At 37.7% G+C, this 128,721-nt stretch overlaps 2 protein-coding genes across 2 annotated transcripts; one reads left to right on the forward strand and one right to left on the reverse strand.

The window, feature by feature from the left end:
- The first annotated feature begins 4,188 nt into the window (after positions 1-4,188).
- Positions 4,189-10,328, forward strand: LOC108669706 (myotrophin-like). The gene is made up of 4 exons (XM_018157110.2): positions 4,189-4,333; positions 5,021-5,131; positions 6,701-6,784; positions 7,401-10,328. The coding sequence occupies exons 1-4, from the start codon at positions 4,262-4,264 to the stop codon at positions 7,485-7,487; spliced, it is 354 nt and encodes a 117-aa protein (XP_018012599.1). The 5' UTR covers positions 4,189-4,261; the 3' UTR covers positions 7,488-10,328.
- Positions 10,329-11,640: 1,312 nt separating this feature from the next.
- Positions 11,641-87,241, reverse strand: LOC108669703. Its single transcript, XM_018157107.2, has 18 exons — positions 86,842-87,241; positions 50,117-50,307; positions 40,564-40,690; positions 35,648-35,865; positions 28,840-29,027; positions 25,068-25,182; positions 24,258-24,429; positions 23,579-23,798; positions 22,985-23,161; positions 20,173-21,647; positions 19,553-19,733; positions 18,824-18,967; positions 17,177-17,339; positions 16,796-16,958; positions 15,792-16,074; positions 14,900-15,039; positions 14,211-14,357; positions 11,641-13,935 (listed from the first exon to the last, which is right to left on the reverse strand). Exons 1-18 carry the CDS (start codon positions 86,856-86,858, stop codon positions 13,353-13,355), a joined length of 4,704 nt encoding a protein of 1,567 aa, XP_018012596.1. The 5' UTR covers positions 86,859-87,241; the 3' UTR covers positions 11,641-13,352.
- Positions 87,242-128,721: the final 41,480 nt, after the last annotated feature.

The raw sequence follows: 128,721 nt of genomic DNA on the forward strand, positions 1-128,721 counted from the left end.
GTTATACTGTGCTATGTTATGATGTGTTATGTTGTTATACTGTGCTAGGTGATGATGTGTTATGTTATAATATGGTGTGTTGTTATTCTGTGCTATGTTATGATGTGTTATGTTGTTATGTGCCATAATGTTAATAATATAATGTTGTTATAATGTGCCATGTTGTTAATAATATAATACAGTTCATAATAGAACGCACTAGATTGTAATAGAATGCACTAGATCGTAATAGAACGCACTAGATCGCATTAGAAGGCACTAGATCATAATAGAACGCACTAGATCGTAATAGAACGCACTAGATCGCATTAGAAGGCACTAGATCGTAATAGAACGCACTATATCGTAATAGAACGCACTAGATCACATTAGAAGGCCCTAAATCGCCTTAAAACGCATTAGTATGCACTAAAATGCTCAAAACCAGATGAGGACATACGTCGGGACAAGCCAGATCACCCAGATGCGGACGTACACCAAGACAAGCCAGATGCGGACCGCGGACGTACGGTACGTCGGGACAAGCCAGATCACCCAGATGCAGACGTACTTTGAGACAAGCCAGATGCGGACGTACGCCGGGCGTGTGTGCCAATAACGTTGTTTTAGCTCTTTGTACGCCAGTAGAAGGGCTTGGAGCCTCGTTTATGCCGGATTAATCCGCAGAAAACAGCACCATCCTGGGTATGGCATCCATGGACATTGAAAAATGGAAATAATACTTCCTAACTTCTTATTAACCAATTTTATCTCTTTATTGACATAGATTCACTCGTCCATCAATTGAAAATCTTAATTATCTTATCGTACTTACAGTGTATGTATACTAAGTAAATAGTAAATAAACACAATAACTAATAATAGTACTGTAAAATGGGGTAACTTACCGGCGGGGTAACTTAGACCACTTTTCGTTTTTTTAACAAAAACTCCCAAAACTCAAAAACTATTTGACATAGAAAAATTTTGTCAATGGGCATTAAAGGCCTAATACTGAGGCTACATAACACAATAGAAAGATTTAAAAAGTTTGCATATCTAATAGGTTAAAAAATTAAAAATGTGACCCACGAAAAAGAGCTATTATTTAAAGCCTGTCAGAGTAGCCCCCTCCAATTTTTTTATTTTTTGGTTGAATAACTCCAGGTTTTGATGCATTGTAGTGGAACTCTTCGAGTTACACATGCAAATGACAAATTTTAGGAAGTGTCATAGTTTGCAAATGGGGGGCACCGCCCCCAAATGGGGGAACTTAGACCACCTAATGTCAGCCCTGACAGGGTAACATAGACTGGCTTGGAAGTTAATATAGAATTACCATATATAACATATTTTATGTTTGACAGCCTATTTATGTTTTTTCTTTATGTTCCAGACTCAACAGAGTCTTATATATGGTAATTTTAACTTAATTTCCAAGCCAGTCAATATTACCCATCAGGGCTGCCATTAGGTAGTCACATTTCCCTCACTATGGGGCGGTGCCCCCCATTTGCAAACTATGACACTTTCCTCAAGTTTGTCATTTGCATATGTAACTAGAAGAGTTATACTACAATGCACCAAAACCTGGAGTTATTTGGAGTTATTTTACTAAAAATATAATTGATTTTACCACCCGGTGTAAGATACCCCAAGAGCTGGGGTAACAACGATCATCACTTTTTTTGAAATTACATAAAGACTATGAGAGGCAGGAGCCAGCAATTTATGATGAGTGAAGCTAGAGTATAGACCTGTATTTTGCATGTTTCAATTCAAGTTTAATTTAGCTAGCAAAAAAATGGCATCATTTATAAAAAAAATTGGTGGTCTAAGTTACCCCATTTTACGGTAGTAGCATTTGTGCCAGGGTGCAGAAGGTAGAAGCAGCGTCGCCAATATATGGGTTTTTAAGCCCAAAGCGTCGCCGACCATTTTCAAAATGCGTTGCCAGGTAATTTTTAATGAAAAGCCATTTACGCTGAGTAATGAAAAATTATTTACAAGCCACGAACTTATTTACAAGGTTGCATGCACGTGTTACCCCAAATAACTAATTTTACCCTAAAAACAGCCCGATTATACAGCAAGTGTCAACTGAATATGTGATGATGCAGTCTGATTGCTCTAATGTGACTGCAACTACATTTTGTTTACATTTTTTTGGCGGGAACTCATCGCAACTGATTTCCGGACAAGCTTTACTGCATCCTGATTCATCCAACGTACCGGAAACCTTACTTTTTTCTAAATTGTTGGCCAAAGACTGACAAATATATTAAATGCTAGAATTACAATCTAAATGTGTCGGCAAGATTTTCTGAAGGCGTAAATTTTGCTACTGAAGCATCGCCAAAGATCTTGCAATATTCATGCACTTTCTGCACAGTGGCATTTGTGAAACATGCTATGATACCTATCTAAATCTATAGACCAAAAACCAGACATGTTAAACATTGTGACATATTTATTACATTTAATTTTCTCGACACATTAAAGGTATAATAAGATAATGCTGTTTTTTAATCCCTTGGTGAATGCATGTTATTACACAGATGAACTAAGTTAATGAGAAGTTTGCAACCATTGTTGTGTTTCATAACTGCTATTAGGTAAATAGATCTTTGTTTGCTCCTGCTCATTGTGACAACAGCTAGTGAAGCAAGAGCGGCAGCATAATCTATCTTCAAAGGCCAGCAAATGTGGTAGCCCAGACGGTCAGTCTCGGTCCAGCACAAGCAGGAAGTGGAAACACACGCCAGTTTTCAGGCCCAGCCATGTGGCTTATTAGTCTCAGGTCAGTCTCAATCCTTCAGAATCAGTCCCGTAGTGGAAACGGGCCTTTAGAGAAATTTGAGCTGAAAGCAATGGTTTGCTGGGCAAGCTCTTTATAGGTTTCCATCAAATATGTATATTGATATAATTCCAGTAAATAATCATAAAACTAGGATGTAAAAATTAAGATATGCTTGTAATTTTTAACCCTAATTTTAATTGGAGCATAGTAGTGCTGTATTGCAGGAGTTCAAAATTTTATAAAGCAACACATTTGTAAGCTTCAAGACTTTACACCATAAAAGGGGTTTACTTAGATGCCCAGGGTAACTTAGACCACTTTTAGTTTTTTTAACAAAAACCCCCAAAACTCAAAAACTATTTGACATAGAAAAATTTTGTCAATGAGCATTAAAGGCCTAATACTAAGGCTACGTAACACAATAGAAAGTTACGTCATAGAACCCCCTCCAATTTTTTATTTTTTGGTAAAATAACTGGAGCCAGGTTTTGGTGCATTGTAGTAGAACTCTTATAGTTACATATGCAAATGATAAATTTGAGGAAAGTGTCACAGTTTGCAAATGGGGGGTGCTGCCCCCAAATGGGTGAACTTAGACCACCTAATGTCAGCCCTGACAGGGTAACATAGACCGGCTTGGAAATTAATTTAAAATTACCATATATAACATATTTTACCATTTTTTCTTTGTTTCAGACTACAGAGTTTTATATATGGTAATTTTAACTTAATTTCCAAGCCGGTCAATATTACCCCATCACGGCTGACACATGGTCTAAGTTCTTCCATTCGGGGGTGGAGCCCTCATTTGCAAACTATGACACTCTCCTCTAATTTGTCATTTGCATATGTAACTGGAAGAGTTCTAATGCAATGCACCAAAACCTGGAATTATTTGGAGTTATCTTACTAAAAAATATAATTGATTTTACCACCCAGTCTAAGTTACCCCAAAAGCTGTGGTAACAAAGACCATCACTTTTAGCGCATTTTCTCATTTATGGAAAAAATGCACTATTGTGCTTGCCATGTCCGTCTGTCTGTCTGTCTGTCTGTCCGTCCATCTGTCCATGACCTCAAGTTTTCGTCAACAAGAAAATGCGCTCTCTGTCACTCACTGCTGTGAGTACTGAGTTATATTTTTTGAAATTACATCAAAACTATGAGAGGCAGGAGCCAGCAATTTATGGTGAGTGAACCTAGAGTAGTATAGACCTGTATTTTGCACGTTTCAATTTAAGTTTAATTTGGCTAGTAAAAAAATGGCATCATTAAAGAAAAGTAGTCTAAGTTACCCCCTTTTACGGTATACCCATCAAAATAATTTGTAAAAATTGACATTTTTCTGATCCTATCTCCAAGCCTGGGTAGAGGGTCTGATTTTCTTGCAGGCATAAATTGTTGATTTATCCTAATTTTTTTCTCATGGATTTTCAGGACATTTCTCTAGTTGCTTTCTACAGATTTTACTAGATCATCAAGATGAGCAGTAGTGATTTTGAATGGGGCATCAAGAATGGAGATCTTGAAAAAGTTAAGGAAGCTGTGGAAAAGGTATGCCCTTGTAGCATGTTTAGTTGCATGGAGGATAATTTCTATTGCACATTTTTATTTTGCTACTTTGTACTTTTATTCGGAATAATGATGAGTACCGTATATAATTATAATTATATAATTACTTACAGGTTCTATAATCAGCAATATTCTCCTAAGATTTCTCTTCAATTATTTGTTGATTTTTTTTTTTTTCTTTAAGAACTTCCCATTCCATCAGCTTTTGAACGAATGATACCACCACAAATGCTTATTTATAATGCTAGGTACTTAATTTGGTTGTGAAATATCTTCTAGATCATTTTTTGCTTTCTTATTCCTCTTGGCTTTTGGTTTTATTCCTTCTATCATAGCAAAGCCAAATTATTGCGTTACATCACACTGGCATATATAAGAATTTCTTCTTCCATGTCATTTTAATAACATATTTTTCACTTGTATAAACTCTCAGTGACGTTACAAAATTCATGATGGTATTGTTATTAAATCAGAGGCTATTGAATAACCAAATAACAAATTGAAATAGTTAATGGTATTGGTAACTATACTATAAAGGTTAGACCATTCATTCTCCCTTTTTAATCATTATTTGGAGCAGTGAATCATGTTTATTGCTCCTTTTCCTTGAGTCTGTCATGGTTGCATGCGGAGCTTTATTACATGCCCTAATAAATCATTGTATTGCAGGGAGTCAATGTGAATGATCCAATTGATGGCCGCATCCCACTGTGCCTGGCCTCTGATTATGGACAGTTAGACGTGCTGAACTTCCTTCTCAGCAGAGGGGCAGATGTTGATGTAAGTATCTTACATGTTTAAAGACTATAACATTGATCTAGCCTAATGTATTATATTTTCATGGATTTTTCTGTTTGTGTGAAGCCTAAAGGTAGTAATATAATTTATTCCTATTTGTTTTTTGCAATAGTACCCATAATGTTAGGAATAGTATAGGATATAGGTACCTACCGTAGTAGGTATGGATCTAAAATTTTATTACACAATGTGCCAGTAGAAAACTAAATGGTGGGGGGTAGAATAAACATTTCATTTTTTTAAAGGTTTCTATTGACTTTATAATCTGGTGGATTGGACTATTTTCCAAAAATTGATTATCAAACTTTTTCATCATTTAATAAATGAAGATGAATGAGAGTCCTATGTTACATGTGGGTGTTACTGGGTATGGTATTTTTTAACTAACATAGATAATTTAGTAAGCATTTATTAATGTTATTCATAATCTGCAGATTGCAAGATACTGTAAAACAGGGTGACTTGGATCATTGGTGGGGTGAATTGGACTGTTTTGACATTTGATAAAAGAAACCCCTATACTCAGAAAGTTCTCACCCTAGAAAATTTTGTTGACAGCTCTTGACTTACTACCATGAATGGCATACAAATGCAATAAAGGGATAAGTTTTATATATTTACATGCGACTGTTTGTATCAGAATAAGGTAACTGATAAAAGTGGTCCATGTCTCCCCATTTTATGGTACCTACATGTTAGTGTGATTCTCGAATATAGAGAATTATGTATATAGGTATTCCATATGATGTTGTGTTTAGGTGCTAGTTAAGCTAATAATAAGCTTACATAATTCCATTCATTCATTAATGTGTCAGTAGCTTCTAACATTTCTAGTCCATTGCAGATTACTGCTCTTATGCTTCTGACTTTCCTAGCAACATTTCAAATGTGATCTTGAGTAACATTATACAAGGCCCTATATGAACTGCTGTAGTCATGCAGGACCTACCATAATAACATTAAATACAAAAAGTGACCACCAGATATCTACTTTGTGTGAGACTTGTTTTTTATGCTTAATTTGGCTTCCTAGTTAAAACAACTAGCAATTAAACTCTGACAATTTTTTAGCATCGACAATAGTAGAAGCTAAAAAGTTTGGCACAAATTTCAAAGTAGTATACATTTCTGCAAAAGTAATTATGAAAAAACTGAAATTGTGTGATTTTATAGGCCTGCTCTATTTGCACAATTGTTTATATGCTAGACTGAAAAGACAATAATTTTCATCTGTTGAAATTGGTAAAGAGTTTAGATTTTGGTTCTAAAAAATTAACATCATCTAAATTGAAACCGCGAGTGTTGCTAGGTATAAATTCAATGATGTAATTGCGTCATATTTATAATATATTATATATGGTATGAAATTTCAGATAACAAACTGTATTAACAAAGAAATAATTAAGTGTAGATGAAAATTTATGAAGTTTAATAGGATATGCAGCTGCTGTTTATGTCTAAAATCAAAGACTTGGTACGCTAACAAAAAGTGGAAGCATATACCTATGAGTTTTTGTCAACGTGCTCACTACGTATTCATTTTGTTCATAGGTGAGTGACAAGTTTGGTGTCAGTCCACTTCTGGCTGCAATCTATGAAGGCCACACCAAGTGTGTCCAGTCTCTCCTCAAAGCTGTGAGTTGTGGAGACAAACCAGGCATTATCTCTAAATATTCATGTCATATGTGTGGTTGTTCATTTGTTCAAAAAATGGTTGCAAATAATTAATGCTCAAGGGTAATTTGAATGCAATGCAGTCGCATATGGTAATACGTAGCTTAATGCACAAAAGAAGATTTGTATTCCCTGCTTAACTTTTATGGCAATACATACCTATTTGAGCAATACCTGTGATGTCTGAAAGTAACTTATTTTGTGGTTCATTGGAGTGATGAAGTAAATTTCACATTTGGCTAACCCAAATCTGGACATGAACAACCTTAAATTGATGACCATGCAATCCCATATACATACCTTGAACAACCATGCAATCCCATCTTTTTAGTGTGCTGAGAATGCAATCTGATGTAAGTTCCTCAGAATTTGCTGGAACAAAAATTGGCTGAACAAATTCATGCAAGAAAACTGAGTGTGTTATGCTACTGCTAATTTCATTAAATGTGCATTTGAATAAAAATCTTTGAATAACGAGGTAACACTGACTTGTTTAGTGAACGGATTTTGTGATGTTGTTCTCAGGGATTTTGTGATGTTGTTCTCATTGTTGATTTTGTGTTTTTGTTGTTCTCAGGGTGCCAAGAAGGATGGGCGGGCGCCCGACGGCTCGACGTACCTGGAGGCTGCAGAGAAAGAAGAAATCAAAGCCCTGCTTAGGTAACTGAGTCACGCGCCCAACTCGCCCACCGCCGCCATCAGATCCAACGCGCGTCGGAATAGAGGAAGATTTTATGTCAGAAAGTGGCATACTGAATTAGATATTAACTCCTGTAATAAATTTACGAGCGAAATGGGCATGCAGTAAAGTATTATAGTCGTCACGGGATATTTTGTGTACTGTTTAGAATAAGTTGGTTAAAAATTTGATATCATGTCAAAAACCTTAGCTTGTTGGAAGTCTATGAAGGCAAGGTCCAATTAAGTGATTTGTTTAACCCCGCCTATTCACCTACGTTCAGGAGAACCTGGACTTGCCTTGTTCCCTTATTCTAACTACGATTTTCAATTAGAAGCGCAATGCAAGTACTACATCTCTTACTGCCAAGACAATCTGATGCTAAATATGCATTCCAAATAACTCGTATTTTCTACAATACTTTCCATCCAATGAAGAGATCTTTAGTTGAATTCCTTTTTCCGCCCTTCTCCTTGAAGATTTTAGAAGGATCCCGATAAATTTACCAGTGGTTTTAAATATCTTAGTGTCCAACGAAGAGGCTAGTGTTCATGAGATTGTTTGGAGTAAGCATTTTTTACTGAGGCTGTTTTTTTATATTAATCTGGCCAAACTGTACTATTAAAAACTTGGTTAGTTTCAGTAATGTTTATTTGAGTTTGAACAGCATTTCTCTATTTTTTGACGTGATGAATGGCTGCTCCAGTAGACATTTGTTTTAGTATTAGATATTAGGTTGTCACCAATGACGGTGTCAAGTCAAAGATTAAAGTTATGGTCAAGTTCTATGGAATGTGTGATTGTCTTATGTGTAATTTGTTATGATAAAGATAGAGAACTTCCTGTGTGATTTAACCAAAAATTGAGCATGATGTTTGCTCTTCCGATGCTGCATTAAATGTCAAAGATTAAAGCGATTTGCCTTCTCCTGCTTAACAGGCCAGCGGTGATACTTGGAACCTCATTAGATGCTGCGTCAATAGCTGGAAAATTTTTGATTGTATATGGGGCGGCGATGTTTTTGTTGCTCGTCCAATGTAAGAACTTTCAATGACGCCATGACTCGACCCAGAAAGTAATACATAGGCCTGTTGCTGAAGGCATTTTGAAAATTTTCAGGACCCAGAAATGTCTGGCAATTTGCGTAGGTGTGTTGAGAGACATGATGGATATTTTGGTAGCGAAAAATAATTTTATTTTCTTATTCACATTTTTAATATGCTTCAAATTATAATTTCTTGTTACGATTTAATAATCTATCATATTTTTGCGATAGTTCAGCTGTGTTCTGGAATCCTTATCTCTTGATACTTTGTCCCTAGTTTGATCTCTCATTCTGGGTTGCGGAGAAACTTTATTACGATCTGGCTTAAAGTAGAGAATTGCATTGAAACAAATTTTTCTCATTGGATTTCACCTTTCAGATGTGTCGAAGATATTACCTAGGGATATTTGTCTGCCCTAAGGACACTCTGCCAGCTTCACGCCACTGCCTTTAAAATAACGTTTAATTGCATCCACTGTGCTAGTTACTTCGATGGTATCCACACTCTTGCATTTAGGATCATTTTTTAAACTGGTTTCTGTCATTTTATTGATAGGTCTTTGAGTTTCATGCGATAGGTATGTTTCTGTCAGTTATCCGATAATTCGGTGTAATATTGCGCTAACAGTGAAAAATTGGCTGCAATCGCAAATTTTGTTGATGGCTCATTTGTAAGTCATTGAGGTTTCGTACCCCCTTTTTATTCCGTGATCATGTGTTGCTCGCTATAGTCCTTTCATTGTTAAACTTGACTATTTTATTCTAATTATTTTCTTGTCTATCTTTGTTGCGATTCTTACCCTTGTTAAACTTCTTCTTTCTCTTCGGAAATTCTTCATTTTCAAATAGCTGAAGGAAATTTTTAATCGTCTTGAAAATGTTATGAGCTATCCACTTCATATCTATAATTTATTTCTCAAGTTATATATTTTTTTGCCTTAGGCGGTTTTGTTAAGTGCTAATCTGAATTTTGTTCCGCGAAAATGTTCAGGGCTGTCATTTGCGCATGGGCAAGACCCTGCAAATCTGTTTTTGCAACCAAAAAAGGTTGCTGTTGAAAGCTGTGTTATTTATTATTTTAGATGGGATATATTTCATCCAAAATATATCAGGGTTTACTGTAGTATTTCTTGTGCTGCTTTTTACTGTTCATAGCCGCGTGTATTCTTTCGAATTTTGGATTCATACTCATGTGAAATTTTTCATTTATCTCCGTTGGTTCTGCTGTTTCCAAGCAGAATTGCGCAGCTGTAACTGGTTTGTGGAATTTTATTATTTTCCTTGTTGAATATTCATTTATAGAAGTACACAAGTATTTTATGCAATCCGCTTGTCAACGAAGCGTGATATTTTCTTCCAAATATTTATGACATTAAATTCCTCAGGAATTGTTTGGAATTAATTATGTTTAGACCTTACGAAGCTTGTGGGACGGAATGAAGTTCTTTCTTTCGTCCTGCTGCGGTATTAATTGGATGAAGTCCGATCACCTACATTTAGGCAACTCAAACTGAAGAAACTGTTTGTAATGCATCAATGCGGCGCTATTTTGATGCACTCTCCTTCATCTGGAGTGCAAGTTTACTCATACTTCCTGGTATGATAAACTTGCTTTAAAGCATTGCCCCAGTCTGCGCTCACGCCCGCTAAAGAACGATTCAGCGTTATTCAAGTAGTCCAGTTCCAGTTATTATGATTTATTAGTTTTATTTTATAACGTGTATTATTCATTAATTGCTTTTTGGTTTGTGTGCATTATTCACTATAGATTGAGTTGATTCTCCTGTTTATTATTAATATCCTTTATTTGCTGATATTTTTAAATTGTTCTCCCACGATGTGCGTACATGAAAGAATGAAAACTTTTCACTCCTCTTCTAATCCTGATAGGTGTCTCAATTGCCGTCTCTCGTCCTATAATTACTTGGAACCGAAAACTGGTACCTATGTATGATTTTTTAACCTGTAAAAACCAAAATTCACTTAGGCGTTCGTAATAAGACAGACAAGCATTACCTATGCCGGAGAGATTGACTGATCCGGGTTGATTGTCCACTTCGCACTGTTGACCTTCGATTCCTGCTTAAGACGCTAGGTTGGAAACTTTCACTGACAACTTTCCACTCTCAGTGGGTTTCCTTTGAGAAAACTGAGCCGAATCTGCGACATCCTAACCGACGTTTTATGTAGCATTGCCTGAATGCGATATTTGAATTCCGCAATATTTTTATTTATATGTTAAATCATTAGTAACCGCGCGAAAGACGATTTGTTGCCAAGAAAGTCCTTGGCACCATTCCAATTTAACGTTCGTTCCCATATTTTGGTACATTAATTGTCCTCAGAGATAATGGGAACAACTGGCTTACAGTATATTTTCAGACTTGTGCTTTCCTGGAACGAACATTTGCTAACCTGGCTTCGTTTTCTGTATTTGTTTGTGTTCAGTCTGTGTAGCTAACAGTACAACTCCGAGCTAGCAATAGTGTATTTCAATTTAATCGGACTCTGCATAGTCTGCTCCCGCTCGTAGGCCTCTCGAGACGTGTCATCAGCTGGCGTGTGTTGCGACCTTATGAGGCTTATGTCTTCAGGTGACGATGGAGTCAACCACGCACCTCAAGGCACTTCTTCAATAATGAATGATAAACTTAACGGGTCTTTAGTTAGTGATGAAATACAATTTATTGTGTCTTTTGTACATGAATAATATAAATCACCTTTTGCAGGAGTTCAATGAGCCATGGGGATCATTGATGAATTTTAGCTGGGATGGAGTATGTCTCTGATGAGACAATTTTGAAATGTATGTTTCGATTATACTGTGCAGCAAGTGACAAAAAACAAGTGAACTTGATGATACATTTTCGCATTCGTCCACCCCTGGGATCTGGGGTGGATTTACATAACTTGAGAGGTGAGTGGTTTTAAGATTTCGGAAAGGCCTGACCTAAAAACACGTTCGTTGTGTGGCATGAAACTGGTGCACGTTATAGCGTCAAAGTCGTTCTTCTACAATTCACCATGAGCCGCGTCTACAACGATCATCAGACCAAACATGGCGCTTGGAATTCCGGGAAATAATTCTATTGCTCAACAATAATGATTTACTATTAATATGATTCATAATGATGGAAATATTACAAGCATTTTAGCTCCACGCCCTCGCGAAGCACAATGAAATAAGGACATTTATTGATGCACGAGCCGCTCCCGTCTGGCAACCGCCGTTGTCGGCCAATAGGAGGCGCTCTACTCAAGCATCTATACTGACGATGGAACAGGCCGCTTATATACACTAATATATCTATTATATACAACCTTTCAATAATCACTAGTATTGCCAAAATGGCGAAAGCTTGACACAGGCTTGCACATTTACTCATTTTAGAACACTGTTAAATTTAATAATTTATTTTATATATTAAAAGTAGCAGAATCTGAAAAATGGGGTGCAGCACCTACAAGGAAGACGCAAGCCTAATTAGCAACAGTTATACGCTGGATTTAAGCTGTGCTTATTTTCTTTACCATATGAGACACTTCTATTCGGAATGTTTAAAATTTGCAATAAAATCTAAAATTCACTAGCGCTAGAAATTCAGGCATATAGGCTCATTGGGTCTCGTGCGGCGATGTCTGGGTCTCCCACAGCTGTACAATATTAGTCAGTGACAACGCGCTGAACCTAGAAATTCGTGAGGTGATGAAATGGTAATCTATTTCGTTAATTGTTCAGTGCCAATGGTAATCGCCATGGGCTAGTTCACAATGATGGAGAATAGCTGTCAGACCTGTTATTCTATGGCGAGATAGAGGTGATAAATTTAATTTAATTATAAGAGATTTTGAGCCATTTTTGCACCACTCCCTTTGGGCGGCTACAACTCCAATGTAACGACCAACTTTAGCGGCCGCTTAATTTTAACAAATATGGTCAAGGTGAGATCGATGCAGTTACAATTGAGCTTAGCTAATACCGGATTTCAATTTTGCTCACTCTGTTCTGCTGAGGGTGTGAAAATTAATATCACTTGCCCTGATTATGACTAATTACAAATAGCTGGATTTATGACAACTCCGTTCCCCCTCTACCTCGTCACAATTATGAAGAGATTGCACTAACATAAAATTTGCGGCAATTGTAACAATTTTACAATCGATTATTCACACCAAAAAATTGCAGATATAATTAATACCTCGATCGCAATTAGATCGTTCAATGAAATTCCGAACACGTTACTGAAATTATGACAGAAAAATGATTTATATTTTCAGCAAAATTTTGTGTTCATGTATTCATAAAAATGACGGAATGAATGAAGGGGACCCTACACTTTTCTCGCGAAATAATCAATTAATCAAGTTCTCAAATATTAAAAAAAATAACATACCAGACACCAGAAGCAACGAATATAATGGGATCACGATTCCAGAACAGCTGATGCTTGCTTGTCCAATGACTTTCATCACATATCTAAACGCCATGCATGACATTTTGATACTCCTATCCTTTGCGTCTCTAAAAAGTTGAAAAGCACTTAACGTCTAATACATGACGAAGAACAGAATACGTGGCAAAATTGTAATAAATAAACTACTCATCTCAACCCTAAACGTGTAAGCTTCGAGCGCTAGAAATTGCTCACAGTTCCACAAAAATCAAATTCTTAAACTAACGGAGAGTTTGCTCCCTCACAAAATTTATTCCTTATCTCTAAGGCTCAACACATTTCTCACTTTATTTTTCATAGTTGAAAGACCCCCGAGTAATAAGTATATAATTCATAGAAAGACACTAAGTTTTAATTGAACAACGAGCGTAAGAACGGGGGAATTGGGAAGGGGAAACGTAAGTTAGAAGGCTGTTGGAGAGGTGGGGGAGGAGGGGGCCTGAAGAACGTTGGGCCAGGAGGCCTGGGCCGCGCTCGCCCAGTGCTGCCCTGGAAGCTGGGTGGTGGTGGGGGCGGGGGCACGAGCCCGTCACGGAAGCCTGAGGGTGAGAAGCCACCACTGCCCGCAACGGGGCGGAAGCCCTGGTTGCCGGTCTGGTCTCTAGGAGCATTGCCAGAAAAACCTGGGCCGCTCTGCAGCTGTTGTGGTGGACCTTGAGAAGGCCGTGTTGGGTCCAGAATATTGCCACACTGCGCTCGGCACACACTATCCCTAAGGATATCTTCAAGCGCAACACGGGAGCGAAGTTGGAAGCAGTCAACTTTGAGCGTCTGACACTGCGGGCCGTTGGCACGGCACTGGCACAGCGTGCACGGAGAGGCCGCGCGCGTCTCACCCACACTCACTGCAACGCCACCGATCACGCAGGTGCTCGAGTCGCGCCACAGGTTCAGGTCAACTTTGGGCACAGCTTCGCAGGGGATGCGAGGGTTCCTGAAGCGAGGAAGCTCAAAGTAACTACATCTTTTATACATAGTATACATACAATTACATACCTATACATAGTGTACATACATATACATAATATACATACAAATCATACTATCGGTATACAACCATCTCGTGAAAACAAGACACAAGGAAGAATATTGAATTCGTATTACTGGTTGCAATTCTTATTTGAATCTTATGACTACGCCAAGTCCATTTAATTAATTCTCGCTCTTCATATCGGAGAGTGGGCGTCAGATTATCGCGTAGGCACTCACAGGAAGTTGTGCGCGATGTCGAAGACGCCGAGTTGCACCTTGTCGACGACGTCGCAATTGTTGCACACCAGGGCCGCCATTGTGGACTTCCTGATCTCGGCCAATTGGTTCTCGGTGAACCGCAGATTTTGGTCTCCCGTTTCATACCTGAGGTGAATCATTTATGAGATAAAGAAGAATCTATTACAGAAGGACAAGAATCTATTACAGAAGGGCTTGAATATATCAAGTAAAATCGCTATGCTTAATTTGTCCATAACTATAGTTCCCCTCGTGCTTTTGCCCATGACAATTACACTTCAATATGGACGCGTCGCTACTGACCTCTATTATCTGAAATGCTATGGCTAGAAGAAATGTCTTAATAGGTCATTCAAGACATGAAATATAAAACAGTCTACATTTCGGATTCCTTTGTGGTAGAACCCCCCCCCCCCCCCAAAAAAAGGTAATAAAATGTGTTACAGACAAAATGCCAAAATTTCATGGTTCAGTGGAAAATCTCGCTATGATTCATTACCTTTTTTTAGCAACTTTCTACAAAATTCTCTAAAAAATTATTCATCAGTTAAATTTTATAGATTTTCTTCATATTTTTTTCTTCTTATTAAATCACAATCAAATGAACTTATTAGTTCTAACACAAGAATATTCACAAGTATAACAGAAGAAAAGCTTGTGAGGCTCACCAGAATCTGTCACAGCGCTTCAAGAACTGGAACTGAAGTCCGATGATGCAGCCAAACGTGGGCCCAATTATCCCGCCCTGCAGGGGTGTCTCGCACAGACCACCCGTGAACAGATCTACGTCTTCAACATTCTTATAGATCTGAAATGAAAGAACTTCTTATTAAACTTGCTTTATACTGAACTTGCGCTGTCCTGCAGATGAAAATCTTAAAGATTCGTGAAGATCCAAAAGAAATTATCACATTAAAACATTTAGCCGCTAACTGGGATTTTGATAGAGGCTTTAAAAATTCAGACAGAAAGTACCTGTGCTCTACGAAGCTTTTCGGTAGTGAAAAATTTCTATCCGTAATATTAAAGTCCGTGTGCATTCAATTATAAAACTGATTGTTAGATTCATGAACATAAATTAGTTAAAGAGCTGTACGTCTTATTAGTTGGAAATGATGTTAGCTTGCAAAAAATATGTCATGAACTCGAAAAAGCAATAAGGTGTACGTACTTTCATTTTATTCAAAATACACGTTCCCTTAGTATAGACTAGTAATTGGTTGGAAAATGCACGAGGTGTGATCTGACTAGCTTTGAAGTAAGAAAATTCAAACAATCAAATTTCGTCCTCAAAACTTGGATATATATTGATGTCAAATGTATCCACCCATAATTTACTCGGGTTAGATTTCGGAATTAATTAAGAAAGATATAATAAGGTGATTATTGATGTAGAAGACAGAAATGTAATTATTTGAGTCTTGGAGTTCATCAGGAGCAATGGAAAATATAAAAAAAAGCCAACACTCCGACTGGAAATAAACTTAAAAACTATTCATTCATTTTATTAAAAGCTGAGCAACTGTACTCTAAAACAGTTCCTACAATGATTTTACTCACTCTTCTGAGTTTATCAATGAGTTCAGGCTTAATTTCCCTGCTGAAGTCTTCGAAGGTCCTCGCCCTCTTGAGGTTGCAGATGGCGCGGTACTCGTTGTAGGCTCGGATGCCGTGGTCGCGCGCGCGCTGGAGGTTCAGGGCAATCAAATCCAGACCCGAGAACGGCGTGTGAGTGTCTTCAAAGAGATGGTTGGTCATCTCGTCTGAGATGAAATTATCCAGGGTTTCCATTGGGGTAGAGATCAATCCTCTTACGAGCTCGTCCACCATCTTGACCTCGTATCTAGAAAAAGAATATTCGTAAATATCTCAACCCTTAACAGTTTACATGAATGAAATGTGCTAAATTAGGCAGAAATTTTATTGAGTGCTGGGCATTAAATAATTTTTTTTCTGTATAGAATGATATGTACGAGCAATTTCTTTCTTACAATAACTAAAATGCATTGCGACAGAACATTTTATGTTAAACTGCAACCAAAACTTTTCGAAACAATCAACTTCAAATTGCGTGTTGGAAAGCCACAACGAGACGTGTAAGTAATTGTCAGAATAAAATGATCATTTATCATAATAAATAGGATAACTAGAAAATGCAAATATAATAAATGAGGATAACTATTAACATTAAAATAGGATCACTCATAACACGAACAACCAGTTCCAAATATTATGCCGAAGTGCTAAGTCATCTTGATAACAATGGAGTGATAGATATATTGAAAGCACAAGCAATTCATGATATTTAAATATTTAAACTTCCTCATGGGACCGTCGGCGAGAAATTTTATAGTTCAGCGTTGCGGATGATATTTAAACTTTCTCATGGGACTGTCGGCGGGAAATTTTATAGTTCAGCGTTGTGAACAACGGTACAGCGTCGTCAAGCAATATGATGTCAGATCGTCCACGGATAATACGCAATTGCAGCATAATAAAGATACAAGGCCCTCCTACGATAGCGGAGACCAACGGACAACGTTTGTCTCTGAGGCATCACTCACAACATGTCGGGGTTGAAGAAGCTGTTGCGTAGAGTCACCGACTCGTTCATGACGCCAAAGGATGTGTCCATACGCGACAGCGATCGTCGGATCAGCGAGTGGCCGAAGCGGAAGGCCGCTGATGCGAACTCGTTTAGGATGCCAGGGTTGCAGGGCTCGTAGTCTGCGCGACCATCAAGTTCACATCATCTGGTGCTTTATAGCCACATGTTATGCTTTCTACACTTCAAGTTCTGGTGAAGCTACACTAATATACGATTCGAAGTTGTATATGTAATAGCTCATGAATGATAATAGTAATATGTCAAAATTAACGACCAAAATAACTCATTTCTGTGAACGTTCACTTGCATTCATAAGAATAAATTGCGAGCTGCTGACCTGTACTGTATCCTTCTGGCTTGAGCCTGAGGGAGTAGAGCTGCATGGCATTCCAGCCCAGGACTCGCGGTAGGAACTCGTTGTAGACGATGTGCTGCCACATGCCCGAGACGATGCGCCGTGACTCTTGGTACAGGCGCTCGTCCGCCCAGTGACCGTTGATCTACAACATCGAATTTAGACATTTCCTTATTTTCCAAAAAAATGCGATCTATGCCAACAGAAATAATTACAATTTGTTCTGAATTTTTCATCAGCCATGAGCATGAACGAAAATGGTAAACATATTCGATTTTTCGCCCAGTTAGGAACATTCAAGTCATTCAGGACGTCAAATAAAAATTTGCCCACAAAAATACTTATCTCCTTGATACGTAAGTTTGTGAATAGACCCTGCCTCTGATTTAATTCAACTTATTAACGGTGTTCAGCTTGGTGGAGCACACAAACTTAATCCTCGATTTTGTCGCGTTTGTGATCATTATTAAGAAAAGATGAAATTCTAACTTGATGAAAAATCAATAATGCTCTTCATTCTACACAGGCATTAATAAATGATAGACTAAGCCTAAGTCAAGTAAACGAACAAATGTACACCAAAAAAATGTATCGTGCATAAATACAAACAGAAGGACTCGTATCAATTTTGCTTTTCAGTTCAAAGAATTATCTAGAAAGAAGATTAAAGAAAATGAAACGAATAAGGAGTTATGTAAACACATGCATATTAAAATAAAAGAGTTAATATAAGCAAGAAAAATTTCTTTCAAATTGAAGAAACGAGAAATTATTCTTCAGTGTAGTATTTTTTCAGAATTTCTTCTAATAATTATCAGTTTAATTAGAATCCATGAAGCGCCCTAAAACATAAAGATATAAAAGGTCAAGCGTCCCTGCATGTTGTACATGAAACAATAAGGCTTTTATGAGTTCGCACTCATGGAAACTAAATATATTGAAATATAAACTTGTGAAGCCAATTAGTTTACTCAATATGAGACGGAAAAATGTTCTATTTACTTGGTAACACAGAATTCTGATGAGCTAACATTCACAGAATGTTACGAATTGACTGCCAGTTAGGAAGCATCACCCATATGGTTCAGTGCTATGTAAGGCCTGACAGGTTAAATCAAGTCCCATTGTACAATTTTCATCGCGTATAGTGAACCTTTTTTTGCTAATCTCAGCATATAATAACGTAATTTAACATAGGTATGGCCATAGCGATACCTGAATGATTTGTGTTGGCATTGATTAACACTCCAGCACGGCAAAGCCTCGTGATAAATTAAAATTACTATATTAGTCGAAATAAAACTCAAAATTTCAACTTAAATGAATAAGAAAACTTACAATTCGTGCGTTCTTCCGCTGTAAACAGTACCTATTAAATATAAAAAATATAACTCGGTACTCACTGCAGTGAGTGACAGAAAGCGCATTTTCTCGTCAACGAAAACGTGGTCACGGACGGACGGATGGACAGACAGACAGACAGTCGGACGGACAAGAAGAGCACAATAGCGCCTTTTTTTCCATAAATGAGGAAATGCGCTAAAAACAGTAACTGTTCTAAGAGTTTCTTTACCGGTTGAAAGGTAATTTATTACGCGCAGCCTGATATCATATAAGGTACATTCGTACTTGGCTGAGCTCAGTGGCGATGCGGTTGTGCTCGCGCATGAAGATCGTGTGGATGACAGCGAGTCCGGGCTGCTCCGACGTCCGCGAATCCCCGGATCTGAAGCACATCCCAGACCGAGCCTTGCACTCGGGGTGACCGCCGACCTGTCGCCAAAAAACTGAAAATTATTGACTGAAAGAATATATGAAACAAGCTTTTGCTTCTCGCGACCACCGATCTGCCGCGAATAATGAAGTTTCGAACGAACCGAAAATTATACTAGCGGCCAACTCTGTTTGAGAATTGATCCAAGAAAATCGCTCAAGAATAACCTTAATCATGTTGCTAGAACCGCTATAAAAATTTTTCGCTTTTGTCCTAAAATAAAACATTAGCTTAAATTACCAATCTCTAATTGGTAGCTAAAAAAAGTTATACCCGACAGGGAACTTTTATGGCAATATAAAAAACTAGATCTGTTTCAATATTGTACTCAATAACTGTTTCACATATCTTCAAGATTCGTTCAAAACAATGGCTTAATAATGCTTTTTCCGACCTATGATTTACCACGAAGGAAATTCAATAAAAAATTCGATTTCGCAATATTTAAGAGGAAAGGTATTTTTTCTTATATAGTGAACGCTTGCGGAACGCACTTTAAATTGAACGAACACTTACCTCTTCCTCATGAGTCTTTTAAATGACTATTATGAAAATTAATGAACCTCGCATAAGGAGAAGAATACCTGGGGGAGAAGAGCCTTCCCATGGATGGGATGTGCTGTAGTGTTGAGAAGACCTCCGTTGAACGTCCTCAGCTCCCTAGCTTCGCAGAGCTCTTGTCCGTAGATGTGCGAGGCGTCGAGGTAAGCCGTGTTCTGGTTGATCTGTTCTCGGGGACCTAGAGTCTGTTGACCTGGCAGAGATCTGCGCAGGAAGTGAAGGGGCTCGTCAAGCCCAGTATAGGTGCTACTTTGGAACAACGATTGACACCAGGTTTGAGACGCGTTTCAGGCGCTGATAAGTAGTTCAAACTTGCATTCTTAATCAGACATTGGTGTATAAGTTGGTCATCCCTTCGTACAAATCGTATTTGTTCTCCATGACACATGACATGGACAAAAGCGTATTTTGACTAAATTTCCTACGAATTAATAAAGGCGGACTTTGGAATCAATTCGTATAATATTGTCAGTAACGAATACCTTCGGCAGTCAGGTATCAATGCATAAGTCGCAGAGCAGAAGTTAACAATCAAAATGAAGCAAAATGCAAAAGAATATTTCATTAAAAAAATTTCTCTTAATGGTATCAACTTAGTGAGCGATCAAAGCTGAAACAAGTATTATCATACTGTTGCCCTCACCTGGTGAAAGCGATACAAAAAGGTCTTCCAGATGAAATGTTGACCGAAGGGAAGAAGGGATCGTTGCTGTCGACTGTGATCGGCAGACACTCAGGATGGACGCGCTGAGGACTTTCGCAGTCTCTGCAGTCTAAAATAGAATTTTGGAACCCTTTGTTTAGAGGAGTGAATGTTAGATCATGATCTAAAAATTGCCCAAACTGCATCACCATGAGTGTGTATCTAGCGTGAGGGTGGGAAATATCGTAGTGAATGTTAGTGGACACAGTTCTGGGTGACGGCAAGAGTCCTCCAGTGACTGAGTGCATGCGAGGAACAGAAACCCCGTCCCCGTAGGCAGCGGGCAACATGCGAGCAAAGACAGTGTTTGATCGCCCATAGTCCGGACGAAGTAGGTTGTTGCAGTGACCGCTGATGGTTCGGAACTTATCGCTGGCATCGCAGGGTCGGTGCTCTTCAATCTCAACGCAAGATCTTATCAGCGGCGCGGGGGGCACTAAGCCAGAAATATCTACGCTGGGAAGGCTCACTTCTCCATCAATGCCATTGAGGCTGTCAAGGAATGGACTCTGACGTCTCACTCGCCTGTCCTTAATGGCAAGTAGGAGCTCTTGGCTCGTTGCTTCCAGTAATATTGAGGTGTTAGCCATCACAATGGAGGTAGGATTAGGCTTGTTGTTGGCATACGCCGATCCCAATGTACTTTTTGATGCGGCAACGTATCCTTTCTCGAAAACAAGTTTCTCCATTTGTCGCAATCTTTCAACTTTTTCTTTGCCGTTGTTCACCATTTCCTTTAGAAGCTCTTCTTTCAAGAAAACTTTGCCCTCTGTTTTCCAAGCTCTCATGTTTGGTGCCTCGATGTCATCGCACGACACGGGGGCGTTGAGGAATGGATCGATTGCTAAAAACGGATTGGATGGAACCTTGTCAAGCCCGGGTACGTTGTCACATAATAATCTAGCGAGAGAGAACTTGCGAAGCTCAAAAAGTTGCTCTTTACTGAACGATGACGGAGGTAAATCGTTTTCATACCAGTAACGATCTGTTTGCTTGAGAACTTTAAACTGCAGAGACAGAAGACACGAAGCTGTTGGTCCCACCATAGCTCCATCCAAGGGTCTTTCGGACAAAGTTCCTGTTATCAAGTCAATATCAGCGACGTCATCATAGAGCCGCTTGAGAGTGTCAATGCGGTCAGGTTCCATGACATCAATAAGTTGATCAAAGGTGTGAGCGGGTGAGCGGCGGCAGAAGGGGCGCCACACAACGTACGGAGGAAGGCCGTGGTCGCGGCCCTGATGGACAGCTCTGGCCGCCAGGTCAACGCCTTCTAGATAGTGGCGCAGGGAGTGAGGGATCGAGGCGTCCCAAGCCAGAGCCTTGCCTTTGATAAGACCTGCGATGATCTTCTCGTACACGCCCGGCTTATAGAGCAGAGTCATGTTCAAGGCAGTCTCCTGCAGCGGGATTTCCTGATCGCATAAAAAGAAATAAAACTTAAACATCTGCCGCGGTAAGTTAAAACTACTGTAAATTTATCGATTAAAAAAATAAAAATAATGGAAATTTTATATAACCGACTAAAAACGCACACATTCTTTAATTACGGTAAAAACAAGTGCAACATTATACACGAAAATGAACGAAAACTTAAATAGAATTTTATTTCACGTCATTGCGCAATTAATGCAAAAATCTAAATGCTGCAAAAAGAAAAAAATCTCTAGATTTTATGAAAAGAAACTTTCTGCGGTGATTAAATAACACGACAAATGCCCTACTAAAGCGTCTAGACAAATATGCCATAAATTCATGATTACTGTTACAACCTAAACGATCAATTCGATAACACAAGGGAAAGATCATTAATTTTTAATGTCACGTGTCATCATTAAATGTGATTTTTATAGCTCCGAGCAGAGTACAATAAAGCAGAATTCTGAAGACATGAAACTGGGTGCTAAATAAAAAAAAATCGTTAAAAAGTCAAATAAAAATAACGACATAATTAACAGCGCTCTCGGGGTGCTAACTTTTTTAATTACCTATTATTATCGATTATTCATTGATTCCATTCATCCAATCGTCCTCAAAACAACAACATTAGTAAGGAAGCTAAATGCGCATTTGATCTCATTATAGTTTGTCCCCTCAGGAGCAAAATTGTTGGTCATTTCAAATCGAAAAATAATCATCAATTCCCTAACTTTACTCTTTGCACAGTTTCCTAGCGCATTCAAAATTACATGCGCATTTTGTTACAAAAATCGTTTTCTTACGTTGTCACTCACTCAACTCGGCTAATAAAATGATTTAAAGAACCGTTAATCAAAACAATTTGGAAATCATTAAGCCCGCTTTGTAAAAAATAATAACATATCACAACCTCTCACTATTACCCGTCATACCACAAAATAGACCAAGGTAAGTATAATGACGTTGTCATCAAAATACACGTATCGTGAAACAACCATATCGAAATCTAATAAAGTCAAATTAGATGATGGTGCTCAGCATCTTCCTGAGCAACGATACCTGCCAGGTTGAATTTCACCTCCAACTTCCAAGCCTCCTCACATATTTATAAATTAGCTGCTGAAAACAGTCAGCCAGATAAAAAATTTACTTCAAATATCTCTAACTAATAATGTTAATTCTCTATCCAATCCTTGCCTCTGTTTTAGCGCATCTTTTCAAGAATTTTGTTTCAGTTTTCAGAACTCGAATCAAAGTTCGTTAATAACGGGTTTGACTCAAAACAATTTAAAAATAACATTATGTTATGTTAACCATCAGGTTGTAACCCTACCTCGGTGATCGGGTCTTCCAAGTTGACGTTGGCCAGAGGCAGGTTGTCGGGCAGCAGCGTGAGGACCAGAGGCAGGATGCCGGTAGCTATGGAATTGAAGATGCCGCCTTTGATGGACATGTCGTAGCCAGTGTAGCGGCCGCTGGCTAACGGCAGGATTTCAGATTCTTCCACCGCCTGGTCAGAGCACCAAAGTAAAATAAAAATAAGTAAATGAATATGGTAAGGAAAAGTACCTATACACTGTAGTACATTATTGCTTATAGATTGCTTGATCGGCTCGAAATTCGGTAAATCATATTCATTCATCATATGGCAGTGTAAGTTCGTATCGAAATGAACAATATTGAGAAAGCTTTGCCCGATATCGTGAAACTATACCAGAGCTTTAAAGAATTAACTACTTTGCTCAGTTGTAAAGTCAAACGAAAATAGTTTCAGGCCGAATTGACAGTTTTGCCGAAAATATACTAAGTCATGAAGTTCAAGTCATTTCAAAATTTCATTTTAATTACAATGGATAAAATCATTTTCACATTAGGAAAAAAAAAGAGTATGACATTTTACTGGTGACGAAGTTTTGAATAGTTTCACCTGCACACCGAGGAGCGTGGGCAGGAACTCCCTGTAAGTGATGTGTTGCAGACTAGCCCCCACAATGGAGCGGGCGACGTCAAAAAGCGTCTGGTCGCCCCAGTGTGGATTGACGGTAGCGAGGTCCGCGGCGACGCGGTTGTGGTGCCGCACCAGCATCGTCTGCAGCGCAGCTCGACCGCCGTTTTCGTTCAGACGTAAGTCACCGCCCAAGAAACACCTGCGGCAAAGTAAATAATTGAATGATTAAAAGTCACATAAATTACGAACATTTATGCACTGTTGATCGAAAGGTAACTCAAATGAGAAAATGAATGCTTTTCATGATATACCAAACTTTTTGGGGGATCAACAGTTTTCGTGCTCATTTCTTATCGACAATGTGTAACATTCGTTTTTGTAATTGCAGCAGTTAGCCAATAGGAAGGATTGGATTTCTAACGGAGCATTGATTTGACATGAATATATTTTTGTCTCAAAAGATGTTTGTTGCAGGATCCAAAAATGTTCATTCTGCAATAGATATTAGTAAAGAAGTTCTAAATAAACGTGAATCTGATGCGGCTGCATCCATACAAATTGCAGCTTTATAAATCAAATGATTTGAATTTTCGATACGTTTTATACGTTTTTATGATATGGATTAGCGAATAGTAAGTTGTAAATAAGAGTTTCTCACATCATCTCGTCCTTGCAGGTGTGGGAGGAAACTCTGGGCAGCAGCCAGGAGCCCTGCGTCTTGAGCTGCCCGGTCTCCCAGAGACGCAGCACGTCAGACTCGCGCTGCGACGACCCGTATATCGCCGAGCCGTCCAGGAACGAAGTGGCTGCGTTCAGTTGCTCACGAACACCTACAGGAATCGAGGAAATTTGTATATTTTGTGTTATGCAAATGTAATGCAATCAAAAATAACACATTAAAGAAAAGTTTGGGGCATGAATCTTCATCGAGACGTGAAGCAATTGGAAAACCATTCTCTAGTAAAAATACAAAATTTTGTCTGTGTATGTTGAAAATTGGAAAAATACTAAATTAGATAGAAAACAAGAAAAAATATTTTTTGTTGGGATATTCTCTGTACAAAATTATCAAGTTATGGAAGATCGGGTTCCAAAGGCCGGATCCCTTGTAAATCAAGTCGCGAAAAGTTCAAGAATCGGCAACAGGCCATGGGCCTATTTCTTCAGTGCCGACACTTGTATTCTATTCTAATAGAATTGCTAAATATGAAGCGTTGAATTGAGTGATTTTCTTGGGGGCAGGACCAAATACGAGTATATTGAGCAATGTTTGTTTCTGCAAGTCCTAATCTTATCTAGATAAAAACTTTATCGATATAAAATTCAATTCATTATTTGCATGTTTGATATCTGAACATGCCAATTTATTTCGGGGCCTGCATGTTTATTATTTCCTGCACATTCATACTATTAATTTTTTCTAAATAAATAGAAAACGCAGAATCTGGAGAACATGAAGGACACTAACCCAGAGCACAGTTGGTGGTGGTGGCGGGGGAGGTGCGTGTATACTCCCAGCATCTGTCACCCTCGAAGATGGGTGAACACTCGGGGTGAACATCGCTGATGCCGCAGCACCGCAACTGTAGCAACAATAAAAGATCTTTGATCTACTGCCTTTAAATAACGATAAACAATTCATTGATTAAAAAATTCTTGGAAGACAAAAAGAAAAAAATTAATATCATGAAATCATGTGTCACTAAAGAACATGCAATGGACAGGACAAGTGTACTATGCGATATAAGAAAGAAATCATTACAAATTAAACAATCGAAGCGATGAATCGGCATTTTATTAGCATTTGATTAAGGCGCGATCTATACGTTTGGATGGTACTAACATGTGCTAGCGGAATCTGTTCGATTCGCCAAAATAAACCTTTAGTCTTTCGATGCATAAATAAATTTATGTTTACAGCACTTTCTACGGGATTTATTGGTATAGTCCATTTCTGTATTGCAATCGAGTTAAAATAATCAGAGAATAAACATCGAACTGGTACTAATGGCAGATCAATAAAATAACAAGATATTTTTTTGTTTGATCTAGAAAATTTGAAATGCTAAATAACTAATTCGGATATTCAAAAATAAAAGGGTGACTTCTTAGGTTCTTACAGAATTCTACAAATGGCTTGGCGAAAATAATCATATTTTCTTCGTTTGAAGGAGCGTTATAGCTCGAATAATATTCACATTCGCGAGGAGAACTGTAGAATAAAAAACTAATAACAGCTGTACCAACAATAACCAAGTTCAGCAGCCATTGAATCGAACATATCAGAATCTGGCTTCATATTAAAAAGTAAATTATTGAGCGGATTACTGAATCCTGCGATGTTCACTGCCGTACCCAAGAAAACGTTATATTCTAGCTGTAATTTAACCAGATGTAATTAATATATAACAGCGCCAAGTGCTGCTAATGTTAACCAAATCATGAGTAGGAAGCGTGAAAACAAAAATCATCCTATATTTGGCGCTCAATAAACATGACATTGTTTTTGTTCCATATAATTACCCACGTGAGTTCAACTGTAATTCAGACCAAATCATGAGTGGGAAGCGAGAAAACAACAATCATCATTTATTTAGCGCTCAACAAGCACGGCAATGTTCTTTCCATATAATTACCCACGTGAATTCAGCTGAAATTCACAAAAATTATATAATAATAGTAACTAATTGGAAACAACGCAACATGTTCCCTAGGAATACAGCTGACGCACATAATTATTTCACATAAGGACCGAAGCAAGTGAAAGTTAGAAGACATTACACAGTTTGTTAACTGCAACACAGGCAGTAGAGTTATTGGCCGGATGGTCATTTCGTCACGAGGCAGCTGCCATGGCCTGCGGGAGCATCAAAGCAAAAACCTCGGCAAAGCCTGCGGGTTTTGGGGCGACAAGAGCGTGCATGTGAGAGGACTGTAGGCAAACCTAATCGAAACTCAGATTAGAAATTTCCGAAAGGATCCGTTTTCGTAAACGTTTGACAAAAAATTGCATGAGGCTGCTTATTTCATATGCCACGCTCTTCATGAAGTCACAAATGTAATCTTTTGCTTACATAAATCAAAGTGATTTATACAGATAAATACTAATTTATCATTAATAATCACGCAAATATGAAATTGTTGTACACACAGCTGAGAAAAGTAAGGCTCCAGATAGCTCACATGATCGATCAGTCTAATGTACATAATTTCGACTCTCATAACACGTAAAACAAGCCATACATTAACGTTCTACCAGATCATTAGCACTAAAATAATTTGAGAATTATCGCAGCATTCACTGCAATATTTCCCTAAGGTTATGTATTGCCTTGAATAATTGTTGTGTAGGTGTTTGTAGTTAGTGTTTGTCAAGAACGCGAGGGAAGTAACGCAATAATTGTGCATGTAATGTATGCTTTGCCCCAGAGATGTGGTCAGGGATTGGGCAACCGCTGTATTACGCTCACTTGAACCGACAAACTGCCGGAGCCGCGAGCATGTAAACCGCTATACGCTAAGCTGAGTTTATTCTACCGCAGCCTAACAAATTTCAGTAATAAAAGAATTTAGCTCACATTAAAGGCAGCTCGAAGCAAAACACAATCCGTTGATTTATATTTCGCGGGCTGATCACTTAAGAGAAGGGTTAGCAATAAACCTATTTTTTTGTATGATCATTATTAACTCTACAAACACTGAATTCCATAGATATTGATGCAAAATTTGATCAAAGCGAGTCAAAGCTCCGGTTATTTAAAATTAAAAGAAATTCTTAATTTCACGATTTTCAACTTTACTTGAGAACCGTAACAAAACCGTTAAACTTTTTAATGCCTCAAAACAAGATATGGCACACTTCTTGGACAAATTATTACTTTTCGTTACTTCTCTTTCAAAAGTTCATCCAAAAGTCAGCTTTTATTTTAAGAGCCGAAATAAATTTAGACAACTATAGTTTAGAGGAGATTCTTTGACTAGTACACTGTAAATGAAACACGAGCCAAATTTTTCACTAATAACGAAACGTGCGTTTTTTTAGTACTGAAGCAATGCTACCACCAAGCATGCAAGCAGCTCTGCCGTCACTGGATGACCCAAACTAAACAATTTTGAGGTGAACAGCAAGCGGCAGCACTTCAAAGCTTTTCCTTCCAGGAAACATGCAAGGAGCAAAGCAACACACTAGTGGGCACATTAAAGCTTTGCTCGTGTAGTAAATTTCCTCGTTAAAGCAAACAACACAATTATTTACTGTGTTAGTTGTCATCGTCACGTCAATATGCAAGATTCGATACTATCGAATCAGATCAAACTATAAAGCATCTGATGCTTCGAAGCTTTGCCAAAATGCTAAAAAATAACTGTGAAATAAAACTTACGCTAATTCTTATCGAAAATAGAGATGATATAAATAAATAATGTCATCCTTTCACGAATGGTTGTTGCACAGAGTACACACTTTTCGTTGTTAATGACTTTGAATCACTTTCTGACCGCACTGTCAAAACCATACCAGACCAAATTGAAGCCAAAGACTTGGAACGGTGATCGTTTGTACTCAAATTTCAATTCGAAATGGAAAAAATATTATCTTAGTGGTAAGAGAAAAAAAGCTTCAGCATAAAAAGACATAGCGCCAAAACGGACTAAATTTCTTCGTAGAATTAGTCTAATACGGACGTATTCCGTGACTTAAACCCATCGTAAGAGGCGGATGCTTATAGTCAGCTTGATACACGCATTACATGGCGAGGTTTGAGAATTTACTTCGTTTCGTTTAAAAACAGTCCATACCATACAGAACATGAAGTATACATTTATTATTGCTGTCTCTATTGCGCGTATCTTCGTCTTTTTATAAGGAAAGAAATTAACTAAAAACAAAAAGGTCCAGCTTAGGACTAAATCTTAGCACTTCATTAGTAAGAGAAGTACAAAAATTCAGGTGCATGATAAAAACTATATATTTATATGAGTAATGAAAGTAATTATGACTAAACATGAGCAAGAAACAAGAGATAGTAATAATTCTTACCATGAATTGAAAAACCTTACACAACCGCGTCAAATTAAATGTTATATAGAAGTTTAATTCATCCTCTTTCAAATCTTTCAATTCGGCTCTCCTCCACCTATACTTTCACTAGCTTAAGATACACAACTAGTCGGTCAAATAACAACTACGCCTATATTAACGACTATATTCTAAACCGTTCATGATCTTTTGCTTCACTCACCCTCTCTCCGCGCACCCCCAGGGACACGATGGGTCGGGACAGGTCCTGCGAGAGGTAGTGGGCCCACACGGGCACCAGCAGGGACGTGTGGGCATGGGACACCGCGGACCCGGAGTGAGCGACGCGGGAGATGCGGGCGGCGGACGGCAGGTCTGCTCCGCTTAGAGAGCCACGCGGCTCAGTCACGCCTGGGGACGGATTTTAGTGTAGAATAGCATAATAATTAAATGATGTAATTAGAAGGGGCGTAATATGAGAAAATATCATATGAGAAGGCGTCGAATGAGAAAATGTCACATGAGAAGGCGTAATATGAGAAAGTGTCATATGAGAAGGCGCCGTTTGAGAAAGTGTCATATGAGATGGCAACGTATGAGAAGGCGTAATATGAGAAAGTGTCATATGAGAAGGCGTCGAATGAGAAAGTGTCATATGAGAAGGCGTCATATGAGAAAGTGTCTTATGAGATGGCGACATATGAAAAGGCGTCATATGAGAAAGTGTCATATGAGAAGGCGTCATATGAGAAAGTGTCATATGAGCTGGCGACATATGAAAAGGCGTCATATGAGAAAGTGTCATATGAGCTGGCGACACATGAAAAGGCGTCATATGAGAAAGTGTCCCATGAGAAGGCATCAAATGGTAATCGCCTGATATGTGATTGGTGGCATCAAATAACAAGTAACGAGGTTATTTGAGGGAGAAATTCTAACGTATTGTAAGTAGATAACCAGGTAAAAAGAAGATTGAATGAAGCATACCACAAAGTATTGTTGTATTCAAGCATTTCATTTAAATGGAACATCGAAGCCTAACTACGCTACCACGTGAAAACTCAAGCCTATAAAATAACAGCTAGCTAAATCTTTGGTGCTAAATATATAAATTTAGTACGAAACGAGATGAAAATAAAAATGTCTCAAGAGTGATGTACTGCTTCAAATTTAACCGAAATAAATTGATTAATACCTTTAGGTTTCATCAGAAAAAGAATTAAATACGAAGAGTAAAACGCCAGTATTTTATTATGCTACAATTAAATCGTGTTATATTACAGTATCTGTTTCCTATAGTAACAATAAGAAACAAAATCTCATTCCTCAAAGCAATCTCGAAACACTCGCGGTGCATCACTTCACACTTGCTAAGGTGCGCTAAACAAAGCGCGTCATTAAATACGGCGAATTCCGTACGCCAAGTTCGGCAGCCTTTCCGTTTTTGCCCGTGTGATTGTCGGGGAAATCCTGGCAGTGAATCTGATGCATTCCGATCGACGCCAACTCTGCGGCCTTGAAACGAAGGCTCGGATCACTGACCTTCCGGCAATGCGGAACGCCTCACGACCGCCGTCACGGAAACCTAGCAACAACATTCAGCTTACCAGCCACACACTTACAGTTATTCTTCACACTCCTTCTCGAGACTAAGGTTTGTTTCAGTTCGTTGCACTCCAAGTCGAGTAGATCGAAAGTCGAAAATTAAGTAGAGAACTTAGAATATTTATAAGTCGGGAGGGCGTTGAGCAACGACTCGAGTGGACGCATTTATGAACCCAACAAGTTTTTATGAACGAAAAATGTAATAAACTGCCAAGCCCACCGGATCTTCTCGTTTTTTTTTCAGAGATGTCCGTCGACAAAGATTAAAAGCAGTCACTGGAATGTTAATAGGATGATGGAAGTGCACCATTCAAGACACAGCGGAGAGGGCTACAACACATACAATTTTCGCTAGTTGCCAATACAATACCAGGTGCTAATTATACTCACTTGACGACATTGAGGTCATGTGGGTAAAAATGTGACATGTACTAAGCTTTGAAAAAATGCTATGCACATAATTACACCTCCTTAGGGTCATTGGTATGGTAATATATGCGCTGCCGTCGAAGCACCGTAAGCGAGCGGTCACTTCACCCCCTTGAAGGGAGAGTGGCCGCCAATGCCGCACACTTCCAAGGTCGCAACACGCGCGCATCAGGACTGCGTCACATGCAGCACTCCTGGGGTCAACGGACACGCGGACAACCGCGCCGGCAGCCAGGAAGTGCGGAGACAACAGCTGTCTGACAGAGCAGTGCACTGACAGAGCAGCAGCGCAGTGACAGAGCGGCAGTGCACTGACAGAGCAGCAGCGCAAGCAGTGCACTGACAGAGCAGCAGTGCACTGACAGAGCAGCAGTGCACTGACAGAGCAGCAGTGCACTGACACAGCAGCAACGTCTTGACAGAGCAGCAACGTCTTGACAGAGCAGCAACGTCTTGACAGAGCAGCAACGTCTTGACAGAGCAGCAACGTCTTGACAGAGCAGCAACGTCTTGCCAGAGCAGCATCGTCCGGGCAGCGAATTACATACATAAATGGGTTTCTATTTCTACAACATGAATACGACGACGCGAGAATACGAACGGTTCAAGAACTAGACTGAGAATATGAATGACAGTAGCCCCTCATTTCATGGGCACATTATCGCCGGCGCAGAATGTGCACAAAAGGAAAGCCATTGGTCCGGAAGATAAAGAAGAATCATTCAGATGATACAGGTATGTTAGTTTTTTTACTCAAATGAGATTTTCTATTAGAAACGATACTTTCGCATTGGTTAAAGTTACAAACAAAAAGCCAGGAGCGTACAAAATACAGCACTCGACATCAAGATTTCATTACGAAGGTCTGTATACAAAAATACTTCACGAAACACAACACCAATCGCTTCCTATTATTTTATTGCTTCGAGAAGCAACGGCTCGAATAAAATTAAGTTTAAAAAGATTTCCTCGCCGGGCCACGAGATTATTGTTAACACATGTCCTCCGAAGAACTAAGTGCCCGGGGTCCAAAGTTCCTTGGGTACAAGCGATATCGCGCGATACGAAGCCCGACCTATACAGCGACACGTGTTCTTTTGCACGACACGAGACGAAATACGTGGATGACTAAAGTTATCATGATCATAATGACCGCCTCCTCTTCACAGGTCAACTAGCAGTCACTGGTATAGAAGTGTGAGTAGACAAGTTTTCAGGTGTCGCTAAATGTGGTCTCATGGGCTTGTATTGTTTAATAAACGATTGGGGCTTTCCAGCTTCCCAGTGCCGTCTGAAGAGATAGGGACCTTTCAGAAGTGTCTATAAATCAAACATTGGATTTCATTTGGGACCGAATAAGGTGTTGGGTTCGAGGTTAGAAACAATTTAATTTAATAAATAAATGAACTTCACATATTTTTTGTTCTAGATGACAATTTGTTCTAAATAACATGACATAATAAGAGATTTATGCTACCAGCGAAACTGGTGCAGTACACGCACCGGATTGTGAGACTCGAGAAATAAACTATCACACATTGTATTTCAAAGAACTGATGATAATTATGAAATCACTCAGAAAGCCTATAGCATCGCATGAGCAATGAAAAAAAAAAGTTTTAAAAATGTACAGCAGCTCAAATAAATATTATATCCAACTCTCTTACCTAGGGTTATAGAGTGAACAATAATTCCTGAAATTCCAGGTAAGGGCGTGCCATTGCAATGATAATGCGCGCGCTCACTCTACTGTCAAGACGACAGCCCTCGGGCACAGCTCAGAGCAAGGAGAAATGGGCATCAAGCAGTCGTGCATAATAGATGTACGTATAACTAATGCTTTACATGATACATAAAACAATTTAATGTATCATATGATGGCTAAAAAGACTTGCCATCAATCTTTCTCATCCGTCCTTGGAGTTATTGTTGAGTCTGGAGTGCTTCCCGGAGAGAAAAAATGTAAAGGACAATACAGTTCTTTCAGCAGTCTTTACGACATCTTGAATGTGAGCTTAGATGAAAGAAGCTTTCAGGTAGTCAGGTAGCAAGTCTAGGGGATTTTGTTCACTCCTCGTTCCTTAAACTTGCAATTTTTTTATCAATTTTTTAGCACGTAGAAAATTTGCTTGATGGTAGACGATAACTCAAGCAGTGAGATGGACTTGGTAAAATTTTCAACTTAAATGTAATAGGCGAAAATATCGCCTATATGCGACTGGTAAAAGGATCATATTTCATCACAGGCAACTTCTATTTAATTTCATCAGAGAATGAGTTATTTTCCATGTTATGGATTGAAATTTAATTTTCAAACAAATTTTATTTAATTCGCTGCTCATTTGATGACACAATAAATTTTAAAAAGCACCACTCGTTTTACATAAACATTTTAACAGAATGCATGGAACCGAACTATATAACATTCGGAAAGTGAATATGTACGCAAAAATTGAAAATAAAAACTTGCAAAAATATTATTGTTACTATCGATTTGAATAGTTGATTTATATCAATAATAAAATACTGATTTGAGCTTTCAATTTTCTAACTGCTCTGAACTTTCACATTTTCACAGTGATCACTTCAATTAACGTTAGGTCACAATATTCCTTCACTGGATGTAACACAAACGCAATTAAAATCATTCAATTTTGATAAGCAATAATTATCAAAAATAGTAATCCAATAGATGAGGATATACGACGATATGATTGACTGCGAGATAAATTCTACTTAGAACTGTCATGCACACAGACGCGCTCTCAACATCTCCGAATGCAAACGCAGAGGCCAAGGCCGGCATTAGGGCGACCTATACTCAAGGCGGGCAGAAAATATTGGTCTTTATCTTATTCAAAGGGGCAATTTCTTGGAATTATTTGGCCAACAGCCTCAAAACTGGCTAATTTGGAGCCTTTTAGTGTATATTATGGGTCTTCTGCTATTTAAAAGTTGGCATCCAACAGTAGAAGTTAGTTTCACGATTAGATGTTTTAGCTGAAAAATGACAGACTGTATATAGCGAGCCTCAATGTAGTTAAAATTCATATTAAACAATCGCTAAAATAAATGAATGGACGTCAGTAAGTCTCGCAGCGCAAAAATGCGCAGGATAATTCGCAACGTCTCGAGCGCAGCATGGAACTCTCGAGTCCGTAGAAACGTCGACTGCCTGCAGTTCGGAGATCGCCGCGTGTCAGTGACGCGTTAACAGCTCGTAAAAATAATTGAATTAGAAAAGAGTCCCTCACAAGGCTTACTGAAGACCATCACTGCTCGTTCACTGAATAATGCACGGAATACCAACACATTATGGTACCTTGCTGGCCTTCACACTTTGCTAGGACTACGCCACACAGAGGAAATGTTGTGTTAATTGTGCCTCCAACCGTGAGGGCTGCGCGACCTAACGTGCTCGCATCGCGGCAAGTAATGAGCATCAGGTGCCGAGCATCAGGTGCTGAGCATCAGGTGCCGAGCATCAGGTGCCGAGCATCAGGTACTGAGCATCAGGTGCCGAGCATCAGGTGCCGAGCATCAGGTGCCGAGCATCAGGTGCCGAGCATCAGGTGCCGAGCACCAGGTGCTCTAAAGTTCTCATCGATGTCTCATTCTTTTGAGGCGTCTGTAATTCCATGATAAGGCACCCGAAGTTATTTTTTTTACAATTACATATTTTGCCGAGAGAAAGATTAACATCAAATGATTATAATGACAGATGGAATATGTAGGAGAAACAAAACGCTGATGTTAATAATTCATCATTGAGAGAATAATACTCTCGAAGCTAAACATATGGAAGGTATATAATTATTGTCTTTGACAGAGGTAGTCGCTTCAAATACTTGAAATAGCGATCAGATGCAGAAACCAACGCTGGTGATATTTCAACTCATTCTGGTTATACAATCGAATTGGTGTGAAAAAAATTGTAACAATATTTGGAATTTTAATCCTTTAAAATGTATAACTCATCTATGCCTTCATGTTTAGCTCATCTATGTAGCGCGGCAAACTATTGAACATTACAGCAAGCCCAGGTTAAACTATAATGGGCTCATACAGCGGGTTCTTCCGCACGTCTACAACTCACAAGCTACTCAACATTTTAAGAAACAAAATTTAAAACTAAAATTACATTCCACCGCCAGTTGGAAACCATATATCTTGTATAAAAAAGTCGACTAGTATTCCTAATTGTGAAGATAGGAGCAATTGGTTAGTAGTTTTTCCTAGCGGACGCAACACGAGCGACATGTCAGAGCCGGAGTAGCTGTGGTGCTGCTGGCAATGTGTGGGCTACCAGCAACACATGACACATTCACCTGACTGTTGTACCGACTACAGTGTGGCATACACTGCTGTGTTGCACTATGTGTTGCATGCCTGCCGTGTTGCAGAGACTGCCAAATTGCAGCGTGTTGCACAGACTGTCATGTTGCACAGACTGTCATGTTGCACAGACTGTCATGTTGCACAGACTGTCATGTAGCACAGACTGGCATGTTGCATAGACTGTCACATTGCACAGCATGTCGTGCATATGATTTATATCATCTAACGCTCCTCACGTGATGCTTAAGACGAATTATTCAAAAATGTGACTGTTAATTAATGTGACAAGTTCCAATAAAAAATTTAAAACTAAAAAAGTTTTAGCCTAATAATAATAATAAAAAAATGTAAAAACTAAACAAATTTTATCCTAACAATAATAATAAAAAAGGTAAAAACTAAACAAGTTTTATCCCAATAATAATAATAAAAGAATTTAAAAACTAAAAAAGTTTTATCCTAATAATAATAATAATAAATTTAAAAACTAAAAAAGTTTTATCCTGATAATAATAATAAAAAATGTTAAAAACTAACAAATACACTAGGAAGATCTCACCATCTCGGATAATGCTTACGAAGAATTATTCCGAAATGTGCCTGGAAATGTGACAAATTCCAATAAATTTTTCAGAAACTAAAAATAAAAAAAAACTCACCATCTCGGTACCATGCAGGCAGGAGCCTCAAGAAGGGGGTGTTGGCGGCCCCCCAGCGGGGTTGGTCGGGGTTGTTGCAGGTGCCGTCGAGGGTGCGGAACCTGGAGGGGGAGCACGAGGTGGGGGGCAGCGGCGTGGGGCACTCGGTGCCCAGCACCGTGGCCTCCGTGTCCACCTGTGGCAGCATCAGCGACACCTGCCCCACCGTCAGGTTGTGTCTGGGGCGCGGGGAGGGAGGGAGAACAATAGTTATGGGGGTACAATAGTTATGGGTGGACAATAGTTATGGGGGTACGGTACAATAGTTATGGGGGTTTATAGTTATGGGGGTACAATAGTTATGGGGGTACAATAGTTATGGGGGTACAATAGTTATGGGAGAACAATAGTTATGGGTGTACAATAGTTATGTGGGTACAATAGTTATGGGAGAACAATAGTTATGGGGGTACAATAGTTATGGGGGTACAATAGTTTGTGGGGGTACAATAGTTATGGGTGTACAATAGTTATGGGGGTACGTACAATAGTTATGGGGGTACAATAGTTATGGGTGTACAATAGTTATGGGACAATAGTTATGGGGGTACAATAAGAGGGAGGGGGGATGAAAAAATATGGGGTACTGCAAGGCGAATATAAGGGGGAGGGGAATGGGAAGTTAACTAAAAGGGATGGAAATTGCAAATGGATTATACGTGGGTGGGGAATGAAATTTTAAGATAAAAAATATTTTTAAAAATATGTGGAAGGTGCGGTCAAATTTGTAAAATGCAAGGCTGCATTAAGTAACAAATTTTAAGAGATGATGTGCATCAGGCGAAATGGTTTGAAATGAAGACGAATGGGATCATAATTGTAACTTTCTGTCGTAAAAGTGAACACATTAGTCTAAATTTGCAAAATAAAACACGAAATAAATGATGAAGAGGCATACAGTTAGGAACTAGTATTACATGAATAAATTGAGAACGTACGGTTTAAAATTTATGGTAATTTTGTTGTCGCGAAGTAAAAAAAATCAACGAAGATGATTCATTACAGAAAAAAATGTCAAAATTGAAGGTAGAATAATTAGTAGAATAAGAGTTCAGAAAATTTTGCCGAGATTCATTTGGTAAAATGTACCGTCAATATGATGAATGCGCAGCTCATTTTTAAGCCTTATTAAGCCATCTCTACATTGCAACAAGTGCATGCATATTTAATAATACATGCAGCATCAGAAAAAAAATTTTATGATGCTGCATTTTTTCTCTTTAAGAAAATTTTTTTGACCGTCTCACGTGTATCCCTAGCGTTGATGTCCAATCATCAGATAATTATCGCTTGTTGAAACTTGTGGTTTCAATAAAAATTCCTTAGAAACTTTCCAAATGGTCGTGACGTTCCTCCAATTCAGCTCTCCTAACGTCCAATTTATCTTCTTATATTTTTATCACTTGGAGTTCTATCAAAATAAGAATAATTAACGAATATACTTTCTGAAATAACCTATCAAAAGTTCCATACCGTCACCCATCAATGTCCATCAATTGGAAACAATTGATATGGGTAAATGTCAGCTGTCTCCATATGAAGAAGAAACGACTTATTTGCGGCCAGTGAATCATATTTTAACTTTAAGGTTAACTGAAGCGTTAAAATCGAGGGACTATAAAATAGCCTAATGCCAATGTGTGCTATTAGGCAGTATGCGACAGAATCATTTGGACTGCGCTCTAAACAAATTTTAATTTTCAATATTTAATGCCGGACACTAGCAGGTAGTCAGAGGGTGAATGGTTCTATCAAACGACATATAGCTCATCTCAATCAGTTTAAATGTTGCTCATAAACTATGGAACGATGAATATCGCTTGCTTTTTTGAAATCTAGAGCTCGGAAGTTTCCAACAAAATCACCAAGCTTAAAATACAAATCATTGCCTGGAAACAATCAGCCGTTATAACAACAGTGACTAGAAACAATCAGCTCCTATAGCAACAGTGACAAGAAACAATCAGCTGCTATAACTACATTGGCTAGGAACGATGAACAATAAAACACAATAACTTCATGGGCAAAAATTAATCGGCTGTTGTAACTACATTTGCAGCGATAAATCAGCTGTTGCATCTATCCAGGGAGAAGGCAGGTGCGCAGGAAACGTGGCAGATACCGCGCATCCTGGTCGATTACGTCAGCTCTGAAAATAATTCTCTCATGCAGGTCCGCTCTTCATGCCGACTGCTTTCGAAAAGCTGTCGTTGCAACGGTGGACGATGAAAATAAGATTGATGAGTACTGCGTTACTCGGACACTAGGTCGTCTTGTACCTGGCGACTAGTTTTGTGAGTCTACCAGTACCAGATAATCAGCGACAGAGATTTATTTGTGATACAAGATTGCAGGTTCACAGGTTAGCAATAATTACGAGTACCAGCAGGATTACAAAACTTGAAATGTTATTTCATGTTTCAGCTAGTCTAGATAGAAGCTAGTTCCTACTCCATGTTAAAAGCATCAACCAAATAATCAATGATAGGCAACGGGTTATTCTTCAGTAGGTAGTTTTTTTAACAGAAATTAATACAATTTTGTCTACCACTAATTCGCCTATGACAGCCGTTGAACCGTTTTTGGTTTTTAGCACAGCATGACTGTTGAAAAGAAAACTGATGGATGTGAAAGGTGAACGTGAGGCTTTACACTCACTTCGAGGGAGTGCCCGCACCGCATACCCACAGCATCACATTCCAGTTAGATGGGCACAATAAATTATGCGGCACAAATCATTGGAACAAGCAACTACAATTGATGATAAAGATATCTATTATTTCAAGTATTTCATTACAAGAAATTCCCCAGCAATACGAGAACATGAACTATCAAAAAAGTACTACGGTCATGTGCATCCATATGAGATGCGAACAAATACCGAGATTCAATGCTGATACAAATAATATAAACAAAGGAAAATTTCTCGTGGCGTGGCTCAGACAGGCGTAAATCCAAACAAACATTACAAGACTGCAAGACCCAATTTTTTGAGGCCGACAATGAGTTCAAGATTCTGAAGGCGTCGCCACTTCACTGTAACCGACCGGTTCCGAATTTATTCTCATCAAAGTGATGACATCAAAGTAGAAACCAGGGCCTATACTTTCGAAAAAAGTTAAGAGATCGTAAGTTCATCGGCCAATCATTGACGGCCTTTCAAGCAAAATCCACCAATCATAGACAAGAAAATAGAGCGTTAATACTTACGTTCACTTAGCGAGTTTTGTACGTATGGGTCCTGATCGTAAAAGTACTCGCATGTCTTTGCAAAATCTTGTGAATATTTCTAATTACGAGGTGGATAATAAATATTTCATTTTTTTTAATTCCAAGGTGGATAATAATTTTAAAATTTTTCTAATTACGAGGTGGATAACTTAATTTCTAATAACGGATGAGTAGAATAAACAGACAAGTTTTAAAAACTTGTGAACGTTCACAGTCGATTACAAAGAAACAATATTTATAAACTTGTTCGAGTGTTCAACGGATGATACGGCTTCGGAGTTTCAAACGCTCGTAAACTTTATTGAATACAAGATTTGTTACGAAAATCCATGTACTGAATTTTTTATATTCTTTTTCATATTTTATGTTTGTTTAGATTCAAAGACTCATTTTACATACCCAGGGATTAGTGAATCGTTAATCCATGAGACCATCTCATCGCGATATCAACATGATCTTCAATAGAGTTTTTCTTGGAATCATGATATATGTATATCATTGAGGAAATATAATTTAAAAATTAACTATCTCTTCTTATTTTCAAATTATTTTGTAATTTGGCCCTTTTTAAAATGAACAACTACTAATTACTTCAAGTTGCAAAGTGTAATTTGATTGGGAATTACGGTGAGCTCTATACAAGATATTGGATAGGACAATTTATTCATCAATACAGATAATAAATTTGAAACTAATTACAATATTTATATAGATGATTGTGACTGAACTAGTGACAGTCAAGTCAGCAGTACAAGGATGATGTCATCATCAAACCTACACTGTTAGAAAAAACGGTGAAACAACGGTCCCACTGGCGTTCTAGTGGCCGGTCGCCCCCGTGAAAATAAACAGTTTCGCTGTTTTTATCAGATGTTTTACGGATTTCTAGTGTTAAATGAGAATAAAAACGGCGACACTGTGTTTCTTTTCTCGTGCCGACCGGCCACTGAAACGCCGGTAATACCGTTAACGGTAATTTTTCTAACAGTGTACCGGACATAGGTAGGTTTGATACGAAGATCGACCGAAATATTTGCTAAATCTATTAATCCCAATCGAATGCTAGCAAACTATGTATAGTGAGACTGCCTTGATTCCTTGTTGCATGTACGCACGAATTAGCATTTTTGCACATCAATAATATATTCGTCGTCTCAAGATAAACTTCTGGTAGACGCCTAACAACAAGAAATATTTTTATTCATATACACGATTTCGACGGCACCTAACAATGGGTATAGAAACGTGAGTGTTCTTGAATTTGGTCACATTTCCTCTCAGTAACTGTATTTCAAACGAGTAAAGGTCGTAGGGGTCATCTGTGTTTATGGCAAGTCACGTATACAGGAATTGAAGCCAGCCACAATTTTGAGTCGGAAGCTACGCTATTTATGAACAACTAAAGCCGTGAACTGATGCCGTGTTTTCCTAAAATTACATATATACCGTCCAGTGATAAATTACACTCAATATTTCTAAGAACTAACGACATCAAATATTTATTAAAACCAATTAAATATAGTTGGACGAAAAGATTCAATCAGTAAAAGCTACACCGATGACGAACTGGTAAATTAGTTCGTTTAATTTGTAGCTACGAGGTCATTACCAGGCATAAATTCATTACCCACTAACATATTACTCACCGCACGGCGAGAAGGTGCGTGGCTACTACAGAGATGGAGGCAGCAGCCGAGATCTGGCGCGTGGTCTCTGTGCCGAGCAGCAAACTGTAGTAGTGGTAGGAAGGCGAGTCTGGGCCCAGCTTACCACCTGTACAACCAAAGCAATGCTTGAGTGAAGTAAGAGATACACAACTATTCTATTAAGCACTGAATCTATTATACTTGAATGAAAATTTAAATTGTCATGAATAAAGCATTCGAAAAATGAATAACTTCTTTAGGAAACGAATAATTAACGAAGAAACAATATTTGGCGGAATAAGATTGAGGAGGATAAATTAAATATTTGACCAATAACAGTTGCATTTGATAATGGACACCGATTACAATAAAGTCCCCGCCACTATCTTGGGGCAGTGGAGACCCATTATAATGAGGTAATAAGGTTAGGTTATATATCTACTTCAACTTGGCGCGTTCTCAGAATATCTCAAACAAATAAATCCCTGAACTGCATAGTACTGAAGTGATACATAAAATTGGATGAAGTATTAGCTTCAATAACTAAAAGCAATATCCAGATAATTAAAACGAATTATCAAGATCATTCAATCTACAGGCACAGCGTCGCACGAGCACGTGATGCAAAAGAAGCGAATATTTTGGTCGACCTTGACACCAAATAGAGCTTAAATGGCTTATTTTTTATGTGTATCTCAGATTCGCGCATTTAAATCAGTGATATATTGGAGCAGGCAAAGTATTAACATAATGGCATCGGACAAGCACAATCCTCAAACAAACGCGTAGGAATGACAGCTCGTAAACGCGTCTAAGATGAAATCATTCGTTGCATATTTTTCCTAGAAAACTGAGTGTAAAATAAGAGAATTTAAGTCTCCGATTAAGTTCATAAAATTGTGAAAATTCGGGACCTTTTCCAAAGATTTACACCAAATAATATTGCTCAATTTTGAGCCATATAAACAAATTATTTCCGTTAAAAATCGCGAGTTGTAAAATGTCTGTGAAGTCAGTCTTAAAATAAAAATTTGCCAGCGAATTATCATACCACTTTCAAACACATGGATCAGTAGCTCAATATGTGCAAAATGTTCGTAGAATATTTTATAATAACAATTATAATAATAATAATATTAATAATAATTGGCGCGGAAACGTTGGGTCCTTCATTCATTATTCAGATTTATAGTTATTTTTTTTTATGTCCTCAAATACAAATATATACCTATAGACAATCTAAAGCATCAGAACTTTATCGAAAATTAATAAAATTAGTAATTGGCGGCTTTTTATTGAATTACTTTTTTTCGTCGCCCTGTACAGCTGGTAATGCAGTGAAGGCTCCCATATAAAAGTTCGGGCAGGAATTCTAGTAACATTCATTTAATTTCACTGAAGGCAAATCTCCGAGCCATGGCACGACGTATCTCTGCCTATTAAATGTTCAATTAAGAAGCATTTTGTCCTTGAGATTGGCATCATTATTAAAGTTAAAGCAAATGTTACAGCAGGAGAAGGAGTATAAGTTTATTATTCAAATGTAATTTACAACGTTTAAGTTATAGTCATTTTTGTTTTTTCACTCAATTATTAAACGTATTCATAAATTGAAAAGCCGTAAATAATAATTTTATGCTCTGAGTTAGTCAACAATACAAAAATAAAATTCAGCATTTCCAGTGTCATTTGATATTTTATTTGCACTCTCAAAAAACAGTCTGATATGGTTGAATTGTTTTAATCAACAAAGCAAACGAAACGACGTCAATAATTGAATGAGTGTATCAACTATCACAAATTTCGTTGTCTTATCATAAGCGTTTCCTTTAATCTGACGCCCAGCACTCGTCGTTGACGTCAAATGTAAGGAAGCGTTTATTATCGGACGTTGTATAAGAAAACGCTTATCATCAAACATTCAATCAATGCGCGAGATTGAGATATTAATAGTTTTTTGGCAAACAGATAAGCTTGTATAATACGTGCACTTTTGTCATAGCTTGTCTTTTGAGACGCACTATAGAACACCTCAGCGCCAAATCTGAGACTGAAATAGGATTTAAAAATTTTTGAGGAATTTTATTGTATTGCAACGTCGCATTAGTAGCATTATTGAGTGTGACGTGAAGCTGTCAATCGTAACGGAAATGCGTCATCACACTGCCATCGTTACATACCATATAAGAAGGCGTCTCGATATTGCCATGAATTTTGCCAGTGCCGCACAGGCAACGACAGCTTCGTGCCAGTATAAAATCCGTGCAACGCTCGCGACAGTAAACAGTTTTGGCAAGTTTTGCAAATTGTTGGACTTAGATGTGAAAAAAATAATATGCTCATAAAGAGCGCCTAGAGAGGCTGGGACAAAAAAAAATTTTTGTTACATTAAACATCCTTGATGTGCAAAGGCAGCAATATTCTCGGTGCAAAGACAGCAATGTTCTCGGTGCAAAGACAGCAATATTCTCGGTGCAAAGACAACAATATTCTTGCGAAAGGTACAAAGACAGCAATATTCTCACGAAAGATACAAAGACAGCAATATTCTTACGAAAGGTACAAAGACAGCAATATTCTCACGGAAGGTACAAAGACAGCAATATTCTCGCGGCACGCCACAATGAAAGCTTCCTCCGTCCGCTATGACATCATCGCGACGATGAAAGTCCAGCGAGTGATCAAGGCAGTCCAGCTCATATGACTTGTATACGAGTTCAGTGACGTAACTTTCTTCTAATGAGATCAGGCTGGTCTTCCTATAGTATAACCCTTATATAGAGGGTACTGCTCAGGTAAAGGTGATGAATACTTTTTTCTTGTATGGGTAGATAAAATATAGTATTTCGTTTGCGCGTTCAGAACCGTTATCATTATGTAGTAGTTACAATTTACATTATAAATGTTGGCTTTTGGCGATTCAGTGAATAAGTCGCTGGTCACTCACATACGGTATGTCAGTGCAAACTTTTATCACAAGAAGAAATAGACAACAAATTTGCACCATTTATCAAGAAGCCGACGCTATCAAGCATAACTTCAGTAAAACTGATAGGAAAATCTCTTGCATATAAAGATAACAACTGACAACTGTAGTATTGTTGTCGTTAGAGAATTTTAATGCAAGCTTGCTCAGAGGTATACGGAACGGCAGTTGACAACAATCATGTTGATCCTTTTGTTAATAACAAAAATTGTTCTGTATAGCGATGAAATAGATGATACTAACGAAAATCGAAACATCTTTTACTATGTACGTTACTATGGTAATTTTTTCAATGCTGAATAACTGAGAACGATATAGAAAAAAGTAAACAGATGCACAGCACACGAGAAAATTCGTTCACGTTTATGTAAATAAACGTGAAAATATATATTATTCATGGGTGGTATTATAATATTTTAGGAATAAAAGTTTTTGATTATTTGCTTATAATTTAATGACAAAATCTAAAAGTTTAATGCCCTCTCTGAAAACAAATAAGGTAAGAGATCTAAAATGATTAAAATATTAACAAGTTCTCTCCCAATTGGACACAGAAAAAAATTGTACTTAAGATTCGGAATCAAATTTACTTTTAAGTTGGATTGAATTAATACGCAAAAAAATTAAATAAAACATCATGAAAGTCGTAATCAATAATTGTACATCATATACCAAACTAATATTAGCGAACACCTTGAAACGAAAAATTTTAGTACAATTATAAATACAGTAGGTGCCAAGTTCCGAAGATAAACATCCCCCGTTTCAGTTTCGTCATCAGGACCACTCGAGGAACTCTAAATGTATGCTTTCACTCTTAAGCGAATGCCAAGCTTCCCGCCGGTTTTAAAAGGCTTCATTCTTTTACTCGGTAAGTCACGAGCGGGTTCTAGAGCGTGCCAAAAGCAGACCCCCTTTCTCCAGCAGCGACATCTACACTCAAACTCACGGAAGTACAGAGCGCTTACGAAGATTGCTTCCCTCGCGCGGGAACAGCAAATGAGAGTACGAAACAGTGAACTTAGTGAGTGTTTGCGTAGCTTGATTGCCCGCGCAGCAGAAAATTGCTGTCCGAAATTGCAATTATTCAAAATAAATGACCAGATTTGTTTATGATTTCTAATTCCACACTCATTTATAATTAGCATACTAATTTCCCCACCCATAATGAGGAAGTGCAAGAAGCTGGCAGATGCATGCTGATTGTAACATAACTACATTGACAGACATTATAGCATACATTTTAACATACAAAATATCAATTAATCGTTGAAATCTATCATACAAGTTTGATGGAATCCAAATTTATAACCTCAAAGCATCAAATTTTTCACCAAACAAATTACATTGAAATGTCACTGGCATCATGTGCAGAATAATTAATATTATATGCGACTAAAATCACCGTACCTAAATTGACACCCTGTTTAGCACAATAAAAAAATCAAGGTACAATGTAAATTTTAGTGCTGCTTTGTGTGTGCATTGAGTAACAGACCACTAAAGTATAGTATATTATATACGGAAAGCTCATTTGATTATAACGCGGCTGAAAGTTTCTTGATTATCACGCGGGCCACGCAGTGACGTATAAGGCATTCCCAGCGAGAGTTGCGACCCACCGCGTAGCTGTACCATGCGGCATCTCGACTAGGCGACTTTCATGCGCATGGCGCGCGAGCGAAAAATCGTGCACAATTCAGGAAAACAACACGAGCGTGCTTTCGTTGAAGTTTCAGGTTCAAATTTTTACGTAAAACTTTCATCAGTCAAAAACCCCCACCGGATGTTTTCATGACCATATATGGATGCTCACCATATGAACATTTTACTATCTGAACAACTATTCTCCCCGGTGTGTTGTAAATACTGCGGTGATTTGATTGTTGATATTTCTCAGCAGCAGTGAATAAAAATAGGCGTCAATAAGTAGAGCATAACAATATGTTCTTGCAAAATAATTAGAGAGAATAAAGAAAGCAGTTACCACAATTAGAATGCTTGTTCATATTTATAATTCAAGATAATGTGACAAAGACTTAACGTTCGACTTGTAAGTGATTAAAGCATCAAAACAAGTGCAGCAGTATGATTAGGTTTATCCAGGAATGAAACCTTGAAATAATCAAATTATTGAAAATTTAGATATAATTTATATCAGAATTTCATTCATTCAAATCAGTTTATATTAATGGCATTTTGGCAAATAAGAACATGACTCGACAATAATTTTATAATTGAAGAGGCACACATGAGCAGTGCAGACAAGCTGTTCCTGCAGCTGAGGCTGAAGTCGCGTTCTTGCCTTCAGAAGATGAGTTTCTAAGACGAATTTTTTCGGCCGGGACTTCAAGCAAGAAAAATAAAGTAGCACATGAAAGAATCGCAACCGCTTTAAAAGAATGTGCAGTTATACAGGCAGAAGTATTATTGCTCTCGGGCGGGTCGTAAAACATCCGTTTAAATTTATTTCAGGTAGCGTGTAAAATTCCGCATCCTCACACAAGATGGAATAAAAACAAGAAAAGCAAAGCACAGATATTACAGCGTGAAAAAATTATCCGATTATCCATGTATGGCGGAGATGAGCGAGACGATGGTTTATGATTCATTTATATTTTCCTAGCGAAATCAAAACCAAATTTGAAACAAGATGGAGACAAAGATGAATAAAATTCTCATGAATAAAACTGCGAACCACGACACATATTGAGAATTTCAGTTGATTAGGAGCATAATAGACAAAATTCGAACATGAACACATGGAATTTAGTAAAATTAATAACTATTGAACAGTCAGCCTGAGTGGAAGGAACGAAAGGTGAAAGTGAAAGCGTGGCTCTGGCAGATCCTTGCGGTGGGCAGGCAAGTGACGAGCTACATCCACGCGTGGCAAGGACGTGCAGCTCACGTGCGGGTACGTTTATTACCTCGTTATAATTGCGCAACTTACGTGCTTCTTCTCTCGCTTCTATAACCTCCTAATACTTGTTCAGCTTAAGTGCTCCCAATGGTGCGTCTATTACCTCGTTATAATTATGCAACTTACATGACGCTGTGGGTATGTTAATATCCTCGGTGTAATCGTGCATGTCATGTGCTTCTGCGGGTACGTTTAGTACTTCATTTTTGGCTTCAAGTTAGGCAGGAGTCATACTATTTCTGCTGGTTGAAATTACCCTAATAAGTCAACCATGCCAGCTATTACGCTGGAAATTATACTAGAAGCTGACAGATAATAATTTTTATTTACACATTTCATTGTCAATCAATTTCAGAAACTTGACAATATTAAGCGATAGACATTCAAAACGCGAATACTTCCGCCGTGCAAAAAGATCGATGATACGAAAAAAAAATAATTTCGAGCTGCAAGTTTCTCATGAACAAAGCAGGGCAAATTTTCAATTCCATTTCAATTTTCACTTCCATTACCGAGCAATGCGCCAGGTTGAAAGATCAGAGAAAGTTCACTGCGTGGATGGCTCGAACTCAACAGGTTAGTCCCAGCTGACCTCTCCGGTCAGAGGGCTCGATCGAATTCCCTGGCCCAACACGAACCGAGGCGGCCTGACAATGACCTCAGGATCTTCGAAGGCAAACTTCTGTTCGTCCTAGCCGGCTTTTTCCGCCGAAATTCAATAATTAACTTAGTTCAATTATTGACGAGGACCGAAATCGGGAAACATCAATGTAAAAGATTTGGTGCCAGAATTTTAATTTATAATCAAAGTCTAAATTTTTTTGAAATAACGATAAAAAAATTGTACTTAGTTGTGTGACCTTCAAAGTCACATATTCACCGTGCGTTTTTCCAATGCTACTAGAAAAGAATCGTAAACAAGTCATGGTTTTATTAGCCTAAGTTGTTATTCTGTGCACATCCATTAGGAAGCCATTAGCTAGACAAAAAATTGGCCAGGATTCTAATTGTCATTTTGATTTTGTTACATGAGCTCCATTACAAATGCATCGGATAATTACAATCAAAGAAAAGCAATTGTAATTCCATTGAAGGTGTTGACGTTAGTTTTTCACACTTGAGAGTCCTTGCATGCGATATACCTAGCATAATTTTGCATAAAAAACGCTTGAGCTTCTGCACAGATAATTTAAAGTTTTCAGAGCAGTCTGAAGTCAAAAGACTGAAGCTCTATCTTCTATTCGACACTTGTAAGATGTAGCAAAACGCGTACCAATCGAAGTTAAATTCTGTCTTTGATACAGAAGAAAACTTACGAATTATCAGAAATTACCTACGGCAATCAAGACAGGAAAATTACATCATGTAGTAAATAGTCGTGCAATTTATCCAATTGACCGTCATGTTTTTCCACTCGGCAGTTCTCATCAAAGTTTAGGTTTGTTAACACGTCGAAGTTATTGAATATTATAAAATGCTACAATTTTGCATAGCATGATAAAGTTATGATTGTCACTCCTATTTTGTGTTCTTTGGTTAAGGATGTAGATCCATCACCAACGTCGCCCATACAATTAATACTGTAAGGGCGAAATTGCCATAGTTTTGGGCCCGACCAGCATATCACTGCAGTCAGTCACGCGTGCGCTGCCTTCTTAAGGACAAAGAGATTCGGGGCAGAGATCAGGCAAGAGGGAAAGTCTTTGTTGACGGGAATGCGTACGGCAATGCAATTTACTTTCGTTTGAACACAAACTGGTGACTACATCCGGAGAACCTGCAGTGATCTGCGCTATTCTTTCGTTGCGATCATCTGATCGAGATTGTGATTAGAGAAAAAAATATAACACATTCGGTCTTATCGAGCGACCTTAACAAGGATGCTCAGGCCAATAAATTAACCAATAACTAATAATTGTACGCATTTATTTACTTTCTTTGCCAATATATTTTCCGCCATCTGTAGATCCCTCGGCATTCCTGAACCCCACAATGACTTGAAGATGTGTCGTGAAGAATTTTAAATTAATCTGAAGACTTCGTTTGTTCCGCAAATGATGTAAGCGTTTACGAAATGATTCACCAATTACGACTCAAATCCAACTAAGAAGAATAGAGTGCTATAATTTTTGCATTAATTTGATAATTCAACAATGCAATGGTTCAATCAACTTTTCTTTTCTTATTACGAAAAGTACATTAAAATTTAATTCCAAATCAAATTATTTCACCGACACGGCTTTATATTTTAAAATATAAATTTAGTCGTAAATTTATTCTAAATCAAGATTGGGCCAATTCGTGACTTATCTCGATCAAATTTCTGTCATTCTCTAAAAGCCGTTCATGAATCATCCCGAAAAAAAGTTCATAAATAGTTTTTCTGCAATAACAATTTCTCTAGGATGACTAAAATCCCACGGCGACATACGAACTTCAGTGCACGTTGAGCTCTTGCGCTGGACATCGTACGGTTCGGCAAGCAGCGCTGCGCTGTAGTGCGCGCATTGCTCAACCGCACGCGCAGTTCAGGGATGAGCAGGATAACTGTCACGGTGAGATGCGCGTAGTGTGTCCAAGCGAACTTGTGCAGTACAAATAAACAGTACTTCCATCTTAACCAACACTGCGAACACACGCCCGACTGCGAATAAATGAATTACTGAGAACGGATCCGTCAACTGCGATCGTATTCAACAACTTGAAGCCTATCTACGAACTGCGAACCCATTTATCAAGTCCGAACCAAATAATCTTTGGTAATCTATGATTCACTGCCAATTGTCAACTGGCAACAAGTTACGTCACGTGGCATAATCAGAACATCACACGTTATAATCACAACTTCACACGGCATAATTACAACGTAACGCGGCATAATCACAACGTCACGCGGCATAATCACGTCACACGGCATAACCACAACGTCACACAGCAACGTCACACGGCATAAACACAACATCACACGGCATAAGCACAACGTCACACGGCAAAATCACGTCACACGGCATAAAAACAATATCACACGGCATAATCTCAACGTCACACGGCATGATCACATCACACGGCATAAACACAACGACACACAGTCCAATCGTAACGTCACACGGCATAATGACGAAGTTACACGGCAACATGCTACGAATACGTCTCAATGTAGCCGAATAACGAGGTTTTAACATTCCATGTAGAACCTCCATCATTGCAATTCCATTCGTTACATCCAACAAAGGAGCACTAAAATATTGTTAATAATGAGCATAAAAACTATAATTTCGGTTTCAAAGTTATGGGTGGAATCGTTTTAATTTGAACTGAAAAGATTCAGAGGTTGCATGAAAAAGCCAGAAATAAAGCGAATTCGTTTCTGGGGTTTGGGAATTCCTCTTTTTTATGCTATCCGATTTTTGACAATGCCGAATGGTACATTTCTTGCATAATAAATGGATATGGAATAACGAAACGAATGGGGAAAAATTGAGCATGGAAACGTTGGCCAAGGGAAAAATATGAATGAATAATTTCTGAATCATGGGTTTCTTTTAATCGATGTCTCTTCAAGTCTACTCATCACAATTAGAAACCATAAAATATTGAAATCATTCAAGTTATTTTTTCATTATTGTCACATGAATTCTACTCACCACTACTAAAAATTTCAGGTTCCCGCTGCTCGACGAGATACTTGAGCGTAGAGACAGCATCGTCGACGGCAGCACTGACGTCTGCCTTGGTGATGGAGAAGTCCAGCAGTCCGGTCTCGAACTCGAAGCTTCCGCCCACCACTAGGAACGCGCCTGACATGATGACCAGCAGAGCGCACACGCTCCAGTGTCTGCACACAACATGGACGTTAGAAACCTCAGCGAAAATAGTAATAAATATTTGTAGTGAAGAAAACAGACTTTGCAAACCTAGGATACTGCTTGACAGAGATAAAAAGTGCTAGGAATAAAATAATATTATACATTAAGAGTTTAAAATGAACATCATCATGATAACGACATGTATAATAAATGTCAATGAGAGGATGAAATTAATTATATGGTGTGACATAATAAAATATAAAGTCTCAATATAGAGCAGAAATTACTTAGATGACGTCAATTTCAGAATGTACGAGGTTATTCATAACCACCAAATGAACAATATTCCAGAAACCATTCCACTTCAAACTAGTGGCACGATAAATTCTTTCCATGTTGCATGGCAAACTGTAAATTACCAAGATCAATGAAAAAAGGGTTGTTGACTCATTACAAATTCTGGAGTCATTATAGAAACCATCGCCCCAGCCTTGTGCATTGTTTCTTAAATTGCAGCCCATTCGGAGACGCTCATCTCTGCGTTATATTTGAAGACTGACTATAAAAACATGAGAGCCAGAACAAACTGTGATTGCAATACTTAAGGACAAAACAGAGTTTGCTTTAGCTGCTCGTGGATAATTTTTTAGAAGCATCAAGGCGCTTTCAGGAGGTAGAGATATTCATGTCGCCAATCTCGAATAATAATATCCAAAAGGCTTCGGAGTAATAAAAATATTGGGCTAAAGCTTTGGACTCTTCACACATTCAGTAACGTCATTCGCACCAGGTTTCTGTTTCGTAAGCATTACTTTATTATTCATTATGATTAAATAGAATATACAAAAAGGAATTGAATTTTAATGGGTTTTCATTTTCTGACGGACAGCAGATGTTAATGACAATCACTGAAAAAAAACGTCTGACTAAACGAATGCTTCTCGCCCTTATGTTCAAGTTCCTCAGAAGTGATACATCTGAAGACAAACAACCATAGACACATTCATTTTCAGCGTGGCCACTTAGCACAAAAAGAGCGACAAAACTTGCCAACTGCAACGACAGTCGAACATGGTTGAAAGCAACAGGGGAAAAACTTTCTAGCTCGTTGCAGGCCACACATGATCTTCCCTGAAGGTTACATTGAATTTGAGCCTCATCCCCTGGCTGTATATCAATGGCTGACTTTTTCATACTTGGCCTCAGCAACAAGCGGCCCAGTTCGCTGCTACATTCAAGACATCGAAAGCGTCGTCGTAAAGATAGGGCGCCTGCACCTGTAGCCATTGAACGCAGCTGCTTTTACTCCTGCTGCTTAATAAAGGTCAAGGATGCAGCTGTCTTTTGTCCTGAGACATATTCTGCTATTCCTTGAGCTGACCTCTTTAAAATGAATAAAAGTTATTAAGAGGAAACATCCGAATTGACTAGTTTGCCATCAGTCTAATACCACTGATGTTAAATTCTTGAGAATTCGTAGTTTGAAAATTGGTGAGGAACATGGACCATTTCATTACGAAAAGCGAAGGCTTGAATAAAAGAGAGCAAGAATTAAATGCACCCAACAAATTATCACATACAAAGTGATACAAATTAAATTGAACTAAAGAATAAGTTAAATGACAGCTACGGTTTCCCGAAAAGATCCTAATTTACGGGTTTACACATCAATATGTATGACGATTCGACGGATTAGTCAAGTTTAGTCACGACTAGAGTCGAGCTGCCTGATGCTACGACTAGACTCGAGCTGCCTGATGCTACGACTAGAGTCGAGCTGCCTGATGCTACGACTAAAGTCGAGCTGCCTGATGCTACCACTAAAGTCGAGCTGCCTGATGCTACGACTAAGTCGAGCTGCCTGATGCTACGACTAAGTCGAGCTGCCTGAAGCTACGACTAGAGTCGAGCTGCCTGATGCTACGACCGAGTCGAGTCCTCCACTTAAACACCAGTTCATTTCTCAAAGCTCAGCGACTTCCGTACTTAATGAACAAAAGAAAGTGAACGCCTCACACACATATTCCATTTACTGCGTGCTGGCTCTTGAGCAGAGGGCTGTGCATTCCTTCGTGTGCCATAAGCAGAGGTTAAAAAACTGTTGGATTTACTAGGTTTTTCTTGTTGTGTTAGTATATTTTATTGTTAATGAAAGGTGTTACGACATATTATGGTACATCAAACGTCATTCGAGTATTCCAAAAGTTCATGAATCTACATAGTGACTTCGAATGATCAACTTCAGGCGTAAAAGATTACCGCGAAATTATCAAATAGAAAAATGGATCAGCATTTTCCGTCACTGTGATGAGGCATACTTCCCGGCATTCTAGCTTTCAGAACATTGATAGTTTGCTATCACTCCGTTCTCCGTAACTCAAAAATAATGAGGTTATTCATTCCTAGCATCGTTCGACTCATAAAAAATTAGATTCACTGATTTCTTATGTTATTATTAATTACCCTCGTTTTCTGCATAACATTAGCTCACCCCAAATTATCGCCAATCGAAGTTTCAGTTATCGTAACCTACTTTGATAACTAATTTGTTCTCTTTGGCCGCCAAGTTCTCCAGCTCTGGCTTTTTAACATAATGCTGCTGAAATAATTCCTCTGTGGCAACTGCAGGGGTGCAGTCAAGGTTTAGGTTCATGTTGATTCCAAGCAATGCGCAGCTGCGCGACCACTTTTGCTTTCACTTGGAGGTTACCGGCACAGCGTCCGTAGTGCAGCGGAAACGGTACGTGTGGCCGGGGGCGGCCCTGTATTTGAACGCGCTGCGCTATCTTGCTTATCCCGTTATTGTGGCTTGATCGACGCTCACGCAATGTTGACCATAACGCGCATGGGAATTCATTTCATAACCCATACTTCCCTCTGAAAAAATACGTTTCAAATTTTCTAGTAGGCTTAGTAGGTATAAGCTACTTGTATAGAAATTTATACATGTAGTTCGTACATTATGAAACGTCGTTCATCATACGTAATATAGGAGCCATTTGGCAACTTAAGCCTCCATATTCAAAATTTCAATGAAAATAAACTCCTCAGAAAAAAAATTTCATAACGAATAAAACTTCTAAATTTAGTTCCCATAATAATGTATTTGATGAAAATAAACCAGCTAAAAATTAATCATTCTACTAATGCAAATTTTCTATGATACAAGAAACAACAATAAAATGCTTGATAATTTAGCAATTATTGAACCTCTGACGATAATTCATGTCATTTCAACCAAATTGTAATCTGAAAATCAAGTTGCGATTCAAAAAAGTGCCCGTACGACTTTCCTTTCAGATCCGGTTTACATGTACCAGCGATTTACGTGAAAAAATCAGAATCTGCGAATGCACTCCGAGCCTCAGGATTCTTGTTCTCGTTTTTATAGTAGACGGCGATCATAAAGAATACCAGGTATGGTCGTCCCGCACTCAGGCTGCAGGCTTGCAGCTCGGTGAACCCTGCATTGTCTTCACATGTGGTCGCAATGCATTCAAGTTTCGCTGGACCAGCGTGTCTGTCGTGCGATCAACGTCGATTTGATAGAAATTTAGGGCGATCATTTCTTCCTTATATACGGAACATGGAAAGAAATTAAAGCAAATGTGATAATGAATGTATGTACAAAGAACTGGCTAAAATATTAATAAGATAAAAATTAAAGAAAGCGCAAAGATTCGTACCTAAGTTTTAATTATAGCAAAAATAAATGTGAAATAATTGTAACAGAATACGTTTCTAAGAATTATTAGGATGGCATAGGCTAACGGTTCTGTAAAGCGGAAATAAATAAATTAGCGTAAAAACTTGCGACACATCCAGGCTAACAACTTTACACGTGTGAGTTAATGTGCTTCCAGTGAGAAGCCCATGTGCCGTAGGCAATAAATTGCCAAATTATTCTCATTTTGAAGGCTAAATGAAGTGTTCTGGGGCTGAAGTGAAAAACATCAGTTACATTGAATGCATTTGACTGAAAAAAAAAATCCATGGCGCAGAAAAAAGTCACGTATACCTAACTTTATCAACTGGAAAGTTTGCAGGATCTTCCATCGGAAAATCGATAAACCTCTCATAATTCTCCAAAAATTTCATAAAAAACATTAAAAACGAGTTACCATTATTTTAATTCTATATGCAAAAACATCCCTCAGTTGTTGACATATCGAAAGAATCATTGCAGAATCGACTAAATTTACTAAGAGCTCCGCTCTCTTGATCTCAGCCCCTGCATCTCTACGCCTGGCGAAACCTAATTCTGCATATACGACAGCTTTTATTGCACGATCGACGTCCAGTTGTGGGGCCAGACGGGCCGCCAACGTTTCTCCAGTCAGACAACCTTGAAAGTTTTTCCGTTTTTCTTCGTCCTCTTATTCTTGCTACTCCCTTCATACATAATCAATTCGTGCGCTACAATCTGTTCGAGAACAAATAATTCTATTCATTTGATTACTTTTCACGACCTGAAAGCAGAAAAGAACATTAACTACAGAAACGCCCGTTTCATTACAGGGTTTAATCATAAAATGACTTTATATAATCACATTACAGGCACATCACTGGTTTCTAGGTCTCATAAGTAAAAATTGTCAAATTTTCTTCTGATAAAGTTTATACGAATCGCTACGATGTATGGGCAACGAATAGATTACCTTCAACAAATACATATTTCTGGAGGCCAACGTTGGTATTGTTGAGACACTGAATTCGCTGTAATTCGCCTTGTGCTCACAAACAAATAACTAAGCGGCAAATTTGTTTCGTTGACGTAGGTTGAGTTTTTCGGAGTATGGTCGAATTGATTAGGGAAGGTGAGAAGACAACTGCGCAGGAGGCTCACTTTATGACTAATAAATCCATCTTCATTCGTTAAAGAATCCCCGCTGACGTGTCCTTCGGCCCATTCACAATTCTGACACACATTTTCAATACTTTCCTAGTTAACTTTTCTGGGAAGAACAAAGCGGGAATAATGCCGTTATATAACCATACCACGAAATTAACATGAAAAACAATACGTTCTACGCAGGACGTCGAATTGACAATCCTTATTTTTGCAAACGATCAAAAAAATTTCACGGAATAAAGTTTAAATATAATGGAATTTCGCCATTTTATGTTTCAACTTATGAAACGTCTATCAGGAGATATATAGATGAAACAGAGAAAAGAAACGTTTCTAGACTGTTGAAAACTAATTGAAGGTTATAGAAGTAAACCAATAACATCAAATGAATAATATCATACAAATTTCATACTTTTTAGACTAACGATAAATCCTACGGTAAACGACAAAAACCATTCATTTCCATGAACACGAACCACACAACTCACAGTTGTATAGATCTTTGAAGCCGAACGTTATTTTTTATCAACAGATACATCTAAGTTCAGGGTAAAGATACCAAAAATAAATGTTCGATTATGACAGAGCTAAATACTAGTTTCGTGGAGAAGTCGATTGGATTATTTGAATTATACAAATTTTTTTACATTTAAAGGTCATAACAATATACGAAAATTTAATGTATTTTGATCGGCAGGCAAGAAACAATTGTTCGAATTCGATAATGCGAGCATAAACGAGCACATCGGTACAACCGCCACGAAATGAAGCAAGATCGCTACCCGCGCACCGAGTGCGATCAGTTGTCCAGCGAGCGCATTTTTTGCTTCATTGTACATGTACTTTCGATTTTACTTACTTTTTTGCTTCTAAGCTTGTCCCTGACTCGCGATCCGTGCAAACGTGCGCGCCCTACATAATAGAAGCTCTAGCTGCGCCATATCTCAATATCTGTACAATGGACGATTCCCAGTGTTCTAATATTACAATGCATTATATTTTCGCAAAACATCATAAATTATTTCAAATTATTAAAAAGTTACAAGATTTATTAGTTTCTGTCACCAAGCAAGTTTATTTTGCAAAAAAGCTTGTGATAATGTAACGAGACTTAACAGAAGCCATATACATACCGAGCTCAATGAGAATTAATCTGCATCGTAATGAAAATTCTCACGCGTTCATCAATTGATTTTAAGATGTAAATAAAAGTAGAAATGAACGTTCCACAACTCATTCATCTTTGATCGCTATGCATTTCAATTGCAAAATCGAATTCTTTTCGAAGAATTTGCTTGGAAGTGAAATTTCGATTTCATAACTAGGGGTATAGTGAAAAATTCATGTGAATCGTTATGAGCAAAATTTCACTAATAAAACACGAATCATTCATTACCTTCTCGAAATTATCTCTAACAAGGGTTCATATTAAACTTTTCAGAAACAATTATTCATTCCATAAATCTTCGCCTGTTCTTTTCATGCGGTTTTCAAAAATTATAGGAAACAACATCGGGGGTTTGAGTGAATAAAAACTCTAGTATAAAATCTCAGGTTGAATGTTTGATATTTATACAATCTAAAAATGAGTGTTTATCACTCAAATCACTCATCCTAACATCAAACATCAGCATAATCAAAGAATACTTCCTGAGAAGCTTTCATGTTTCAAATAAAGTCTATTCCGAGCTCGCTAATAACCATTGAGGAGCTTTGCGTGACGCGCTACGAAGGTTAAACAGCTTAAGGCTACTACTTTGTCTTCTAACAAGAGGATGCTGGGGAAAGATTATGCAATTTTTAAAAAATACTTCATAAATACAAACATTCTATATCTGCAGCCCTCGGAAAAGAGGTTTCGTTTCACGGGGTGAAGGCCTTGAGCATAAAACTTGTTAGGCAGGAGGTGCCTGGTCACGATGACTGCGGGGAACTTTGGCTGAACAGGAGGTCAACAAGTTGTTGCCAACACAAAAGTTCCAACACGCAAGCGGAATTAGTGGTTGCTAGGAGCTTCTTCAACATAAACTTACCGGAACTCGACTAAAATTGAGGATTCTTTTACGAATCGTGACATTGAATTTTTCCTTCTCAGAATCAAATGAGAAAATCAGCTACTTGATAAAATAATCATTCATTAACTCATTGGACTGTGCATAAAATGTGCCTTCATTCGTGGGACTGAAAAACGTAGATCGACATCACATGTATATGCTAAGATGCCGTTTTGCTCTGTAGAAATAATTCTGGACTAATTTCGTTTTCTGTAATTCTTTCAAACTAGTCAAACGTTCTGTTTGCGTACGGGATGTCAAGTTTAAGTTACGATCCACCTTGCCTCTTCGTGTTATTTGGTCAGAAGAGGTCATGAATTTAGTTCTCGTTTATACCACAATAATAGTGACGCGCGCCGAAAAGTTTTTTAAAATGTCGCGATTTTTCAATTACTAATCATTACTCAATGAAGCATAGGCAAATTATTCGCACACTGAAGGAAGAAATGAATAACTACCTAATTGAATAATTAACCAGACACTAATTTTAGCTTCGCGAATTCGTTTTATTACTTCCTTCTGTATCCTTTAAAAGAAGACAAAGGAAAGCTGGATGAAAAAATCCAAATACTGGTACTTTGTTCAGCTATTAAATCAGTGTTCGAATGCACAAATAACAATATATACGTTTTTGAGTAAATTATTTGAAACCCAAATCTAAATTCATATTCGGGTGAAAAATACGTGTCAATGCAGAGTGGCCGAGTGTCAAACGTCAGAAGCACCAAGATTGATTCAGTGAGTTGAGGGTTCGATCATTGATTTTTATATTGATTTTTTTTAGTTCGGCGAGGTGGTCGAGAGGTTAAAAATAGCAAGGTTGGAGCAGTTAGTTACAGTTTCAAAACCCAGCCAGGAGTAAAATTGTCGAGTCTGCGACGTCCAGAATCGCCAACGCGCCAGTTTTGTCCTAATCAACGCCGAGTGCCGACACCACAATCTGTTACTGAGAGCTCTGCTGGCAGGGGTTGGGATCTGGGTACCTAGTTAGAATCGGTGCCTTATGCGTTATTTAGGGACAACGTCATTTCTTATCATTGAACAAGTAATTACTTACTTACAGGCTAAAAACCTCACATGAAACTATTTCTGCTGACTAACAGAAAGCTGTTCATCAGCATAAATAAATGTGCAATGAAATAAATTCAAAAGTCATATACTATTGAGTTGAGAGGCGTTCTAGCTTCTACCTTTTCTTCTATCTAGCTTTTCATTTTGGTCCGACATCACATGTATTTCATGTGATGTCGGTAGCTACCATCACATGGTATGAAAAGCTCCCATCACATGAAAAATTAAATGCTACCATCACACGGTAGCTTTTCATTTTCGTAAATGAAAAGCTAAAACGAAGTCATCGAGGATCATAACTGATACAACCGACGGCGAACATCTGGAATTTATGCCTGGCGAAATCATGGTTAGCATCTGAATGGCACATTTTTTTCACTTAATTTCACGTGGAAATTGGGCAAGGTATCAAATAAGGTCAATCAAATCAAATTCCCGCGGCTACGAAAACTAGAGACAATAACAGGAATTACGAAGGGCACTATTAAATGCTGTCTATTTAAAATTTCACAATTAGTTGAAACAAAATTCACTGCGATTGCCTTCTATTGATGAGAATCATTGAATAGAACCTTGAGAGAAATACACTCCAAATTAAAGCCAGTAATCTGAAAAATTATTCATCGCGAGTTTTCATGTTCACACAATTGGAGTTTAAGTTAAGTTAAGTAAGTTAAGATTTCCAACCAGAAAGAGCTGGTAAACAAAACCACCAAGTAGATTCCAAATATTCTCTACTAGATTACGCTCAAATCAAAACTTGCAGCTAGTCACTGTTAGGCGAATGCAATGAAAATATTCTTAGTATCAGAAAGGCGGGTCTCAGTCTCTCTAAAACCCGCGTGGCACGAAATTCTATTTCAGTTATTTAAATATACAAGAAAATTTCGCAGAATATTGAATTAATATATTTTAATCTTAATACGGGTTGATAGGTTCCGATACGTCCCACGAAACACGTGTATTCGGATGAAAACGAATAGAATAGGTGATTTGGCTTTTTCAAAACATACTTTTTAAGTAGACGTTGAGCAGACCTAACCCCAATTTAGGGTGGAATTATGAAGTTATAGTTATGAAGTTATAGTTGTAAACCCGTACACACATAGTATTAGCGTACATAATCTACTGACGTACATGTACTAACATTTTCAATTGAAAAGGCCAAGAACTGGGTGAAATTTGACTGCCTATTTGCAGTCAGTTCTATAAATAGGTAACTTCACACTCCAGAACCTGCGTGACGTGCCAACATGGTAAATTGTCTATTACAATTCATATTGAAGGATCAAGCATTACATAAAAATGTGTGCCAAACTTTCATCACGACTAACTTTTTATAACGTATCGAAAATACAAATTTCATTAGTTATGTATAGCTTCATTCTATAGGTTGTAATACAAACAAGCCTTTCCCCCAGCCTACTCGAGACCTCCGCGAACAATATTCGCCAGATCTTTCATCACAAACGTAGCTTCTCACAATCAAAGCCCAAACTCTCACCTTCTCATCAATGAGCTCCAACACCTGCCGGTGAACATCTCCCCTCCTCACCTCTTTATTAACATCAGGGACACTAATTTCTAAGTCTATTTTGACACCAAGAACTCTTCACGCAGAATTTCAACGCGTCACCGCCATCAATCATCCCTAGAGAACCTTCACCACCCAACAAAGTCTGGTCACTGACGGGGCAAAGTTCGAGTGAGTCATGCCTGCGGTGGACCGTGGACGACTCTCCCACAATACTATGATGATACCAAATATTTGGTGTCCAGAGCTGGGCAGCGCTACTTTGAAATATAGCGGCCGCTACCGCTACCGCTACATGCTCTAAATGTAGCGGGCGCTACCGCTACAATTGCTCAAATGTAGCGCCGCTACCGTTACTGAAAATGTAGCGGCCGCTACATATGTAGGTAGCGCGCTACTGCCCACCTCTGTTGGTGTCAAATATTAAGCTCATTGATCTTGATCAGGCAATTACGGTATATCAGCGGATGAACATTTACAACAAAGCTGTAAATTCACATTTGTTAAATAAATATCCACGATAATTATTTTTTTATATTAAATTTATCATGTTTGGGGAACACAAATGGAGATTTTTTCTCGTGCCAGCAGACCAGGATGACTACGAGTTTGAAGTTATTTCAGAACTGATAATGGAAAATGATTAATTTTACTTTCAATTTCATCTAAATAGCTACCACAATATCTAGTAGCGATGACCAAGCAAATAACTCACGATTCTCGATACTAGGATTTCAAACACTTTAGAAATGTCTATCCACGCACGGGTTTCAGTTTACTTATGCTACTAATGATATTTTAAGAATTCACTCCGTACTCTAGTTGGATACAAAAATACCCGTAAATCTTAGCTTGCACCAGTATCTTCAGTGCACAGCTGTGCTCCAATGGATACTTGCGACTTTATTACATCCGATTTCTTGATCTCAACAGATGAATGTTTTTCCTCTACTTTAGTCACGATCATTGCAGATAGTTTCGGCTGAATTTGTTGATGGAATCACATGAATAAAATAAAAATGGCTTTAGAATTCAAAACAATTATTAACTAGAATAGCGCAACGAAGTGATTTTTCATTAGCCGTCATTCTAAGAAAGGAATCCTCTTGACTAAAAACTATCTTTTTGGCAAAAGTTACTTATCAGAGTGTGCAAAAAAAAGAGATGAGCGAATTTTCTTCATAAACTACTAGTACTAACAAATTGAGCATCTAGAATAGGTAGTAATTGAGAGCATAATTTATCATCTAGAAATAGTTGATGAGTGGTGAACACCGAGTAACTCCAGGAAGTCACACTTATCAGTGCTTGTTGATAAATATTGGCAGTAGAACGCGTGTACGAAATATGCCTGAGGCTGGGATCCTTATTGATTTATGCAGCAGCTGCGAACTGTGATCTCAATCACCAGAGGACTTTCACTGCGCCAGCACAGACACCTTCCTTGGAAAGGCTTCCACCCCAAGCTGGGCAGCCTCTTCCTTGCTGCAACTTGACGAGGCTTCCACCCCAAGCTGGGCAGCCTCTTCCTTGCTGCAACTTGACGAGGCTTCCACCCCAAGCTGGGCAGCCTCTTCCTTGCTGCAACTTGGCGAGACTTCCACCCCAAGCTGGGCAGCCTCTTCCTTGCTGCAACTTGGCGAGACTTCCACCCCAAGCTGGGCAGTCTATTCCTTCCTGAACTTTGGAATAGGCTTCCATCCTAGGCTGGGCAGCCTCTATTTTTGCTACAACCTAACTCAACAATTTGAGGCTCGAACCATACTGCTTTTCATTAAAATAGTTATTGCAGGCACCTTCTCATTATTTCAACATCGAAACATTCGTTAGTTCAATTTACGAGATGAAATTTAACAGTTCATGATTTTAAAATAGAGTAAAAGCATCAAAGGTTCGAGGTATTCTTGCCACGTAATTCAATGTTTTAATAAATTAAAAATTGAAATCTCTCAAAGCCACATCAAAATTACAATCTATGGACAAGTAACTGTTCTGAATTGCTTGAATTGAATACAGGATAATTATCTGGCGAAAAAAGTTTGTGGAATATACATTGATCACCAACCAGTTCTGATAAATTGTGCGAAGTGCGAAGAAAGTAAAGCTATGGTCAAGAGAGAAATAGTTATGTTAAAAATTACAATTGGCGGTAGTTCCAATAAATGAATGACCATAAAATTCTAACATTTTGTGATACTGAGTTGGGAGCACATGAGTTAGCCGCCAGAAAAAAATCAATAATAAAGACAAATTATTCATGGACCACTAAAAGAATCAAATTCATCTAACATAATATTATTATGGAGCTAATATAAATATTGAACAAGAAATAAATGAAAGAGTATAGCCACAATGCGACCAGGTTCAGCAACCGGCTGGCAGTGACGGTAAACAAGCGGCACCCGCCTGCCTCTGCTGTACGGAGCTGCGAAAAACCAAGCTCGGCTTGGGTCGCGTTCCACTGACCCACAGGCCTTACTTTTACTTTTACTGCCGTCATGTAGGAGCCTCCTTTCCGCATGCATAGCGAGCTTATACGAGAACTATACACTTCCTCACAACATCAGCTACTTCCAGTCAGCATTTGCATAAAACCCGCTAAACTGCCTACATCTGCATATAAAATGCAGTAAATGAACAAATACAAAATATAAAATAAGAATTGAACGAAAAGAAAATGGCACACAAGTTAACATTATTTTCGTTTAAAAGGTCATTACAGAATGCGAGCTTCACCGCCAATTCGGAAATCCAAAATGTAAGTACAATCGGTTAAAACTACTGAAATTCAATGAGTAAATAAAAGGCGTAAATGAAGAAATAAAAACTCCAGCAATGGGATACAAACGAATCCATGTAATAAACTAATAACCCTGTTAAGTGGAAAAGAATTGCTATCATATCCACAGCGGGTAGCTAAACGTATTCGCACCGCACAATAGTCTTTCAGGTGTCCGATGGTGATTAATGTAGGTACATTTTGATATCAGCTCTTGGAATTTCAGTTATGCTAATTAATTTAACTTCTAACATTGTATTTCAGAAGCTTCAATGGAGATGTTTTCCTTCAAGTTTTCAATGAAGACATTGTAAATTCTCATATCAATTTCATTGCATTAAATTTCTGAGTTAATTTGCGACTCAAGCAACCGTGCGATTCTAATATTTCTATGAGAGTTTCATTCCATGCGAGACAAATTGCACAGTCAATTTCTTCCTGAAATCTGTTATCTTGAGTCGACATTCATTCAATGCCTGCTTAATTGCATTGACCTTCTCACAAGGAATTATGTTTTCAATTCGGATTTTATGACCTGTCAAATATCAATCACTCTGCGACGAAATTATCACCCAAAATCACTCTAAATAACACGTTAGAAATTAACGTAGCAAAACACAGTTTTTTCGAAGTCCTTCATTCGCACAAGAAAACTACATGCTTTGCTGGTGACACAACTCGTGAAGTTGCTCGCTAGAATTACTTTATAACACTAATGTGTTGAGTTTTTGATTAAATTGAATTATTTCGAAACCATCCAACTCAAATTTGTTTAGTCTACAGTTAACCTTTACAATTTCTGACAACATGGCGAAATCTAGGGTATTTTAGATTTTCAATCATTAAAAACAAGGCTTACCTACTAACTCCAGGTCCACATCTCGATGAGTTTTTTTTTAATAATCTTTAGAGTAAAACGATTTCATTTGAGAAATAGAACATTATATTGTAATGTTATCGTAACGCTAAGCAACTCCATTAACAATAGAAGAAAATTGAGGTGTTATTCTGAATAGTTCTCAGTATTCAAAGCAATAATTTAAAGAGCATTAATTAGATTGGTTCTATAATAAATGCTCAGAAATTCATTTCCTAGCACCATGCAATCGAAAGCAATTAAAATGTTGAACTTAAATTAAAGTCACATTCAGCGAAATGCTACTCTTTCCAACACCACTCATTACTCAGCAGCTGAGCGGCTGAGTAATGAAATGTCGCCATCTTCTGAACATGTCCACCGAAACAAACTATCAATCTTGAGGTGGGGGCCTTGAACAAAATATCTATCACTGCGTCATTAACCCATCAGAGCGTTCAAGAAAATCCTTCAGACATGAGAGAAACTGTCGAAACTGTCATCCATCAAATTAGGTTTTCACTTCCGAGACCATAAATGGAAGGGATGCCAAGATTATACCGACCAAATAAATTCAATGAATAAAAATGAAACTCAAATTTTGACTGAAGAAGATTCGCAAAACACAAAAATTTACAGGTTTTCTCAAAAAGCAGAAAAAAGTGAAAGCGACTACGGTATATATTATTGAGAATAAAATAGGTCTGCAGTTACAGCACAATAAATTACAGTGCAGTTCTAAGTAGCTTGTTAGAACTATTTCAACGACTCACACTTAGCGCCCGGAACTGGTTGATGAAATAATTGTTAACCGAGTTGGCAGTCGACCTCTGCGCATGCAGCTCGTTAGCAGCGGCGGCCCACACGGAGGGCGACTGACTGCGCCTATGACAGATGACCGGCTGCGCTTGATGATGCAAAATGCGCTTGCGACACACGCTTGTGAGACCGAGAGTGCCTGGTGCAACGAAGGAGCTTCCTAAGTTGCCGGAGTAGTGAAAGAGCTGATAGATTTATAATTAACTTGAAGCCTCAATTCAAAGTTTTTACGCAGTTTTTCTCAAACAAGTCACGGCTCAAGATCTGTTTAAATTTTACGCCAGAAGAATAGCGTCGAACATCTGTGATTCCATCAAACAGCCCTAAAATTATATCTGTGACCTTCTAATGATTTAGTGTTTTAATCCTATTATTTTTTACCTCTCATGTTTCAATTCTTGGACTTCTGAAATACCTGCTCTCACACCCTGTCGGCTTCAAAAACATAGTACCACATTTAGTGATGTGGAATTCGCCGTAGAATAGAATAGAATAGAATAGAAGTGTCGGCGTTGAAGAAATAGACCCATGGCCTGTTGCCGATTCTTGAACTTTTCGTGACTTGATTCACAAGGGATCCGGCCTTTGGAACCCGCTCTTTCCATAGCTGACGATTGATAGAGATAGCTGCTGGACTTATTGCCTGGTCCGTAATTTGCTAGGCATTTCAAGACTGAACATATGCTCCTGCATAGCTTCGTCAGTCTGTTCTTGAAGATGTTCATACTCGGAGCGTCAACGATGCTATCAGGGAGGCTGTTCCACATGTCAGTGACTCAAAGCGAGAGGAAATGTTGTCGCATGGATGTGTTCCAACGCTGTGTTCTCTTGAAACATTATTGTTTCGTATTGCTTCACACCACCTGGTAACATTCTACTGCAAGTTCTTTCATTCTAGAATTCTTTTTTTTTTTAACTGAGTAGATGGTTTAAGTTGCTCATTAGGTTCTAGTTAACTGCATGAAATATTTACGCCTTATGTCCAGGATGCATTTTACAATTTCCAAAGAAGAATTTGATGAATTTAATTTATCTGTAAAATAATAGTTAATTATTGAAACGTATATTTTACAGAGAATCATTTATTCGTTTAGAAGCCCATGAATAATTTTAATCTATATCCAGATGCGTAGAGTAAATTCAGACAGAAGCTATGGAATGTACCGCTTTTCTTTCAACTATAAAACCTTTGGCCTTTTTTGGGTAATCGTTACCAGTAGTTTTAAAATGTTGGTCACATGTCTCTCCCGCAAGTTCATGCAGAGGATAAAAAAATCGATTTTATACAGCACTGCCGATTAAATTAAGTGTGGAAAAGGCTGTGGTTCTACGCAACAAATTGAACCATATAATATATTGAAGCATGCTGTAGTAATTAATGTTCCCACAACCTACAATTATTCGTGCATTGATCGCAGCAGCAAGCCAATATAATCACAATTGTTACATCAAATAAAATATTAATTCATGTGATTATGACAATCTCAATCAATCTTGGAAAATCAATCTTGCTGACGATCAAACCATGACATCTTTCAGTCCAAACAGAGTCCATAGCGCAGCTGCGTCAGTGTCGGCCAGAAGAGTCGACCCTTAAGTTCCGAGAAGTGGTCGCCGCCGATGGGAAGGTCGCGCTTCGTGTTCAGCAAGCAGAATGATGAGAGCTGCTGAGCATGAAAAAGACTTTGGAGTTCAATGAGAAGACCTGACGCAACCAGCCTCGAACACGAATACGGCGGAGCATGACACATATCCGTCATCTTTACGGAGGTGTTGATAATGATTGGAACCTGACCATGCAACGATGACATTCAAGCAGCCTAGTTGACAATTACGGAATTTCCTTGAAAACGACTGCTGACAAATACCAAACTGTAAGCTAACGTTAAGCGTGAATAATTGTGGTAGATGACTAAGCAAAAATGAAATGTGACACTTGAAACTGCGTAAACATTGGATCAAACAATTATTTCCTTCAATAACTGTGCAGACGACATACATATAAATTAGAAGAGTGACAACACACATAGAATCTCGACGGATCAGATGAAAAGCGTGGAATGAGCTAGCATGACCTCAATTTCACTTTTGAAGGATTCCTAGCTTCTTACGTAAACGTTTGAAATTACTGAATCTAATGATAAATAATACACTAGAAAGTAAAACATTGAGCCTTTTGTGGAAATAAAACTTCGTGCTTTAAATACTAGGGAGCAATCAGTCAAGTCACACAGAGAATAAATTTTCTTAAATACTAATTGTTCTCAGTAAAGTATCACGATGGACCAAATCATTTAAATATTTTTGAACGATATCTCAACACATCAAGCATAATCAAAACATTTAAATATTTGAGATCATTCCAAAAAATCGCGTTGAATCAAGATATTAAATTTCTAAGGAGCGAAAAATCATCTTTCGCTTTGGGTAAGTTATTTAAATTTTGTGGAGCGAAAAATCAAAATATTTTAATTTGGGCAACAATAAGACGAGTTTCACGTTGTCAAGTTGTTTAAAAATTTTAGACTGAAAATCGTGTGTATCGCGTACCGGTAGTCAAGATATTGTATTCATTTGGAGTAATTAATCGAGTTTCACGTTGGGTTAAATAAAATATTTTTTAGCGAAGAGTCAGATATCACGCAGGGTCACGTCTCTATTCAAAAAGATACGACCGAGCAGCGTAGGAGGTTAACTGCAGGTGGAAGTGATCACGAGCCTGGCGTTGCGTGTCCAGACCAAGACGGTAGGAAGGCGAGCTATCATACGCTATCGCTAGCAAATAATCGCAAGCTCTTTAAAGCGACGCGTAATCCGACAGAATTTCTCTTGTGGACCGGCGGCAGCTGAACATTAGTCTGTTCTTTCATGTGCAATCAAATTCGAACTTATTGCGTTGCAATTGCGAGCTCTTGTTTCCGCGGAAGAATTTAATAGGTTGGTACTTTTATTGACATCTCTCAAAGTACCGTATCTGAGATAACAGCAGATCATCTCTAGAAGAAATCTACCATATAAATTTGCTGAGTTGAAGAAGAGAAGAGATAGAATAGAAATTGACCTGCCTTATTATTTCCTCTTGTCTTATAGGCTGACCATGACTCTGAATCGTCCAGCTTGCTCTCTCTCTCTCTATACGGTACACGTATATGTTCTTTTAACTTCCAGAGGAAAAACAATCGCAGCAGTAGGTCAAAACAGGCCGTTTTTCATTCTCAAAAATTTCCATCCAATTTAATTTTCCACAATACTATATAAGCAGAAATCTTGTTCCTAGATTACGATTTTTCTAATTCAGCAATTAGCCGTTATTTGTTTGCTCAAAAATAAACTAACTCTAGTTTGTCAATAATAAAAATGTAAATATTCTCTAGCATTTCCTGGAGATCAGCTTAATAAGGAAGATGACCATTAATTTAACTTGAAGAGCTCTCATAACTAACGCCACATGGAGCAGATCTACATGTAAGTGTCGATGCTAATATTGATCACAGTTTCCCCCTAGGCAGGCCCCTGATGACCTACATACGAGTATATTCATCGAATGATAATATTTTTCAACTTCATTCACAACCCCCCTCGTTGAAAAGCCGTAATCAAATTCTGGATGGCGACTTTTATTGTTGTTAATTAGGCTAGAAATAACGTCACCACGTGCATTGATGACCTATAAAGAGTCGTTCTGGAGGGCAAAAAACGAATTCCAGGAGCGCGTTGAGTGCGCTGGCGCTGTCGATACATCAGCATGCGCGCGGCCACTTGTATACGAGAGAAAAAAATTACGCATGAGAATAAACGCTCGTCCTCGCAGCCGTCCACTACTCGACGACCTTCACGAGTCTATTAGAACTACATTATTTGCTGGCCTTTCACTGATAGCTTGCGAGTGCCGAGGCTGCTGACTTACTGATAGCTTGCGAGTGCCGAGGCTGCTGATTTACTGAGAGTTCAGAGAGTTCAAAAAAATCCTCTACGTACTGAGGGTTCAGAGAGTTAAAAAAAAATCCTTTACGTACTGAGGGTTCAGAGAGTTCAAAAAAATCCTTTACGTACTAAGGGTTCAGGGAGTTAAAAAAAAAACAATCGCTCACGGAAATTGCGGAGAGTAACAGCAGTGAATAAATATCTCACTGAAAGTTCAGGGAGTAGGTACCATACCAAATGAAAGCAAGTGACGCTCTGAAAATTAAGTGAGAGTTCAGAAGGTAATAAAAGACACAGCTGACTTGCCGTTTGTTCTACAAGCAAAGAAAATTAAATGCTTTATGGTAGTTCAAACAGGCTGAGAATTGTGAATTACTCAAAAATTATCTACAGCCAAACGGACACCAATACTTAAATGTTATACCTTACGCACTGACAACGCAGTTGACGCCGGGACAGCCGACGTTGATAATTCAAGCAACAAAATTGCTTCTTCACATAACGCAACAGTCAAATATCCTTGTTTGTATTTTTCCGATAAAAGCATATTTCATTACCAAGGTTCTAAATAATAAATAATACGAATGCATGAGAGTCTTCTTTTACGTAGAAGTTTTATTGGTCAAGTTGGACATAGCAAACAATAAATTTTAAAGGAATACATACAAGCGCCAAGTCTGCTACACCCTTTAGAGCCTCAAAAGTTTGACACAAGCAACTGGATAAGAATAACGTGCAACATGATTGCATGGAAGCCGCATTTGATTGAAAGAAGGCTGCACATGATTGCATGAAGACTGCGCGTGATTGCATGAAGACTGCGCGTGATTGAAAGAAGGCTGCACGTGATTGCATGAAAGCAGCACATGATTGAAAGAAGGCTGCACGTGATTGAAAGAAGGCTGCACATGATTGCATGAAGACTGCGCGTGATTGAAAGAAAGCTGCACGTGATTGAAAGAAGGCTGCACGTGATTGAAAGAAGGCTGCACATGATTGAAAGAAGGCTGCACGTGATTGAAAAAAGGCTGCACGTGATTGAAAAAAGGCTGCACATGATTGAAACAAGGCTGCACGTGATTGAAAGAAGGCTGCACGTGATTGCATGAAAGCAGCACATGATTGAAAGAAGGCTGCACGTGATTGGAAGAAGGCTGCACGTGATTGAAAAAAATATGACTCGGTACTCACTGCAGTGAGTGACAGAGAGCGCATTTTCTCGTCGACGAAAACGCGAAGTCACGAACGGACAGACACACGGACAGACAGACGGACAGACGGACGGACATGACAAGCACAATAGCGCCTTTTGTCCATAAATGAGAAAATGCGCTAAAAATGCTGCACGTGATGGAATAAAGGCTGCACAAGCGAATGAAAATAGCACGAGATTGAATGAAGAAAGTAAGTGATTGAAAAAAAATTGCACGAGATTGTAAAAGACAGTACATGATCGAATCATTTCAAAAATATTGACAATCGAAGTGATAAATGTAACAGAAACTAAAAATAATCCAGTTTCACAGTTACCTGAAAAATAACATAAAATAATTTTAGTTCGTACATGAAAGTTAGAAATCGACAGTCGAATATATAGCCAGCCATCAGACTTTCGGTTGAGGCTATTTTTCAAATATTAAACCAATTCTTTATAAAGATTGTGTATTTTACAAACAATTATCAATTTAAAATAAAAAATGTACTCCAGTCCTTCACCTTCCGCCAGTGAAAATATTTCAATTATACGCCGATCAATTTTAATAGGGTGTGGTACAGCTCATCCATTTACGTACTTAAGTGAACTGTTCTATGCACGGAAGTCGATTGTTCTGTTGCTGAGGAATGTTATCTTCGATGCTGAGGAATCTTCCTGCACTGTTTAAAGAATTCGCCACAAGTCATCAAGTCATTGAGTGTAATCTCACTAACTCATTAGCAAACAATAGAGCCATCGAACGCATCGCTCAAAATTTCCGAAGCAAATGATCACGATTCGGTCTGAGGTAATAAAGTACGAGGCATCAAAACTTCGAATAATAATTAGATAAGGAAACGAGCTGCTTGTCATCAAGACATGATAGGCAATATCAATGAAGACGCAGCAAAATTTAACCTCCTCGTTGAATTATCTAATCATGCATGCTATACTCAGACAATTAATGAACTCTTCTGCGAACTTTTTGAAGTTTCATTTTATCAAAATTAAAATTACACAATGTGTACACAATTACACCAATTATTTAATTTTATTTACATAGTTTTCAAATCAATTTTTAAATATACGGTATAGTATTCAAATTAATTGTGCATTTAATGTTCATATCTGTTCTAATCAGACAATCAGAAACTAAGAAATTCAAATTCATAACTATATAGGTCTATAGGTCATACTGTAAACTCCATTTTCTGACTTTCTCTCTATGCACTAAAATCGAACATCGAACCAAGCGTGAAATTTCGTGTCGACTAGAAGTCAATCTCACAGCTGTGCTATGGGCATCATAGATTTGAAGTCATAAAATTCGCGATAGAAGCGACTTCTTCGAAGCCGTAGTTATAGGAAGTGAAACCGATCACATCACATTGAAGAACCGATTTTTTTCCGAATGCAACAAATGATACCAGCATCATTAGAAGGGCATCAAACGTAAACTCTTTTTCCAGAAAATCCATAAAAACTAAGTTCCTCATGAAAGTGCCTACTTAAAAGCTTGTGGACCTCCACCGGATAAATAGCCGTTTTGTTTCAACAATAACGTCGTATATAAGGCATGTTCATTTCATCAGATATCGAAGCAATAATTTTATCTTCTAGTTCTATAACATCTTTTCTGTAAGATCATCATTATAAATCAATTATCTCTCCCTAATCTCTCCCTAATCTTAATAAAGTCAATACCTTAATTAATCTTCACAGCGCGAATAGTTCCCTATAAATTGCACTACTAAGAGTGCCTGTACAGCAAATACAAGTCTGGCCTAAAAACAAGTGTATGCTTGTTACCCAACATTACGTTGATAAGAACTACGCATACCTGAAGGAAGTGGCAAGAGTTAATTGGTGACGGAATACATGACGATAAGGCTCGCAGTAATCGATTGACTAATCCCTAACAACACAACTTGTATGCACGTTAATCGGTCGCTGTTTGACGTTCAGTGACATGTGATGCACTAAATAAAGCGTAATCAAATTGAAATCAGTTTTGAGGAGGCGCTCCGAAAAGCGAAACCAGACGCCACTCGTAAAAAGGAAGGGCATCGGCCTGCACATGGCCTGGGGGAGCTGAACTGGTCTCAAGATCCCGTTATGGGGGCTGCCCATCTTAAAATCATCGGTGCGTTATGGGGGCTGCCCGTCTTAAAATCATCGGTGCAGCATTGAAACGTCAAACCACTTTTGTTTTTGGGTACTATATACATGAAGGCCTAAAATTTTTTTTAATATACAAGATATTCTGCGTGTATTTCAACATTTCTCAAGTACTTGGGAGAATGTACAGTATAATTTGAAAATTTTCCAATTTTACGTAAGGTAGGTGTTGTGTATATATTTTTGTATTAGAGATTGAATTGAGAAGAAACACGTGTGATAGTGAAACAAAATTTATTTACTTCGTAAAAATATTTGATACAACACAACAAATCACGGGCATACAAGTAACGTACATTGATATTCTTGATGAAAATAAATGCATAAAAAATGTTGCATAGAAGAGTTAACAAGAGTAACAAAATCGTTCGGATACCAAAGTTATTATTTTTTATTAATTATTATACAATGCTTGAATAAATGTTGTTATCCATGTTACTGTCAAGTTACTATACAATTTTCCAAAAAATTATATTCGATTTCGAAATTTAAATAAACGTAATCCCATTAATTTTTTTATTCTGGGCTTACTGTGCAATTGCAAGCCATTCATAGGAACCAGTTTTGCAACACCTAGTCGCTTTATTGCCGAGGCCTGCAGCTGAATTGTCAGGACTCTGGTCTCTATGCCTGTCGGCTTCAGAATAACCAGACAAAAACTACCAGCATGGCGGTTAGAAGGGCGACGACCTTGTCCGCTTCGTTCCTCGCGCCGCGGTCTATACAAGAAAAGAGGGCTCAATGGCCGACATACCCATGAACTTTGCCCTCCATCGGCATTACCCTGCTACGAAAATTACCAGTAATGATGACTGCGTGGCCTAGTGACGTTTGATATCACAATTTGCATTGGCCTTCAATGGAAAAATTCTTGTTATGACGCATGCACGCAAGCCAGTTTGGCTGAAACTTGAAATTTGAACCGTCAACTATCAGCGAAAGTTGCCAGAATATAATGATAGTGAGAAGATCGTCATTATGATTGGAAGATCTTCATTAAAGCGAAATTGATAGCAAACCTACTAAATAATCAAAAGATTTTTATACATAATTAAAATCTTCAGTGCTGGAAGGCATTTAACCTGAAGAAGCAAGAATCATCGGTAGCGGACATGAAATACCAACCGAACGTCGCCGATCACATTTCCATTAGCCGACCTCCTCTAGTAACTGTCACGTTAAAACCACTGGCGTTCAGCAACTACTATTAGAGAACTATTATGAAATAAATTTGTTATAAACCTAGATATTTTCAATCGATGGAAACAAGGTAATTTGCTTTTAACTGCATGTATACATAATATACGCATACAGCATTCTCATTGAACTTTCGACAAACGACTTGTTTGATTTGTTGGAACCATTTTTGATGTCAAAGGAATTTCTTCATACAACACCTATCAGCGAAGGCTCAACAATAACAGTTTATTCGAATTTATTTTCTCATTCAAGATGATTTACCAAATAAATTCATACATCATGGCATCGTGGCAAAAATATACGAGCGTTTATCTCGAGAATTTTTGCTCAACTCAGAATTCACTCATGAATAAAAATAATGACATTTAATACAGTATTTGAAATTACAATAGTTTCAGATTCTCGGCACTCGGAAATATTTTCAAAAGTAAATCATGCAAGACGTTCGACTTAACGTTGAATCAAAGTATTCAAGCAACGTACACGCGTTGTCAGTATGATTTGCGCAACATTTGGCTGAAAGTGAGATTTAATGCACCGATGAATGAATGCACCGATGGTGGACCTTGGCGTCTAGATGCAAAGTTGAATATGGATATAAAACTTTTTTATCGACTGAAATGGGATGCACCGAGCTGCATATGCTTAGACTGCATGGGCAATTCAATTCTGAATAGCTTACGTTTTGTTTGACTCTAAATCTTCTCCTTTTCTATCTGAAAGTGGAAAAAATGTTCAATTCTATTCGATTATTTTTTCTCTAACTACTCCTATTTTTCTCAAGAAATGAATAAATATTTAGCAACGCTAAATAGTTTATATAAAAGAGGATATTATTAATGGTACTATTTTGAACTTTTGCAAGAATTACATTACTCTAGACTTTCTGACTAAGTTTTTAACGCTTACGGTATACATCGAGAGCTCCTAGTATTTATTGAACTAATTTTCCTCGGTATCAAATATTTTGAAGGCACAATACAACACAATAAATTTGCATGGATATTATATATTTATAACCAATAACAACCATGTATTTGTTCATCAGTACCACTGACTCTTTCAGAATCATTAGATACATCGTTCTAGTTTATACATCGTGTTATCTACAGGTTACAATATCAAGATGACGCTGGCTTTGAACTTTCCAATGAGTTTTAATCCAAATCAATCAGCATGACAATTTGTTGGGAAAACGAAGCAATAAGAATTACATCTTCCAGCAACTGCACAACGCCGTACTCAAAGTCACACTATAATAACTCGAACTTCTTCTGAGTTACATCATCGAAGGAAGTCTTCTTACCCGTGAACAATTATCGCCATAACCTGGCATGCAAGATCCGAGAGGCAGATTTGTGCCGTCTGATCGCGCATTGTTCACGCCTGCGAGTTCGTTATACAATGACGCTGCGGAAGCAGCTGTGGTGCGTTGCGATGCAATGATTTAATGATCGAGGGAACCGGTATAAGACAATCTTCAGTCTATGAGCAGTTGCGCAACATGGCAGATGAAATGTATTTAAATAACTTTTTCGTCAATATCGCCCTTTCAGAGCTGTCATAAAGTTTCAGAAATTTTATCACATTTCTGCAGAGACAAGTTCCCTCCGAAATCATAGATGACCATACCATTGTTATAATGGCTGTTATAAAATTATAAAGAATACTTGAGAAATATTAATGCCTATGCCAATGACAGCGTTTCTACCGTTTTTCAGTAAACGTTCGATATACCGTATAACCTACCAATGGGGCATATGTCGGGAAAACGATGTTTAAAAATTATTTCAATGTGTTTATCGTTTGGTATTGGAAAAATAGAAAGAAAATGGATTGCTCTCCAGAAACTTGTATAGAATACTGTTTGCCCTCAGTATTTGCAACTAAAGATCTCAGGAACCAAGAGGGAAATTTTAAGATACCCGATCTTGATAGTCGCTTTCTTTGCCAACTAAGATTAAAAAGGCGGATATTTATGACAATCCATATTTTTGAATCAAATGATATTTGACTTTGGACAGGCATTTTATCATTGCAATCAACCTCCGACAAAAAGTTTAGAGGCTACATAATCTTATGTTAGAAATTACTTATACGGAAAATGTACGTAAAATAAAAAAAAACATGGCGTAAGAAATCAAAGCTAACGCTCTTCTATGCAAGAAAATTTCATGCGAAATTGTAAACAATACGGGACGCATGTAATTCGAATTCAGCACATTCCTTATCAAACGGAAAATTTTTCAACTGCTTACTATGATTTAAAACATTTCTGCAATTTAAAGCACGTAAAAAACACATAATAACGATTTAAATCACGTTAAAAACACGTGATCTACGATTCAAAACGCGTACGTTGGAGTCGGAGAGCAATTTGCCTCCTTCCAGTAAATAGTAGGATCGATCTGACAAATACTGCTTTGTCATCTTACTCTCATTCTCATCCATATGATGCACAGCGCCGATGCTTTCCCGGTATACGTCCTGTAACAACACAGATCTGCATCCTCTTCGTTTGCTTCGTTGTTGTCAACACACAGTGATTTATAAGAACAAATATACAGAACAAAGTAAATCTACATTTCGTTATTAAATTTATACTTTATTTCAATAAAGTATTTCAATACTTTATTGAAATACTTTATTCAATACTCAATATTTCAGCCATACAAAGCCTAATGTAGGTAATTCATTTTTATTTGAAATGACCTCAAGAAGATGTCCGCCGTGGCTGTGAAACCGAATTTTGACGAGCGCATGCAATAAATGGGCGAGCTCACGTGCACCTGCACATATGCGCGACTCCCGAGCAGCATTACGATCGAATACACGCGCATGCGTACGTAGGAGCCTGTGACTATGTTTTAGAAAATTTTTCATTCAAGAAACCTTCTGATACGCAATACAATATATCTCAGATCGAGCTTTTTGCTCGATATACACAAATCAATGTTCAAGAACATCTATAACAACTAGTGATCAAGTTGTCTAGATTTCGTTAATAAACAAACGCTATCAAAACTGAACATTACATGGTACTCTACAATATAATGACTGTATTCAACAAAGCTGATAAATTAAAAAAATGAACACGTAGAATTAGTAAAATTCTAGTGATATAATGTGTAGTTCAGTCGATATTGATAAAACGATTCCAAACTGTGATTTTTAGGACGTGAAAAGATTTTTCTAATTGAAATTGAATCGACAAGTTTCAGAACTTACAAAAGGAACAATTTGGATCCAAATTAGTTGAAGTATGCGAGGAAGTTGTCAGTAGTGAATGTCGTTTATAAAGTCTTAAATTTATCGCAAATGTCGCATAACTTGAACTTACATTTTACCACCGAGCCCCATGTTCACTTGAAAGGTTTTTTCGAGCATTCAGGGTAACAACATTGCGCTAACGAGGCAGCTCTAAATATTTTCGAGCTGCCTTCTCTTAACTATCGAGAGGAACGTCATGGTATACTGTGTAAAGTGCCAAGTGCATTCAGGGACGTTTTTGCATGTCAACATCGTGCGACAGATATACGTTATCCGCAATGTGTCAGTCTATTTAATACGGTCATTAATATCTTGGGAAGCGGCAAATTCAGAATGGTATTTTGAACAGAGAAGAGCCGATCAATTACGTTTTACGTGGTCCAGAAACGTTATCTTTCAAAAAGATTGGCCACAGTTCGGCTCTTGGTGAGAGAACATAGAACACAAAAACTTAACGAAGCTATAGCTCAATATTGCAATGCAGACCGAGCAGTCAGTGTTGGTAAATCTTATCTTTCAAACAGACTGGCCACAGTTCGGATCTCTGTAAGAGAACATAGAACACAAAAACTTAACAAAGCTAAGCTCAATATTGCAATGCAGATCGAGCAGTCAGTGTTGGGAAACCTTATCTTTCAAACAGACTGGCCACAGTTCGGATCTCTGTGAGAGAACATAGAACACAAAAACTTAACAAAGCTAAGCTAAATATTGCAATGCAGTTCGAGCAGTCAGTGTTAGAAAACCTTATCTTTCAAACAGATTGGCCACATGCAGTTCGGATCTCTGTAAGAGAACATAGAACACTAAAACTTAACGACGCTAAGCTCAATATTGCAATGCAGATCGAGCTGTCAGTGTTAGGGCACTGTGAGGAAACGGCCCAGGGCAGATGGCTGAGAGAAAGCGAAAGGACGTCGGCGGTCATCAGCTGTTTGCATGCTACGGCCTCCCTTTTTAGATTTAAATTCAAGCTAGGATGAGAGCGCTGACATCGAGCGATGTTTACCAAAATGATGAGGACGACCGTTAGAGCAAACGCAGCTTTACATGCAGACCCAGTCAAGTGCGAATAACATTTTTGCCTAACGCTAGGCACCTAAGAAATATTTTGATCATTATCAAACTGCTACAGTTCATTTCATTTGTCATACGGTACCACGCTTCTAAACTATGGTGAATCGAGCAAGAATTTGTATTATTAATATTATGCTAGTTCTATTTGCCTAATGATTCCACAAGCTAATGTACAAACTGTTATTAGTTTTTAGTTAATCACAAATTGTTGTTCTAAAAAAGACGGCGGGAAAGTGTTTAGTCTGTGGTATTCAAAAATATCTTATTCGTCCTTCTGCTTATTCATGCGCGCAAAACAACACAAACAAAACCTATTTAAATATGTAGCGCTCAGCTCAATGCAAATAGCGATTGCGAGGGTTTCAGAACGTCTCGGATTCTTAAAAGGACGACAATCTCAAGCAGATTTAAAATTTGAGTTTTAAAGTCGCCGTAAATACTTATTACGGCACTTAATTAGAAATATTTAGTAGGATATCAAGCCTCAAGTCGCATGAGATAAGCTTCATTTGTACGACGAAGGAACTTCAATGCAGCGTTGCAGCAGCAGCAGCAGCTAATGAACACTCTCAAATTTTATGGCTCAGCTTTTTTCTACACGAATGACTGGCTAACTTTGAAGTGTGAAATAAGCAGAATAACTGTCGTTTTCAGCAGAATTCTACCATCAGCCATTATCGCACGAAAGTGGACTTTGGAAGCAGTGAACATCAATCTGCTGCCTCATCGAAAACAGCTTCATAATATTCTCAACATGAATAAAGTTAAAAACGTAGAATCTAAAGCACGAGGTGAACCCGTTAAAAAGTATGAGCATTGTTATTACTGAATCAACAATTTCACTAGCAATGAAAACTATGCTTCATAACACTGTATGATTGTAAATACAAAAAATCTGTATATGCGTATGTTACCTCTCACTTTTTGTCTCTACGGCTCAATTCAACAGTCGACATTTGCACCCGTCTGACTTCGGTACAACGTAAATCAAAAAGCATTAACAATATTCAGGGCAAAACTTAAACGTTCAATTTACTATTCAATTTAAAGTTGTTCCCAACACGTTTACAAGTTGCTGAGATTCCAATAATTCGTTTCTCCACTACTGTATCGTTTCCACCCACGCGAATAAAACGGAAAATTTTCATTTAGCGCCGCGGAGGTCATTATGAAATATACTAATCATGTTGCATTTTCAACAAGAGGTGCTTGCCAAATTTTTCAATTAGCAAATGCGTTTTCCATGAAGTCATTTAAATTTAATTCCAGCGCAATCACATATTTCCAATATTAATGCGGCAACTTATGTTTTCGTTATTTTTTTCTCTCGATAGAAAATTGAGTATAAAATTATTCCGTTATTATAACGATTGGTCACTATATATTCATAATTCATTTTCATTTTTGCACAGGAATTATGATAAAAAGTTTTTGCATGCCCGAGGTTTAGTATTACGTTTCACTTATAAGCTTCAAGGGTCACTCAGCACTGAATGAAAAATACACTGATTCACGTACTACTCAAAGGAAAATGTAACAATATATTTAAAGTGCATATCTGCATTGCCACTCAGAAGATATCTTAGAGCTATCCAGATCAAGTTTTCATGTTGTATCAAACACGGAATGGAAATATATCGCGAGTAAAATCAGAAGTCATATGTAACAGTAATTATTTACGCTTTTTTGCGCATTCTGTGCTGATGCAAACGAAGCACGTGCGAATTTCACGATCTTCAAACTTATGACATTCAAATTCAAGATGACAATAATTCATTTATAATAAACTACAGTTTATTATAAATTATAAACCAATTCTGAGTGTAATTATCAGCAATTAATACAGTTAATTATAGCAAGTCCCGTTCTCTCTCTGTTGATGAAGCTATGTTGAACAGGAGTGTTGATGAAGCTATACCGAACAGAACTGTTGATGAAGCTATGTTGAACAGGACTGTTGATGAAGCTATGTTGAACAGGAGTGTTGATGAAGCTATGTTGAACAGGACTGTTAATGAAGCTATGTTGAACAGGAGTGCTGATGAAGCTATGTTGAACAGGACTGTTGATGAAGCTATGTTGAAGAGGACTGTTGATGAAGCTATGTTGAACAGGTCTGTTGATGAAGCTATGTTGAACTGCAGGACTGTTGATACGTAGGTCAGTAGGAATAAGTAGCGCTGCAACCAATTCATACGTAGGTCAGTAGGGATAAGTAGCGGCTGCAACCAATTCATACGTAGGTCAGTAAGAATAAGTAGCGGGTGCAACCAATTCATACGTTGGTCAGTAAGAATAAGTAGCGGGTGCAACCAATTCATACGTAGGTCGGTAAGAATAAGTAGCGGGTGCAACCATGTCATACGTAGGTCGGTAAGAATAAGTAGCGGCTGCAACCAATTCATACGTATGTCGGTAGGAATAAGTAGCGGGTGCAACCAATTCATACGTAGGTCGGTAAGAATAAGTAGCGGCTGCAACCAATTCATACGTAGGTCGGTAGGAATAAGTCTGTGTTGGTCGCGCCGGCAGCACGAGACCATCAGCAGTATATAGGCGCGCGGCCCTGCTAGGTCGGCGGTGACCCCGTTCACTTCTCGTTATCCCGCGGCCAAAATCTAAAGCTATAAAAACTTGTCTTTTGATCGCAAGTAAAAAGTAAATGAAGGGAAGTATATCGCAACCTATCGAGGAAACAGGAAATAACGACATATAGAGTAGTTAGAAGCAGGGCAGCAAGGACGAGTACTAGGAGAGCTTGATAACTATCTATGCACGCAACAATCGTGCTTACGAAAACCTGTCGCAGGCGTGTATTCTACGTATAGTATAACTAAGTCGATGCCTCAGAAAAATATTTAATAAAAAATAAAACAATTCATCAGTATAAAGTGCTTAAAACTATTGTATTTAAAGCAACATGAGTTCGTAGCTATTTGCGCGGGGGCATCAAATCTGATATCAACGATTAAATCGACGCAGGCTGCAAATGATGCGAAGAGCAGTACGATAGTTGCTGAACACCACGGATCTGAACGAGGGACTGTCGCAGTCATGCTAAACCAAACTTACTAACAAACTATGTCATTAATTAAAGGGCTACTTATAATAAACAAAATCAAAATGTTAAATATTTTTATCACGAAACAAGGACAACGATTATCGAAATTAACCAGTAATGCCACAAATAAAAACCGTAGTGGTAAATCGGCGGCAAACTAACTAGGCGTCTTGGATAGGTACTTGTTTTGTTAGCTTTTTCAATGTGGTCAACCAAAATAAATGGAAAATGTAATCACTGCATGAATGGAGTCGCACACCGACAATCTATAACTGTCAACCACCTACGAAAGTTAAAAGCAATAATTTCAAAATTACCATCTCAAATTAATATCGTACGTAAATATTATAAGGGCTATTAGATATTACAGCGCCTGCTCGGTCAAAACAACTTCATTCAGTTAGTAGCTCATGAAATAGTTTTCATAATTATTAGAACTGTCATCACAAATTCCACCAGGTCTCAAATAGAAAAGTAAAATTTTTTAGGAAAAAACTCTTGACCTTTGCTTGTAAAATTCAAATTTACTTATTAAGCTTCCTGAGCTAAAAATTCTTCAAAAACGATTCCACAGAGAACGCCTGCTCGAATAAGATGCATATGAGGAGAGATTTATTTTTTTTGTGACCTTGGTTCAGTTGCTTTGCTGGTTTGCATTTACAAATGAGCAAGAAAGCATTAAATAGATGACGAGACTGACCGCAGTCAGGTAAGCAGGCTACCATTTGCATGTACGAATGCAGCGCGGTTAGCGCCTCCCTAATTAAGGGAAGGTGAATGAGCCTTCAAAGGAAATGTCTTGCCAAGAATTTCACAGGCTTATGCAATACATGCAGCACCTAAATGACCCGTTATTTAAGCTCCTACTAACCATTAAAGATCATCGTTAGCACTCACGTGTGAAGAAATTCCACAAACAGATTGCAAGCGAAGCGCCGCAGGTCATGGAACTTCAATTATGCGAAAACGCAAGTGCGTGGTTCTGAAGCTCTCTTGCGAAACCTGGACTTGAACTACCAAAGTTCAAGTGTACACTTGACCATAAAATGAACGTGCTATCATGCATGCAGCACAGTTACTAAACCATAATTGCTCACGTGTTCATTCTACCCTAAAATGTTATCATGTAGGCAGCACGGTTTACAACATTCGAAGGGTTGTAATTCATAGCCTCTTACATTATTATTATTATTGGAAGATATTATTATTGTTATTTGTTCATTTAGAATCGCGCGTACTTGATCAACTTCTTTTGGAGTAATAAATTCCGTATGAAATACGAAGTTTTGTTTAGTATCTTGTACCACTGAAACACAAAATAATTTGAAGACATTTCACAAACAGCCCATGTTAAGTAAATTTTGTTTGGTTGAAGCATCTTGCGCACACTGATGTACAATTTTGTAGGAAAAACTGTTCACGTTTGCTAGTAAAGTTCAAATTTATTACTTAAGCTTCCTGAGCTAAAAAATTTCAAAACCGATTCCACAGAGAGCGCCTGCTCGAACAAGATGCATATGAGGAGTAGTTAATCGAAAAGGCTAATATTAACTTCATTTAAGTCGACTTCATAATTTTTCAAAATGCCTATACTTGGCTTGACCGCGTGTCAGCGCATAAAATACATGAAGACATTGCATAAAGCCGTAGTAACCGCTGATATTTTAGAGGCCATCCCATATATTGTTCTGCCCTCCGGCAAGTCATTTCCTTTTACGATAAAAGTTGTAGTTGCAACGATCGAGTGTTGTCACGACGTCGCTGCCGAAGACCGGCGAGTGAAGCAAAAGTGTCCGACTGAACTTGAACTGCACCTGATAAATGTGACAAGAACATCGCACTTTGCTGCTCCATTGACTATGAAAGGAAACGAGCGTTTAAATTGCCACATACGTTTTCCCGCAAGAACTTCCAAACAAATCGCGAAGTACGATTTCTTGACCATTCGTGCTTACTGGGGAAGAAATTTCATTATAGATCAGGGTCACTCAAATTTATAAAACATTGAATGAATTCGTGGTATTTCTATTCAATTTTTAGTGCAATAATTTCAGAAACATAATTCAAGATGAGGGTTTATATTACTGAACTATTTTATTCAATAACCTGAAGATTAAGCAGTAATTAAGGTTAATTCGAACGGTATTAACTGGTGGGATGATACCATATACATTGCAGTTCATGTGAACAGCTAAGTGCCAGTCATCTATATAATATAACAAGTGTTTTTGGGTCGCATAACGCTAAAGAAGGCACCAGCATTTGATTAAATATAACGTACATGGATGCCCTCTCAATTCTTACGATAACAAAAGTCACTAGTTGATAATAAGCTTAGTATATCTTTACGGAATCTTTGAATTGATTTCCCCTGTAAATATTTGGATATAGAAAATACTTAACATAGCTACATTACATAATTTCAATGTATGAAACCATATTTTCAATTATATAATTAAAAAATGATGCGTAAAAACTGTGCGTGTAGATCACAGATCACTACTCAACATGCATCGAAGGCTCCTAACTTGTCACAAATTTTGCGATACGGAAATAATTGCTTGGCTACCGATTGCATTACACGAATTCAAATTTATTAGAATGAATAGACACCATTAATAACTATTCATGTTTTACATTCTTTCTCCATCGTATTCAGACCCCAGTAGGCAGTGACACGGTTAGGTCAGAACTCTTTCGCACATGCAGCAGTTGACATGTTTCGCGCTAGCTAGGTCCTCGCTTGAATTGTAGTTGTCACTGTGATCTGAGGAAACACGGGCTGCGGCTAACAAGTTGTCACGGTGGGTAGACCTCCACGTGAAGCTGCTGCCATGTTGTTGCGATGGTCAGACCCTCGGTGCCGCACCTGCCATGTTGTTGCGATGGTCAGACCCTCGGTGCCGCACCTGCCATGTTGTCGCGATGGTCAGACCCTCGGTGCCGCACCTGCCATGTTGTCGCGATGGTCAGACCCTCGGTGCCGCACAGGTCAGACCCTCGTGTGCCGCACATGCCATGTTGTCGCGATGGTCAGACCCTCGCGTGTCGCACATGCCATGTTGTCGCGATGGTCAGACCCTCGCGTGCAGCCACGCATGAAAGGTCAGCTTCGTTGCAGACTAGAAGCGCATGTCACACCGAGATTCTCGTGCAGTATTATACGAAAATAAGGCAATTAATTTGTAGCCAAAACGCAAATTAACCATGTAGGTATTTCTTCTCCTAAGAGACGTACCAATTAATGCCTCATCAATACTTGAAGAAAATAAGTACCTAAGTCAAACTGCAGCAATACTTAGATGCAGTTCTCTCTATAGTTCTCATGAATATTTCAGTTCGTCTTGATAGAGCTCCACTCTCAGTAGAGAAAATCGATATCAAAATGCTGCAATGTTCCAGCTTTGATCATTTTTTAACAATTTTATTTACATTGTGGTGATGAGTTATATTTTACTATGCATTTTCTAAACGTCACTAAAGTCCCAAAACAATCCAGCAAATTTTAAAGCGTCTAGGAACAGATGGAACATTGAGGCGCCCCTTTGGCCAGCGTATCCAACATTTGCCAGGGTACGGATCAGTAAAAAGCCAAGCCTTTTTGTACTGATCAGACGGACAGCTTGAAGTATACAACTTGAATATTATAATACCAAACTGGAGATTATGTCTTCACTACTGGCAATGAGAGACGCTGAGAAGCGCAAGTCGAATCTTTAAATGGTCATTAAAATCATTTGTTAGAGGAGTTGAAGTTGAATACGCATCAAAATTTAACATAAACTTCATTCAGATTGAATACAATGGAATATTTGCATCTTGTGAAGTAAACATTCAATCGCACACTTAGCAGCAAGTCTCGTTCAAGGCAAATCGAATGAATATTAATTTTTTGTTCACAATTACGAGGCAGGTTGTGCAGGCGAGTCGGTAGCGCAAGGCTGACGCGAGAAGTGAAAGCTTCTCGATGCCAACGCAGGGGCGGTAGACCCCTCTGACGCCGCTACATCTTACGCGCCGAGCTACAACCATGCACAATATTTCTGGCCATGCTGTAGGCCTAAATAAAAATGGCAGCATTAATTATATGTTAGAACCTACGATTCAACTTTTAGATTTTTCATCTAATTACAGTTCCTAATTTATTTACCATCCTTGATTATATTTCGTGAGCTCGAAAATCATAGAACTCTGTCTTCCTGAACTACTTGAGTAAATTAGATGATTTGGACGCAAAAAACGAATAAAAATAAAATGTGACATGATTTTTAAAGAAAATATTCACATATTATTTAATTAATGTATTATGATCTACCCAGGTCAAGTAGTGTTGCAAAATGTGAACTTTTCGTGCTTCTGTGTTGCAGAAGTGACTGCCATTGCAGTGATAGTCTAGACATGCTGGTAGGCTAAAATTAACATCAACATAACTGTTCATCCAATTGCAGCGGGGAATGAGACTTTCTATACAAACTAATATTTTTCGCGAAAGATTAATTAAAACGTCTATTAATTTGTAGTGTAACAATTTTTATTAAGGAAGTAGCAATTTTACTTGAAACTGAGCGCTGTAGTAACCTCGAGCACTAACTCTACCACTGTCAGGTATCGACGCTAATTGCTTTTGCCTGCAACTGCTCAATTGCGCAATAAATTCAAGTAGCCAAGTTCTGAGGAAATTTTACAAGGGATCTGCCTTAAGTTGCGGAACATTTCCCTTATGTTATGTGTTATGTGGATAAATGTGTTACAAGGATAAACTACGCTGTAGCTTAGAACAGATTTGAAGAGGTAACTTAAATTTTGATTGTCTTCGTGAAACTTCAAAAATTTAAATGCAATTCCCATTGACATTTTAATATTTACTCAAGTTGGTTAAATGAGCAAAATAGATTGAGACTTTTTCTGCATTGTCATGAACGTTCTAATGACTTATTATAGTTGTAGCTTGAACATCATATGGGATGAGTGTAAACTTTATGATGGTAAATATTTTATATAGGTACTTTTATACAGTCTTAAAACTCATCAATACAATAATATACAAATGCATCAGTTTTCCAATTGTATATACGACTTTTAATTCATTTGCATTCCGTTTACACAATTTACAGTAACTTATTTAACAATTTCCGACACAAGTAGCAGATTAAAAAAATTTTATGCAATCGCAACCACATTTCACACAAGCGCAAGACCCGAACTCCTGTGTCTTCAGTTCAGCATAAACCGGTCGTTCGTTCCCGCTTACAAACTCCAGAGTTTTCATTCTCACTTTCAGTGACCACGCACACTTCAGTCTCACTTTCAGAGGCAACGGATGCTCCTCGATTTTCACTTTCCTGAGCCGAGCTCTGGGTCAACGAGCGAACATCTTCACTTTCTGCGGGAGAAGCCTCGACAAAATGAGCACAATTAACTTTGACAATGTTGTGCGAAAATATCGAGTTCCCAACTTTTAGATCACACTGTTTTATGTAATTATTTTTTCAACTATTGAGAACATAGATGAAAGATTTTGAATGATAATATTCAACAAAAGCATTTAATATTTGCAAAAATTTATCAAAATTTCTACTCTTAGCTTTCGGAATGTTGTGGATAGAAAATAATTTGGAGAAAAATAGTCAAAACGTCTAGCTGACGTTTTGAACTTTTTGTGTGAATAAAAATTAGCGGGACAAATAGCTGCTCGAACACCAAAATCTTGACTTCCACGTGTCTGACCGCATTACCCTTTTCCAGGCATCTCAGGCTACCCAGTTATGATGAAAATATTTAATCTATATGAAAGTTATTACGATTATCATGAAATTAGTTTGCAAAAACTTGCTAGATGCAACCATTTTCTGTCGTCTTAAATACAAGCCACACAGTCAAGTTCACATTTACGAATAGAATTTTTTGGCTCCTAAGTTGTAAAAAGTAAGCATTTAATTTCGTCATATAATTTTAGTACTTGCAATGATTCCAATGAAACCTGGCATCGTTGCATCGATAACAGTTATGAATTCAAAATGTTCTCATTTCCAGGTGAACCTGACTTGTAGGTATCAAGTAGGGCGATCCGTGATGTTTCCAGGGCATGAATCAATTTAAGACTGAGCAGACATTTACACTTGAAATCCTACTTCAGGATCAGGAATGCCACCAGGCCACCAGGGCCGGTCGCGAACAAATTTGTTTCTCGAATCACAATTCCTGCTGCATTAACTCGTTAGGGTGACTTCAACTAGATTATCTACGTATTAACCAAGAAGTAAATAAACTATTAGTTTTTCGGTTAGTTTTACACCATTAGCACAGTAAATTTCAAGTATATGAACCAAAATTTGGTTTCGGTAGCTATCATTCCGTTTCTAATGCATAATTCACCATTTCAATTATAGAATCGCTCACAACTCAAAATTTTTCCCAGCACAAACCACCAACTTAAATAGGATTCAAGTTAAACGTCAAAACATCGCTTGACGCTTGGAATCTAAATGCTTATTGACACTTCACCTTCCATCTCAAGTACCTAAATACCTACCCATAGCGGACCATAACTGGACGACATTTGAGCAGTATTCTATGACGCCTCTTGTGACAGATTAAAACTTAGTTTCGCCATAAGCAAGCAGACTTAGGTAGCCTAGTTAATGCAATCAAGCGATCGCCCGAAGAAATTAGAAACAGATGTAATCTGCTTACCTTGGTCGATAATTCATGATGAAAGACTCCAGGACTCCAAAAACGTTTAAAAACACAGCTGGAATAGATAAATTTAATCCTTATCACACTAACTGATTTTCAGGGAGTTATAAAAATTTGCAGGGCCAGACTAAGCCGTCCTCTAACCAGCGAGGGTAATGAACACCGGTATTTAATAAAATTCACTTCACATTAGTTCACTCTTAGAAAATTTAACCTAGTCTTTTAAACATCAGCCCTGAAATATAAATAATTAGAAATAAGTAGGTATTGTGTTCCGAATGTAGTTGAACGGTATTTAATTCTCATAAAAGTTAGGTCACAATGATACAATCGAGCATCGCAGTCCCACGTAGAACTGCAGCCTGAGCACGGATAAGCGGACACAACTTCACGCCGTGCCGCCTGCAGCATAACTGTCGCTACAAACTTTGTGGTGAACCACCCTAGCCGAACTTTGGTCTCTCATCGGCCTACCTCGGTCGCCGACGATTGATACTTGTGTATATAGGTGGTGTAGTTGCTAATTAAGACGCGTCATTATATGTATTATTATAGTTGCTGATTATAATGTAGAAGATTTCAACATTTTACGCATGTGCACGACGAAATATTTTAAAGATTTATAAAGCCTAATATACATGGTGATTTTAGTATTATCCGACTTTTTGAAACTATTCTAACAAAGACGTCAATAACAGAATTTTAACATAGACATCAATAATAGAATTTTACCAAAGACATCAGTAACAGAAGGTATTAAGGATGGTCGCAAGCTCCAGCCGATACTATAAAAAGTTTCATTTTTCTCCTGAAAACACCTGTTTCAGCACCTCGTGTTGCCACAGTATAAGGGTTAACTGCGTGAACAGGAGTCCAGGAGCGGCATCCAGTTCTGGAGGTCATTGTAAAACACATTTAGTTTTACTGGTTCATAAGCTCGAACGCGAGGCCATTAATGTCTTCTAAAATTTTCTCTTGTCTATTTGCGGTCGTTGGAGGCCGCAGATAGACTGGTTTGGTGACAGCATCCAGTCTCCGGCATTCTTATTTCGCATACCAGTCACCCCAAGTTCAAGATCCATTCTTCAAGGCCACCCAATCAATCAACAACGGATTACGGTTGGAAAGCCAGTCTCAATAGTCGATGGTTGTGAGAATAGTTATAGTTTGGATACTCATTGTTGAACTATATATACAGGTTCAACCATTCGAATACTAGTGGAAAATGTTTGAGATCGCACTTACAAAATAAATATTATAAAAAAATACTATACGTGCAATTGCGTTGAAGTTTCTTAAGATTATTGACTGTTTTTATTGCTCTCACTTTGATATCAGTTGACTGTTTTGGCTGCCCTCACGTTGATGTCAGTTGACTGTTTTACGCTGATATCAGTTGACTGTTTTGGCAGCTCTAACGCTGATATCAGTTGACTTTTTTGGCTGCTCTCACGTTGATGTCAGTTGACTGTTTTACGCTGATATCAGTTGACTTTTTTGGCTGCTCTTACGTTGATGGCAGTTGACTGTTTTGACTGCTCTCACGTTGATATCAGTTGACTGTTTTGACTGCTCTCACGTTGATGTCAATCGACTGTTCTAACTGCTTTCACGTTGATGTCAGTTGACTGTGATGACATCCGTTATGATGACAGTTGGCTGTTTGACTGAACTCGAAAGACCAGTTAATGACAGGAATACATGACAACGACGAAAATTTCTTCTCATTTCATTTTTTCTGTTTTTTTCGCGTTTGCCATTTCATATTAAATCCAGCGTATATGAAGTTTATGTTCATAGATAAATTCAAAATCTACTGCATGAAAACAACTGAAACATCTTCATCAGTTAACAACTTCTTATGCCTTTTATGGCTACTCTCATTGTTTATAGTTAGATGATACATACACTAATACGTTCGACGGGTTTGCATGAATCGTACACTCATGTTCGGGCACTGAGATGCGGGCCGATCGGTCCACATTTATGCTGCGGCTGCATCATTAGCAACGACTGATGACGGGTAATGTAAATTCCGGGTAATGTAAATGAAATAAAATACATTCATTCTAGAAATTTGTTAAACACAGGGGTAACTTTAGGATAAAACACATGTAAAGCAGAAATTTTAATATTCATTGAACCCAAATGAAATGAAAATGCTTTATTTTAATTTTGAATCACATTCAAAACTTAAGACATGTGCATGAGGGTCCAACTGCTGGTGTCTACTCAAAATATTATACGGAACTCAAGCTTTGCTTGTCGTTCTTCTCTCTTCCATACAATGTCTCGATTTCTGTCGCTTTTTAGCGCAATTTCTCATTTATGGAAAAAATGCACTATTGTGCTCGCCATGTCCGTCCGTCCGTCTGTCTGTCTGTCTGTTCGTCTGCCCGTCCATCTGTCCGTGACCTCAAGTTTTCGTCGACGAGAAAATGCGCTCTCTGTCACTCACTGCAGTGAGTACTGAGTTATATTTTTTGTGTTGTAACGAAAGCCTTTACTCTGCAAAGATTGTAACTGCATAATATATTGAGAGAAACGATATTTCACCAAAGTGTTATTGTCTCATTAGAAATCGTTCGTCAGCTCACTATGGCATTCAAAAGAAAATTAACAGCAGGTAATCTTCATTATTAACAGTTCAATTAAGATGCGCAAATGTTTAACTTTATTGATCTAACTCGGAAATTTGTCTTAATCAGCTGTATTTGCAAGTGCCTATATAGACTTGCTCTTTATTTATATGAGGTTTTACTACGATCTTTTTTATAAATTGGTATTCGAGCACAAAGTTAGTAACTTCTCGATGAGGAGACGCCATATCATTCAATCTCCTTTCCAAAATATTGTATTTCATGCATGAGTGCTTTCCTTTCCACTTGAGTCGCGATTCCGTAAGTCACGAGTGATAATACAATCGAGACGTGTAAACGAACGAATTATTGAAATTCCGACCACGTGTGAGTCTAAGTTGCCAAAATAATGGAACATCGCTACACCCAGGCTAGTAATCACCCAGGGATGTGATTTCTTACCCCTGATAGGTTATGAAAGAATTTCACATTAGGAAGTCAAACAATTTATCTGTCGTGAAACATATTTTATTCACACTATAAAATATGATCAACCTAACTTCCATCATTTCGCTGTGCGGCGTTCATTCCTCATTCTGCTTCAACCTATTGTATAAAAGTTGATATTCTTACTCATTTTTTTGCGTTTCCGTTGATGAAAATTGTTTCTTTTTTCATTTACGAAAAAATCATTTTCCGCAGAAAAATTATTTTATTTGAATGAATATTTTTTTACACTCACTCCAGAAGTAAAACCACAATGATACCTCAGGCTTTTAAGTTGAGATGCCCGTTATCTCCACGAGTTGGACTATCCGATTAAAAAACTCACAATTCCTTTCAGGTTGTAAATGGACTCCAGCATCCAGAGCAACGTATATTCCAAGCCCTAGGCCTACCTGTATTACATGAGGCGTCAGGGAGACGGCTTCCAAGATATCAATTTATCAGCCACAAGTCATCAGAATCACTCGAGGCGAAAAATCAGGCAAATTTCTTCTACTCACGTCACGTGCAACCTCAATAAAGCATTTTTACAACAATTACCGTGAAAGAATACTGCTGCTTCATATTAATCTACGAACTCATATAATTTCTAGATATTCAACTCAAAAATGTGTTTCTTAGAGAAGAAGAATTAAAACTGATTTAGAACAGTTGATTCGTAGAAAAAAAAGTCACTTGCGAGCAGACACATCGTCTCTGAACCGGAAGGCTATCAATTGAGCTGAGTTGGTTTCCCATCAACTAACAAGGCCTCGATTATAAAAGGAGCCATCGCAGTATCCTCATACTGCTACTTCATTTGATCCTGTTTTCGCTGTAGACGTATAGCTGATGCGTTTAATACTGATAGCTGTTTTTACTCCTTATGCAAGTTGAACTCCTTGAACAACTTACACTGTTATTGCGGTAGCTGTTAGCACTTTCTCTTGTCATTGATATCGTTGCTTATGTGACAGTTATTTTGTTGGCATCATAAATAGTACTGCTGCTTTCGCTTTGTCCACCGGAACAGCAGCGAGTAGCGGGCACGCTAATCTGGTAATAATTTAGAGCGCATATAAGTGCATGAAGAGGGTCAGCTGAGTTGATTTCTGTTCAAAAATATGTAAGGATGCTGAGACGAACACAGGGACGTCGGACTTTAGGGTTTGACTGCGCGCATTGAATGAGGTGGGTGGGCAAGTAGATTTCCCGAACGATCACTTCCAAAGCTGGGCTCCGACAGTCTGGAATAGAAGTTTCTTGACATCATACTAGCGAACGCTTGTGCGCACTCTGTAAAACTATAAAAAATAAATCAAGTAAACAGAAAAATAGCTCCGAACCAGAAAAAATTACTATGTATTGAGTAGCACTGTTTGATGATAATTTCGGATCCTATATAATCTAAACTGTTTTGGAGTTGCTTTCCTAAATATTTCTCGAAAAATATCGCGGATTTGCCTGTCAACACTTTCAATCAAAAATTTCGTTGAAATTACTTATTTTATTGCTGAATTTATCCTTATAACTTCTTGAGCTTTAATCAAATGAATCTTCACTTCTGTATTCCGTATTGACTGCCGAAAATTAACGTATTCCTAGAAATAACGCCCTGGAGAGGAGACGGAATCCATTAGAGATGCGATAGAAATTATCGACGAAAATACAGCATTGGGTCAAAACCTGGACCTGCTGAATCGAGAACAGGTGTGCAGGGTCAGAAAACATCAATATAAAAGAACGACTATTCAAATTGTAAATTTCTGTGTACACCAAATAAGTGGGCCCTTGCAGATTCTACAATTATAGAACATACAAGTTAACCTATGTTAACCGTATAATTAATCCAGTATAGACCAGATAATTGAGCAAGTTAGTAACCTGTATAGATCAGACAAATAAACCTGTGTTTACCAGACGAGTAAGCAAGTGTAGACCAGATAAGTGAGCAAGTGCAGACCAGACGAGTAAGCAAGTGTAGACCTGATACGTATGCCAGTGTGTTCTAGATACATAAGCCTATATCTAAATGGTCTAGATACGTGTGGTCTAGATACGTAAGCCTATATCAACTACGTAATGAAACTCGCCTGTATTGCCTGACAAGTACAAGACGCTCACTTCCATGTGCCGCTGTAATTATCATTGTTTTTTAAAAAATGTGTTTAATTACTATGATCAATTATTTACTGACTATGTCAGCAAAATATTAAAATTGTGTTTCAGACGTGAAATATAAAAATTAAAAGATGCTCCAGGCCACAAATTGTGTGCACTTGTGGACTTCCTGCCGTATTAACGCAGCGCTCGTGTTTGTTTTCATTACAAGCAAACAATTTTATTTTCAACGACACTTTTGATGAACGTTCTCTTCACGCTGTCCTATCACCCTGTCCTCTCACTCTGACCTCTCACTCTGTCCTCTCACTCTGTCCTCTCACTCTGTCCTTTCACTCTGTCCTTTCACTCTGTCCTCTCACTCTGTCCTCTCACTCTGTCCTCTCACTCTGTCCTCTCACTCTGTCCTCTCACTCTGTCCTCTCACTCTGACCTCTCACTCTGTCCTCTCACTCTGTCCTCTCACTCTGTCCTCTCACTCTGTCCTCTCACTCTGTCCTCTCACTCTGTCCTTTCACTCTGTCCTCTCACTCTGTCCTCTCACTCTTTCCTCTCACTCTGTCCTCTCACGCTGTCCTTTCACGCTGCCCTCTCACGAAGTCCTTTACATAAATTGTACAAACTTTCCGTTGTTACTGCATTAAATGTCCTCAATAATTATTATCTTTTTTGTTAAGGTTCACCTGTCAAAAATGTATAAATAATTTTGACCAGCACTGTGTTTCGATTGATCAGGATCCGGTAAATTAAAATTTATGCAATAGTCCCGAAATCAGCAACGTACCGTTTTTCATATTGTGCAAAATTTGTACCAACTATGCAAATTCAACTTCTTTTGCGCCAGTGCTTCCGTCAAGAGTTTGAACAATATGACTGTAATTCATTTTGTTTTGCTCTTGTTGTCCTTCCTTGTTGCGTATTGCTCTTGTTGCGTATTGCTCTTGAAAGCGTACCTCTTCAAATTCTTACCATTAGAAATAGTGGCTTAAAACTTTCACAGAATTTCTTGCCGAAGGTCTCAGCGATGTATTTTACGACCCCTCTTTACGACCGATCAACCTGTAATGTTTCCACTAATCTGTACCCAAACATTAATTGTTCATCATGTAAGATACACCAATAATTGATGCAACTCGTTTACATATGCCGGTTCTATCGCAGGCTGTAGTTAGCTTGCATTATTGAGTTTTTTCCAGTATTTTTTTACAATTTTTCCATTGTGTTTTTAGCAGAGAATTTTCTGGCTGGAAAACATTCTCTCGCTTTTGCCACACGACATTTTTCTGCCTCTTGGGCATGAAGAAATACCTAAGAATTAAGGTTTTAGCTAATTCTCAGATACTGTATATATAAAAGATAGTGACATAGTAAATTTTACGAAATAATAGCACCATCACCCTACGTAAAAGTTATGATAATTATATCAATATCAGAATGAAAGATTGTAATAAAAGCCAACAATGTTAGAGCACACCTTTCCACCACAAAATAGCCATCATCCCCTAGTAATGGCATAGTAGCAAGCGACTATATATATGGATGTCAAAAGCTGACACGTTTAAAGCTTATACCATTTATTATCGTTTTTAATTTACTTTATCAATAATATGTATATAACATATAATTGGTTTGTCGTACTTAAATTTTTAATCTGTGTCTTCTCTTTAATTGTAGCTATTTCTGTCCTATTTGTCAATTAGCAGTTCTCTCCTTGTTCATCCAATTTGAAGATTATTATTTCTGTTGTTGTGTCCGATTTTATAGTATTTATTTCTTTGCGCATCAAAGCTATTAGTATAATTTTCATTTATTATCTATTCACGATTACTCTTTTCCGATTGCAATGCAGCGTCAGGCAGCTGCAGCAATGCAGTGTCAGGCAGCTGCAGCAATGCAGCGTCAGGCAGCTGCAGCAATGCAGCGTCAGGCAGCTGCAGCAATGCAGCGTCAGGCAGCTGCAGCAATGCAGTGTCAGGCAGCTGCAGCAATGCAGCGTCAGGCAGCTGCAGCAATGCAGCGTCAGGCAGCGTCAGGTCAGCTGAGCTCACACGGCCTTGCCTGACCATGCCGTTGCCTTAACCCAGCAGCGCCGAGCTCGCGACCTCAGCACTCGAATTCTATCTCTTTAAATTATTAACTATATTTTGATATTTTTGTAGTAAATTTGCTATTCTCTTTGTTGCACCTGATATTCATGCAAGCAAAGTTTCGGCATTTTTTTTATAATTTAAACTTGAAATTTATTTATGACTACCCAAAGGTTTCCGCGAAACAAGTTAATTAAATCAATAAATCAAAGATTGAACGCATATTTTATGAATTTTAGGCTTCTTAATTTTTTTCATTTTTTGGCTTTATTAAGCTTATTTTTTCAGAAATATTATAAATTTATATTAACTATTAAAATAATCGGTTCAGAAAACACTTCGAACATCCCAAGCAGTGTGGCTATGATCGATGTCGTCACCTACTGGCCTCGATCATTGCCCAACTGACGCTACTTTTAAATTACGTCAACTGGCTTAGTGATAGTTTAATCTATCGTTGACAGGATAAACAAACAGCATCGTCTAGTTATTTTGAAACATTTGAAACGATTCAGTGCAAATTAGGAAATTATTTTAAAAAAGTGCAATCAGGAAAAAGTCAGTTATTGTGCAAGCTTCCCTAAGCTATTAAGTGCTCGCAGGTTTTCCAGTTCTTGCCAGCTCCACAAAGCCGCTGAAAGTGAAGCAGGCAACAAAATTACGTCCTCACCTTGACACGTATTCCTGCAACTTCGTTCCTTCTGTTAACCTTTCATTGGCGCTTGGAATAAAAGCTGAAATCTTGTTAAATGATGTACGTGAAACGTCATGCGATGTTAGTTGCTTTTGAACGTTTGACTGAATCGATAAAATCAATGTAAACGGACGAATAAAATAAACTGGTTCTTGGATAGGACCAAAAACTTGCATGACCAGAAACTTAGCGAGCGATCCCCCAAGTGCTTGCACGGAATTCGAAAAATATCCGAAAATGTTGCCAAATGTTGACAAAGTTTGCGTCATCGTACGTTAGAAAAAATTCACTGGACATCCTAGTGGACTATGCACTGTTCAGCTGCGGAATACCTATAATATAATCATACTTTAAGTATAATCATACCTTTAATACAGTCAAAACAACACGGTTATATCAACGTAATGTCAGTACGAAATGCGATATGATTATACATGATGTGAGTCGACCAAAATTTTGTGTCATGCCTTCGGGAACGGACGCATTTAATAAAAATTGTCAAAAATCTATGAAAAATTGTAGCTTTTTGAGTTAGATTTATTCCTCGTTTCAATATTATGCCACTTTTTATCAACTTTCTCTGAGGAGAATCCTGTCTTATGTTTTATACATTGATTAAATTAAAATAAATGGAATAAAATACAGCAGCTTAAGGCAATCGTCTTTGTAAAGTTTGTTTCAAGGACCTCACTGCCAATTAACTTGTTTCCATTTCTGCCACTCCTATTGTCAAGAGCCAAAATGAAACATGCCGCGTGCCTGGAACATTTAAAGAAAATAATGTTAATTTGAATGCAGTGTTTTCATTTAGCAGTATTTACATACAGTGAATAGAAGGAATACCTTAATGTATACTGAGCATACAATGTCAAGTAGTTTTCTTTTATTCGCCTTGCAAGCAGAGTTTATTTCTTACCGTAAATTATAGATTGAATTCTTCTCATAGCTAAAAATTTGATGAAAAATTGTGTCTTTTTCCCGGACAAATTTACGTGAAAAAAGTTAATAATTACACTTGAACTGGAGGGGTGAAGTTGCATTAGCTGGAAGAATTTGATTACGGGGTATGATGAAGTGAACGTATACTTGCCGTTGTTGCCACAGTGAGAACTTTATAATCAAGACGGTCATAGTTCTGAAGGCCGTTCTGATGACATCGTCTGAAACCTGATGCGTCAGTAACACGACAAGTTTTCTTAATTATGACTATTGGGTAATATGTGACAATGCATTATTGTTAATTTTATATTGGATGAAATATTTTCACTGATGATATTATTCGGTAAACTTAGCTTTTACCTCGACATTACGGCAATTATAAAATGTGTAATCATACTTTTTATTATTATACTAGATTTGTAATTTTGTGGGATGCTCGTTCGTTTTCTTTGGCGCATGCAGAAATTAGACCCGCAAATTTAACTATTTCTTCCATAGAATGGCTTCTCCATTCAATAATAAGTTGTCGGAATGAAAGTGCAAAGACTCGATTACCGATTATTTATCCAATTATTAAATTAATTACTAAATACATGCATAATACAGGACACAATTTTGCCAGATGACCCCTATACTATATTTTATAATTAGCTGCATTCTATTACTGCAACTTACACTGCTCATTCTTTACTATCTGCATATAAAGGCTACATACTTCTGACAGTTGAAGTCGTTATATGCAGGTAATATTCCATCAGATGCTAAAGTCGTTTGCGCGTTGTAACGAACCAGGCGCCGTCGTAACGAACCATTGTCCATCGCACGTCAAATAAGGAAATTCAAAGACTGCCTGATCCCAGGATTATTTATTTATAAATTTGACGTAACTTGTGAGCGCAGGTGAGCGTTCTTATCAGTAATTCCTCTCAGGATTCTCCTCTTCTTGGCGCAGTCGAAAGTAAGGAGAAGGTAAGAGCTGCTGATGTCTGTGCACCGCTCGTCTGTGACCGCTAAGCCTCACATGCATCTGCAAGTATGGAGCGTAAGAAGGTTAAGGGGTAATACAATATTCCTGGTTGAGAGTGAAGCTACATAATAACAATCATTCGATGGTTGGAGTAATGCAATAACGTGGTGAGGTCAATTAAAACTAAGGGATGGCAACTAATAAGGTGTAAATACAATGAGATGTTATAAAAAGTAATTTAATTTAACGTTGCTCGCGAAATAGCGAAAATATTGCTGTGGTACCAGAAAAGGAAGCTGTTCATTATTTGTAGTGAAGAATAGAAGTTAGAATAGTGAAAGATTATAGTTGTGTACATTAGAACTGAAATAGGTGGAAGCAAATAATCGTGTACATGCAGTGACGTACAAAATACCTGAGCTCATGATCGAGCCGTTAAAAATTTCTAAACTGAAGGCACTAAAAACAAAAACTCCTGATAATTAATGGCCAACAATCTATTGGCAGCGTTTTACGACTATAGCCATTGGAGGAGTCTTACAACAAAAGTTATTGAAGGCATTTACAGAACATCAAAAACTATTGAAGAACATGAAAAATAATAACTATCGAAGTCACTGAACAATATTAACAACTGGAGTCGCTGAACAGCCATAACTATTGAAGGCACTGTGCAGCAATAACTATTGAAGGCACTATACAGCAATAACTATTGAAGGCACTATACAGCAATAACAATTGAAGGCACTGAACAATAATGACCGTTGGAAGCACTGAACTACAATATTTGTGAAGAGTTCGGCCAGCGGTGGCTGAGAAGAAATGGTTCTCAGCAGCCGTCATGTAATTAAATTGTGAATAATTCATGTTACAATGAACGCGCGGTAGGCCGGTACACAGAACAGAACATGAAATGTTGATTAGCACATGTTACTTGAAATAATTGTATCTGTAATTCAATGGAAACGAATAACTTCTATGTTGCTTAAAAATGGTATATGATAAAAATAGCGTAAAGATTTCTTTTATTATGAGCTTAGAGCAAGAATTTAATTAAAAATTGCGTGGACTTCAGAAAAGTTGTAGTATAGCAGATATTAAAACTTCGAATTATTGAGACAGCAAAGACACTGAGAATATAATATAAAGATACATTTGAACAGGTCAATGAGTCCAAGTTGCGCCAGAGTCATACTAAGCATAAATCGTTGAATCGAGAAGTTGAACAGACACTAATTCGGATGAACGAAGCAGGACGTGGATTACAAGTTAACAACCTTAGCACATCATTTCTGAATCACTAGTATATGGAAGGCCGATGTTAAAACAAATATTAACACGACGTCTTGATGAGAGTGTGGCTGACCTGAAGGGCTTTGCTGGCGACGCAAAAAGCTGTGGTGCCAAAGTCGGGGCGAACGTCGGCCTAGCTGGGCTCGGTGTGGGGCCAGGCTAGCAAGGTCGCCGGCACTAGTGCTGGCCATGATGCTTAAGCCTCTCTGCTGTGTTGATTATTAGAGGCTATGTTTATGTTAAATAAATAATATTTCATACAGCGTTTTCCTATGGTGAATGAGTTGTTAACGTTTGCAGTTACTGACTTGTAGTGATATAGCTGTTATCATGTCTTTTCCGTTCGCTCCTTCCATATCATTTTACGAAGTTTTTCCCGAATTCCCGAAGTTTTGGAATGCCAAAGTCTATCATAAACCATCACTTGCCTGTCTACTTGAATATAAACATTAAAAATATCTTTTGAAATTTGTGAGCGCTTCGTGGCAGACTAAATTTTAAAGACTAACTAGTCTGGTGCAAAAGTGTTAGAGCAACGTGGATAATATTTTTCTTTGATTTAAGTTCGAACTATCCTATTCAAAATCAATTTGATTCGTAATTAATTATATAGGAGGTCGTGATTAGCGAAATAAGATAACTGTCTCATTTTACGCCGCTGGGAAGATGGCTCATATACAGCCATTTTCATAAAAGAGAACGAGGCCTATAAATAATAATTTATCGTTTTTTCTGCAGTTGTTTCTGCCACGAATCAAGTTTGTCATATAGTAACCCAGTTATAATCATCTTAATGTCCACCTGTGAACTCCATCTCTATAGTTTCCAAATTTTTTCAAATAATACCATCTTCGTCCGTTGATGGAAAAAACGAAAAGTGCATTTATAAATCAAATTTAGAATCTTGCCATTGCCTCAAAATACCGGATCGTTAATTCATTTGGATCGAAATATGCATTGAAATGCTCTGTGACATTATAAAGTTCACCATAATTAGTGGCGTCATGGCAGTCATTTAATATCACCAATCATCAATAATTATATTATCATCGTACATACTATAGGATGACGATAAAATAATCCTAACTCATATATAATAAACACACATCCACATTTCACTAGGGCAGCTGTTAGCGTCTCGTTGACAATCGAGTGCCAAATTAAGAAGCTCATATGGACGAAGAAATTATGCATAACAACCATCAATTAGCATGTAAATCAAGCCTAATAATCATTCAACTTCAGTTAAGGTGGCTCGCGGTGCATTTGTGTTGTGTTAAGCGCATTTACGGGCGACCGATCGCATTTGATTACCTGCTGCAAGTTTCGGTGATGTCTTAACATGTAGAATTTAAATTTGATGTAGCTTAATGTTTGAATAAGTAATATGAGAAGGGGAATTATCGTAAAAATTCTTAGAATTTGAGTGGAAAACTTTCTTACTATTTAATTCTGGTTACGGATATGAATCAACGACGAATTTGCATCTCACTAGTTATTTTTATTGTAAAACCAATATTTTGGTTATCCCTCTAACGTGAGTAATCCCGATCGATGCAAAATTTCCAAGAATAAATTCGCTAATTAATCGTCCTTTTCTAATCACAAATTCATAGTTTCGGTGAAAAATTGACCCCAAATCAACTACGAAAAAATCTTATGAAAGCTGTACCACTTGCAGAGTATAGAATTGTAAATATCGTCATAAAATTATTATTTTTGAGGCGACAAAGAGAGTAGGAATTGTTGCACAGATTTAAGTAATATTCCTTTTGAGAAACCGTTAGTTTATTCTGCAGCTCTCAACGTGACCAAAGACTGTACCGTACGGGACTTATGAAAAATTTAGTCTATGACATTCAGAATAATTGAATAGAAAACAATTTTTTGAAATATTGTATAATTCACGAATGGGTCTTTGGATCAGAATTTGATTATGATGAATATATTGTGAGAGCATGTCTTCCAACAGTTTTGTTTGTAATGTTAAAATTTGAATTTCAAGCACAGAAATTTTCACTCTAAATTATTTGTCCTGACCAAAATGAAAACCACCCAATTTTATCATGGTTTATCTGAGCTTCAGAATGTCTTCCATCGTTGTGCTGGTCCTTACGTATAGATTCAGCAATAATGACGTAGCAAATACACTTCATGCAGAAATTTAAGCGATATTAGCTTAAGTAAATGCAAAGTTAAGGTGAAAACTAATACTCTATATTTAAATTTTTGTTCAAAGGAGCTCTGTTGAGGAAGAAGTAGTCGAGGCTTTAACTGCGTTGGTGCAGCGTGTGTGTCGAAGCTCTCAACAGGCGATAAAACTGAGAGCGTTTCGCGTGGGTCAGCACGTGGAGAAGGGCGCGTCGAGAGGGTCAGCACGTGGAGAGGGTCAGCACGTGGAGAGGGTCAGCGCGTGGAGAAGGACGCGTCGAGAGGGTCAGCACGTGGAGAGGGTCAGCACGTGGAGAGGGTCAGCGCGTGGAGAAGGACGCGTCGAGAGGGTCAGCACGTGGAGAGGATCAGCACGTGGAGAGGGTCAGCGCGTGGAGAAGGACGCGTGGAGAGGGTCAGCACGTGGAGAAGGGCGCGTGGAGAGGGTGAGCACGTGGAGAAGGGCGCTTTGATCGAGAGGGTCAGCACGTGGAGAAGGGCAGAAGGGCGCGTGGAGAGGGTCAGCACGTGGAGAAGAGCGCGTGGAGAGGGTCAGCACGTGGAGAAGGGCGCGTGGAGAGGGTCAGCACGTGGAGAGGGTCAGCACGTGGAGAGGGCCAGCACGTGGAGAGGGTCAGCACGTGGAGAAGGGCGCGTGGAGAGGGTCAGCACGTGGAGAAGGGCACTTCACAGCCTTGTCAAGGCCACGACGCTCTAGGCTCATATTACACCATTGCCGCCCCGGCTCCTTGCTTTCAAGCTCGCTCTCGTCACTCAGCCGTTTAATATTTTTCGAAGTGAAGAAAATTTTTTCTTGCGTCTATTGACCTTAATTCTATACAGCATGCCCTTTTCGCGCCGCCCATTCTTCCCAGAAACAAAGGTTTCACAGGTGTTCAATTGCATGGCGAAAACTGATCTAAAAATTTATAATGTTCAACAGTGTACTTTGAGCAAATTTTGAAGCGTTTATTCCAGTTAGTAGAAAATTTATTGTATACCTAGGTTATATATAAACATGTAGTAAAGTCCTTCGTCTTTTCGACGTTCAATCAATGTTATTCATACAGAAATTATTTTCATATAAAATCCAGACCATCACGTTTGTTTCATATTCATCATTCTTAGGCCAATATAGCATCAACATATTTGCAGTACCTGGGTTACTTAGAAATTTTGAACTCTTATGATAATCACGGACCAGCTTCTTCCCAAGACGTCGTGTTGGTACCACTCGATATGAAAGGACTTGGCAATTAGCTCAAGGCTTCAGATAAATCCAGTTTATCTGCTCAAGTATTAACGAGTGCATTTTGGCCACGACGTCTTATACAATAATGCAGTCTACCTACCGTGTGTGTGGTAATTAATATTAATCGCTAGTTAACTAATTGATAATGTCTAATATGAGGTGCTTAGCCAAAATTTTTGATTATTTTTTCCGGAAATAATATGCAAGACTTTACTGAACTGTTGGTTTAATCCACTACAAATAAACCAGATATGTTTTAGTAATCTTATGAACGGTGGAAATCTACGGTAGTAGCTAACGTTTTACAGTTTAAAATTGGGTCATTAATATCGACACAAATTCGTATTTGTTAAGTGGATCCAAATCTCAAAATCCCACAACAAAATCATATTACTTTTTTACCACTTTCAGATCTGACCTTCAGTGCCTGATAAATTCGGATCAGTATCGTGAAAGTTGTTTAGTATTGCGTAAAACAATACGAGTCACATCTTGTCCTTGCAATCCAGCCTCTGGGTCTTGCTCGATCATATAATGACCTCAGCAAAGACCGTAACAGGTGGCAAGAATGTTTATAATATCGTGTCGCCCCATTAAAGGCAATGGTCCCCTGCGAAGCCTGCGTTGCATGCAAAGAGTGAGCGCGCATGCGCGTGTATTGAGGTCAATAGACTTCTGAGAAATGTTAGGTAATGTCAAGTGAGGCCTGCCATGCTTGTTTATTGGGATTCTTTTGTCGCGCGAGAATGGCTGCTGCCATGTAAATGCTTTAAAACTGCACTTAATAGCGACGCTCCTACATTAATTGAACAGGGATTGCAGCATTAAAGCTATTGGCATTGGCCATTCTGGCTAAGCTATTATTTTGATTTACAATTTATCATAAACAAGAAGTTTTATTGAAACTAATATTTTTCAAATACCTTGACTATTTTAAACATAGATAGTAGCACTAAATTCTGCGCATTTTGTGGCCATAAGAAAAATTGTATTGACCCTGCACTTTCCAATAAATTAGATAAAATTAGATAAGCACGTGAACTCAAGAATAATCAGTTCAAATTTTGTGTACCCTTTGAAGAAATGACCTATTAAGTAAGCACGTATTTCTTACTTCGATATTATATTTCCGTCAAAGGGCTGAGCTGTGTTACTTGTTTGACCGTGATATCATCTACTGTGTTTGATCGTGACATCATCTAATTAAATTCAGAATAAATTTTAAAAATTTTCACATCGTTTCATTTTGGGATGTGTTCGTTTTAAGCTTCAATGTCAAAAAACATTTTGACATGCCATTATAGTTGTTACCAGCGGGAATCGACACGAAACTTTAATGGGATAAATTTTGTAAATCAATCTCAACGTCTTTAGACAATGTCAGTAAAATCGCGAGTAATCTAGGTTCGAATCAGCTCAAAGTTACATACTAACATATTGTATCCTCTCTGGAACTAGGATTTGCATTTTGCCTCTGATAAAGCAATCGATCGAGTCACATTCGAGAACCATCGCGGTCAGCAAAGGACTGTCAAATACATCCCTTTCGCGACTGACAAATGGAGCACTTCCCAGATACATAGCACTCTGTGATAGATTCATGATCCAGTGCGACACAATATTCAACCATCGTGAATGAGAAATATACTCCATTACACCAAACAATACCTGAAAAATTGCTGCCTTTACGTAATCCATCGTTACAGTCATGAACAACTGTGAACGATACGTGATTCATCTAACAGATGCATGGTCAATATAGTGACAGATATACGTGGTCAACAGTGGTCGATGTTTGATTAATAGTGGCAGAGATGTGTTCACTGATAGAAGATGCGTGATCTATAATGGCAGAGACGTAATCAATAATGTAAATTTTTTGATCATAAGAAAAACATGGGTTAACTTTATTGGTAGATATTTTTTTCAATCCGCTCTTTGGTTACTTTAAAATTTTAATGTTTATCTTCAGGTAATGTAAGTCTTTCATTGATGTTTGGTCTGATCCTTGCCTCTAAGATATCTTTTGAGTGTTCTTGTTTCTTTTAATTTGTAGAAAAGTGAATCATGTCGTCAAATTTTTTCAATATATTTGTTTAAGGTATTCTATTCATACTCAAGAGGAAATTTCAATCAACAGTTGAGCAGTAAATGATAATATCGTAAAAAACTATGCAAATGAATTTATTGAACTATATGATTTGGGAAAATGCTTCTTAAATTTCTTGGGACTATAGCTTTTCAGTCATTGACTCAATTATATCTTAATAATCATTTTTTTATATGAAGTGTTCAATAGAATTAGTGTTAATGCGCAATTATTCAAATTCTACTTCCCTAATTCTACTTCTTGAAAATGAATTTATTGTCCGATTCTTTGAAATCATTAGAAAGTCATCAATGCTCTCGCCTCGACAGCCTTGAAAACGAGGAATTCTTCACCGTCCACTTCGACGGAACTTGCGTCATTCGGTCTCGTGATCTGACGAAGGCATGGCGTTGATCGCTCCAAGCGGCGGACTGAAGTTTAAGCGGCTCCAAACAGTTGCTTTGTCTGATCATCGAAGTTCGTTGATGCTTGATTAACTGCGATCAAATTTCTGCTGATGGCCGATTGTATTGGGGATCGGCAGTAACGAAAACAGATTGGGTAAGCTACGATCGACGTAGAAAATATGAAAATTTCCCTAATTTGATTGATCGAGCAATAAACGATGCTGTGTATCAAAACCGTGAGTTCAATTCCTTTCCTGCACAATTATTTGAAAAATGTTGGAATTTTTTCAATAAATATGAGTTTCGAAAAGATAATTGTACAGTTTGCTTCTTGGGTCAAACTTTAAGTGATAAAATCCATGTCATTGGATTCTTTTTCCGTACCTGCTGTTTCTACTTACGTTTGAGATTAAACACAAATGAATGTCAACTTACGAACATAAATTTATTGAATTAAAAGTAGATTCCCTCTGAAATGACGTTATTTTATTATATGTAGAAATCGTGTCATATCGGATAACATTTAAGTAATAATAATGAAAGCAACAACTTCATATCACGACAAATATACACTTTAGAAGAGAGCCCAGCAAAAGGACTTTACATGAACAATTTTTGAAATTTGTAATGTTAGAGCACGATTGACTTTTTTGCCGGTTCAATCGTTTGTTTGTCGTTTAGAACCTTATTTAAACCTCATTAAGATAAAAATTTGGTTTGATAATAAAACAGGTAATATTAGTAATGATTGAGTCACGGAGGAGTAATAAATAAATTTCTGAGATGAGCACAGCATTTTAACCATCCACAAGTCATCCTTCAATCAGAACTCACATCGAAAAATCAATCACATATCAATATTTTTACAGTTAACCGTAACGAAGTCTATACAATGTGATCATATTTAGTTGCACGTATCGAAATCACCGCACACAACCACAAACTAATCCATGTGCGTACAAATAAATATAATGATATTGGCGTCGCCGTCCAGAGCACTAAATTGCTGGCAGAGTAGAGTAGCACGGCATTGACCTGTATAGATAATCATTGATATTTGAGAATATCAAATATCCCGTCCTCCATAATCCCGTTTCTTCTGATCCCATATCCTCTAATTCGATTTCATTTAATTAAATTTCAATATTCGTGCTAATATTCCCATGCTAAATTATAATTACTTAATGAAAAATCACTTCCAACACATGTTTAACATAAAGCTCACTTCCAATTAGCAGTTTGAAATTTGATGCGAGCCTTATTTCTATAATAAAATTAATTAAAGCAAAATAATCACTGTTCAATTTTTAACTCAATGTCCTAACCGTCTCGCCTTTTAATACCTCATGTATCTACCATTAAAAAGTCCAGATAATATAAATTTCAACACGGATTATGTATTGTTATGGCGTTATGATGTGCGCGCTCTAATGGCCTCCTTATATTTACAGCAATGTGATTCTAAAATAAGCAAGTTATAACAAATGTAGTATAGACTATCAAGCTAACTAGATTATGCACGGGAGAGAAAAACTTTAAATTTATAAATCCTGTTATCGCATAACTCTTCACTTTAATTACTGTAGATAATTTTTAACTAATATAAGTTAGCTACAGATAGGGCAGACCAGTCACATTTAGTACTATATTACCATCTTATTCCCAGATTGATATACAAGGGAAACCTAAACTTTTTAGTGCTGAATAAAATGCGTGCGTCCCAAATAAGAAATCGCCATTAATTTTTGTAATTTTTTTCTTCGGTCCTTCCAATTTTACAATGTTGCTATTACACAACAACAATAATCTAATAATATAAATGAAAATACATAAATTTTAGGCCCAGGTAATATCCCGACACGGAGGATATTGGACGCGTTTAAACATTCCTTATTCAAATGAGGTGCCAGGCTTCCAACAAGCACAGAACTCAGCTCCCACAAAAATATAGTAGATTAATTATTTATAAAATTTTTCAATGGATCCTTTAATTGAAATATATAATCACAATTTCTTCGTTTGGTCCTTTGTGTCGTTTAATGATTATTTAAGTAGCAAAAACAAAGTTAGATTTTTTATAAATACAAGTACGATACAAGTGAAGTATCGTATCTTATTTTCTATGATTTTCCATTTTTTTTGTTATGAATGAGACAACACTTGGCTTGTTACATATAGCGTAGACGACAGACATAAAAAATTAATTTTCCCTTTCTTTCAGATTGGGATTAATTGGGCTTGCTGCGTCGTCGAGTACAGTGAAACAGCCGGTACAAAAATTCATTTTTAAATTCAATTCTTGTATCTTAGTGCTATGCTCAAGATAGTAATACTGAATATCAGGGAACATAATTCCGAATCTGCATAAATTACTGAAAATACATTTACAACATTACTACCATTGTGACAACTATAGCCGTCATTCCCTTCTTTCCTTGCGTAGTTGAGAAACGCTTAACGACATTCTGTCCAGTATTAAGTTTTAATAACGTATTTTCGTCTAATATCATAGCAATCTTTTTGAATATTGTATGAAAATTTTTCATAATTACACCTTAAGATCGATGAAGAGTTTCTCTAAATAGTCGGGAGAAATTATATGCACACGTCGTTCCTGAAAGTTCGACCTTGCGTGCTACATCATAAACGGATTAACAATAACGTTTCAGGTCTTAAATTATATCACTTGCATGGATGTAATAAATATTTTAGTGTTTTTCCCCGCACGATTTCTCAAATTATAAATTTGATTAGTTAAACATTTTCGATTTTCAAACGGAAAAAAACTTGGCTCTCCTCAAAACAGGATTTTTTATATTGAAATTTTCATTCGAAGGTAAAGAAAGATATTATTAGGATATGATTCACCATGTAGTCACAAATGTCCAGCAGCGGCATTTCTCTATTACTCACCTGATTTTACATATCACAATGATACATCGTTTCGAGGTCATCGCTTGGGTGTTGAAATATCTAGTATATGATGAAACTTAACCTGACAAAATATTTAGCCGCTTCAACATGTATTTTAAATAACAAATAACATATTTCTTAGCTTGCAACTTTAGGTGTTAGCCCAAGATCTTCGGTCACCGAGCTGATTTTATAAGACAATTGTAATGATAATAAAAATCTATATGCGTAAAATAAGCATGAAAAGAGAAAATTCGACATCCTGCAAAAGGCTGGCACTTACAAAGACCGAACATATCGGAAAACCTTCGCTGTTTCCTCAATATCTAATGTTTCCTCAGAGGTCTGATTGTAACAGCCGTCACGGTATTCTCTGCCAATAATAATAACAACAATAATAATAAGAACAGTAATAGCAATAATAATAATTATGATAATAATAATACTAATAATAATAATAATAATAATAATAATAATAATAATGATAGTAATGATAATAATGATAATAATAATAATAATAATAGTACTAATAATAATACTAACAATAATTAGAATAATTTAATTTTCAGCAACGCCACTGTTTGAAACATTATGAAGAATGAGAACCAGAACTATGAGACAAGTTTATCTAGGACTCGTCAGCATTGAACTTTCACTGAAACCATTCATTTGGACGCAGCTTTTACTTTCAGTGACCTCAAAGTGGACGCGTGAGGATTGGGGTATTCCTCCTGGAATACCCACATCCGGTACAACTGGATGAGTCAGGCTCGTGGGCATTCCCTGTACCGAGTTATTTTGATATAAATTGTGCAAATAAATCCGCGTAAGCTGAAAAATTCGGATCGTTGCATTACCATGAATAAAACAATTTCACTGTATGAACGCTAAAACGACATTGTCTTATTTAAAAATCCCGGAAAATGCCATCACAACTGAATAGGGAATAAACGAGTAGTTTGTTAGACTCCAGCGAAAATCAGAGAAGAAATATATTTTGCGATCAAAATCATATTCAAATAAAAGAACTTTTCCTGTGAAAATTCCAGTCTGGCATTTCTGCTATGCTAAGATTTTAACAAGTAATTTAATAGTAGAAGCTAGTCTCCTCCAATCTTGTAAAAATAAAACCTTTTTCAAGTTAAACAGTGTACATATATGCTGAGGTTAAATTTCCAACATCTTATTCTACCAAACATTACTTACATCAGGACGAACGCAAGCTCCTCTTCATGGGCAGCTGTTTGATCAAGTATCAAGTGATAGTTCCTGTCTTTAAACTATCAAAGTGATAGTTCCTACCTTGAAATCCCTTCATCATCTACGTAGACTGAGCACTGAAGGTCTTACAAGGTCTTGCGTAGAGTCATATTCCAGGAGTATTCCCAGGATCAGCGCTTGTAGGTCATTGCTAGGAAAACCCGTGGCATATGCAATACCGAGTTTAATAATTGTAGCATTTAATACGTTGAGTACGGCACGACCTACAAGTGGGTTGTAGGGTCTTTTTTTCCGGACAAAGTTTGCGATTAAGTTTTTTTTTCAATTGCGATGACCGGCGAAAATTTATGATGTCGGTACTTCCTTATCAAACTTAAAAAGTAAGAAAAAGTGAAAATTTAATATTTACACAGAAACCTACAAATTTTCTCGGAAATATTGAATTCTAGGCCTTTTTGCCCGCGGAATTGGCCGTTTTTAGGCCATGAGGTCGTGTGAAACTCAATGTGTTAATGCTAGTTGCACCAATAAGAATTTCATTTTAACACTTCTAAAGGATTCAATAGATTCAGGGATTTATGGATTCATTGGAATCGTTGGATTCATCACGCTTCATGGATACCATCAACACTTTAACCAAAAGTTAGCTATTAGAATGTTATACATCATTAAATTTTAGATGTTGATCTTAGGTCGCGTTTTGGTTGACGATTTTAATGATATCTCATCATGAGGTGAAATTCTAGCACGAGGAATCCTAAAATTAACTTTGAGAAATTCAGCTGACTGTCCGCTAAGTTCAGAGGAGAAAATTTTTCTTGCTAGGCTTGCATAAAATTCGATATCTTAATTCTAATTCATTGATGAACACAAATCTAACTGAATACAATTGTAAAAATTATTCCGAAATTTGTCAAATCGATATGAAATTGTTAACTTTATGCAAGCCTAAGTACGACGCGATTTCGAAACCAACAACAAGAAGATTTATTTCGATAGTATCGAGAAATATTCTTTCAAATATTATATATGTAGAATTATACTCTTACTTGTATGGGAACTATACTACCATCTAAGGTTCGAGGATAGCAAACGTCAACGATGATGATGCCAACGTACGTACAGCGGAGCATTTGAAATAAACTAAAAATTGACAATACCATCAACTTTATTTCCTGGCTCGGTTGCAGATGACCTATATAATGTTTATTGAAATTATCTAAAGGCTGACATACATTTTTTAATTTAATCGGTTCAAATATTATTTTGTGTTTTTTGTTTGTGATTAGCTATACATTTCAGCCATTTCAGCGATAAGACAATTGCGACTTTTAATGCAATTATTGAATGTCGATTTGAACTTGTCTTCTTCGATACCTTTCATTGGTTAGAGGGTAAAGCTTATTCCGACAATCTTTATTTTTTGTCATGGCTTTGAAAGCTTTACAGGCAATTTTTTTCTAAAAAAAACGATTAAACTCCATCCTAAAGTCAAATAACGTTAAAATAACAATGATGACGTGTTGATAACCTTGAATTAGCTTTTAATTCTTGCGTCAATAATGGAAAGTCAGATATCTGCATATATCAGATGCTAAGCAATACTCAATAATCGAACATGCGAGATTTCCTTAAGCAACATGTACGAGCAGCTTCTTAAAAATACTTTCAGGTATCATTCGCCAAACTTGTCTCCGGGCAATTCAGTATGTAAAAATGTATTCTGTAGAAAAAAATTGCCATAGGCTTAGTACGAGTCTTCAAGTACGATGTTAATTCTGAGGCTTACCTGATGGAATGCGCATACAGGTCAATCAAACATCTACCTGTGAGAGTCATTTCAGTCTTCAGCGTTTAAAACTTATGGCGGCATATCGGTGGCTAATATATGGCCGATGCAAGGCCGTTCAATATCCAGGTAATAACTTCACTATAATTTAAGGAGCATAGAGTTGTGGCCGCACTTTATGATGCCGTGCAAATTTACGACCCAAGTGATCAGACGGAAAGTTCATGTTCTTCGTTTTATTTCAGCTGCGTGCTCCCTCCAGTCGCCATAGAATCTTTGGAAGCAACTAAAGACAATATATGAGTTGAATTTCAAATAATAATAAGAGAAATCACAGTATATTTTTCCAATTCAAAGATATGTTGAGGTACGCACAGTTTTACTGCGCACATGAGAGTAAAATTTGATCTGAACAAATTATGCAGTGAAAATCTGCTTATCATTTGAAACGCTAATGAAACATGCAAATATGTTTATGAGGAATTGAACAACAGAAATATTCACTTACAATATACCAATCTTAATAGAGTGAATATGTTACGAGTAAAAACTTTACAAACCTGAACCTTAACCTGAACAGAACCTAAATTTTCCAAATTGAGTTGAATCACTAAATAGTGAGTTAACTTTGTATGATGTAATCTCTGTGTATGACGCGCCTGTGAAAAAGCACGAGATTATTATAAATTTTATTCAAAGGAATATGGCTTTTAAATGGTATGCCTGTATACTGAGAACGAGTAGAACCATTTCATCAACATAAGTTTAAGTAATTTCTTAGAATATCTATGGTCATAATCCGTCACTCAGTAGTACCTTAATTCATGAACAACTCTTCTGCGATTTAGTTTTGACATTTTGATGTCGTGTCGTGTTTATGGGTCCACACGCGAAATTTTTGTCTCGTTAATGTTCTCGACTCGTTTGTAAACACCAGCAGTTGGTATTTGAAATATACTAAATCCATTTCATAATCTACAAGCACTGTATGCTTAAAATTTCAAATTAAATGACACTAAACTCTGAAATAGTCACCAACTCTGCCAAAACAATTTCGAGTTCGATGATTCCTCGTCGGTGCACTTGCGGCTTATCTTTTATTCCTTGCCCCAAGATTCATCGTTAGATTTTGAGGCTAAAGAAAAAATAAGTCGACTAATAGTTTTTTCATTAATTCTATTCTTCATGGATCCCGTTTGTGAAGTCTATTAAAAATAAATAGAACTTGTTAATCGCATAACTTGATTGTTCCATTTTTAGCAACGTCATCGTCTCGTGCCAAATGGCAGCTTCTTAACGACTAGCGGAAAAGCAAACCAAATTCACAATTCCTCATGTTTCCTTGAAGTAACTACAGCGAATCATTTCCGTGAACCTGGCGTCGACACTTCAGCTCGTGCCACCGATATAAGGTGACACCGTAAGGTGTAGGCGTCTGTAGCGGCTGTCATGAACGTACCGTCATCCTCGGGTGCAGAACTAACAAGACGTTTCCGACTGTCTGCTCCTCAAGGCTCCTTTGCATGTTGTCGGTCCTAAGTCGGATTTCCGTGATTTTTGTGGAGACAATTTTAGGAATTTTTATTGTTCTTCAATATTCATGGAAGTTCCTTCATAAAACGAACTTTCATAAAATGTTTCGCGCACACAAAACTCTAATTATTGAAGATACCACTAAAAAAATGTACCTACTTTATTAAAGGCATGGGCGTGTTTGGATTTGTTCTCCGCTTCGCTCAAAATTTAAAATTTTCAAAACTGGACTTGATAGAATAATTTACATTACATAACATAACATTATTTAAAAAATTTTGAATCCTCCAATTGAGGCTTATACCGTGATACCGTCATGTGAAATATTTATACAACTCTCCCAGCATTTTAGTCTTCGAAAGTCAGTGCATTAAGTCATTTAAATCGATGCTTATATAAATGGAACAATTGTGGCCGACTGATGCCTTAAAATGCTGAAAGTGTTCGGTGACAGGACATGGGATCGTGAAATTGTTTACCAAGATTTACTTGCAGGTGAACAACGGGCATGCGAACAATTAAAGCAATCGACAGTGAAATCGACAACGAAGCAGCATCAAACGAAATCGACAAGGACTTCGACAACTTGATAATCGTATAATCCTAATAAAATATCCCTTTGGGAATCTTATCTTCAAATTTTTAGCGCATTTTCTCATTTATGAAAAAATAAAAATTATTTATTGTGCTCGTCATGTCCGTCCGTCTGTCTGTCCGTCAGTCCGTCTGTTTGTCTGTCCGTGACTTCACGTTTTCGTCGACGAGAAAATGCGCTCTCTGTCACTCACTGCAGTGAGTACTGAGTTATATTTTTTAATGCTACTAAGTGTCTAATTCGCCGAATTGGGAAAGATAATAATAAATTGTTGATAATAAAAACTCTCATGTCTTCGATGAAACGAGCAAGTACTTTTGATTAACTATACTAATTTTGAATCTATACATCCCACGTCAAAGCTGAAGCTCACGAGCTTTCCGGATAATTTTTTGTACTCAGTGATCCAAAATTTATTGCATATTTTTTTGCTAAACAAACAGTGCAGCCATCTTTTTATATTATGCTTCCAAGCACACGAACAATTAACAACGTTGTGTTTGTGCTACATTAATTTATATTCACTCAAACATAAAATCGATACACATGCTATCTAATATTTTAACGAAGAATCTCAACCTTAACAATAGTGGAGGATTTGTGTGATGGTCGGAACGAGTAGAAATAAAGGGAAGGAAGAGTGAGGTGAGAGAGCCAGCCTTGTGAAGGCCGCGCTGCCTTGCGCCATCCAACCGCTGACCAGCCTGCAGCCTTCTTGGGTAGTGGGAGAGGTGGTGATGTGTTGTGGGGGTGATGTGGTGTGAGGGTGATGTGTTGTGGGGGTGATGTGTTGTGGGGGTGATGTGGCGTGAGGGTGATGTGTTGTGGGGATGGTGTGGGGGTGATGTGGTGTGATGGTGATGTGGCATGAGGGCATAGTGACCTCAACGTTGTTAACCGCATGCGTTGCGGGGGCAGCACCCCGGCAGCTAGGATGTTTACCGCTGCGTTGCAGTGTGCGTAAAGCTACGCGGCAAAGAGCATCAAATCATGATTCAATAATTCACATGGCGTGGTTTCTGGGCCATTTATTTTCTTTCACTCCTCTTCGTTTGCTTTTGCAGGAGAGTGAGAAAGGAGAGTGCAGTTTGCCGTAGAGTTTGCCGTGAAAGTGAATGTGGTGAGTCAGTGTGAGATTTGCCACGAGTGTGATGTGCACATGAGTAAAGGGCTACGGGTGTGATTTGTAATATAGGTATGATGATGCATGAGTGTGGTGTTACAGGAGCGTCATGTAGTTATTATTTGATCCTGAGTAGTTTGGTTATTTGGTTTTCGTATAAATAGATTAACGACAAGACGACTACCTTTTTTGATTTTACCATTTCCAGCAATAGAAGTGGCACATATTATCATAAAACCAAAGTATGAAAATTGCGAGTATATTGTATTATTTTTGCTCCGATCTTTGAAACAATCGACGGAAGTTGCGTGAAAATTTAGATACATCAGTATTTATACCAAAATAAATAACGTAGTTTGTACGAGAATGGGATCGTTTTTTATGATACCTCTGGATTTGTATCCATAGAAAATGAACCTATGGTAAACATTCTTAAAGATATATATCGATTTAGCAGGCATAACTTTTGGTAAAAAACATTTTAGTGATGATTAAAATACGTCAATAATTGAAAAAAAAAAATTATTAGATTTTAAAGCTAAATTTACTAGTTTATCAAGGTCATATGAGAGAATTAATGAGGTAAACAATTTGAGCTCAATGAATCGTTTCTTCAGCTTTATTGTTTATTATTGATGGCCGATTGTTTTCTTGGATACGAATGTAGTCAATCTAATTTATTTTCAAGTAATTAATAGTTGCACCTAACAATGAAATGGAATATTTTCAACAGTTCAAGTGCATCCTGCTTGTCTGGACTCCATGTGCTTAGTGCACTGAACAATAACCATCTCATCAATATATTTCAAATCATAATATGTTATAACTTATAACATAACATAACATAACATAACATAGTGATGTCGGCGCTGAAGTGTAGGCCTGATGTGGCCTGTCGCCGATTCCTTTCCTTTTCGTGCCCTGTTCATAGATCTATACTCGTGTCATTTGACCGGATCTTTTCATGACTGGCGATAGTTTGAAGTAGCTACTAGACTTCCACCGGGTTCGATAAGGAGCTAGGCATTTCAAATCTGAACATATATTTTTCCATAGCTTTATCTAGTCTGTTCTTGAACGCGTTCATACTTGGTTATGTTATGTTATGTTATGCTAATGCATCAACGAAATTAATTCGGTATTTGGTTGTTTCTCTCTTTATTTATGCCTTATTCACAGTTAATCCGAAATGTGACCATTAAATGTTGATAATTTCCAACATCAAGAGCCTCGCGATGACCAATGCGCAGAATTCCACCCCAGAAGTGATTACGAAACGATGAAGCAGTTGTTTGTTGCCGTCGTACGCCCGAGTCTAGAGTTTGGAAACGTTGTGTGGTCACCGAGATTCGAAAAAGGACAGAAATTTAATAGAGAATGTTCAAAGACGTGCAACAATGATAATTCCAGGCTTGAAGGGCAAGTCCTATGAAGAAAGATTGAAGATTATGAAGCTTCCAAGTCTCAGTTATCGACGTCTGCGTGGGGACCTCATTGAAGTATACAAGTATACTCATGGTCTATACAAGGTCCCTGAAGGGTTACTAAAATTTGAAACAAGAACCAACACCAGGGGCCACGGCTATAAGCTAAAAAAATTGCGCTGCAACTTCTCCACGCGACAAGATTTCTTCTCGCTTCGAATCACCGACATGTGGAACAGCCTCCCCGATGACATCGTTGGAGCTCCAAGTATGAACGCGTTCAAGAACAGACTAGATGGAGCTATGGAGGAATAAATGTTCAGATTTGAAATGCCTAGCTCCTTATCGAACCCGGTGTAAGTCTAGTAGCTTCTTCAAACTATCGCCAGTCATGAAAAGATCCGGTCAAATGACACGAGTTTAGATCTATGAACAAGGCACGAAATGGAAAAGAATCGGCGACAGGCCACATCAGGCCTAAACTTCAGAGCCGACATCACTATGTTATGTTATGTTAATAAAAGATCTTCTGACCATCTATGACTGGTGAATGATAAAAGCCCTCTTTGAAAGCTATAATTAAAACCACATTAAATTAAAATCTGGGCAGTCACGAAATAATAATCCCGAACTTTTTGAGATGCAGGTCGAAGCAATTAACAAAAATTGTTGCTGAAGGTCTGTTATCTCAACTGATCCTAAACCTCACTACTGGGCGTCTGGCGCCTGTACAAATGCTTGACGAAAGCATGATTTGCTTCAGTACTATGCATTCTACCCTCAATTTAACGCATAATATTATTCTCATTCAGAACCGAGCCTACTTATAGCGTAGAAAACAATTCCTAACAATACAATCAGCTAGTAAGTGACACACAGTGACAACGCAAGCCTTTGTCTTCGTGTGCATGAAATTTCGTCGATATTCGTCAATGTCATTCGTGTCTAAAAGCCTGACTAATTGAGTTAACTTCAGTAGGCGAATGGCTGACTCCCTCCCCACCGAGCATGAAACTTGCCACGCGTTGGTTCGTTATGCCTCATGCAACAGACATGCGTCAGACAATGTAACAGGGGCCCATGCAACCAGCGAAACGTTGCTCGGTAAAACTACGTGTGAAACTTACGCAAAGCAGGAAAAGTGGTCATTATATAAAAGAATATCTTAATTTTCGACAATATATGAAGCAGTTGCACCGCAACGACACAAAGTATTCCCCATCAAAGAGCCATTTTTCAACCATTTTTTTTTTTTGGAAGGCTTTCCATCTCATCGTTAAACTGTAACAGGAGACAGGACAACTGTTCGTACAAGTAAAAAATATAAAGGAAACGGCTTAATGCCGTCAACAAATAATTCGAAATTGCAGAGAATTTTTGTATTGACAAACTTCAGATTATTCGTAAGCAATTAGCTGTTGACTATAAAAGTTTCTTTTCTACGGCTGAACTTAAGAGAAACTTTTGTTCATAAAGGCCTGATTATATTTGTTGCATTTGGATACATGTAGAGTAACTCCCTTACATTGCATGTTAACTCTACCTGTACAGATTTAAACTTTCATTATCAGGCGTGTCGTTTCGATTAGCTTTGATGTTATAACCAACCTAATTTAACAGAAGACACACACTCAATGAGCGCCAGATAATCTAATCGTATTTACCATTTCCTGGAACCGAGGCAAGAGATGTACCTTACTCTTAAAAAATCACATACAGCTCAGCTTTAACTTAGCGTTTTTAGATGAGCTCAATGCTAGCATTAAACACCCATGTTTTTTCTTTGTAATGTATTCAATGTTATTCAGTATTCATCCTTAATAACTCAATGCAACTATAGATTCTAGGGAGACTTGCACTGATAGAAAGTTCAGGGCTGAATAACAACAGGTTCAGAGCAATCTTTTAGGTAGTGTCTCAGCAATGAAATTATTCATTATTGGCTAATCAAAGCAGTAAATACTGGGCTGAGTCAGCGTTGAAACACTTGCAAAGCTCAGTCAAATGGAGAAAAAATTATGGTTGTTTGCCTAGCATAAGCGCCTCGCATTTCGGACACTGAAATTGAAATTTTCGCACGTGAAATTGCTTAGTGTTGTCGGTGCCCAGCGACGGACGAAAGACACAACGACCAGTGCGCAGCGGTGCTTCATATGTCGGCTGCTCTGCGAATTGTAATCTCTTTTTGAACGTCATCAAACTGTCATCTATTATATGGTCTCTTGTAAAATTCACTATGTTTTAGTTTTGTTTCGGCATCGCGAATTTCGACCGAATCCAGACAGAGATGATGTTTTGGCCTGTAGCCATATCGGTTTGAAAGACAATATTATCGCTAATTATCGTTCTCAATAAAATACAAAATATGTGAATGAAACATTTTAACTCGGTGTCTGCTTCACCTATCGACTTTATAGATTTCTTTGTCTTAGTTGCTTGTTCTTCAATGATGATCAATATTTTGGCCTGGATGTGGGTTCTAAGGTCCATGAACATATTTATTCGTATTTGAAAAAAAGTATTATTTTACTTAATCCTACACTTGAAACTTAAATAATCGAGATGGAATACAAGCGTCTGGAATAAACAGAAAGATTTTGAATACTAAGTAAATTTTAACGCCATATTTTGTAGGCAAGCGTCATGCTGTTTGTTGCGTTCAAAATTTATTTAGCGTCCTCAGCTAAGAGAAAGCAATTCGTAATGAACTTCATCGTTTGCGGGTCTTTTTGACAAATCTGCTATGAGGCAGACTCAAACAGACTTAGAAAATTCATGCAAAATTTGTCTCTTTTTTTCATCAACTTCAAGCAGTAGGTCAAACAATTAATCAATACATGAAAATTTTTATCAACATCTCCAGTTAGCTACAAGTCCCATCACATTAGACATAACAAATGCAAGCTCATTATTTTCCTCTTGCTCTATGCCGTCCCAATATCACCCAAGCTTCTCCCGTGGCTTAAAGTGACATCCCAGAGCGGGCGAGGCCTCCCCCCTCCCTCAAAAACAATATTAAAACTTTACCGCCCTCCGCGCCTGACAATCGAGAGTTATCGGCTCTCCTAATTGAATGTTCGGTCTAATGATTCTAATTCCTCCATTAGGAAAGTTTGAAACAATTTGATGCGCTCAAGCAATCAAACTTTATGCACGAGAATATTTTAAACGATCGTTTTTTTAGACTTGACGATAATGACCGTAATTTTCCTCTACAACTACTCTAATATTATTTGATATTATTATCCTCTGCCTGAAATGAAATGCACAAATTTTCGACACAATCATTTAATTTACTTCCTGTTTGATGATCATTTTACCCACTTACGCGTATTTAAAATGACTCTTCTGATTCGCTCATATGGATAAATACATAGCATAAGCAGATCCACACTCTGTTATACAAGATATTCCAGTATTGGTCGATGTTTCAAATGAGGATTGAATATTTACCTCAATTTGTAATTCAAATAATTTTGCACGATCATTGATTAATAGATTAATATCAACTAATTCTTTTTTTGCTGTTGAAATTAATTGCGGTGAATTCAATAGCGTTTCAATAAAATTCAAAACCAAAGAATGCAGCGATTCGCTTTTCGTTCCACTTGTTGAACATGTGTTTGGAACTAGTATGAAAATATTGGTCTATAACGATTTTGTTGGTGCTTCGTTTAGTTTTGCTATAAATAACCCCCCAAATACCAATTGACGAACACAACTCTGTTTATGAAATAGTTGACGGAATATTAATAGTGGAATACTGCAACGTCGCAGGCCATGGCAAAGGAAAAGGAGAGATACATCGCAACGCCCAACAGTTGCAACAGCCTCGGTACGTCCATTACCCGAACATTTAAAGTGATTTACACTGACAAGTTTTTGTTGACAGCTTTACCGCTGCTCTCGTTCGGGTGACCGAATACCCCATAATGATTGAAAATTGTTAATTCATTTTTAACAAAATTGTTTTATTCATTGAGTTGCTTGTTGCAAGCAAGGATTAAAGATTAGAATTTCCAAACTTTATATGATCTTCAATAATTGCCTGGTGAATTTATGGCTCAATTGCCGTCATCGCTGCACCGCAGGTCAATTACTTTATCTGTAAAAAATGTTCATATCAATTACAAGAATTCAGACAGATGATACAAGTGGAGGTGCGAGAAAAGGATCCAAATATCATTTCGGTGCCATGAAGCTGAGACTATAAACTAAATTATTCTCAAGGCAGGTTGACTTACCGCATTGCAATCCATTTCCTTACTGAAATTTGACGTGCGCATGATTTTCTAAAATATAATCACAAGTTAAAGAAAAAGAAATTTTTTTTTGCGATATTTATTAGGTATTTATTGCTCAGCATTTGAGATAATCAGTGTTCAAATAGAATAATCTTCGTTGAAGTTGTGGATACATTCGCATTTTTTATTAAAAAAATCCTCTCTTAAAGTTGCATTTCCCATTTAAACAGAATGGTATCAACATTGCACTGCCCATAATGAACAAGAGTAGAACCAGGCTTCATACATTTTCCCCATCCATGGCTGGTTAAAGTTTTCATTCTTAATTACTTTTGAAAAAATTGCATCAGGCGCCGATGCATATGCGCTGCAATGAGGCGGAATGGCGCTGCAGGCTTCGTAGAATATGCGGCGCTAAGAGTTAAAAATTAATCGAGAGTTAATGGACGAAATGTGTTGCTAAGAGGGAAGGCTACGAGCCCTATATAGCCCGTTTCCTGTAGCCAGACAACCCAAGTCAATTTCTCGTGTGAATCAATGAATAATCATCATAATTCAAGCTTATGACTACAAACATTTCTTTCCCTGTCACCACTCCAATTTATAAAATATTATAATTAATAGTAATTGAAACGGATAGAGCAATTTTCATATGTTTTGCAGCTCTTAATAAAGTAGAAAGTTTGTTTGCATTTGCTTTTGCAGCATTCGTGAGCAAATGCACTCGAGAGGCTGGCATATAAACATCAAGCTAGGTATCCTTTCGCTTTATTATACACTATACTATTAATTCAGTTAGAATTCTGTTGCTCCATCATGCCCAATCAACAGATCATGTTATATAAACATATAAACATTCCGTAGTCAAATAAGCTCACGTAATAATAACACAGATTTATTTTTTACCTTCAATCGCCTTGGGTGCAAGCAGCTCGCTACCGCCTCAGTACGCGTGATCATTTCTAGTCTTTATTCTGAATAATTTTTTTTCATGTTTCTTCCCTCATGTGGTCATGTACAGACTTTAGTATGAGAACATATTGACAAATAAAGTTTATTCTAATATTATTCATTACCTTTTTACACAGGTTATGATTTCTGACAATGATTTCTGGCTGTCGTATACTTCTATACATTTGATCGATATCATGACATTTTTTCTTTCAAGCATTTGGATACATTTTCTGCGTTGACACGGTTTATTCGTGCATTCTGAGATAATATATCACTTAAATCATCAAAAAAGGATAGCCTGGAATTGTTAATCAACAGTTCTGAGTTCATCACAAGTTTTTTGATGATTCAAAACTCCAACATCAAGTTCCAATCGGTAGGATAAAGTTGTGAAATAGAAAGGCATTTGACGATTGATTTATGATGACGCCATTATTTCCGAGAGCGCGCCCTCCGGTCGCAATCAGACTCAGTGTTCGCTGCACGTGCGTCATCGTAAGACTTTGCGCCGTCTTTTTGCTCCTACTTTCGTTAGGCCTAAAAATTGTTCGCTAATCCGCAACGAACGAACGCTGGCCATCGCTCGATATCGTATCTGAACTTGATGGCCAAGTCAGTGGATTCCCTGCCTTGTGTCTGAAGAAACAAGAATTTTACGCATTGTTTCTTCATATGAAAAAAGCCTCGTTTGCGAGAACGTAACCAACAAGTAGCCTCGTTTGGTAACCAATCACAAAAAATGTCATATCTAAGCTAGATGTCAACCACTTTTTGGTCGTCAAGGGGACCATTAAATTAAGTTAATCCATGGTGCAGGATTGAAGTTCACCTAAAGTCAAGCAAGCTCCATCTGACCTCGAAATTCAAATCAAGAATTAAAAACTATAAGTGCAGTCAAGTAATGAATAACGCAGGACCTTCGGAAAACACATTGTGATGAAAATGAATGGACGGAAGAACACATTTGGCTATCATTAAGCAGATTGTACGTATCTTAAATAAAGATAACTTTTAAAATTATATTACTTCTTCTGATGCCTGACCTAACAAATTAGGCCAGCTGATGCCTAATCCAAATATAAATACAACATTCACTCATCGCTCAGAACAAACATTGATTATTTTTAAACACGAGTCGAAAGAGGAAATTGAACCAATAGTCATATAAACTCTTTAATGACTGGAATAATTATGGAACACGGCGGATAGAGTCTGTGTGGGCAGGAATTCAACTTGTGTGGGATCAGAATAGTTGGGCAATCATAATTATCATTATCAATGGTAACAACATATATTGAGTTACGGACTCGAGTGCATGTTACTCATATTTTTCTTTTTCTACTTTCGTAATAATCAACCGATCATTTTAAAAATTCTACATAGATGGGGTCTTTAAATCTCAAAGTCACAGTAACTTTTCAAGTTTTATGAGGGAACTGCTCTGCATCTGCAAAATCCGTGCGCGCTCCAGACAACCATTGTCATTTTCGCCTACTTCTATAATTACCTTCATTTTCTCAACCTTCGTTCTGACCACCTCCTAATAATACCAAGTATTTCAAATTTTTTATCGTGGCACCGCACAAACACCCACTGCAAAGCATACACTGTATAGCACACGTTACATACAACACACTGTTTACGACACTGTATAGCACGCATTCTATACAACACACAGTTTACACGCAGACAACACACTTAACGACATTCTTTACTACAACACACTGTATACAATGAAAAATGACATACGTGTGACACGACTCGTGATCGAGGAGTCCTGTACACACTGTTTACGACACTGTATAACGCACATTGTATTCAACAAACTGTATATTATATATGTACTACAGTGTATTTCACACTCTGTTTTTCACGGCTCTTCACAAGTATTTGTACCGAGAATAATTGACAGCGAGGTCCTGTGCCATGAAAAGGAGCGTCTCTCCCGCACGCGCAGCAGCTTGAGAGCTTATCAAAGCAGAGGCTTAGCTCAGTTTTGACTTTTACGATTTTTCCGAGGGCGGAAGAAAATGACTTCCGGCCGAGAACGCGGATCAAACTCGGTCTGCCTGACAGGCAATAAACCAAAGCTAAATTGCAGGCCTGATTTGCAGAGAACCTTGACAGCGTATAGTTTAATAGCTATATTGGTCCATGATGAGGCAGCAAATATTTTCGAAGGGGAATCGTCTTCTAACTTTTTGCTTGCGCTAATTTAAAAAAGAAAAACTCTAATTTATTGTCTCTAAATGTATAAGATAATAATGGAAGTTTTTGCTTGTGACATAGTATAAGCATTATCATACCCCAGAGTGGGAATAGTTTAAAAACATATTCTATTTTTTTATGATTGAAAGAAGACATGCATATAACATTCAGGAGTCTCTACAACTCAATTACAGTCAACTTACTGCAACTGGCAAATTAATATTGATAACAAAATGCATGCACCATGCTCAATTGTGCAAATATAGAACAAAGTTTATGGCATTGGATCGTGAAATCGACGAATGCCCCAAGCAAGCAATGATAGCAACTAATGCCTTACGCGTGAAATTATAACGACGAATGTCTTACACGAGTAATGATAACGACATTTAGGTCTCAAACGAGTAATGATGACAACGAATGTCTCAGGCGAGTAACGATAACGTAATTTAGGTCTCTCACGATCAATGATAGCAACAAACAAAAGCCTTAGTGTGTAATGATGACGACGAACGTCCCACACGAGTAATGATAATGAATACCTCAAGTAATGATAAATAAAATGATCCAAGCGAAATTTTTATTTCAAAAATTTATTGCAGGTTATTTTTAATTCAAACTTACGAGGAAGCAAGGAATGAGGTGGCAAATCATGTTAGTATTCAAAAGAGGGGGACAGAGATGTTCTAACAAATGAGTCGCAAATTGCTGTGGCACTTCTAACGCTGCTGCAATCGATCGGGCTGGCTATAGGGGGGGCGCAGTCAATGCAATGCATTTATTCATGCAATGTCTCTCCAATAGCTTTCATTTTTGGCATTCTTCTCTCGGTAGTTGCAGTCACTTCAAAGTCAGGGGAACGCACAATAGAAATACTTCTTCTGTAGTCATTGGTTGTAGGGAGAAATTTCTACTGAATTCTCAGCTGATTTGGTAACAAACAACAAAACATCTAAAATTTTGTATTACAAAACTAAGAATAACTAAAATCTTAAAATGCAGCCTCGCCGGCGAGTTCTCTCGACAGTTCACCAACGATTTTAGTTACGTTCTATGGAATTCTGCTACAAGTAGATGCTTTTCGCAAAGAACTACGTGTTTTTCAAAGACCAAATAATTTTTTAAAAATTTTTTTGAAGAAAAAATATATTTTTCGATAGGCTTTCTATTATTCCATGGCTGCCGGAATTTTGAGCGTTGGTCGCTACTTGAGCTCTTAATACGGACCTTGATTTCTTGATAAGCGAGTCAAATCATTAAGATAAATTTACTTAAATTTTCTAATACTGGGATTACATGGGAAATCTTTGGTTGAATATTAGTAACTAATACAGAGTTTCAAATAAATTAGAGGATTTTCCTTAAGCTCTGTAATAATTATATATCGAATCCATTAGTCAATATGAATAATATATGATAAAAAAATTTTCAAATACAATATAATATTTCTACTATACGACACTGTATAGCTCCCCATACATACACCCCATATAATATTTGTAATATTATATTATTTTTTAATTCATTCATATAGCCCAAAAATTAACAAACAAATTTTCACTGATTTTCTATTCAAATGGCAACTGCCATCGAGCTTCTGCCCCAAAATTCGCCATATGTTAAAGTTTACTCGTAAGCAGGTCGCATTTTGGTCTTGATGTTCCCTCCACTCTGGAAGTTACGCAGATTGCGCTACCATTCCTTGCAAGCGCGCGCAGTACGCGTGTCTGTTACGGCAATGTCAGTGCGATCCCCTCCAGTTATCTCGGTCTCTGTCTCATATCAAAGTCGAGGAGCCTCCTTCCTTTCCATCCAGTCACACTTTCATGGATGAGGTCGAAGAAGACGCCGCGTAGGACTGTTGTAGTGCTGAATTAAACCTTTCTGTATGGTGTTTCGCCTGTCTCACGCTAGCCGTACATCAAATAATGATTTCGGATATTTATCTTTATTTTTAATTTTCTCTGTGTAATGAAAGTGGGTTTTGACTTTATGTTTAGTTAGCGGAGTTCCCGCTAACTGACGAGGTATCTTCGATCAGCGGCGGGTTGATTAGACAGCTAGTTTTTAGAGAGAGCGTGTTACGCTGCTCTTGCCACGATACGAAATGTTTTGTGTTGAACGTGTAACTGCTTAACTCTAATAAACTCTTTTAAACTGTGATCTGTGTCACGTTTACATTGAACCACCGGAACGAACCACCCGACAACAGGACTATATCTGGTTTCAGGCCATCTTTAATAGTACAAGTGTGTGCTTGTACCGCCATAAGGCAAAATACTGTTGTTCGTTGATTTTTTGGAAAAAATTTCCTACGGCCCATCCGTGAATTCTCTGTATTATTATGAACAGTTCAGGAAAAGATATGCTAGTGAATAGAACGCGCTTCTGTGGAATAGCGTCTGCGATCGTCTGTGTGTACGCATTACGGCGCGAAATGAAGTCTGCATATTACAAACGAGGTAGTTTCGCGTTATTCAGAAATAAGATTAATACGCCGAGAAGAGGAAGTCAAATGAAAAAATTATTAGTAAGATCACAAATCAGCAATTCACTTAAGTAGGCGTGTCGCAACAATTGGGGAGGCAATAACTATGTCTTCCATCGCTTCGGATGGAAATACCGTGCCCTAATTCATTTAGTGGTCTTTCCTTCAGGCATTGTACAAACATGAATAATGTTCTCACTATTTAATTTCAAAATATTTATTTATTTGGCCAGCAAAAAGACCTCAAGAAAACATTCAAATAAATCAGATGGCAGACAAACGTCATGAGATCAAGGCCCTTGAAAAACCCGGGAAAGGAAGTAGTTCCATTAAATGTGATTAAGAACCTCCGGTGCGTGCACTCCCCTCGTGTCTCTGCCGACGGCGGCTGCCAAATGAAATGGCCTAAAAATCAATGAGGGTCACGCAAAAACGTCTACAAGCCACCATGTTACATATTATAATCATAGAGGTGAACACTAAATAGTAAATGCTAGCTTGCCAATAGGACGGAGGAATTTATTTTACAGTGTAGTTTCTTTATCTGTAATTTATTCCCTTAACTTAGTGAATATTTTCCTTAACTTAGTTATTCACTAAGTTAAGGGAAATTGAAGCTTACCATCCTTAGTTATTAGTTCCTTAGTTATTCCCTTAACTTGGTGAATATGATCCTGTTGTTCTTCAACAAGCTTTTTGCTTAACAACATCATTTTTTCACCCTCTAGCATACGTTTAATCACAGGTACACATCAACATCGAGTTTTCAAGCCCATTTGGTTCTCATATAGTAAAAGAATTTTTACTAGGCAAATTATTTTTTGGCTAATGTTCTACATGAATCTGATTCTTGTGTTCATTTCTCCCAGCTGATCTCCCTTCACGGCATAATATTTCCCCTTGACGGTCGCCTTCCGTCAATTTTCCTTGCTTCCCTCTATAGGTTGCCACCGAAAGGAATATCATTTGGCGTCGAAGAATCATTTTTCGATTTAATATACCATTTCATGATTCAAAATGGACATGAAGTGTAAGAGTCGCGCTCTGATTGATGGTAAGCTTCAATTTTGAATTCTAAGCCCCTCGGTCCCGTTCGATTCTCTGAAGCGATCAAATGTATATATACGGTGACTTATTCTTGAACTCCCGTATTCAAGACGACAGCTTTTTATTCGGGGGGATTTAAGTACATTAAAGAAGCGGATCCTTTGTGTTCAATTCCCCCAGCGAGTATTTCTGTGGTCTGATCCTTCATTTTCCTTCATTTTCAAAGGCTATTTTCCAGTGTTCCAAGTTGTAATTCAAAATCAATATCCAATCCAATTGCCGACTTTATCGCGCTCTCCCGCGTATTGCTTTCGCAGGCAGTGGCAAATATCGAACATCAAAGGATAACGCCTCGAGCAATAAGTTATCATATACAGCAGGGGATTACACATGAATGTTATATGTTTTATCTATTAGTAGAATTAATTTCTTTTCAATTCGTATTCACCCATGTCATCCAGATTTCACATTATGTATAATTATTATGCATAGTTTTTTGGCTCCAAATTTATCTTTTTAGCGCATTTTCTCATTCATGAAAAAAATGCACTATTGTACTCGCCATGTCCGTCTGTCTGTCCGTCCGTGACTTCATGTTTTCGTCGACGAGAAAATGCACTCTCTGTCACTCACTGCAGTGAGTACTGGGTTATATTTTTTATTCGACTATTTTAGGAGAGCAAAAAATTTCAAGACTTGAGTAACCTTAAACCTATATAATCATGTAAGCTCGCCTGAGAGTTATTCGAACTCCAGGAGCGGAAAATATTAAAATCAATTTTTTCGCGTACAATATTATAATACAAATAATTGAAACTTGTGGAATCAGTCTTATGGATTCCCAAATTTTGCATGTGTATTAAATAACTTGGTCAGATATACCCTAGAACTATGAACCAACCTGAAGACCATAATTAATAGATGACTATTTAACAAACGCGATTTGAATTGGACATCATTTGAATAGGAAATCATCACAGTATATCTGAATAGGGCAATTCAGATATACTGTGAATCAATTTACATCATTTTACTCGGTCTCTAAATACACCAAAAAAAAACTTCCAGAAAGCGTGGAGAAAATATGTATTCGTAGGCAGTGTTGGCTCAAGAAGGTAAATGTAGAGTAGCTGTTTACTTTACCCAGTGTTTACACCCTTGGTTTACTTGATCAAGGCGAAACAGTTCGAAATCTATTACTTACATCTGATAGATGCATGAGATCGTCATATCATCATTTCATAATTTTTTGCATTTTAATCTCTGTGTACGATTTTGAGGGAGAAGGTTTCTTCAAGAAACCTATCGAAGAATGATGCACCCAATCTCCTCTCAGTATTTTGAATTATAGAGGAGATTATATATTGAATTATAGAGGGAGTAACTATATATTGAATGATAGATGGGGTCAATCTAGTTATAGACAACGTACTCATGCATCCTCTCAGTTTACAACCCACAAGCGCTTTTACGTTAAAATAAGTTACACCGTAGTGTTGATTTTTTATAATATCTGTGCCCACGAAAACAATTATTTTATCCTTGTTAACTGGTCATTCTTACATACAAAAAACATCAAAACCATTTTTTCCAGAATAATATTCACTTTTGACAGTCGAGTTACAGAAAAAAAATCATCATATTTGTCAGTCTTTTACCGATTTATTTGAGACATTTGCAAACTTCTGAAGTCAAAACTCGAATGAAAACTTCATAAAGTTGCGAAACACGTTTCCAATGCAATAATCATGAATTTATAAATTTATCTTTATCATAGCTGAAGCCTTAGCAATGCAGTAAACTAAACATGATAACTATTGGATGTGTGTATGAGATCGAATATGCGTTTCCATATATATATATATTTTGAGAGAATACGGATCATGTAATCAATCTTTGTTATAAAAGTTTTCATTCGTTAGCTTCTCCCATTCAAATCGCCGCGTCGATTTCATTTTCTTGATCCCGGATTCCATATCGGACAATGCAATCATTTGATTTTAGATAACCTCTCAGTGCATTTATTGAGAGCACCATTGAATGTCGGAGAGTTAGATCTTGTAGAAATTTGTGAGATATTGTTGAAATTTGTAAAATCTTGTAGTAATTTGTGAGATATTGTTGAAATTTGTGAGATCTTGTAGAAATTTGTGAGATATTGTTGAAAATTGTGAGATCTTTTAGAAATTTTTGAGATATTATAGAAATTTATGAGATCATGTAGAAATAATTTGATTGGCTACGACAATCATCATATTACGCATTAATTAAGTGCAGTAAAAATTGAATTTACTTCTCCTGATCAGAGCAGCGTTACTGTCAACATTTATTTCATTTAAACTCAATAGCACTGTCCCGCATTTTTTAGTTTCCCTTGTTATCCGCCTTGTTCCCATCTCCTTGCCTTGCGCCCCACTCCACTCCAGCACTCCTCTGTTCCTCGCAGAAGCTTCTCCCCTCGCCACGACACGGCAGCACAACAGGAAGCGCCTTTGTACCAACACACTCAAGCAGAAATCTGACATATTCAGCCCGGATGCAGAAGACCGTCCATCGAAGCGATACCATCGACAGTCTTTGTGTGCCACCGCTGACTTTTGCATCAAATCTCAATAACGGTGCCCGAAGACTCCGGTTTCGTGGCTTGGAAAACGATTACTTGCAACTCTCAGTGCTTATTATTTATTAATGAAAGTCTTGCCATCTATGCTTGGCGAAACCATTAATAAAACTAGATTACCGACTGTCCTCCTTTCAGTGCCAATTGTTATTAAATTTGAATGGAAGAATCCAAATAATGTTTGATTGTCAATAACAGAAGTTACTTGCCTCTTATCAAGTTTTTGCTTTTACAAACTATCATTCATCAATAATGATCATTGCTTCAGTAATTTTTTCCTTCAATTATTATTCCCAAATCTGTTGGATGTGATCATTTTTCTCATATCGATCTCCTGCGGCCGTCCTACGGTTGGACCTCGACGTGTCCGGAGATAACGGCAGAGGGGCTCCCACACTCCCTCGTTTTTATTTGAACTTACTCGTAAAATTGACTTCCAGAAGAGACTGATCAATAAATATTTTGATTAAAAAAATGTTTTTTTTTAGGCAGGATGAAAAATCTAAATTATGTTCTGTAGTTTGTACTGTTTTATAGAGTAACATATATGAGAGACATATAAATAGTAAGTAGTAGGTATATTAACGTACCTTTCCGTTATTAAAATTGAAGGAGTGTGTAGTTACATCAGCTAAGTGATAGTTGTAAGTTCC

The sequence above is a fragment of the Hyalella azteca genome, unplaced genomic scaffold (assembly GCF_000764305.2).
Source record: "Hyalella azteca isolate HAZT.00-mixed unplaced genomic scaffold, Hazt_2.0.2 contig13241, whole genome shotgun sequence".
Classification (NCBI taxonomy): Eukaryota; Metazoa; Arthropoda; class Malacostraca; order Amphipoda; family Hyalellidae; genus Hyalella; species Hyalella azteca.

What these genes read in the sequence shown, in the direction of transcription:
- LOC108669703 (XM_018157107.2), bottom strand. An exon ending in CCACGCTCCTCGGTGTGCAG is followed by an intron (nt 23,162 to 23,578) that starts GTGAAACTATTC and finishes TGCTCTGACCAG; the next exon opens with GCGGTGGAAGAATCTGAAAT. An exon ending in GCCAGAAGGATACAGTACAG is followed by an intron (nt 16,959 to 17,176) that starts GTCAGCAGCTCG and finishes ATGGTCGCGCAG; the next exon opens with ACTACGAGCCCTGCAACCCT.
- LOC108669706 (XM_018157110.2), top strand. Translation starts at nt 4,262, where the DNA reads ATGAGCAGTAGTGATTTTGAATGGGGCATCAAGAATGGAGATCTTGAA. An exon ending in TTAAGGAAGCTGTGGAAAAG is followed by an intron (nt 4,334 to 5,020) that starts GTATGCCCTTGT and finishes ATTGTATTGCAG; the next exon opens with GGAGTCAATGTGAATGATCC. An exon ending in GCAGAGGGGCAGATGTTGAT is followed by an intron (nt 5,132 to 6,700) that starts GTAAGTATCTTA and finishes TTTTGTTCATAG; the next exon opens with GTGAGTGACAAGTTTGGTGT.